At 42.7% G+C, this 144,179-nt stretch overlaps 3 protein-coding genes across 3 annotated transcripts; all 3 read left to right on the forward strand.

The window, feature by feature from the left end:
* The first annotated feature begins 6,829 nt into the window (after positions 1-6,829).
* Positions 6,830-87,814, forward strand: SNX31 (sorting nexin 31). Its single transcript, XM_052651797.1, has 14 exons — positions 6,830-6,895; positions 6,993-7,067; positions 19,508-19,622; positions 25,424-25,488; positions 41,738-41,848; positions 46,541-46,631; positions 48,730-48,817; positions 52,637-52,706; positions 63,852-63,944; positions 67,813-68,016; positions 75,700-75,813; positions 79,284-79,361; positions 84,952-85,008; positions 87,725-87,814. Exons 1-14 carry the CDS (start codon positions 6,830-6,832, stop codon positions 87,812-87,814), a joined length of 1,317 nt encoding a protein of 438 aa, XP_052507757.1.
* On the forward strand, positions 33,658-34,620 carry LOC128059373 (aminoacyl tRNA synthase complex-interacting multifunctional protein 1-like). The gene has a single exon (XM_052651798.1). It carries the CDS (start codon positions 33,658-33,660, stop codon positions 34,618-34,620), a length of 963 nt encoding a protein of 320 aa, XP_052507758.1.
* Positions 87,815-99,580: 11,766 nt separating the features above from the next.
* ANKRD46 (ankyrin repeat domain 46) lies at positions 99,581-139,430 on the forward strand. The gene is made up of 4 exons (XM_052651791.1): positions 99,581-99,668; positions 129,886-130,223; positions 131,387-131,545; positions 137,972-139,430. The coding sequence occupies exons 2-4, from the start codon at positions 129,913-129,915 to the stop codon at positions 138,186-138,188; spliced, it is 687 nt and encodes a 228-aa protein (XP_052507751.1). The 5' UTR covers positions 99,581-99,668; positions 129,886-129,912; the 3' UTR covers positions 138,189-139,430.
* The last annotated feature ends 4,749 nt before the right edge of the window (positions 139,431-144,179 follow it).

The raw sequence follows: 144,179 nt of genomic DNA on the forward strand, positions 1-144,179 counted from the left end.
TCTGGACTCCTTCAGATTTTAAATCTATCCCTGTGAACACTGCCCTGTCTTCTCTGGAACAAGGACAGCATTTCCTGGGACGCCACTCCTCAGAGTGTGAACAGGAAGACCTCAAACAGCTCCAGGTTCCTCTGCTGCAGACTTCTTAAACTGTGTCGACAGCCCAGGAGGGGACTGTCACAAGCAGCTTCACCCCAAACTCTTAGAGCAGGTTTTGAGGAGCACTTTACAGGAATCTAGAATCTCTTTTGGCCAAAGACTTCCTTGCTGGTCTGACTGCCTCTGGTGGTGCAGTCACCAGTGACCCATCTAAAACGCGGCCACCACACCCACTCTGTTTATAAAACTTCAGTGGCTCTTCATCTACCAGACAGACTCCAAGCTCCTTGGCCCAGCAGCTATGCCTTTCAAATCCTGCCTGCCTCCCTCGCCAGTCTCAACATGTTCCTCTTTGAGCCTCCTTATAATAATAACCTTCTTGTTTTGTTTTGGTTTAGTTGCTTGATTTGTTTGTTTTCCCCAATCATCCTGGGTCTTTGCTGCCTCCTTCCTGGAATGTTCTCACCAGTTAACTTCTCCTTGTCCTGAAAGGGGGCTCCCCTGGTGGTTCAGGCAGTAAGTAATCTGGCTGCAATATGGAAGACCCGGGTTCGATCCCTGGGTCAGGAAGATCCCCTCCAGAAGGGAATGGCTACCCACTCCAGCATCCCATGGGGTCGCAAAGAATTGGACACGACTGATGCTTTGACTTTGACTTTGTCCTGAAAGGCTCCCCAAAAGAGGCAAAGCTCCCCTCCTCTAGGAAGTCTGCTCTGCCTCCCGCCTCTCTCTGTGCTGGTTGGGTCAGGGTCCCCTCTTTGTGCTGCTGCTGTGCACCAGGCATCTCTCTGTCCTTGAACTCACTGCATGCTGGTATTTCAGAGTCTGCGTGCCTGCCTCCCCCAACCAGGCATCAAGGCCCCCCCTGCAGTCAGTCCTTTGCCCCTCCCTCCTTCCCAGCCCCTGATGTGGCGTTGGGAGGCACTGGAACAGAGCTGAACTTGTTGGCAGCCTGTTCACAGGCCCCCCTGATGGGCTTGCTTCTGCAACGCCCTATTCCCAGCAGTTTCATATCCACAGTGTAATCAATTCCTAATGTCAGTGTCCCAAATCTGAAGGCCCTTGACTTTCTAGAGTTCCTTCCATGAGCAAGTACCACCTGAAAAGTTATTTTTGTTTGGAGAAGTGATGGGGAGCAAGGGCTCTAGGGACAGGGATTTCATCCTCACTCTTCTCTTATAAGCTGTGTAACTCCGGACAAAGGTTCCACTCCGTGCACTCAGTTTGGTCTCCTGTAAACAGGAAGACAAGTGCACCCAGCTCATGCAGTTGTAACAGGGGTTAAGTGGGTTTGTATGTGTAAACACGTAGAGTCACGCCTGGCCCAGAGTGAGCACTGCATAATGTTAGCCTGTCTTGTTATTTTCATGGGGAAATACTTCCTTGCTTCTTCCAGTCTCCAGTGACCCCAGGCATTCTTTGATTTGTGGCAGCAAAACTCTACTCTCTGCCTGTCTCCCCACAAGACTTTCTGTGTGCATGTCTATGTGGCCTTTTCCATGCTTTGTAAGGACACTTCAACTGGATAAACCATCTTAATCCAGCAGGATCTCATCTCGACTCTTTACCTTAAATGCATCTGCACGGATCCTATTTCCAAACAAGGTCCCATCTGAGGTTCCAGGTATACATGAATTTTGCGAGGACACTATTCAACTGATTACAATCAGTCTCTGGGTTTAGGGGTTCCAGATCAGAAAATCACCTAGGAGCCCTGGATGTTTCATAACGACTCAATATAACTTTGCAGCTTTTACGTTTTCTATAGTTCTGTGGTCCTCTCAAGTTCTCAACACAGCTCAATACGGGCAGAGTCAAGACAGAAAGAGACACACAGCCCAAGCTCTCCAGTTCTCCTTTATAACTCACCTGTTTGAACCTCAAGGGGCTAAAGAGAATGCTGACAAATGAAGAAAAATAAGGTGGGAATATTTAATTTTACACCCCTCATCTTATGCCTTTTATACCTTAGTATATTTGCTCAAAAACGCGCCCATCAACCCAGAAACTCTTTGCATGCTTGCTCAAGTGCCTTTGTTCATATGGCCCATGGCTTTGACCATTGGTGCCCAAAGACTGAGCTATAAGACAAGAGGAAAGGGCACGTATGTACGGATGGGTTCCCGCAGCATACGTCAGAGCACCAGTCATTATGAACCACCCAGCTGGCTCTCTGATGGAGCCCACTGCACTGCCCATCTCAGAGGCCCAAGGGTGTGGACTCAGGAGAGGCAGGAAACTCAATCTCATTAGTCATCCCCTCAGAAAGAGTGTGGGTACCATATATAAAAGGACCAAAAAGATTACAAACAGGATAAGGAACTATAAGCAAATAACATTTTAAAAGCTTAAAAAGCAGTAAATGTGTACTTGTTTGGTAATACTATAGAAGTTGCCTTAAACAAAAAATCTATTAACTAGCCTGTAGGGTCTGTGAGGTTAGGATACTGAAATCTGTCACTGTAATGCCCAGCCCATAGGAGGCATTCAATAAGTCATCCTTGACTGAATGAATGTTAAGCTTTTGTTAAATGCCTACCACGCGCCAGGCACAGAGTAAATTAAAATACCCCTTAGAAACAATATAGAATTGATTCAGAAAGAGCAGAATAAAATTTCTTTACTTAAGAAAATGCATTGAGTTAAGAATTATAAAGGTCATGGGGGTAAAGAAATGGCATAGATTTCACAAGGCACCCTTGAAAAGTAGCCATCTGGTCTCTTCAATAAACAGTGCTGGGATAGCTTGACCACTGTCTAACACAATATCCCTCCCAATTAAATATGGATTAAAGACTTGAATGTAAGACCCAAAACCTTAAATGTTCTAGAAGAAAACATCATTGGTAAGCTCCTTGACACCAGTATTGGCAATGACTTTTGGGATGTGACTCCAAAAGCAAAGACAACAAAAGCAGAAATAAATGAGGGGATGCATCAAACTAAAAGCTTCTGCAGAGCAAAGCAAACCATCAATAAAATGAAAAGGCAGCCTACCAAATGGGAGAAAATATTTGCAAGTCATATATCTGATAAGGGCTTAATACCCCAAATAAAGGACTTACACAACTCATTAGCAAAAAAAAAAAAAAAAAAAAAAAGGCACTATGATTTAAAAATGGGCAAAAGGGACTTTCTTGTTGGTCCAGTGATTAGAAGTCTGTCTGCCAGTGTAGGTGACATGAGTTCGATCCCTGGTCCAGGAAGATTCCACATGCTGCAGAGCAAATAGACTGATGGTCGCCGTGGGTTGGGGGTGGAGGAATGGGTGATGGTGGTCAAAGGTACAAATTTCCAGTTTATAAGATGAAAAATTTCTGGTAATCTAATATACAGTATGGTGGCTATAGTTAATAATACTATTCTATATACTTTAACATTGCTAACAGAGTAAATCTTATATGTTCTCACTAAAAAAAAAAAAACTAAGTGAAGTGATAGATATATTAACTTTATCATGGTAATATTTTACAATATATATGTGTATCAAGTCATCACATTGTACACCTTAAACTTACACAATGTTAGATGTCAAATATATCTCAATAAATTTGGGAATAAAATACTCCAGCAAAAAAAAGTTCATTGACAATGAGTGATTAAGACCTGATTGTCAATTTAGAGGGGTGGGATGAGGTGGGAAGTGGGAAGGAGGTTCAAGAGGGAGGGTATGTACATGTACCTATGGCTGATTTATTTGATGTATGGTAGAAACACAATATCATAAAGCAATTATCCTTCAATTAAAAGAAAGACCTGTCAGGGGCAGAGATCAGGGATGGAGGAGGGCAGGGACTTACAGAGAGGCCAGTCCTGTTCTCAGATTCAGGTGTGACATAAGTTAAAGGGAAGAAGTGGCTTGTTTGGACTTTGCTGGGGGTTGAGCCAAGACCCAAGCCCCTTACAGGTAGAAGCAAGTCCCCAGGAGGAGGAACCTGACCAGGGCGCTCCACATTGCTGCCTGAAGACTGGACCAGATCCCAGAGTGTACACTTAGCCTCTAGTCAAGGGGACGCTCAGGGACACCTCTGGCCTTGCTGCAGAGTGGCCCTCCACATTAGACAGGGCCCACAGGCAAAGGAAAAACCCTGAGCCCCATCTGTCCTGGAAGGAAAGTCCTCTTGAAGTGGGTAGCGTAGTTAACATGATTTCAGAGAAGGAAAGTACACACTTTAATAATCCAGGGACTTCTCTGGCAGTCCAGTGATTAAGAACCTGCTTTCCAACACTGGATTTGAGCCCTGGTCGGGTTTGATCCCTGGGGACGTGGGTTTGATTCCTGGTTGGGAAATAAGATCCCACATGCGGGGCAACTGACGAGCCCGAATGTCACAACTAGAGAGAAGCCCGTATGCCACAAGGCAAGATCCCATGCACCACAACTAAGACCCGACACAGCCAAAAATAAATGAATGAACACTTTTACAAAGAATCCACTCTCATGTGAAGACCTCTGAGTGAGAGGCTGCTGAGCTGGGATATAAATTCCTACTGCCACGCTCTTAGCCACACTGCCTTCTACAGCCTCCCTAACTCCAGGGTTCTAAATCTCAATTCCCTTTTCTGAAAAAGCAGAACAGGTTCCTAGCTCCAAGTTACTGGGGCTATTGAACAGCGTGATGTACATCACAGCCCAGCATCCAGCAAGCCGGTGGGAACCAACGGGGGTTCAGCGATGTTGTGCTCCTTCCCTCTTTCGGCTTCTCATGTCAGGCCGTCAGTTCTCACCCAGTGATAACCATCTTAAAGGGCTTTCCGTGGTTCTGCTGAAGTTCTAGAATAAACTATTTGGACCTATGAAAAAGTGATCTGTGACTTGGAAAAGCTACCTCATTCTCTGGCCTGTTGTGGGTAGGATGTTACTCTTCATGTTTACCTGGAAGACATAATGGGGGGATAAAGGACAGGATAAAGCCCAATGTCCACCTTGGGCTTCCCAGGTGGTTCTAGTGGTAAAGAATCTGACTGCCAGTGGAGGAGAACTGAGAGATGCTGGTACAATCCCTGGGTCGGGAAGGTCCCCTGGAGGAGGAAATGGCAACCCACTCCAGTATTCTTGCCTGGAAAATCCCATGAACAGAGAAGCCTGGGCGGGCTACAGTCCCTGGGGTCCCCAAAAGTCGGACACGACTAAAATTGACTTAACACACAACACACAAAGGACAGGAAGTGAGGAGAGAGCCCAGGGCCCACCTATGACAGACACATGTGGAACTTCTTCCTCCCTCCACCCTCCACCCTGATGAGCAGGCAGCAGGAATGTTATTTTGGTTTAACTAAAATAAGAGAATTAGGAGGATTACTTTCCAACTAAAATGAGAGACTGCTGAAAGAACTTAAGATGGTTAGTCCAGAGACCAAAGAGTTTAGGGGAACCCGGCTAACTGGGTGCTGGCACCTGTTTGAAATCAGGGCTTCTTGGGTATCAAGAGTGGCCCAAACCACTTCCATTTGATTAGGTTTCTAGTGTATTAAAGGAAAAAAAGTTTGTTTTTTTTTTCTTTTTAAGGAAAAATATTTAGTATTTAAAAAAATGCTAAAGTGGTGTTGCAAATACTATGGCATATGGCATATCTTAAGTATTACCTTTAACAAATGTTAATACAAAATACTGAACATAATACAAATGTTCTAGTCATACGGTAATTACTTGTTTAGTCACCAAATTCACGTCCTACCCTTTTGTGACTCCGTGGATTGTAGCCCACCAGGCTCCTCTGCCCATGGAAGTTTTGTACTCTCACAAGAGTACTGGAATGGGTGGCCATTTCCTCCTCCAGGGGACCTTGCCCATCCAGGGATCAAACCCACCTCTTTTGAGTCTCCTGCATTGGCAGGCAGATTCTTTACCACTGAGTCAGTCATCTGGGAAGCCCAGGGTAATTACTAGATGTAGGCATATGTTGAAAATCTTAATTCACAGTGTACTGCAGGCAGTGTTGGCTCGCAATGGGACACAATGTTTTTCAATCTTATCAGGACACTGACTTGCAAAAAAAAAATGTCAACATTTGGAGTCTGAAGATGGGTCTGAGTGTGATCTGTCTGTCATGATGGACACAGTGGAAGGGAGCCTGGACATTCTGCTGGCCACAGAGATCAGAATGCGGCCCTGGAGCCCACACTTGGAGAAGACAGGGTTCTCCTGGGCTGTGTATCCCCCACCGCCTAGCGCCCAGCAAGGAGCCTGAGATGCCGGGTGGGGAGTAGTTAGTGAATTGCGCGGTTGGCAGGTGCACCCGACATCCATGCCGCTAGAACAACTATTTGTAACTTTCGTGGGTCCAAGGAACCCTCCGAAAGTCTGATGGAACCCAGGACCTTCTCAGAAGAATTCCATCGCCCCACCCATCCATGTACATTTTTCCCTAAAGAGCCCCCCGGCAGTCCACAGACCCCAGGGTGAAGCCTCTGGCCCAAGGCGGGCACTGGCATTTTCTAGCGTCTATTTTAATTCCGTCCCTAGCCCCGCGGAGCCCCTGGAGCCCCGCCTGGGGCGCAGACTGGCTGTGGGGCGTGGACGGTGGCCGCGCTTCACCTCGTTCCCTTCCGGGGATCCGAGAGGTCCAGTCGGAGCGGGGCGGGGACCAGGAGGCGGGCCGCACCTGAGGACACCCGAGGCGAGCGGACCGCGGGGCCCGCCGCCGCACGCACCGCCGCGGGGCTCAGAGTCGAGGACCGCGCCGCCACGGGCCGGGTCCCCAGCGCCGCCCCGGCCGCCGCCCGAGCCATGAAGATGCATTTCTGCATCCCGGTGTCCCAGCAGCGGCCCGACGCGCTGGGGGGCCGCTACGTGGTGCGTCCGGGGGCTCGGGGTGAGAGCGGGCAGGGACAAGGCGGGGGCAGGGGTTCACTCCCTCGGCTGATTCGGACTCTGATGTCTCTGTTTCCAGCTGTATTCCGTGTACCTGGACGGGTTTCTGTTCTGCAAGGTGCGTTACAGCCAGCTGCATCGTTGGAATGAGCAGGTGAGAGGATCCAGGCGGGCCCCAGCCCACCCTCCCGACTCCAATGTGGCCCGTGGGCTCTGGGTGCTTGACTGTGACAAGACACCGCACTTCCTGAGGGCTTTGGGCTCCTAATCCGGGTCGTGGTAACCGTTAATCGTGAATTGTTTGGCATACAGCTCAATGAATACATGTTACCTGGTCTAATCACCTAGGGCTGTGAGGTGAGGTGGGGTGCCCTCTAGGTAATTAATTATCCAACCCACCCCAGGCGGGTGATCCCCACCAGCCCAACCTGGGCTCCATTTCAATGCCAGTTGTTTTCCCAAGACAATATCCTTGTGCAAAATGAGCAAACCAAGTCTAGATCAAGGAGGTGTAGTCTTCAGTCTCTGGGATGTGAGTACTGGGCTTCCTTGGTGGCTCAGATGGCAAAGACTCTGCCTGCGATGCAGGAGAACCAGGTTCAGTCCCTGGGTTGAGAAGATCCCATGGAGGAGGGAATGGCAACCCATACCAGTATTCTTGCCTGGAGACTTCCATGGAGAGAGGAGCCTGGCCGGCTACAATCCATGGGGTTGCAAAGAGTTGGACACGACTGAGTGACTAACTCTTTCTCCCAGAGTTTAATGTTCCCCCCTTTGAAAAGGTGTGTCTCTATTTTTGTTTTCAAAGGAAGGTATTCATAGGCTTTAAATATGGGCAGACTGCAAAGCCAGGAAACAGAGGAATTATTAAACTAGAAGGCCATTTTCCACTCTAGTTTCTCACTCTGATGTCCTGATGACACTTTCTTCCAGCATGCAGACTGATTTATTAACCAGGCCTAATGGGTTTTGTTTTCCTTACAAGGAAGTGTTGCAAATCATCAAAGTGGGTTAGAGGAGTACATGGAAGTTTGGAAATGAACTTCACCTTTCCCCCACCTTTATGCAGTTTTTCTTTTTTCTTTTTTTTAAAGATTTTGTATCCCAATTATAAAGAACACATACCTAAAGTTAGAAAGAAAAAAAGGAAAAAGAAAAAAGCTTGCCTCGGCAATAGATATTAACATTTTGGGGAGAGTCCTTTCAGATAATCTCTGGTTTCTAGTGAGTAAATAGATCATATTTTCTTTTAAGACCGTTTTCTGTTGATGAACAGCTCAGTTCCTTTATTATATTATTATAAAAACATCACTGAAGTGAGCCTTCTTCCTCATACATTCCAGTGTGTTGGAAAAGCCCATTTTCAAGGTATGACTAAGATTCTCTGGATTCAGGGAAAACAGGTGTAATGTGGTTGTGACTTTTTGGGGTCATTTTTGAATTGCTAGCACCTAACACAGTGCCTGTGACCCAGCAGGTCCTCAGGAATGACTGTCAGTGGCTGAATAAAAAGGGCATGGATTCAGACTTTTGAAGGATAACAAGCTGCTTGTGACTGAAACCTGCCTGGGGAGTCGGGAGGACTACAGATGGGGAACTCAAAGGAAGAGACAGTATAGTTGGTTTAGGCAGGTGTAGGATGAACATGAGGGTCACCTCCCACCCTCACCTGCCTCCCTGTGTGTGAGGTCGGGTTGGCGAGGTGGCCATCACAGGTGAACAGCGGGAGTCGGCAGAGAGGAGAAGGGAGAGATGGGCTGACCACTTCCTGGCTGGACACCTCACCTCTTCTCTGACCTTCAATTTCTTCCTCAGAAATGATCAGCTAGGTGGTTGTGGATGTCAGCTTCACAAGGCTCTTGTGAAGATTAGAATCCAGGTTCTCAGGAAACCTGGCGCGTAGTTATGTGCTCAGTAAGTATTTACTGACGCAGAGGCTTGTCGAGCCCTCCTTAACCAACTCAGAGAGATGCTTGTTTTCAGAAAAATTCAGACCTATCAAATCCTAGCAGGCCCTGAAGCAGAAACATAAAGCCAAGTCTTCTGATCTCCACAAAAATCTGCCTTTTGTAGAATATACAGTGGATACTGATGAATACTTCATATTTGTTTTTCAAAATTCTAAAGTGAGGATTTCTTTAGCCATTTTCCAATCATCTTACATGTATCATTGTTTCCCTTTTCTGTAGGAACAGTTCCTTTTAAATAAACTATTTAGATCTTAGGAGGTGGCTGAGTGCCGAAGAATTGATGCTTTTGAACTGCAGTGTTGGAGAAGACTCTTGAGAGTCCCATGGACTGCAAGGAGATCCAACCAGTCCATCCTAAAGGAGATCAGTCCTGGGATTTCTTTGGAAGGAATGATGCTAAAGCTGAAGCTCCAGTACTTTGGCCACCTCATGCGAAGAGTTGACTCATTGGAAAAGACTCTGATGCTGGGAGGGATTGGGGGCAGGAGGAGAAAGGGACGACCGAGGATGAGATGGCTGGATGGCATCACTGACTCGATGGACATGAGTCTGAGTGAACTCCGGGAGTTGGTGATGGACAGGGAGGCCTGGTGTGCTGCGATTCATGGGGTCACAAAGAGTCGGACATGATTGAGTGACTGAACTGAACTGAACTGAACTGATTGGTATTATTAATTTAGAACAATAACTAATAGTTACTCTGTGCTAAGGTTGGTGCCAAGAGCTTTATATGTAATATTGTGTTTAATTTTTATAACAGTCTTATGAGCTTAGATTATAATTAGCCCCATTTAACAGATGAGAAAACTGAGGTACAACTTGCCCAAGGTTGGAGCCAAGATTCGATCTCTGGAACCTGCTCTAACCATTTTGTGGTTCCTTATCAAAGTTGGCAAAATATCAGACAAACAGACTATCAGAAAAACAACTGCATCCTAAGCTAATATTATTTTTTACTTTATTTAAGCATAGTATAATAAAATTCCCCAACTGTATGTGTCTAGTGTGATGAATTATAAATATATTTAATCTACCACCACCATAATCAAGACAGAGAACAGCTTCCACACTCATAATGTTTTCTTGTCCCCTTTGCCCTTGATCCCCTCCCTCTACCTCAAGTCCCAGACAACAAGATCTGCTTTCTGTCCTTAGAGTTCCTGGCATAAGATTTTATTCCATCTGCCCAAGAAGCCCCTATAAGGTTGCCATTGCAGTCGTTATCATTACTCCCATTTTATAGATGAAAAGTCCAAGTAAGTTTGCTAGATTTAGCAAATAAAAATACAGGATCCTCAGTTAAATGTGAATTTCAGATAAATAACAAACATTTGTCTAGTATCAGTCAGTTCAGTTGCTCAGTCTTGTCCGACTCTTTGTGACCCCATGAATCGCAGCATGCCAGTCCTCCCTGTCCATCACCAACTCCTGGAGTCCACCCAAATCCATGTCCATTGAGTCGGTGATGCCATCCAACTATCTCATTGTCCATCGTCCCCTTCTCCTCCTGCCCTCAATCTTTCCCAGCATCAGGGTCTTTTCAAATGAGTCAGCTCTTCGCATCAGGTGGCCAAAGTATTGGAGTTTCAGCTTCAACATCAGTCCTTCCAATGAACACCCAGGACTGATCTCCTTTAGGGTGGACTGGTTGGATCTCCTTGCAGTCCAAGGGACTCTCAAGAGTCTTCTCCAACACCACAGTTCAAAAGCATCAATTCTTTAGCACTCAGCTTTCTTTATAGTCCAACTCTCACATCCATACATGACCACTGGAAAAACCATAGCCTTGACTAGACGGACCTTTGTTGGCAAAGTGCTAGAATACCTCCTGCAATATTTGACATACTCTTAACTGGGCATCCTCTAATTTATCCGGCAACCCTAACTCAGAGACCAAAAGCCTCAGCCTCTTCTCAGCAGTTTTTATCCTTCCTACTCCATGGAAGATGTGAAATGGCTAAGAATTCTTAATCTGATTTAATATTAATACTGAGCACAATAAAAAAGGAGACAATATAAAGTCCCCATCTGTGTTTATGAATGTGTGTGTCATGTGTATGTTTGGTGAGTAGGAGTTTATTCCCAATTGATTTGGAAGTTCTGCATCACAATAGAACAGGAATTTCATCTTAATAGGATTAACTGATTACTCATTTACTAAAGAATATTTACTAAGTACCTATTAAATGGCAAGCACTATGTTAAATTAAGTGAAGACTCTGACTTTTAGCACATCTGATTTTTGGATTTATGAATTGGATTTCTATTTTGTATATTGGTGGAGTGGAAGTCGCTCAGTTATGTCAGACTCTTTGTGACACCATGGACGGTAGCCCACCAGGCTCCTCTGTCTGTGGAATTCTTCAGGAAGAATACTGGAGTGGGTAACCATTCCCTTCTCCAGGGGATCTTCCCAACCCAGGGATGAAACCCAGGTCTCCTGCATTGCAGGCAGATTCCTTATCATCTGAACCACCAGGGAAGCCCTCTGCAATTGAGAAGGAGAACCTGACCGAGGTGACGTGGCCCCTGCCCCTTCTGTGGGAGGCTAATGCGTATAAGACTGACCTGAGGAAAGATGGCTGTTTCCCAGAGGTCAGCTGTGACCCGTGCTCTCTGAAGTCATGGCTGGCAGCCCGGTTCCCACGGAGGCTCTCAAGTTCTGGCAGCTTCCCTTCCACTGCTGAGTGTTATCCGTCTCTCTGCCACAGGAACTCCCTGACCTGACTGCTTTCTGTGCCTCTAAATGAATAAAATCGGTTTGATCTATGCCCTTGCCTGTACCACCTCCCTCAAGGGGAGTTAAATCTGTGAAAGAAACCTTTAATTGGCTCATTTTGGCCATCCTGTGTAAATGAGGCTGGACTCTGTGGTGAGGATGCTTGCCTCTTTGGAAACGCCCTGCTGGCATCAGTCATAGCAATGCTGACAAGCCTTGCAAAGGATCCTCCGTGCGAGAGGAGGGCTCCGCACTGGCTCAGCCTTCTTCCCTGCCAGGTGCTGACTCAGTCTGGCTCCTACCTGATATTTCTTCTTTCCCCAACTCAGACCGTCTGCTCTCATGAGCTGGCCAGTTGCCACTCCCTGGCTCACTTCCCCCTCCTGAGAAGGCCTCTGCCTACTGGGCCGTGGGTTAGAGACCAGCCTTTCTCAAAGGTCACCTCAAGCTCCGCCTCGTCTGGGAAGGCCCCCTTAATTGCACAAGACGCCAGTCTCTGATTCCCGTGCCACTTTGTGTTTAAACCTTGTTGCTTTCGCCTCCTTTGTGTGAAGATTTGGTTTCCCCTCTTTATTTAGTTGAGAAGCCCAAATTCTTAAATGAAGGAATGAAAGAAGGCTGTAGGCATGGCATATCCAGCACAGAATCCTGTTTTAGTAGAGGCCCAGTAGAGATTTGATGGAGGAAGAGGAGGGGATGGAAAGAGGGCAAGGAGAAGGAAAAAGTGGTGAAAAGACTGTGTCCAAGTTCTGCTGCTCACTGATTTTGGTTTAAGTCACGTCAGCGGCCTGAGTTACTCTGTCAACTACTCTTGTCCAGGTGGGAGGATGTGGCCAGATTGCCCTCGTTACCAAGGTGGGAGGGCGACAGGGCTCATGGCCATGATGACCGCCTACTTCACAGGACTGTACTGAGGAAGAAATGGGAGAACACCCAAGACTGATGTTCTTTGGTACAAAATCCCATAGTCCAGGTTGATTTGAGCTTGTGATTCTTTATCTGGACCATCTGAGATTTTTAATACAAGGGGCCTTGGAAGATGGGATGACTGAGTCAACATCAGAAACAGAGGCTATCAAGAGGACAGTGTTGTGACTGTAATTCCACTTGTCCCAGGTCACTGCCAAGGGATAGAAATAGGGGGCTGCAAGCGCATGTGGCATCTCCAGATAAAAGGTCGCAGCTCAAATCAACCTGGACCGTGGGATTTTGTACCAAAGAACATCAGTCTTGTGTATTTTCCCATTTCTTCCTTAATACAGTCCTGTGAAGTAGGTGGTCATCATGGCCATGAGCCCTGTCATCCTCCCACCTTGATAACGAAGGCAATCTGACCACATCCTCCCACCTTGACGTCAAGATTCAATTGGCCAGTAGAGTTTTCTTCATGTTAAGAGGCAGAACTGTACGATGGAGAAATTGGAGCAGGAGTCTGTGCTGGAATTTAAAAAAATAATGTTACCTGAGCATGATTTTTCAAAGCAAGCAAACAAAAACACCTCTTACTAAAGGAACACGAGAAGTGCGTTTTCCTTCTGATCTCTTGAAACAGTTTTTGAAAGAGTGTTGGGGCTAACTCTGCTGCCGCTGCTGCTGCTAAGTCATTTCATTCGTGTCCGACTCTTAGCGACCCCATGGACTGCAGCCCACCAGGCCCCTCCGCCCATGGGATTTTCCAGGCAAGAGTACTGGAGTGGGGTGCCATTGCCGTCTCCGGGGACTAACTCTAATATCAGATAGTTCTCAGTATGTGAGTGCTTTGAATAGGTAAACTCTGTACTATTTGAGACCAATAGAAAAGACTGTATTTTGGTAGAGTTGAAGAATTTGTGCGGTTGGGATTGACTTTTGGTGGACTTTACTGCTCAGTGTGTTGTGTTTATCTTCCCCCTTAGACCAGTGCTTGAGAAAGGAGGGGGAAGATTCCTTGAGAAGTCAGCTCTGGTTGTAAAACCTGCTGGGAGAGTTTTGGCTCTGGGGTGGGTATTAGGACCTTAATCCTTGTTGACTTTTTGTCCAGCTCTTGGCTATAGGGCTCCTCCCAGAACACCCGTGGGTAACCCAGACAGCCCTGCTGTTTCAAGGATACTGCGATCCCCACCCATTTGGGAGCATCTGTGATGTTTATGTGGAGAAGGCAATGGCAGCCCGCTCTGGTACTCTTGCCTGGAAAATCCCATAGGCGGAGGAGCCTGGTGGGCTGCAGTCCATGCGGTCGCTAAGAGTCGGACATGACTGAGGGACTTCACTTTCACTTTTCACTTTCATGCATTGGAGAAGGAAATGGCACCCCACTCCAGTGTTCTTGCCTTATGGGGTCGCACAGAGTCAGACACGACTGAAGCGACTTAGCAGCAGCAGCAGCAGTGATGTTTGTGAACACTTGACAAGAAGATTGCCTTTTAAAGATCACTCAATCAGTTAATCAGGAAATAAGTGCATGCAAAGACCAAGTCCTGCTTCTACTTAATGGAGTTAGCAGAGAGGGGTGCATGAATCCCTTGCCTGGGATGATGTAATGACTGAGGAGCCTGTGGATCCTCTCTGGCACGGCACGAAGATTTCCTCGAATTAAAAAAAAACAGAATTGTTGCTCTAATATTTTATACTGCTAGATTTAAAGAAAAAATGACAAATAACTACTGGAATCTGGCGGGTAATTTATTGTTTCCATTTCATAAAATTTCTTTTCAGCTGGAGGATAATTGCTTTACAATGTCGTGTTGGTTTCTGCCGTAAAACAACGTAAATCAGTCACAAGTATATACGTGTCTCCTCCCTCTTGAACCTCCCACGCCATCCCACCCTCCAAGCACCAGGTTGAGCTCCCTGTTTATGCAGCAACTTCCCAGCAGTGATCTGTTTTCTGTATGGTACTGTATGTTTCAGCGCTGCTCTCTCAGTTCAGGCCACCCTCTCCTTCCACCCACCCCCCGCTGTGTCCACGCGTCTCTTCTCTGTGTCTGCATCTCTATCGGGCAGGTAATTTAAATAAGAGGCAGTAGGGGTGGTAGGAACAGCCTGAGGGAATATAAACTCCAGTGATTCTAGACCCTCTTGTTTTTTAAAGAGAGGCCAGAGCATCGGGTTTCCTTTTCTTAAAAAAATAAACATTTTTTTTGTGGACCAATCTCAGATTTCTTATTATTTTTTTAAGTGCAAAGATGGTACAGAGTTCTCATCTCCCTTGCACCCTAGGTGCAAGGTACTCCCTTGCACCCTAGGTGCATAGGTATGGTACTTCGATTACAGCGGCTTCCCAGGCGGCCCCAGTGGTAAAGAACCCACCTGCCAATGCAGGAGAACTAAGAGATGCCAGTTCAATCCCTGGGTCAGGAAGGTCCCCTGGAGGAGGAAATGGCACCCCACTCCAGTAATCTTGCCTGGAAAATCCCATGGACAGAGAAGCCTGGGTGGGCTGCAGTCCATGGGGTCCCCAAAGGTCAGACACAACTAAAAGTGACTTAACACAATGAATCTGCATTGATGCAGAATTACAAACTACAGTCTATTGTTTATTCGAACTTCTTTGGTCTTTACTTAATGTCCTTCTGTTCCAAGGCCACATCCAGGCCCCACATTAAACTGTCAAGTCTCTTTAGGCTCCTCCTGACTGTGACAGTTCCTCAGGCTTTCCTTGTTGTTCATGACTTTGACAATTTTGAGGAGTATCGGGCAGGTAGTTTGTGGAATGTCCCTCTATCGGACTTGGTCTGATGTTATTCAGATGACCAGACTGGGTTTATGGTTTTGAGAGAAAGACCCCGGGGGACAAGTGCTTCTAATCGCATCTTGTCTGGGGCAGTTGCTATCGATCTAACATTCTTGATAGTGCCCTTGGTTACCTGGCTTGAGGGGGTGTTGGTCAGGTTTCTCCATATAAAGTTACTTCTTTCCTTGCCTTTCCACACTGTGCTCCTAGGAGGGAGGTCACCATGCACAGACCACTTTTAAAGACTGAGGATTTATGTTCCATCTCCTGGTGGGATGAAGTATCTACATACATTATTTGGGATTCTTCTGCACCAGGATTTGTCTATTCTCTCTGATTTATTTATTTAGTTAATAATTTTTATCTGGACTATAAATTATTATAGACGCCTGGATATAATACTCCTGGAGTGGACTCTTGGATATTTACTTTATGCTTTGGGCTGTACTTCAATTAGATTTTATTTTATTGTTCAAATTGTTCCAGCTTGGCCTGTGGGAGCTCTTCCCCTATTGCTGACTTTTGTTTTCTTTGCACACTTTCTTATTTTCTGGCACTACAAGATTCCCAGACTCATCTTTTCTCTTTTTTTGGCCCCACTGTGTGGCGGGTGGGATTTTTGTTCCCCGACCAGGGATTGAACCCGTACCCTCTGCATTTGAGGCGTAAAGTCTTAACCACTGGACCTTAGGGAAGTCCCAGTCCGAGACTCATCTTGTGTGTTTCCTGCCTCAGTCCTAGAATCAACCATTCCTTCATGGAGTCCTAGTTGCTTTCATTGGAGAATAACATTAGAAACCAACATCTGGCACTAGGTGTGTTCTCCACTGCCACAGTGTCATTGCTTTTAGACACTCTCAGCTGAAAGAGCAAGAAAATATATGTGCATATTTGCATGTCTTTAAATAATTACCTCTGCGTGTAGCCATTTGTGTCTAAATTAAGTTAAACGTGAGTTCATACCGATGTCTTCAATGGTAACCCATCACCACATGGCTCACTCTAGCCTGTTCCCTTATCTGAAAACTCTCATTACAACAGTGAGAAACCACTCACACCACCTGCCATCCATTGACTTGATTGCTCCATTCTGTGGGCACATATAGAGGTACCAGAATGGTTAACCTGTATCCATGTAGGAAACAATTTCATCAGCTGGAGCTCAGTGCTTCTGTACAGCTACTTTTGCCTTTAATTTTACAGACACCACTCATTTGCAGAGTGACTTAGGTCAGCACCTTTTCCCTCATCCCCTTCACTGCAGTTGTTTCCTGTATTTATAGTATAGTTAAATTGTTTACTCACATTCTGCATTCCATTCTGGGTTTCCCCCCACTTCCTAAATGATTCTTTAAATATTTGCACACATTAAAGTTGTGTCGTAAAGTTCAGTAGGTTTGCAAATACCTAGTATCATGTATCATAGTATCATACAGACTAGTTTCACCACCCTGAAAGATTCCCCGTGCTTCACCAGTTCAACACCCCCTTTTTCCAAGCTCCTGGTGACCATGGATGTTTTTACTCTCTCTATCATTTTGCTTTTCCCCCAAGAATATCATATAATTGAAGTCATACAGTGTGTTTTTTCAGATTGATTTTTTATTCATCAATGTGTATCTCAGTTTCCTCCGTGTCTTTTTGTGGCTTGACAACTCATTTCTTTTTATTGCTGGGGAATATTCCATTGTAGGGATAGACCAGAGTTTGTTTATCCATTCACCTATTGAAGGATATCTCGGTTGCTTTCAGGTTTTGGTGATTATGAGTAAAGCACCTCTAAACATTTGTATGCTGTTTCTCTGTGGCCGCAGTTTTCAGATCTGTTGGGTGAATAACTCGGAGTGTAGTTGCTGAATTATGTGAAAAAACTATGTTTACCTTGTAAGAAATGGCCAAAATCTCTTCCAAAGTGGCTGTGCCATTTTATATTCTCTCCAGAGTATAATTTGAATATTTTTTAATTGCAAAAATAAATGTTGGCATCAAATTTAGATTCCCTAGAAATCAAACAAACAGCCTAGCAGACCAAACGAAACATAAGGGAGCTGTGTCTTCCCTACAGGTGGGCAGGCAATGGCGTTTCTAAGCGTTAGGTCAACACCGTCCAGTAGAAATGTATGTGCTGATGGAAATGCCCTGTATCTTCTTTGTCCAGTTCAGTAGGAACTTGCCATGTTTCCAGTGGCTATTGAGTATTTGAAATGTGGTTAGTGAGATGGAGGAGTTGAATTTTAAATTTTAAGTTTAAATTTAAGTAGTCATGGGTGGCTAATGGACGTCTTATCGGGTGGCCCAATTCTGGGCCACCCTAAGGATTTTGGCTCGTACTTGAGTGAGATGGGCTGCTATGAAGGATTTTTTGCAGGGCAGAGGAATGATCTGACTTATACTTTCAAGTAACTTTAGATTCTGTATTGGAGAAGGCAATGGCACCCCACTCCAGTACTCTTGCCTAGAAAATCCCATGGACAGAGGAGCCTGGTGCGCTGCAGTCCATGGGGTCGCAGAGTCGGGCATGACTGAGAGACTTCCCTTTCACTTTTCACTTTCATGCATTGGAGAAGGAAATGGCAACCCACTCCAGTGTTCTTGCCTGGAGAATCCCAGGGACGAGGGAGCCTGGTGGGCTGCCGTCTATGGGGTCGCACAGAGTCGGACACGACTAAAGTGACTTAGCAGCAGCAGCAGCAGCAGATTCTGTATTAGGAATAGGTGGAAGGGGAGCAAGGGCGGAGGCAGAGAGATCTGTTAGAAAGTTACTGCAATAACCTGGAACAAGAGATGACAGGGGTGTGGCCAAGAGTGATGGCAGTGGGGGAGGAAGAAGTGGCCAGATTTGGGATCTATTTTGAAGTTAGGGCTGGTGCAAGGTAAATATTTGCCAAACACACACTGTATTTTTGACAAAGGTCATGGAATTTTAGTTCGTTCTTTAGTTTGCAGTCTCATTTCTCTTAGATCTGCTCTCATTTTCTTTAAGCCAGTGAAATTTCCTGTTCCAGAGGTACCATGTTAAAATCTTGCTGGTTTCCTTTCTTCTACTTTAAAGAGAATGATACGATGTCTTATTTTCAAGCTTTTACTGTGAATGTGAGTCTGGAATGAAGGTCAGTTTTGATTACCTAATTTAAAAATTATTTTTGATGCATCCACTATGAGCTTGCATAAAGATAGTTTCCAACATGGTCATAGTCTTGGGTCATATATGAGTGGGGAAGAGGGAGGGGTCTGGCAGGGTTTCTATTGGGATCATATGTCAGCCTTGCAGGACTTTTAGAAACCAACATTGTCCACTAGCAATAGAATGTGAGCTACATATGGAACACTGCAAAATTTTATGTTAAAATCTTAACATGTTAAAAAAGATTTTAAGAACAGGTGGAATTAATTTTAATGATATATTTTATTTAATCTGATACATCTAAAATATTATGATTTCAGTAGGTAATCAATATAAAAAGTTATTGAGGAGGGTATGGTAACTCACTTCTATATTCTTGCTTGGAGAATCCCACGGACAGAGGAGCCTGGCAGTCTACAGTCCGAAGAGTTGGACATGACCGAAGCTACTTAGCATGCACATTCCTAAAAAGTTATTAGCAAAATGTTTTACATTCTCTTCCCTTTGTATGAAGTCTTCCCTTAAAATTAGAGTGTATTTTACACTTACCACCCATCTCACTTTGGACTAGCTGTGTTGTCAGAGGCTACCAAATTAGACTGCACAACTCTGAGCATCTGCTGTTCTGTTCAAATTGGGGGTGGGGGGTGGGGAGGGGGAATTAAATTCCTAACTCTCATCATTGATGTCACGAATGGGAATGAATTAAAGGAATATTGTGTGATGTGACTGATGGGCCGTTGTGTAAAAACAAATGGAAGATTAAAATATACCCCAAATCTACCAAACTCAGACTGGAGTTGTCAGTCTGAGATACGTCTAACAGTGTTCTAGAAACCTATACTAAAATAAAATCCTCTTTAAGAAAATCAAGGTATCACCTTTTCCTCCTCTTGACCATCAGTTCAGTTCAGTCGCTCAGTCGTGTCCGACTCTTTGCGACCATCAGGAAGTGTTAATTTTAGATAAAGTGCTGGAGAGAGACTTGCCCCAGGTCGGGGCTTAGGTGTCTCACCAACCTTGAACGGTAGGTGCTTTGCCTTAACCTTGTGTTTTCTGGATCTTTCAGCTGAAGCGGGTGTTTGGAAATTGCCTGCCACCCTTTCCACCAAAGTACTATCTTGCAATGACCACATCTATGGCTGATGAGAGAAGGGACCAGTTAGAACAATATTTGCAAAATGGTATGTATGGAATCATACAATATGTGGCCTTTGTATTTGGTATAAAAATGCTTTGTTTAGAGTCACCCCTCCCCCAGCCGCTCTGTGTTGGTTTTGATTGTAGAAGTCAAAGAAATGTCATTTGGATTAAGACTGAACAAAAGGATAAAATGATCTGCTTTTATGTGAAAGCTTGCAGGAGATATCAGAAATGTTTAGCGGCAGCGCTGGAGATGGCAGTTTCATCTCCGGCCTCCCTAGGAGCAGAGCTGAGGCACCAGGGATGCTTGGAGATCTGCTCTGGACCCATGGGGCTAGAGATACAGAGTCTTGGCGCATTGCTGGGCTTCTGAAAAGTCCTATATGCACAGCAGGATGAGCTCTCATAAGAGAGGACGGTGGGGGGAAATAGAATCATTGGCATTCAAACAGTTAAAGCTTTAAAAGGGGGAAATGGCATAGACATAAAATGTTTTAAAAATAAAACCTGGCCAAAGAGTTTAACATGAAAGACATGTTCCCTTCCACCTCAGATTCCCATGCCTTTAAAAGAAAATACTATTATTAATACAAGAGGCTTGTGTATTTCTCAGAAACCATCCTGTGTATTCTAGTGTGTGTGTATATCTTTGTGGGTTAAAGACAAATCGAAGCATACTCTATACATTTTTCTGTATATGAGTTTTGTTTTAAATTAATTAATTCGCTTATTTTGGCTGCTGTGGGGCTTCATTGCTGCACGTGGGCTTTCTTTAGTGGGGGCTACTGTTCGTTGTGGAGCGTGGGCTTCTCACCGTGAGCGGGTCTCTTGTTGCAGAGCACGGGCTCTAGGACACGTGGGTTCAGGAGCTGCTTCTCTTGGCTCAGTAGTTGTGGCCCAAGGGCCCAGTGGCTCCACGGCATGTGGAATCCCCGCCGGCCAGGGCCCGAACCCGTGTCCCCGGTATTGGCAGCCAGATTTCTACTGGCTGCACCACCAGAGATGTCCTGAATCTGAGTTTTTAAAACTTTTTAGTCTGAAAGAATTTCTGACTTACAGTGAAGCTGCAAAATTAATGCAAAAATTTCTGTATATTCTACCTAGATTTCCCAGATGTTAACACTTTACATTTGCTTTATCACTCTCTCTCACTTTCCCATGTCTGTGTTGGTGTTATGAATGTATGTATAATATATATTGTATATAATTTTTGAGACACTTGTTTTGCATATATAAACCACTTTATCATTAAGTACATCTATGTGTATTTCCTGAGATCAAGGACTTTCTCTTCAGTAATTACAGTGTAGTTATAAAAATCGGGCAATTAACACTGATATAGTAATGGTATCCAGTATAGAGACGTTATTCAAACAACGCCAACTACCCCACTAATGTCCTTCACTACAAAAGAAAAAAACCTTTTTTTTCTGTATGTTGATTTTGCTCCTCTTAAAATATTTATCTTACGGACCTTTCTTATTGTCGTTCAGTTGCTCAGTAGTGTCCGACTCTTTGCAACTCCACTGACTGCAGCACGCCAGGCTTCCCTGTCCATCACCATCTCCCAGAGCTTGCTCAAACGCATGTCAATTGAGTTGGTGATGCCATCCAACCTTCTTGTCTTCTGTCCTCCCCTTCTCCTCCTGCCTTCAATCTTTCCCAGCATCAGGGTCTTTTTTAATGAGTCAGCTCTTCACATCAGGTGGCCAAAGTATTGGAGCTTCATCTTCAGCATCAGTCCTTCCAGTGAATAAACAGGACTGATTTCCTTTAAGATTGATTGGTTTGATCTCCTTATAGTCCAAGAGACTCTCAAGAGTCTTCTCCAACACTGCAGTTCGAAAGCATCAATTCTTCAACACTCAGCCTTCTTTATGGTCCAGCTCTCACATCCATACACGACTACTGGAAAAACTATAGCTTTAACTAGATGGATCTTTATTGGCAAAGTAATGTCTCTGCTTTCTAATATGCTGCCTAGGTTTCTCATAGCTTTTCTTCCAAGGAGCAAGCGTCTTTTGATTTCGTGGCTGCTGTCACAATCTGCAGTGATTTTGGAGCCCCCCAAAATAAAGTCTGTCACTGTTTTCATTGTTTCCCCATCTGTTTGCCTTGAAATGATGGGACTGTATGCCTTAATCTTAGTTTTTTGAATGTTGAGTTTTAAGCCAGCTTTTTCACTCTCCTCTTTCACTTTCACCAAGAGGCTCTTTAGTTCCTCTTCACTTTCTGCCATAAGGGTGGTGTCATCTGCATATCTGAGGTTATTCATATTTCTCCCGGCAATCTTGATTCCAGCTTCTGTTTCTTCCAGTCCAGCGTTTCTCATGATGTACTCTGCATATAATTTAAATAAGCAGGGTGACAATATATAGCCTTGATGTACTCCTTTTCCTATTTGAAACCAGTCTGTGGTTCCATGTTCAGTTCTAACTGTTGCTTCCTGACCTGCATACAGATTTCTCAAGAGGCAGGTCAGGTGGTCTGGTATTCCCATCTCTCTCAGAATTTTCCAGTTTATTGTGATCCACACAGTCAAAGGCTTTGGCAGTCAATAAAGCAGAAATAGATGTTTTTCTGGAACTCTCTTGCTTTTTCCATGATCCAGCGGATGTTGGCAATTTGATCTCTGGTTCCTCTGGCTTTTCTAAAACCAGCTTGAACATCAGGAAGTTCACGGTTCACATATTGCTGAAGCCTGGCTTGCAGAATTTTGAGCACTACTTTACTAGCATGTGAGATGAGTGCAATTGTGCGGTAGTTTGAGCATTCTTCTGCATTGCCTTTCTTTGGGATTGGAATGAAAACTGACATTTTCCAGTCCTGGGGCCACTGTTGAGTTTTCCAAATTTGCTGGCATATTGAGTGAAGCACTTTCACAGCATCATCTTTCAGGATTTGAAACAGCTCAACTGGAATTCCATCACCTCCACTAGCTTTGTTTGTAATCATGCTTTCTAAGGCCCACTTGACTTCACATTCCAGGATGTCTGGCTCTAGATGAATGATCACACCATCATGTTTATCTGGGTCCTGAAGATCTTTTTTGTACAGTTCTTCCATGTATTCTTGCCACCTCTTCTTAATACCTTCTGCTTCTGTTAGGTCCATACCATTTCTGTCCTTTAGTGAGCCCATCTTTGCATGAAATGTTCCCTTGGTATCTCTAATTTTCTTAAAGAGATCTCTAGTCTTTCCCATTCTGTTCTTTTCCTCTATTTCTTTGCATTGATCGCTGAAGAAGGCTTTCTTATCTCTTCTTGCTCTTCTTTGGAACTCTGCATTCAGATGCTTATATCTTTCCTTTATCCTTGGCTTTTCGCTTCTCTTCTTTTCACAGCTATTTATAAGGCCTCCCCAGGCAGCCATTTTGCTTTTTTGCATTTCTTTTCCATGGGGATGGTCTTGATCCCTGTCTCCTGTACAATGTCACAAACCTCATTCCATAGTTCATCAGGCACTCTGTCTATCAGATCTAGGCCCTTAAATCTATTTCTCACTTCCACTGTATAATCATAAGGGATTTGATTTAGGTGATACCTGAATGGTCTAGTGATTTTCCCTGCCTTCTTCAATTTAAGTCTGAATTTGGCAATAAGGAGTTCGTGATCTGAGCCACAGTCAGCTCCTGGTCTTGTTTTTGTTGACTGTATAGAGCTTCTCCATCTTTGGCTGCAAAGAATATAATCAATCTGATTTTGGTGTTGACCATCTGGTGATGTCCATGTGTAGAGTCTTCTCTTGTGTTGTTGAAAGAGAGTGTTTGCTATGACCAGTGTGTTTTCTTGGCAAAACTCTATTAGCCTTTGCCCTGCTTCATTCCGCATTCCAAGGCCAAATTTGCCTGTTACTCCAGGTGTTTCTTGACTTCTTACTTTTGCATTCCAGTCCCCTATAATGAAAAGGACATCTTTTTTGGGTGTTAGTTCTAAAAGGTCTTGTAGGTCTTCATAGAACCATTCAACTTCAGCTTCTTCAGCATTACTGGTTGGGGCATAGACTTGGATTACTGTGATATTGAATGGTTTGCCTTGGAAACGAACAGAGATCATTCTGTCATTTTTGAGACTGCATCCAAATACTGCAATTAGGACTCTTTTGTTGACCATGATGACTACTCCATTTCTTCTGAGGGATTCCTGCCTGCAGTAGTAGATATAATGGTCATCTGAATTAAATTCACCCATTCCAGTCCATTTTAGTTCGCTGATTCCTAGAATGTTGGCGTTCACCCTTGCCATCTCTTGTTTGACCACTTCCAATTTGCCTTGATTCATTCATTCCAGGTTCCTATGCAATATTGCTCTTTACAGCATCAGACCTTGCTTCTATCACCAGTCACATCCACAACTGGGTATTGTTTTTGCTTTGGCTCCATCCCTTCATTCTTTCTGGAGTTATTTCTCCACTGATCTCCAGTAGCATGTTGGGCACCTACTGACCTGAGGAGTTCCTCTTTCAGTATCCTATCATTTTGCCTTTTCCTACTGTTCGTGGGGTTCTCAAGGCAAGAATACTGAAGTGGTTTGCCATTCCCTTCTCTGTATAGTTGTCCAGTAAATACTAATTTATTGAACACTTCTTCAACAGTGTTCCCCATCCCAAGGATCCATGGTACTGATTGTCAGGATTAATTCGCATACATGCCACATATGGGCTTCCCAAGTAACACTAGTGGTAAAGGACCTGCCTGCCAACGCAGGAGGTGTGTGCCACGTGGGTTCGATCCCTGGGTCAGGAAGATCCTCTGGAGAGAGCATTGACGACCTACTGTGGTATTCTTGCCTAGAGACTCCCATGAACAGAGGAGCCTGGTAGGCTACAGTTGACAGGGTCACACAGAGTCGGACATGACTGAAGTGACTTAGCACACATGCCACATATGTTCCAGAAAACAAGACATGAGCTTGCCCCCCACTCACCCCCGCACTGAAATTACCTCTTTAAAAGAGAGGGGAAAAAGTTTTTGCTCTTACAGAGATTCTCTCTCTCTTAGTTATTTTATTTTGAAAACCTTGGCATCATTTGGGAAGCACAACCCGAAATAACCTCAGTCAGTGCTAGTCTGGAATGCTGGTGGGAGTGATTGGACAAGATCAGTAAAAGAGCAACAAAAAGAAAGACATTTAATATAGATTTAGAAGGTGGGTAGGTTCAGCTCGAGTGTGGGAGAGGACTCATGGGGAGGAAGATAAGAACTGAGAAAGCTGCAGGGAAGCCCCTCACGTGTGACTGTGGGGTCCTCAGGGGGCAAGTCCCGGCCCCATGTACTCGGCCACAGCTGTGGGTATCGGTATCTGGAGCTTTAAATCTAAGGGGGTAAACGTCTTGTAAGTACAGAAGAAACTTTAAATCTCTGGCAGCCTTATTATTGCTTTTTTTTTTTTTTTAGAACCTCTTGAGAGCTCCCATTGTGAAAAGAAGTCCTCTCCATCCTTGTTTCTTGGCTGATTTAAAATTTTCAAATGACCAAGCATCTCGCTAAAGTGGGAGTCTAGATCCACAGTTTTAGGTCTTATTGCTTCTCCGTATCAACTTCATCATGTTTCTAGCAGGGGCAGCAAGATGGCTATTGAGTGGTGGATGCACATGAGTGGAAAAGAGCTCCTGGAAATAGTCACCTGGGACTGGTGTGACGGGTTCACGTTGTCAGTCCAGGCTGCCTGGAGGAGGAGGGCTTTGTAGGTTTTCGTGGATTTGAGAAGTCACAGGCTCCACTGCCTTTAAGGAGGCAGCAGTGCACTGTCAAGGCCTGGAGGGCTCCCTGGAGGACAGAGCAGTTTAACAAAACAGTCAGCCCAGCCCCGTGCTAACCTGGCTTGCTGTCCCTGTTTTTCAGTAACCATGGACCCAAACATGTTGAGAAGTGATGTCTTCGTTGATTTTTTAAAACTGGTGCAGCTGGTAAGCTTACTTTTCTTGACTAACATCATGATTTCACTACAGAATGTCTCCATGGGTGTGTTTCTGACCATCAGCCCTACAGAGCCTGGATTCAGATAAAATACATTCACTTGGAGGATCAGGAAGATGGTTCTTATTAATATTTTCTTCTTTTGGAGGCTTAGATTCTAGGTGGAACATTAAGTGCATCACTTGGCCTTTTGCCCATTTTAATTAAGTTGATACCTTTTATCTGTTGCATAAGCACTGACATCTCAAAACTAGCCATGGAAAAAAGAACACATTATTATTAAGGGCCCCCATGACAACTCTGGGACCCCACTTCTGTAGCTGGGACTTCCAGGTTTGCCACAGTGAAGACCTCAGGACAGCTGAAAGAGCCATGCCAGATTATATTTGTGTATTCTCTGCTTAGAACTTTATTGTGAATGAATTATGGAGAAAATGCAGTCTCACAGAAGGACAGACAGGAACTCCCTTTCCTTTGTTGGTCTAAAGAACCACTGGCCACTTGTCCCCAGAGGCTGGAGCTTGGCCAAATACATTTATTTAGTGCAGGATCCATTCGAGTGGTACACTGGGAACATCTTTATGCCTCCTGTGCGTTCTTGACTGAATGGAAGAGCTTTGAAAGCACTGAAGTTGTCCAACGATATGATATTACTGAACTGGTTCCCTGGTTCAGGGAGGAGCGATACCTTGATCAGACTTGTAAGAAACGGGAGCAGAGTGCATTTATTCAGTGGCTCAAGTGTGTTGATAAACTTACGGGTCCACCCAACTGAGAAATGCTGCTGGAGCCTCCCATGGTATGACTGCCTGTACTCTCACATATACATAATGTTTGGTGTGTGTGTGTGTGCAAGTGTGTGTGTATATACACATACATGTGTATTTTCCTTTTATTTGAAAAGTTTGTTGTTGTGGCGGTGATGGTGGTAACATTCAAACAGCACAAAACAGTACATGATAAAAGTAACCTCAAAGTGGTGGCGAACGTGCCTGCCAATGCAGGAGACACAAGAGACATGGGTTCAATCCCTGGGTTGGGAAGATCCCCTGGAGGAGGAAACAGCAACGCACTCCTGGAAAATTCCATGTGGACAGATGAGCCTGGTGGGCTACAGTCCAGGGGTCGCAAAGAGTTGGATGCGACTGAGCACACACCCACGCAACCTCACTCCCACCACAGAGACACTTGTTTACAGTTTAACACGTGTCCCTGCTACGCATTTTTGTGCAGATACAAGCATTCACGCATATGCATACCCTCTTCTGTCTCCTGAATAAGCACTTACTCTACCCACTTTCTGAACCTTGTTTTTCACAGTTTGCGTCTTGCAAATCGTTCTGTGTGAATGCACAGAGGTACACTCAGCCTTGGTCCTCCCGTCTTTGTGCGCACTGTGGTTTTGTTTTCAATGCTTTCTAAAAGTCGTTCAGAGGGTGGCAGTGTTTTGGAGCTTTGTTTTGAGTGTTTTAGTCCTCTTAGTATTTTTTTTATCTGTGTAACTGCGCGGAAGCCTTTTGCCCCAGCTACGCTTTGCAGCATCTCTTCTTTCTTCTTGTGATGGAGTTTTCACTTTTGCAGTGGCTTCATTTTTCTCTTCTGTTGCTTCTGTGAATTTGGCCGGCTTCCTTTCATGCTCTTTTGTTTGCTTATCTCCTTGTTGAGGTCTTTATTTGTTCTTTGAGGTCTGAGTTCAGAGAAGTCTTGTTTTGGTTAACACAGTCATCATGTTCATTTCCTTAGTTGCATCATTTTGCCTTTTTTTCTTTTTTAATTGAGAGCTTTCTGGACCAGGGAGCAAACCCGTGTCTTCCGCATCGGATTCTTTACCACTGAGCCACCAGGGAAGCCCAGTGGCATCATTCTGGGGGCATATATTTTTCACCCACATTTGGTCACATTTCTTTCCTCCTTTCCTGAGGGATTTTTGCCTCTGGCTCTTCCCAGGAGACCCTCAATTTTGAAAGAGTTTATGTTCCCAGAGCCAGTTGTTTGCTGACCCATGATGCTGGGAGTTGCCAGAGCTGAGTTGGTGGAACCCGTCTGCTGGATCTTGCCTCTCATTTCTGGGCACTTTCTCACTAACATTGTGCCCCAGGGTGGAGTGGCGTGTCTGCCGTGAAGCCCAAACCACACAGTTCCTCTTCTCAAGATCATGGCTTCCACCCTCTTGCTGACGAATCGGCCCCAGGACTGACTTAGCAGTCGGAAGTGCAGGCTTGGAGTGAGATGCCCAAGATCCATAGTTTGGTGGCTGCCCTACTTTCCACTTGCGTGGCTTGAGGCCATTTACTTAGTCTCTTTGTATCTCAGTCTCCTCTCTAGAATGAGTGGAGTAGCTCTTCTCTGAGGGTTGTTGGGAGGATGAAGTGAGCCGGCACTCCTAAGGCACATAAATGTCACCTGGCCAATGTTGACACCTAGGAGGTCCTCCTGCCATCACCAACACCAATCCTTTTGCCTCTTCCCCTGCTGCTGAGAGATTGCTTTGGGCAAAGATGGCAGGCCTGTGCATCTCTCCCCAGACACCTGGTGTCATCAGAGGGGCCCAGACTTGTACTCCCAGACCCTCCTGGTGCCTCCTGAGGAGCTGCATTAAGACAGCGTCAATGCGGCCTAAGTCCTGCCTGCTGCTCCTTCGTCCCTCTGCTTCCCTCCTCCCTGCACAGGTCCAGTGTTCACCAGGCTCGGCAGCTCCTCTGCAAACCCAGCATTTCAGGCCTGGGATGATTTTAAACTTCTTCAAAGAGTATTTTCCTTCCACTTTTTTTCTGTTTGCCTCCAAAACAAAATGAGGACAACTCCTGAAGATGTTTATGAAAGAGGCTGCAGTATGATTTTGAAAAGGATACTGAGTTTGAGTCAGGAAGGTGGTTCTGTGTTCATCAGGCCCCTGCCCTGCCTGCTGCCGTCCTTGACTGTTCATGTTGCCGTTTAGTCTCTTGGTTGCATCCGACTTGGTTGCGTCCGACTCTTTGCTACCCTATGGTCTGTAGCCTGCCAGGCGCCTCTGTCCATGGGATTCTCCAGGCAAGAATTCTGGAGTGGGTTACCATGCCCTCCTCCAGGGGGGTCTTCCCAACTCAGGGATTAAACTCACATCTCTTAAGTCTCTGCATTGGCAGGCAGATTCTTGACCACTAGCGCCACCTGGGAAGCCCCGTGACTGTTTATCATGGAACAAATATGTGTTGAATGGTTGCTGGGACTTGATAATGCTCCAGAGGAGAGGGAGGCACCAGGGAATCACACCTAGTCCAGATCATGGAGTTTCCAGCATTGTTGTGGAGACAGAAAAGTCACCGTGTAAGACCATAGATGTAATGAGCCCAGTGACACAGGAATGAGACCGTGATACAGGACTACACCCTACGGTACAGGGCTGAGCGCTCTTATACAGGACCAAGTGCTGTGATACAGGGTCATGATGCAGGATTAGGGATATGTCGAGATCTCCATCCTCTCCACCCTGATGAAGCATCTGTGGGCCCACCCACCTCCAGCGGCTCCGTGCTCACTTTCTCTGTGTGCAGTACAAACAGTATTATTTTCTCCATGTGACTTGGTGAGAAAAGGGCTCAGAAGCACTGCCACAGGGTGAATGAGTGTCCAAGGGACATGATAGAGGGCACCTTGGTTAATGACCTGAAGAAGGACCTCGAAGTTAGCATTAGGTGATTTCTGGGGTAAGCAGGGAGGTAAGATTATACTCTAGCTTTTTCTTCCCATTCAGGGAAATGCTAGCAAATCACATTAATATCTGATGGTCTGGGAGACTCAGGACAGATATTGGTAAAAGGGAAGCAGTAGCCGCTTATTATTGGGGGTGAGGAGCCTGTCCCCTGACCACCTTCCAGGGCCAGAGTTATTCCTCAGTAGTGACTAGATGCGGTTGGTGCAGGGGAAATTCGACCAGCCGAGCCTGCAGTGAGATGGCTTGTGGAGGACTGGTGAGTGCCGGGAGGACTGGGATGAGCACAGGAGATGTGTGGGTCTGCCAGACCATCAGAGGAGCCCAGGTAGCAAGGGTTGGGAAGTTTCCCCACCTCAATATTGTACAGACATGCCCCCCTCTGCCGAATATTTTCACAGCCTCTAATAAGTGCTTGGCCTGCCGCTTCCGGGTGGTTATTACCCAGTAGTCACACACTCGCAGGCCTGGCTCTCCAGGACTCGGCAGGTACGTGCACACCTTCCTGTCTCTGGACAAGGACACTACGTGTTAGAAATGTGAATACGTGTGACCATGTAGGAGGCTCCCGAGGAGCCTCTACCCAGGGGGAGCCTCAGTCATCGGAGGAGGCTGCTTCTATAGGAAATTCGATCTGGGCTGGACCGGACACTTTCGGTGCAGTATCTATCTCATTCACCCTCGTGACTTGTTGAGGGTGGTGCTCCTCTTTTTCAGTTAAGTACGTTGTTCAAAGATACACATCTTAATAAGTGGAAGCCCGAGGAGCCTGGATCCACTGATGTCATGAAGTGTTTCTAGAGCGGTGGCAGCCCCCTCTAGCCCCATCCCTCACCAGGTCCCGCTTGTTTTGTATCCAGACCCCTCCTGCCCACCCACTTACCATGCTCCCTGCCTTTGGCCTGCAATTGCCTCTGAGATAAAGGGGGTTTTGAAAGGCAAAACCAGTCTTTAGACTAAGGCCTGTATGTTCCTGGTTCTTAATCTATATAGTGTGAACAGCATGTTTGAGAAGAAAGAGACTAAGAAGGTATTTGTTGTGGCTTTTTTGTACTTGGGGAGTTAGGGGCAATGTATATATTTGGGGAGTGTTGCCCACCATGGGTCTAGGGGCTCTGGGAAGTGACTCTTTCCCCATTTCCTCTTAAGAATGTTTCCTGTTTCTCTTGTAGTGAAATGATTAGGACTGATTAGTAAGTGTGATGGAAATTTAGAGGTTGGCACATCCAAATATGGATTTTCTGGATAATAAAGATCAGGGTAAGTGCTATGGCTACCAGACATTCTTTGGCCTCAGAGGAGAACATCAATAAAGCCCACTGATGGAGCTTCTTTGAAATATTACACAATTTCTCAGGGTATTAAATGTGATTTGAAAATGTGCTAAAATTAAAACATTTTAAATGTTTTAAAGTGTGTTAAGGCAGCCCATGTGTCCTCAGTCACCAAGGCGTGTCCAACTCTTTGTGACCCAATGGACTGTAGCCTGCCAGGCTTCTCAGTCCACGGGATTTCCCAGGCAAGAATATTGGAGTGGGTTGCCATTCTCTTCTCCAAAGGCAGCCCATGGTAATGGAGGATTTAGAGGTTTCTTAAAGATAAATGCATTTGGTTTACTAGTGTGAATTGTGTGTTTTAATTCCTGGTCCCCCCTAAATCAAGATGGCTTAGTTAAGTTTTGTTTTTGTACAGTCTGAACCCACCATGTTGGCTTTTTTCCTCTAATTGCATTATTATGTCTTTTATATTTTATAAATTATATATATATATATATACAAGTAAAATTCAAATATCACAAATAGAGCCAAATTCCTCCTCGATCACAACTCCCAACACAGAATGTTTCATCTGTTGTGCATTTGCTTTTATCTCATTAAAGTTTTTCAATTCTATCATTTCTCCTCTTCACCATATTGTCCTAAAATTTTTCATTTTTTATAACCAAACAAAATGTGCTGATATTTTTAAAAGTAAAATAGTGTTAAAAACTATTATAATATAACCATCTCCTGCTTTCCAGAGGCAATGGCTTTCAAATCTTTTAGCTTTTTCTTCAGATATTTAAATATCCGGAGATTAATCATATTCATCTCTTTCTCCTGTTCTTCAGTTTGTAGATATTATCTATTGACTCCCTGTATGAGGGATGAGGGGATTCCCTGGTGGCTCAGACAATAAAGGATCTGCCCGCAATGAGGCAGACCTGGGTTCAATCCCTGGGTTAGGAAGATTCCCTGGAGAAGGGCATGACAACCCACACCAGTATTCTTGCCTGGAGAATCTCATGGACAGAGGAGCCTGGCAAGCCACAGTCCATAGGGTCGTAGAGAGCTGGACACGACTGAGTGACTTTTACACACACACATGCACACACATGAGGGGTATGGATTCAGCTTTCTAGTATCACCTTCTTTCATTCCATTCTTCTCCCCAGTTTTATCTCATCATTATAAACATTAAGTCCCTACTCAATATTTTGATCTTTATAACAGGTAAATATTTCTTACTACTGAACAAATAATGTTTATGACTATGATTACCTTTACTTTCATGAACAACTTTTGTTTTTCTTAGAGTTAAAAATGACATCATTTAAAAATGATATCATTTAAAAGGAAAAAAAAAAGATGCTTAGTTGTTTTTAAACATATGATTGGAGGGTTGCAACTTGGAGCCCCACCCGCTGGCCTCTGGGTTTGAGAGAGGGGCTGGGGACTGAGTTAATCATTGGTCACGCCTACATGCTGAAACCTCCATCGAAATCCCTGAACTGTGGGGTTCAGAGAGCTTCTGTGTGGGCGAACACGTAGAGGTGCTGCATTCCTTCCGTTTAGCTCTTCCTGAGTTGTATCCTTAGTAATAAATGGGTTATAGTAAGAAAAGAGGTTTCCTGAGTCCTATGAGCTATTCTAGGAAACCATCAAACTCCAGTGAGGGGTCATGGGGATCCCAGATTTATAGTGAGTTGATCAGAAGTATGGGAGGCCTGGACTTGCAGTTGGCCTCTGAAGTGGGGGAGGGGCCGTCCTGTGGGACTGGGTCCTTAATCTGTGTGGTGTGTGCTGACTCCAGGTAATCAGTGTCAGAAGTGTCGATGTGAGTGGAGTGGAGAAAAACAGTGCTTTTCTTTTAGTGTCCCTTGAACAGTGTAAGGGCATTAGAGAGTTTTAAGCTAGAGGAGTACATTTTCAGCTTTGCATGAAAAAAAAGTATTCTCTGGCTACTGTGTGGAGAGTGCCTTGCAAGGGGGGCAAGAATGGAAGCAAGGTAACCAGTGAGGAGGCCATTGCAGAGGTCAAGGAGAGGAGAACGTATCAGGTAGGACTCAAGGGCAGGTGGTGACGATGAAAAGAAGTAGATGGATTGAAGAGATTGTCTAAGATGTGAATATACAAGACTCGGCGCTTGATTTGATGTGAGTGTGGAAAACGTCTTCCTGAATCTTTTCTGGACCCCTTTATTTCTTACCTGTTGCCACTAAGTCAAATCAAAGGTATGTAATGACCTCCTCATTCCTGTGCTAACAAGAGTGTTTGCAGGGGGTGCCCTCCCGGAGCTGCGACCCTTACTTTAGAGCTGAAGGAACGCAGAGCACAGAGGGGAGGCCCCTGTCCAGGTTTCCACAGGGTCCCGCGCAGTGCGGGCAGAACTAGGCTTGGGACCAGGCAGTCTGCTCCGTGGATCATGCATTTCCTAATCCCACAGTCTAGCCCCGTCCCTTGGTACCTTGTGCATGAGTGACCGCCACCCACTTCTCAGGTCTCCCACATCCTTCAGTCTTCCCTCTAGTTCATTTCCACTTACAGTGCCAGACACATCTTTCCCTAACTCCATTTCCACCCTTCCATGTGCCTGATCCAGAACCACCGTGACCCACTTTTGCCTTTTTAATAAAACCCTCAAGTGTCTGATTTTAGGGCCATCTATGATCTGACCCACTCTACCAATGCAATCTACTTCCTCACTTTTCTTTTGCAGAAGAATTTAAGAGGGGCATGCATTTGTATCATTTTAACTGTTTATATAATTTAGATATCTCACTGGCCTGCAGCATAGTTTGAGTCAAGAGTTGCACTGAAGTAACAGATTAATGGTAGGCTTTCCCTTAATCATATCAAAAGGCAATGGCATCTTTCCATTCATTTTAAGAGTGTTTTTCCTCTGAGGTAAGAGATGTTTGTGAGTCTAGGCCAAATACCTTTAAGAAGCCAAGACCTAAGCAGAGGTGTGTACCTGGAAAGGGACTATTTGCAACAGTTGCTCTGGAGAAGCCCCTGACCCTTAACTACTCAGCTAAATATGGGGTCTCAGGGGCCCTACTGTTATCAGTTATCATAACTGCAGGGGAACTTGAGAAATCAGACAGAATTCCCCTGGGAAGTTAGAAGTGAAGAAAGTGTGGGTGAGGCGGAGGCGCTCCTTACCTGCTCCCGGCCGAAGCTTCTGAGGTGGCTCAGTCCACCGATGCATGATTTTCTGCCGTTCCTTGGCAAAAATGGCAACTGGTGATGCTGTTCTGAAGAGATTGGAGCAGAAGGGTGCAGAAGCAGATCAAATTATTGAATATCTTAAGCAGCAAGTTGCTCTTCTTAAGGAGAAAGCAATTTTGCAGGCAACTTTGAGAGAAGAGAAGAAACTTCGAGTTGAAAATGCTAAATTGAAGAAAGAAATTGAAGGATTGAAACAAGAGCTAGTTAAGGCAGAAATTCAAAATGGAGTAAAACAAATACCATTTCCATCTGGTACTCCACTAAAAACTGATTCTACAGTTTCTGAAAATGAGATACAATCTATACCAATAACAACCGTATCTTCTGGTGCTAAAGAGCAAGTAAAAGGAGGAGGAGAAGAAGAAAAGAAGATGAAAGAGAAAGCTGAAAAGAAAGGAGAGAAAAAGGAGAAAAAACAGCAACCAGTAGCAGGAAGTGCTGACTCTAAGCCTGTTGATGTTTCCCATCTGGATCTTCGAATTGGTTGTATCATCACTGCCAGAAAACACCCTGATGCAGATTCTTTGTATGTAGAAGAAGTAGATGTTGGAGAGAACCCAAGAACGGTGGTCAGTGGCCTGGTGAATCATGTTGCTCTTGAACAGATGCAAAATCGGATGGTGGTTTTACTTTGTAACCTGAAACCTGCAAAGATGAGGGGAGTAGTATCTCAGGCAATGGTGATGTGTGCAAGTTCACCAGAGAAAGTAGAAATCTTGGCACCTCCTGATGGATCTGTTCCTGGGGACAGAATTACTTTTGATGCTTTCCCTGGAGAGCCCGACAAGGAGCTGAATCCTAAGAAGAAGATTTGGGAGCAGATCCAGCCTGATCTTTACACTAATGATGTATGCGTGGCTACATACAAAGGCGCTCCCTTTGAGGTGAAAGGGAAGGGAGTGTGTAGGGCTCAAACTATGGCCAACAGTGGAATAAAATAAAACACTTCAGTTTCTGAAATACATTAGAGAAAACAATAAAAAGAAATAACATTTGTCACTCATAGCTAAAAAAAAAAAGTGTGGCTGAGGTTGTATGTGGGGAGCTCAGGGTACATGCTGGGGAGGAGGGAAACCAGTGGCCCTGACCTGCTGAGTAGGGGCTTGGAATGATTCTCAAAGGTTCCTGGGAGGTGGGTTGTCCTAGCGCTGGACGCTTAAGGGAAAAGCTGGCAGGTGGCTGGGTCAGCATTTGCTGATGTGGAGGCCAGTACTGAGAGAGGGAAGCCACAAGACTGTTTGAAAAGTGACCAACATGGTGACTGATAAGTGTGCAGATTCACACAGGCAGATGGACACTTGTTGTATGTGGAGGGGCGATATAACATGGTACCTCACCCTGGTATTATGGTGGCAACATGATGGCCACATCATTTATCCAGGTGAAGTGAAGTGGGAGTCGCTGTCATGTCCGACTCTTTGTGACCCCATGGACTATACAGTCCATGGAATTCTCCAGGCCAGAATACTGGAGTGGGTAGCCTATCCCTTCTCCAGTGGATCTTCCCGACCCAGGAATTGAACCAAGGTCTCCTGCATTGCAGGCAGGTTCTTTACCAGCTGAGCTACCAGGGAAGCCCAATTTATCCAAACTTAGACACTAAAAAAAAAAAAAAAAACCCTATGATGATCTTTTATTTTTCCATATGTATGTGTGTATTTTTGGCTGCCCAGGGTCTTCGTTGCTGCACATGGGCTTTCTCTAGTTGCGGCAGGTGGGGGTTACTCTCTAGCTGCAATGTGCGGGCTTCTCATTACAGTGGTTTCTCTTGCTGCAGAGCACGGGGTCTAGGCATGCGGGCTTCAGTAGTGGAGGTTCTCTGGCCCTAGAGAACAGGCTCAGTACTTGTGCTGCCTGGGCTTGCCACGTGGCACGTGGAATCTTCCCAGACTAGGGATCGAATCCATGTCCCCTGCACTGGCAGGCGGATTCTTAGCCACTGTACCACCAGGGAAGTCCCCTTAGACACTTAGAAAGGAGAGCTATAATTGTTATGCTTACATTTGTCTGCTCGGGCTGCTGTAACCGGTAGCTTAAATAACTGAAATTCCAAAAACTGTGAGAAATCAATTTCTTCTTTGTGCACATGTACAGAGAGCAAACTTTCTGGTGTCTCTTCTTACAAGAACACTAATCCCATCATGAGGATAGGACCTCACTTAACCCTGCTGCTGCGGCTGCTGCTGCTAAGTCACTTCAGTTGTGTCCAACTCTGGGCGACCCCACAGACGGCAGCCCACCAGGTTCCCTCTTCCTTGGGATTATCCAGGCAAGAATACTGGAGTGGGTTGCCATTTCCTTCTCCAATGCATGAAAGTGAAAAATGAAAGTGAAGTCGCTCAGTCGTGTCTGACTTGTATCGACCCCATGGACTGCAGCCTGCCAGGCTCCTCCATCCACGGGATTCTCCAGGCAAAAGAGTACTGGAGTGGGGTGCCATTGCCTTCTCTGCACTTAACCCTAGTCACTTCCTAAGGCCCCATCTGTAACAGCGTCACACTAGAGGTTAGGGCTCCATATGAACGGGGGCATGGGGCACCAGAGACACAAACATTCACTCCAGAGCAATGCAGGAGCAACCTTCCTGGGCCAGCCAGGAGAAAAGTCCACCCTCTTTCAACCCAGGCCCTGGATCATGCAGAGCTGGCCTTGAGTCCTGCCTCTGCTACCAAATGGCAGTATGTCCTAGAGGGGAGTTACTTAACCTTTGTGAACTTTTACTACATCTGAAAAAGGGGCTTTAAAATTTTTATTTTATTGAATTATAGCTGATTTACAGCATTGTATTAATTTCTGTTGCGTATCAAAGTGCCCATCTTTGCATGAAATGTTCCCTTGGTATCTGTAATTTTCTTGAAAAGTTCTCTAGTCTTTCCCTTTCCATTGTTTTCCTCTATTTCTTTGCGTTGATCACTGAGGAAGGCTTTCTTATCTCTCCTTGCTATTCTTTAGAACTCTGCATTCAAGTGGGTATATCTTTCCTTTTCTCCTTTGCCTTTCACTTCTCTTCTTTTCTCAGCTATTTGTAAGGCCTCCTCAGACAGCCATTTTGCCTCTTTGCATTTCTTTTTCTTGGAGATGGTCTTGATCCCCGCCTCCTGTACAATGTCATGAACCTCTGTCCATAGTTCATCAGGCACTCTGTCTATCAGATCTAGTCCCTTGAATCTATTTCTCACTTCCACTGTATAATCATAAGGGATTTGATTTAGGTGATACCTGAATGGTCTAGCGATTTTCCCTACTTTCTTTAATTTAAGTCTGAATTTGGTAATAAGGAGTTCATGATCTGGGCCACAGTCAGCTCCTGGTCTAGTTTTTGCTGACTGTATAGAGTTTCTCCATCTTTGGCTGCAAAGAATATAATCAATGTGATTTCAGTACTGACCTTCTGGTGATGTCCACATGTAGAGTCTTCTCTTGTGTTGTTGGAAGAAGGTGTTTGCTATGACCAGTGCATTCTCTTGGCAAAACTGTTAGCATTTGCCCTGCTTCATTTTGTACTCCAAGGCCAAACTTGCCTGTTATACAAAGATCGTTCTGTGGTTTTTGAGACTGCACCTAAGTACTGCATTTTGGACTCTTGTTGACTATGAGGGCTACTCCATTTCTTCTAAGGGATTCTTGCCCGCAGTAGTAGATATAATGGTCATCTGAATTAAATTTGCCCATTCCAGTCCATTTTAGTTCACTGATTCCTAAAATATCAATGTTCACTCTTGCCATCTCCTGTTTGACCAATTCCAATTTGCCTTGATTCATGGACCTAACATCCCAGGTTTCTATGCAATATTGCTTTTACAGCATCAGACTTTACTTTCATCACCAGTCACATCCACAACTAGGCCTTGTTTTTGCTTGGGCTCTGTCTCTTCATTCTTTCTGAGTTATTTCCTCACTCTTCTCCAGTAGCATATTGGGCAGCTACTGACCTGGGGAGTTCATCTTTCAGTGTCCTATCTTTTGCCTTTTCATACTGTTCATGGGGTTCTCAAGGCCTAAAAGGGGAACATTTCATGCAAAGATCAGCACAATAAAGGACAGAAAGATATTAACAGAAGCAGAAGATATTAAGAAGAGGTGGCAAGAATACACAGAAGAACTATACAAAAAAGATCTTCATGACCCAGATAATCACAATGGTATGATCACTCACCTAGAGCCAGACATCCTGGAATGCGAAGCCAAGTGGGCCTTAGGAAGCATCACTATGAACTGTGATGTAGAGGTAATGAAACTCCAGTTGAGCTATTTCAAATCCTAAAAGATGATGCTGTGAAAGTGCTGCACGCAATATGCCAGCAAATTTGGAAAACTCAGCAGTGGCCACAGGACTGAAAAAGGTCAGTTGTTTTCATTCCAATCCCAAAGAAAGGCAATGCCAAAAAATGTCCAAACTACTGTACAATTGCACTCATCTCACACACTAGCAAAGTAATGCTCAAAATTATCCAAGCCAGGCTTCAATAGTACATGAACTGTGAACTTTCAGATGTTCAGGCTGGATTTAGAAAAGCCAGAGGAACCAGAGATCAAATTGCCAAAATCCACTGGATCATAGGAAAAGCAAGAGAATTCCAGAAAAACATCTACTTCTGCTTTATTGACTACACCAAAGATTTTGACTGTGTGGATCACAACAAACTGTGGAAAATACTTAAAGAGATGGGAATACCAGACCACCTGACCTGCCTCCTGAGAAATCTGTATGCAGGTCAAGAAGCAACAGTTAGAACCAGACATGGAACAACAGACTGTTTCCAAATTGGGAAAGGAGTACATCAAGGCTGTATATCATCCTGCTTATTTAACTTATATGCAGAGTACATCATGCGAAATGCTGGGCTGGATGAAGTATAAGCTGGAATCAAGATTGCCAGGAGAAATATCAACAACCTCAGATATGCAGAAAGTGAAGAGGAACTAAAACGCCTCTTGATGAAAGTGAGAGGAGAGTGAAAAAGTTGGCTTAACACTCAACATTAAGAAAGCTAAGATCAAGGCATCTGGTCCCATCACTTCATGCAAATAGGCAGGGAAACAATGAAAGTAGTGACAGACTTTATTTTCTCGGGCTCCAAAATCACTGCAGATGGTGACTGCAGCTATGAAATTAAAAGATGCTTGCTCCTTGGAAGTAAAGCTATGACCAACCTAGACAGCACGTTAAAAAGCAGAGACATTACTTTGCCGACAATGGTCCATCTAGTGAAAGCTATGGTTTTTCCAGTGGTCATGTATGGATGTGAGAATTGGACTATAGAGAAAGCTGAGCATTGAAGAACTAATGCTTTTGAACTGTGGTGTTGGAGAAGACTCTTGAGAGTCCCTTGGACAGCAAGATCAAACCAGTCAATCCTAAAGGAAATCAGTCCTGAATATTCATTGGAAGGACTGATGCTGAAGCTGAAACTCCAATACTGATGTGAAGAACTGACCCATTGGAAAAGACCCTGATGCTGGGAAAGATTGAAGGCAGGAGGAGAAGGGGACAACAGAGGATGAGATGGTTGGATGGCATCACCGACTCGATGGACATGAGTTTGAGCAAGTTCCGGGAGCTGGTGATGGACAGGGAGGCCTGGCGTGCTGCAGTCCAGGGGGTTGCGAGGAGTGGGATATGACTGAGTGACTGAAGTAGCTAGATAGCAAAGTGACTCAGTTGTGCGTTTCTATATCTTTCTCATGTTCTTCTCCACTATGGTTTATCGCGGAATATTGAGGATAGTTCCTTGTGCTGTACAGTAGCACATTGCTGTTTACCCATTCTCCATTTACTGCTAGTCCCAAACTCCTAATCCTTCCTTCTGCCTTCTTTCTGCTACCCTCTCCCTCGGCAACCACATGTCTGTGAGTCTGTTTCTGTTTCATAGAATGTTCATTTGTGTTGGATTTTAGATTCCACATATAGGTGATATCCTATGGTATTTGTCTTTCTCTGTGTGGCTTATGTCTCTTTTTATAATCTCCAGGTTCTTCTATGTTGCTGCAAACGGCGTTATTCCATTCCTTTTATGGCTGAGTAGCATTCTGTTGTATATATGTACCATATGTTTATACAGTCATCTGTTGACGAACATTTAGGTTGCTTCCATGTCTTGGCTATTGTAGGTAGTGCTGCAGTGAAATAATGGTATAAGTATCTCTAAAAAGGGGGCTTAATAAGTGTATATTCCTCATGGAATTGTATGAGAATTGCATTAACTACTATATCTATATCTGAAGCAGCACAGAGCACAGCTATCAATATTGTGATCTAACAATAGATTTATATGTAATAAATACACAGATATTATATTCACTCATAAATAAGATGCTATCTCTGCATGTTGACTGTATATATAAATATAACACATTCACAAATATACACTGTTTTGTGGACCAACCCTTTGAATTTGGAAAACAGCAGCCTTTCTCTTCTAAAGTACTCGAGTTCGGAATCATAGCCATTTAGTAATTGTAGGCAGGTGGGCTCAGGGTGGGGGTGGTTAAAATTTAACCATTATTCAAGGCTTGCCCTTGGATAATAAAATTGGGAGAAAATAAGCCTGTCACTAAGGTGATGGGCCTTTCGAGGTACCTGGCAGTGTGGCTGGGCTTCCCTGGCGGCTCAGCTGATGAAGAACCCACCTGCCTGTGCAGGAGACATAAGAGACCAGTTCAGTCCCTGGGTGGGGAAGGTCCTCTGGAGGAGGAAACGACAACCCGCTCCAGTATTCTTGCCTGGGAAATCCCATGGACAGAGGAGCCTGGCAGCCTACAGTCCTTGGGGTCACAAGATTCCCCTGTTCCCTACAAAGCCTGGTGCCTAATCCACTGTGTCTGTGAACTGCAGGGGGTGGTCAGGAAGACTAAGGAAGGGAAGGGGCTGCCTGTTGAGGGGAAGGGGTCTCAGCGGTCAGCTGACCTGAGCCCCAACCCCATGATCCCCAAGAATCTGCTGATCGGTCATTTGGATCTTCCTTTCCCCAAACTGATTCCAGGAAGGAGGTGACCTGGCTGGAAATTTTCTGGTCACTCAAAAGAGGTACCTCCTCTCGCCTTCCCCCTCCCACCTCCATCCCCACCCACTGTATTGCTAACCCTAATATTCCGGCTTATATATTAGGCTCAGAACACAGAAGATTATTGCGTGGCTCTTTTCTCAGTTCTCCCCCGGAAGTCACATCACTGGTGCCATTCTAAATGCCCAGAAGGGAAGTGAACGTATCGCACACAATGGCTGCGTGAGTCCATGGTGGAACCTGGGATGAGAAGGGCTGTGACCAGATCAGCCTCCCAGAGAGGAAGCAGTTCTGTGAACTGACAGGAACCCGTTTGGGAGGTGCTGAGAACAGCCACCCCCAGACACAGCTGCACTGGGAGGCCCGCATGGTCAGCCGCTGACCCTTGTCCCTGCCTTGCCCGAGGTCCCTCTTGCTGAGCACCAACCTCAGCATCATGCTTCCCTCAGCTCTGATGGGCTTTCCATGTCACTGGCATGTCTCTGACCTTCTAGAACACTCTATCAAAGAGGTTCACAGGTCCCTAGATTCCCAGTCACCTCTGGCACACACAGGTCCCCTGAAGAAGACTGGAATGTGTGTGTGCAGGCACGGCTGCACTGAGCTGGGGTGTGGGCCCTCAGCTGGTGCCATTCAACCAGATGGAGACTTGATTCTCCACACGGGCCTCATGATTTGCAACTTCAGAGTTTTGTTTAGCAGGAGCTTAAATTACTACCTATCACAAACTTGTAGGGATGCCTGGAAATATTCAAAATGAGAGTTAAAATCTGGGATGACCAAGAGTTACGTGGATTATTTTTATCAAAAGCTTTTTTCCTAAAATGGATGCCTTTTTTTATCTGGAAATTATTCAAGTTGCATGTCATTGCTTTGCCTGGACTCCTCTCCACCCCCTCTTCACTCCCACCTCACCCCCTTAAACCAATCCCCTCAGTCTCTGCACTTGGCTTTCATGTGCTTTGGACACTGTGTGCCCTGAGGGCCCAGAGAGGGAGCCGACTGCCCCCCGCAGAAGGGTGCTGAAGCTTATTGTACTTCCTTCTGCTTACAGGACACATTCAGCATCGCCACCAAGAAAGCGTCTCTGGATATATTTCTGCCTGATGGAAGGAGCACTAAAGTCGAAATTCTAACATCAGATACTGCCGAAAGAGTTCTGGAGGTAAATTCGATTTAAGTTCCAGCCCCAGACCTGAATTTAGGAATCATTCTGTTTGAAGGCAGGGACAGTTACCTTCTGGAAGCTTCCTGCCTGTCATTTTATTCTGGATGACTCGTTTGTAGAGACAAGAGACTGATGGAGAAATTATCTGAGCGACTGATGGAGGAATCTCAGCTACAGCCAATCTCTGGGATCTCTTCGGTTTTCCCCACTGCCCGTGGGCTGGTGTTGGTTCCCTGGAACTCAGCCAGGGATGTGCCTCCTGCAAAAACTCAAAGTCCTTTATTATGGGATGTCCATGGTTGGGAGCAGGATGGAGGATGGAGCCCAGATGAGTCTATCCAGGGAGACTGATGTCAGGTTCTGGCAGAGAATGACAGTGGGGTTATCAAAGCCAGAAAGACTGCTCCCTTCTCTGATGCAGGGAAAACCCCTGAAACCAACGCCCAGCATTTGTAATCATGGGTGCACAGGGCCAGCCCCGTTTTCCACTCAGTTCTCTAAGGACCCAGAGGATGGGACCCAGAAAGCATTCTTCTTTCTCCAGATGCAGCCATAACTAACCTGGCCCCTGTGGCCTCTCCTCCCTCAACTGAGCTGTGGAGAGGACTCCTTGGTTGGCTCCCAGGTCCCTCTCCTATGGAGGGTTTTAGTTTATCAACTTAAATAGGAAGGTAAAATCAGGCATCTCAAGATTGTCAAGAAGATGCATGTAATCGGGAAATAGCAGAGGAATTGGCAATTGGGGACATACAAACTGGAGAGGTTGCTGGCGTGTCCGCTGAGGGCTTGGAAGAGACTGTATTTCCAGGCTGGGAACGTAAAGAGGGAGAGTTCAGTTAAAGACTGCTGAAACCAAAACAAACAGAGACCGGATTTGAAAATTCCCTGAGCACACAAAACCAGTCCAGTCACACAAACAAAGCTCCATTCCACTTATTTCATGAGACCAGCCTGACCTGGGTCATATCGTGTTTGGATCTCTGGAAACCATGAGCAAAATTTCCCAAGGTTAATGTGAGGCAACCCTGGACCAGCTCCCTAGCATTTAAAAATAATTCCAATATTATCAGTTTTCTGTGAATCAGGCATTTGTGAGAAATCAGCCTCTCAGTCCTTAGGGCTTGTCTTTTTGAGGGCACGCTTGTGGGGTTTTTCATTTTATATCCTCCAGTTGCATTTTAGATTGCAATGCTTTCACCAATTCTACCTTCCAGAGAAACATTCAATGGAGAATAAGAAGTTATGAACAGGAGGGGGTCAGAAGTTTCTAGGACCTTTCCAAGGACGGGAATTCCCTGTGCTGAAGTCCTGGTGTTCGCTGGCTTCTGAGCAGGTGCTCCCTGCTGGGCGCCCAGCCCTTGAGCCTGCTTTGCCCTGAGACCCTGGGCACTTCCTGTTGCATCCTGGCTCCCCTTCCCAGCTTGGAGGTTTGAGCTCACCTGCGCCCTTTTGTTTGCACCCTCAGATTAGGAAATACCCCTTCTCTAGGTCTTGCTCTGCTCGAGAATGATAATTTTATAACTTTCTTCCTAACTGAAGTCACCACATACAGCCTTTTCTTGGCTGCTGGATTGTGACCCGTTTGCATGGTATCGGCAGCCACCTAGCTGCTAAAGCCATTCGCTGAGAAGTTACTATGGTTCCTCCTCCACCTCCTCCTTAGCCCCCCAAATCCTACTTCCACTACATCCCATCTCTCTGCTATTCGTTCACCCTCCCTGTTTCCTCGTTTCCATCCCCATACCCCTAACATCACCCCAAACTAGTTTCCCTTCTTCCAGTCTGGCTAATCTGTACTGATTTCTAGAATGATCTTTCTAGAATGCATCAAGGGCTCTTGATGTTGAACACTAGAGGGGTTTTATACCGAGAGACCCCAGAACACAAATCATAGGTCCCTAAATTGCCCTCCCAGGATGAACAAAGTGGGAGACAGACACACAACAGAAGAAGACAGTGATAGCTGGCGTAGGGAACACAGACTCAGAGAAAGACAGGGATGTACCTGCAGGGTGTAAGCTAATTTGCAGACAGTTGGACCTGTAGAGACCCGGAGAGCAGCCGCCCTGCCTGAAGACACCATTATTGACATGTTTTTCACACACTGGGCTCACTGGCCAAACTAGACATAACTGCAGCTGGAGTCGGCTGCTGCTGGGAATATGGGGTCTCCTATCTTCTGGGGTTAGGTCAAGTCCCAGGTTTAAATTACAGAGCTGCCCCGTCCTAGCTGTTTGAGTCTGGGTAAGTTATTTAATTTTTTGAGTTGATGTCTCAGCAATTATAGGAATAGCTTGTGATCCATCAGCAGTGGCGGTTACCGTTCTTCATCAATATTGGTATTGGTACTGATATTAGAGGGAGTGCTGAATAAACACTGAGCAGGGCAGTGAGTCTGGAGGGCTTCCCTTGTAGCTCAGATGGTAAACTGTCTGCAATGCCGGACACCTGGGTTCAATTCCTGGGTCGGGAAGATTCCCGGGAGAAGGAAATGGCTACCCACTCCAGTATTCTTGCCTGGAAAATCCCATGGACAGAGGAGCCTGGCGGGCTACAGTCCACGGGGTTGCAAGAGTCGGACACGACCAAGCGACTAAGCACACACACAGGGCAGTAAGCCTGGGGTTCCACGACGCCTCCTGTCTTGGCCAGTTTCCCTTTGTAACTAATAGCATAAGATGAATGAGGTACTTTAACCTCAGAAAAATGAACTTCCCCTGTCCCATCACATTGGCTGGTAAGAAATTCAAACCCACGGCATGGACATCCTTGGCGCTGGAAGTAAAACAAAGTCAAGGAGTTTCCCTAAAAGGCAAATCGAACACTTGTGCTGTGTTGCGCTTAGTCACTCGGTCATGTCTGACTCTTTGTGACCCCGCGGACAGAGGGGCCTGCCAGGCGATTCTCCAGGTAAGAACACTGGAGTGGGCTGCCACGCCCTCTTCCAGGGGATCTTTCCAACCCAGGGATCAAACCCAGGTCTCCCACACTGCAGGCAGATTGTTTACCATCTGAGCCACCAGAGAAGTCCAAAAGCAAACACTTGGCCAGGGACTGGCGTGAATTCTCTTCCAGGGAAATTCCATAGCTGGTATAAAATGTAATTTGCATTTTGTAATTAAAAATTATCATCCGTATCTTTTCAAGCCTACTTGTTACCGCTCTCACTTCACCACTCTCATTCCACTTCTCCAGCTATCCTGCTGGGTTCTTTTAAGGACCAGCAACAAAGTAAAATCTCTTTTTATTTTGTATGCATTTGTGCTAATGTAGTTGTACTAGTGGTATCTGAGTTTTGAAGCATCATTAACTTTTGCTAAGAAGGAAATACTATCGTGTCTCTTTTTGTACTGATTTCTCCTCTTGAAAGAAGGTGTTTATCTATGTCTTTATACATTGTAGAAAGCATCTCTGTCCTCTTTCTTCTCACTCCGCTATCTTCCTTGGCATGTAAGCTTGCTGTTTTCACTGAATGAGTCAGAGAAGAGAGGAATCTAATTTGAGTGGATGTGGGTCATATTTACTTTAGGAAAGGGTGACTTTGCAATCTATTACTACTGGTGCACACTCAGCCCCACACACAGAGGTGCCCTGTGGTTTGGTTTGGACTTTTTGTTTGTTTGCTTATTTTTGCCAGGGCCTAGGGAAAAGAGTAAGGTAGAAAGAAGGAAAATGGGGATAAACATTGAGTAAAAGCTGTGAGAAGTTCCCAAGCTCATGTTTATTTTCAGAACTATATTAAGAAGACTCACTCATACCATCCACCTCTTTAGACTGTCTCTCAAGGCAATTTACACACCTCAGGCAGGAAAAGTACCACTTTGAGTCTAGCATTTATACAACTGCCACCTTGAGAACTTGGAGCCCTGGTTAAAAGGTCAGCTCATGAACAGAGCTGTATAGGAGGACCCTCACATGTTGCAGAGGTGGTCCAGCGAATTCAGACTAGGTGTGCAAAGAAATCACCCAGGAACCCTGCCTTAAAGAGGGGTGGGCTGGCTAAGTGGAGAGGGAAAGGGCCAATGGAACAGGAACCTTGGTGAGGGAGGGTGAATGGACGTGAAATGTTACAAGGTTACGGCCTCATGACCAGTGGATACAAATGAAATCATCTGTGTTGAAATGAAAACTGTTTGAGGTAAAGGTCAAAGAGGAATATGAAATGAAGGCAGCCTGTGCCCAGGATCAGAGGTTTTACTGAGCAAAAGCCACATGAGTTAGACTTGACCATCACAGCAGACAGCAGAGAGAAGGAAGCCTGAGGTATCACAGGTGGACATTATCCTGTATACTTTCATATGCCAGCCAAGTGGCGGGGAACATCCCTTTTCCCAGGATCTGGTAATCCAGCCCCTGGGGCAGGCAAGTTGGACAAATGATCGTGGTGAATGGCTACTGCCCCCAGGGGAGAATAAAGACCAAAACCATCTGGGAAGACACGCCTGCATGTGAGATGGGACAAACCAGTCTCAGCTGGGACCAGTTCATGTCCACTGCAGGGGGACCAATTTTTATTTTCTTTACTGTAATTTTTTTTTTTAATTTCTAAATTTTCTAAAATGAGTTTGAACCATTTTTAGATTCAGGAAAGAGTTCTCTTAGTGTCTACTGCCCCCCTAAAGCTCTTTTTTATTGGCATTTACAGGTGGCCGCTCCTAACTTTTCCCTTTTTCTTGTCTTTGGTTAAAGGTGGTGTCACACAACGTTGGACTGTGTCAGGAGCTGCTGGGCTACTTCGGCCTGTTTCTCATTCAGTTTTGCAAAAAGGGCAGGCTGTCTGGTAAGAAGGACAGGAGGAGGTACAGGCAGCCTGAGATGGTGTGGGCTGGTGTGGGCAAGCGCTCAGCCAGGAGACGAAGGATCGCCACTGAGGGGCCGGTTACACTCCCCTCAAGAGGAACTCCCCGGTGTGCGGTCCCTACTATGACTCTTGGCTGCTGGACTGGACATCTGTGTGGGGGGTTGAGGTTGTGCCTTTGGACTTCCCTGGTGGCTCAGACGGTAAAGAATCTGCCTGCAGTGCAGGAGACCTGGGTTCGATTCATGGGTCGGGAAGATCCACTGGAGAAAGCAATGGCAACCCACTCTAGTATTCTTGCCTGGAGAATCCGATGGACAGAGGAGTCTGATGGGCTCCAGTCCATGGTGTCGCAGAGAGCTGGACATGACTGAGGGACTAACGCTTTCACTTTCACTGTGCCTTGGAGCTGGGGGTGAGCTGGGAGTGAGCAGCTCCAGAGAGGCAGTGCAGTCAGGAGCAAGATGTCAGTTCTTTCCAGTAACTACACTTCCTCTGGGGGCTCTTGACCCCAGTCCTGCTGTCTAGGTGCACCTTCATCTCTGCCCTGGCTGCTGGCCACCAGCCATGCCACAGCCCCCTTGTGCTGGAGTGCTGGACTCTGGGCATCAGCAGATCCCATCAGACCATCATGTCTCCTTGTTAAGGAATGTTTGCTTTAAAGCATGGATGGTATAACTCAGTTCTTAGATCCTTTAAAAAACTATACTTGCAGTGAGATAGTGACCAATGACATTATGTTTCATATCAGTCAGTTCAGGTGCTCAGTCATGTCGGACTCTGCGACCCCATGGACTGCAGCACGCCAGGCTTTCCTGTCCATCACCAACTCCCAGAGTTTACTCAAACTCATGTCCATCGCATCGGTGATGCCATCCAACCCTCTCATCCTCTGTCATCCCCTCCTCCCGTCTTCGATCTTTCCTAGCATCAGGGTCTTATCCCATACATTTTGCTTTTCTTCGCAGTGCATTTTTAGAAATTACAAGTTGTTGTTGTTGTTGTGAAATGGTATGTTACCTCTGAGTAGTTTACATATGTTCTCAGGTGTTTTGGGGAGGTGATTTGGAGGTGGAAGTTCGGAAAACCTCTTAACTCGGCCACCAGTAGCTGTGGTGTGCTGGTGAAGGCATTGGATCTCTGTGGACCTCAGTTTCTTCATCCATATCACAATGAAAATGTTCCCTACTCAACGCACTGGTCCTTTTTTTTTTTTAATACCTGTGAGGTTTTTTGTTTTTTTTTTTTAATTTATTTATTAGCTGCACTGAATCTTCGTTGCTGCATGGACTTTCTCTAGTTCTGGCGAGCGGAGGCTGTCCTGTAGTTGTGATGTATGGACTTACTGTGGTGGCTTCTCTTGTTGCTGAGCACAGGCTCCAGGGCATGCGGGCTTCAGTAGCTGTGGGGTGGCTGGGGGGGCGGGCTCCGTAGTTGCAGTTCCCAGGCTCCCGAGCACAGGCTCAATAGTTGTAGCGCACAGGCTTAGTTGCTTTGTTTGCAGCATCTGGGATCTTCCTGGACCAGGATTCGAACCCGTGTGTCCTGCACTGGCAGGCAGATTCTTAACCACTGAGCCACCAGGGAAGCCCAAGGCACTGGTCTTTTATGAGGATCAAAGGCAACTCATTTTTTGAATGAATTTTGCTGCTGTTGCTGCTAAGTCGCTTCAGTCGTGTCTGACTCTGTGCGACCCCATAGACGGCAGCCCACCAGGCTCCCCCATCCCTGGGACTCTCCAGGCAAGAACACTGGAGTGGGTTGCCATTTCCTTCTCCAATGCATGAAAGTGAAAAGTGAAAGTGAAGTCGCTCAGTCGTGTCCATGGACTGCAGCCTACCAGGCTCCTCCGTCCATGGGATTTTCCAGGCAAGAGTACTGGAGTGGGGTGCCATTGCCTTCTCCAGAATGGATTTTAGAAAGTTAAAAATTGTATACAAATGCAAGAGAATATTATTAATGTGATTTTATTCCTTCCAATATTAATGCTCTATTTTATCACTTTAAAAGCACTGTATGTAAACACTGTGTGTAAATATGTATGTATTTCAACCAGGAAGACTCTTTCTTCTTTCTCTAGTCGTGAAAAAATTGGCAGACTTTGAACTCCCATATGTTAGCCTTCGAAGTTCCGAAGTGGAAAACTGCAAGGTTGGACTCAGGAAGTGGTGAGTAAGCATTTATTATGACAGAGTGTTTCAGGATATCTTAGCTTTGCTAATAAGAACTTGTCTGAATCTCACCATATCCGGCTTACAGTCTAACAGCTGGACAGAGCTCAGGGGCTTGGGGAAGGTCAAGAGGAAAGCAGTGAAGGAGGGCGGGGAGAGGAAATGAACCAGAACATTTGTCCTAAAGAATAGGCTGTTGAGGATGACTTTCACTGGCTCAGATTAAAAACCTGAGGGATATTATCATAAGGATGGCAACCATGAAGATTAGGCTGGGGGTGGGGGGCTGGGGATTGAAGCAGGTAATGGAAAGAAATTACAGGGTTTGCTTTGGAATATATGACTGACTATTAATTGAAGGAGTTTATTGATGATTACAAGCAAGTCTGATTTATCTGTTGAACTGTGGTATTTTCTGAAGGCAAAGAGTGGGCTCAGCCAATTTGCAGTGAACTTGAACTCTATGTATTTGGCTTATCTTCCTAATGGATTCCAATTATACATGCTTATTTACCAGAGCCAGACATATTTTCCTAGATTGAGATGAAAACTGGGGGGGGGGGGGGGGGGAAATCTGCTGTATTTTTGCAGAAAACACTTTTATTTCCCCCAGACACAAGGGATCCTATGGAGAACAAGTGAACAAAATAACAGTGAGAAGCAGGACACTCTCCCTTGGCATGGGGGGCGGATTAGTCTGTATTTCCCAGTGTATATCACTGTGGCTGTATTGGATTGCTTCTTTGGTTTACTCCCTCCTGGCCCAGTTATTCTGTAATCTGAACACAGAAGCTCTAAAGAAAGGCATTTGAAATCAAGGAATAGTACTAATCTTATCCTTGCGGTGCCTTGTTAGAGCTCCAGGCTGTGGCTTCGAATTTTGGAAAGGGATTCCCAGCAAGGCTAAAAGTTCACGTACTACTATTCGAAAGTATTCTGAGAAATAGTTGCAATATGTGGCAGAGAGCCCTGAGAAGGCAAAAAGGATGCAGTTTTGTCTGAGATTTCAGAGAGTAACAGGTGGCTAAGCACAGTTGTTCCTGGGATCTGAATATGTGTGTCTCGGGGTTTAGCGCAATAACTCTAGCCATGTTATTGAAGCTCTCCAAGTCTCAATTTCTTTATCTGTAAAATGAGAATATCAATGATAGAGTCTGTCTCAGGATTATAGTGCGAGTTACATGGAGTAATCCTATGTGCTCAATAAGTTTTGGTCATGTTTTTTATTGTTATAGTGATAATAATCATGATGAAAATGGTAATTAAAAAACAAACCCTCTGGATTAGACTGTTTTATCCACGAACTCTCTAAGAGATGAGGATTCTGTACCTCATCTTAAACTTGAATTAGAAATTGGGCTTTGCCTGTGTCTACATCAAATAGATAAATTCTAGATCATAAGTACAAGATAAAATGTCTATCCCATCACCAGCCTGTATTTCAGATCCAGGCAGATTGCCTTTGCTCATGGGGACCGAGAGGAAAGGAGGGCGTACTTCAGCTCTTAGAGCTGAGGACGAGGTTCCTGGAAGGGGCAAGTCTGGGGGTAGGATCCTGCAGGTCCTGGCCCTCTGTCCTGAGGGAGCCCTCACCAGGTGGGAGCAGAGAGGCTAGGTCGACTATCACTCGCTGTGGAATCCCCAGCAGGTGAGAGCTGGCGGTGAGACCAAGTCGAGTTTTAGGGATTTTTCTGTTAATTCCCTGATGCTTCTTGCCAAAGATGGTATAGTTCCTTCTAGACCAGAGGGTGGCCTGCCCTGGCCTCTCAGAGCTCTGGTCTGGGGTGAGTCTGGGGGCTCTCCATCTCTGGTGTAACGGTTGTTATCTCTGCCACATAGGGCACCTGGGGTGAGGGGTGAAATAGCTAAAAGGAATATACATAGGAATGTTTCCGTTGCTTCTCCCAGCCGCTAGAATGAAGTTGATCTTCAAGCATCTGTATTTTCATCCTTTTCCTGGTCTATGACAATCCCATCATCTTCTCCCCCTCCCCTGCTGAGCTCCATGATTCTGCTCGCTCTGCCTTCAGACTGGTGATAGGCCAACCCCAGCGTGCCCTCTCCTGACAGTTTCGGTCCAGTCTTGGCTGGCTACTGCACTCACATAGTACATGTAACTTCACTTCATCCTCGCAATCCTGGATCTGCTAGACAAACATGAAGCTCTGCTATTTGCAAGCCCCTTTGCCAAGGTCCAGAGGGGCAAGCGGTCTGAATAGGAGCCAGCCCCTGGGCCCAGGGATCTTCATGCCTGGTGTACTATCAGCCTTATCAGAGCAGAGATCAGGGTAAATTCAGGGAGCTGAGGAAGCCCAGGGGACGGGTTGCTAACACAGCCTTGGGGAGTAGGGACCAGAAGAGGAGACACGAGGGTGAGGCTTGAGGGAGACGCCAATAAGTCCAGGAAGAAGGCAGGTGAGGGGAGTGGTCTTTTGAATGGAGGGAGAAGAGAGAAGACAAGGTTGGAATGTACAGAGTGTGGGCCAGGGGAGAGAGGTCAGAGATAGAACTGGGAATGAAAGCAGGATCTCCTATGAAGGGCCTTGGGAGTCAACAGGATAAATGCTCTAACCCCTGGGACTATGAGCATCTGAAAGGTTCCTTGGGAAAGACTACTCCAGTTCTAATGTGGAGCATGGGACTGAGGGACACAACTGAGGCAGAATGTCTGGTGAGGTCACCTGAGCAGCTCAGGCAAGAGGTGAGGGGGCCTGGGCATAGGACAGTGATACGGATGTGGGTACAGGGCAGATGGCTATGCCAGGAATTGCAGGTGGGAAGGGGGCGTTGAGAGTTGGGGCTTGATTTAAGTGGGATGAGGACCATTTCCCTAAAGCCTTGTTTTTTGTGCTTGTCTACTCACAGAGGGCACTAAATAGGCTTACAATATGAGTCAGATCCTAAGAATCAGGCAGTGTGTTTTCACAGGCTTCTGTTGTAACAGCTGCAAAATCCTTGTATGTCCAGGGTTGGGTTATTTTTATTCAGATGAAATCAACCTTAATTTTGTTGTTGTTCATTCTGTTTATAGTCAAGAATAAGTGAGTGTAAATATATTATGGCTGACTTTTGTAATTCACCAAGAACAGAGATAATGAAACATTGAGCAGAACTGAGTATGTATCAACATTATTTGAGCACCTTATTATTCTGGGTCTTGTTTTCTTGCTTTAATTTACCAGTTATTTAAATGGTCTCATTTGTTTACCCATTTAGTGCATACCACTCTCTTTTTCCCTTCAAATAAAATATAAGTTGAGCATGGACTTTGCTCTGCCTACTGATGTGTTTCAGGGTTTGGAATATAATAGTTGCTCAATAAATATTGGTTAAATAAGCAGATGGTGGAGAAGGCAATGGCAACCCACTCCAGTACTCTTGCCTGGAAAATCCCATGAATGGAGGAGCCTGGTAGGCTGCAGTCCATGGGGTCGCTAAGAGTCAGACATGACTGAGCGACTTCACTTTCACTTTTCACTTTTCACTTTCATGCATTGGAGAAGGAAATGGCAACCCACTCCAGTGTTCTTGCCTGGAGAATCCCAGGGACGGGGGAGCCTGTAGGCTGCTGTCTCTGGGGTCGCACAGAGTCGGACACGACTGAAGCGACATAGCAACAGCAGCAGCAGCATAAAGACAATGGGAAACAGAAGAGGTCAGAGGTCACTGGAAGACTAGGCAGGCAGAAGACTGCGGCTGTGCTGGGAAAGGGGCCTTGGTTCAAGGCATTGAGGGCCACCAGTTGAGAGAGCATGCCCACCCAGGTATGCCCATCAACTGTGTCATAAATTAACTGAACACTCCTGAATCATGCAGGTACCTGGACCCATCCCTTGACACCAGGCTGATGGACTGCAGAACAGCTGTAGATCTGATCCACATGCAGGTGAGGGGAACCAAGGGCTATCAGAACACCGGATATTATAGGCCTTTTGAGTTTGAAACAGAGAACGTGTGTGTGGCAGTTCAGAATTCTATGGCGACACCTAGATGAGGCAAATTCCTATAAACTGAAACTAGAACAGAGGTTACCAGGGGCTGGGGTTGGGGGAGGAGTTATTGTTTAATGGGGATAGATGTTTTGCTCGGGATAATGAAAAAGCTTTAGGTATAAAGAGAGGTGATGGTTATATAACACTTGTCAGTGTTTCAGTGCCAGTGAATTGTACACCTCTAGATGGTTAAAATGTTATGCATATTTTAATCACAATAAATAAACAAATATTTTAAGAGAAGCAGGGTTTGAGGGAAAAGAATTCTACCCCCATTCTAACCGTCTCTTCACACTGGCAGCTGACACTCCGTCATCTAGACTAATTTAATAACCAGGAAAGGACATCCCTGCTAATCTAAAGTCACAGAAAAACTGAAAGTGAAAGTCATTCAGTCATGTCTGACTCTTTGAGACCCCATGAACTATACAGTTCATGAAATTCTCAGGCCAGAATACTGGAGTGGGTAGCCTTTTCCTTCTCCAGGGGATCTCCCCAACCCAGAGATCGAATCCAGGTCTCCTGCACTGCAGGTGGATTCTTTACCATTTGAACCACCAGGGAAGCCAGTTTAAAGTCACACATGGTCCCTAAATCTCACTTTAGCATAATCTTTTTTTCCTAAACCAGCAAGTAGCTTGCCTGTCTCCAGGGCCAGCTTTGTAGGCAAGTGGCCTGTGAGGCTGCACTGCCCCTTCCCTCTGCGCCCAGAGGGGCCCTAGGCTTGTCTCACTCTCTGCTGTCACATCTTAAATTCTTAAGGTTTTATAAAAGGACCCCACATTTTCATTTTGTACTAAGTCCTGCAAATGATGTAATTGGTCTTGCCTTACCCCTTCCCCTCATCCCCCAGAAAAGCACATTTAGAATTTGGCCTCCTTTCTTTTCCCGACTCAATGCAGTGAAGGTTCTGCTCATCTGTCTGGAGGTCAGCAGATGCTGCCCCTGTGATGTATTGCTGGCCACCCCCACCTCAGCCACCCACCTCAATCCCCACACCTCAGCCCCCCTACCTCAGCACCCCCACCTCAGCCGCTCACCTCAGTCCCCACACCTCAGCCCCCCTACCTCAGCACCCCCACCTCAGCCACTCACCTCAGCTGCCCACCTCAGTCCCCACACCTCAGCCTCCCTACCTCAGCACTCCCACCTCAGCCCCCCTATCTCAGCACCCCCACCTCAGCCCCCCCACTCAGCACCCCCACCTCAGCCACTCACCTCAGCCCCCCACCTCAGTCCCCACACCTCAGCCCCCCTATCTCAGCACCCCTACCTCAGCCACTCACCTCAGCCCCCATACCTCAGTCCCCTCATCTTAGCCCCCACCTCAGCACCCCCACCTCGGCCCCCCACCTCAGCCCCCCACTTCAGCCCCCTCACCTCAGCCGCCCACCTCAGCCGCTCACCTCAGCTCCTACTTCTTCCCCAACTCCCTGCCACTGTTCAGCTTCACGGGGCAGCATCTTTGGAGGCCCATCCTTTCCCAGGCCTGACTTAGACAGTTCTGGAGGGAAATTTGGAAGCCTCTTTTAAGGACTTCCTTAAAATTACCCAACAGTTTATTCTTAAGCCCAGAACGGTGGGTCAAATTCCTGGCCTATTCAAACCCTCCCAAGGTTTGAATAATAAGTAAATTATTTACTATTTAATAAATAAATAAATCCTACCTCAGAATAAATCCCATATCCTGACACAAATACTTGTTTTATTTTCTCCTTAGCATTTCTACCATTTCACTATATAAAAATTTTGAGTTACTCTGTCTCTCCCTGCTAGAATGATTTCTCCATGAAATTGGGGATTTGTTTGTCTACTGCTATTATCTCCAGAAACTAGGACTATTCCTGACATGACCATAGCCTTAAGCCTTTTGGGGGATCCTACATTGTACTAATTGTATGAAATACATTGTTTTTTTTAAGCCTCATAGTAACTCTGTCAGGCAGTTGGTGCTATCTACATTTTTTAAATTAAGTTTATTTATTTGTTTTAATTAGAGGTTAATTACCTTACAGCATTGTGATGGTTTTTGTCATACATCAGTGTGAATCGGCCATAGGTATACATGTGTCCCCTCCATCCTGGCCATCTTTGTTTTTAAGAAGAAGAAATAAAGTTTGCTGACAAAGGATTGAGTAGGCTTAGACATGGAAGATTAGGAAAAGGGATTTAAAAACACATTTGCAGGTGGCTTTTATGTAGCGTGGTTCTAAACTGCTGTACTCTGTAGCTTTTCATAAGCTAAGGCAGAATTGAAGAGAGGGGAGAAGTTTCAGATGTTACTTTTTTAAAAAAACAGGTATAACCCTTTTTAAATTTTAGCATTTATTTATTTATTTATTCTTGGTTGCGCCAAGTCTTCATTGCTGCGTGCAGGCTTTCTCTTAACTGCGTGAGCAGAGTCACTCTCTAGTTGTGGTGTGCCGACTTCTCATTGTTCTGGCTTTTCTTGTCGCAGAGCTTGGGCCCTAGGCAACAGTAGTTGGGGCTTCAGTAGTTAGAGCTCGTGGGCTCAGCAGTTTCAGATCGCAGGCTCTAGAGCGTGGGCTCAGTAGTTGTGATGCATGGGCTTAGTTGCTTATTGGCATTTGGAATCTTCCCAGATCAGGGACCGAACCCGTGTCCCCTGCATTGGCAGGTGGATTCTTAACCACTGGACCACCAGGGAAGTCCCAGACATTGCTTTCAATGAGCTTTGCTAGGACACAAGGAGGGCTTCCCAGATGGGCTAGTGGTAAAGAACCCGCCTGCCAGTGCCGGAGACAAAAGAGACGAGGGTTCGATCCCTGGGTCAGGAAGATCCCCTGGGGGAGGGAATGACAACCCACTCCAGTATTCTTGCCTGGAGAATTCCATGGACAGAAGAGCCTGGAGGGCCACAGTCCATGGGGTCGCAAAGAGTCGGACACAACTGAGTGACTGACGCTTTCACTTTCTTTCAGGAGACAAGAAAACATTAAGAGAACCTCCTGCAGTAGTTTGGTTATAGCAAAAAAAAGGTAAAAGAATGGATTTTGATGCTCTGGTTTGCTAAAGAGCATAAAAGAGGAAAAACACATACTTCCTTAGGTGACTTTTGGTCTTGTTTTCAGCAATTCCATTGCTTTAATTAGATTATTTTTAGGAAGTCTTCATTTTTGGGGTGGTTTGTTATGTAGCAACTGATAAAGAGCCGTTCCCTTTAGTAGGATTAGGTGTGTTGTTGATATATGTGTTGAGTCTAATTGCCATTTAAAATCACTTCAAAAAGTATGATTCTGGATGGAAGGGGAGTTATTGCTTACGCAGAGAGGCAAAGACAGAGTGGCAGGGTTCCCTTTTTATACCAGGAAAGCAAATGTTCATCTTTGAAGACATGACCACGGTTCCATGTTTCACATTTTCTTGCAAAGTGACAATCAAGTGCTTTATGTTCACACAGAGAGGAAACTGCTCTGTTTTATACGAAGATTAAGCAAAAGGGCTGCCTAGCACAGGCTGAGCAGTGCCTCTGCAGGCGAGGGAAATCGCCAGATGCCTCAGAAGAAATGAAAGCAATTACCCGCCGGGAGGGATATGCTGCACAGGACTGCCTCGTGGTTCTGTGTCATAATTTATTTGGCAGTCTTTTTCCTTAGTGTCACACAAGATCATGGTATCATAAAATCAGCGGAGTTTTCAGTGTGACAAAATAGAGCATCATTTGTGTAGAGATCTCCCCCAGTAGACCACCAGCCCCACCAGGGACCTTGGCTTTTTCGGCACAGGGCAGAGAAGCTGGGTGTGTGGCTGAGCAGTCACAGCGGACCCAGGAGCCAGAATGTCACTGGAGGAGTCACAACCTTCACACCCATTTCTCCTTAGGGGACTTTTTAAGAGACCAAGACCATCTAGTAAATGATTTCCATGAAACTCTAAGAAGGCAAATCAGAATATCACGTAGTAAGAGTTTAATGTTCACTATTGTGCTTTTATGGCTAGAATATCGTTTTCAGCTCATTTTACATCCTGCTTTGATCCATGCATAATCATGTTCAACGTACCTTTACTCCCATTACAGGAGTTGGAATGTGATTTACCATTTTAAATAAAGTTCCCTGAGGCTTAGCCCCACTGTATCCTTGCTGTTACAATACCTCGTTAGTTACATCTGGTTTGTTTGCCAGCACATCCTCGGTTGACAATGCATCACCTAATTCTAGTATTGTTGCTGTGGGATGGTTTCCAGGGATACAGGGTAACAAGAATTGGGAACTACTAGCATCATACGACAGAAAAAGCGATGGCACCCCACTCCAGTACTCTTGCCTGGAAAATCCCATGGACGGAGGAGCCTGGTAGGCTGCAGTCCATGGGGTCGCTAAGAGTCAGGCATGATTGAGCGGCTTCACTTTCACTTTTCATTTTCATGCATTGGAGAAGGAAATGGCAACCCACTCCAGTGTTCTTGCCTGGAGAATCCCAGGGACGGGGGAGCCTGGTGGGCTGCTGTCTCTGGGGTCGCACAGAGTCGGACATGACTGAAGCGACGCAGCAGCAGCAGCAGCATACGATGTTTATCAATCTTCATTAAGGAGTTGTAAATCAGAGAGAAACTGATGGTGTTTTCTCCTCTTATGGCTTGGGAAAAAGATGGTTTCTTGAAAAGCACACTGAACGGTAGTTTCAAAAATGCCTTCTGTCCCCTGCTCTGTCAGTGGCTGTCTCCTCTGGGTGACCTTGGACTGGTCACTTCTTCCTTCTGGAACTGGAACTACAATGTCTCCCTGTGAAGCAATGAGACTGAACTAACAGTCTCTAGGTGTTCTTCCAGCTTTAACAGACTGATATTCAAACCTTAGCTCTTTGCCTGGTAAAGTTTTCAAGAAACTGTATAGCTGATGTCATAACAGCCCATGCCTCTATCATTTCTCAAATTCGAGTGAAGCTCCTGAGAAATGGAAAGGGGGCCCAAGGCCAGCAGGAGGGAGGGACCCACAACTGCTGCCTCCTTTGGGAAGTCCCCTCTGTCCCCTCCCTCTCTGCCCCCTTGGCATTTTGTTCTGCCCTCCATCATGGGACTCCCACCCAGTGTTGTGAATGCGGGTTCGTATCTGCGTCTCTCTAATTACTCTGAATGGCCAAGGGCACAGACTGTGTCCTGGGCACTTAGGAGATATGAATGAGTGAGAAGCAATCATCCTTTTAAAAAGTGAATGGAAGAAGTCTGGGGAGTTCCTCTGATAAATAATGGTGCCATCATAATTAACCATTAAGAAATACTCTCAATTTTTTTTTAAAGCTAGTGTGTCTAGTGATGTCCCAGGAGCCAAGTGGATTCCCACAAGGTCTTTACTTCCTTCTTTTCAAAATTTTGAGTGACATTAAATAAAGTGGGGGCTTCCCTCGTAGCTCAGTTGGTAAAGAATATGCCTGTAATGCAGGAGACCTGGGTTCAATTCCTGGGCCAGGAAGATGCCCTGGAAAAGGAAATGGCAACCCACTCTGGTATTCTTGCCTGGAGAATCCCATGGACAGAGGAGCATGGCAGGCTACAGTCCATGGGGTCACAAGAGTCCGATATGACTTAACAACTAAACCACAGACAAAGTGGAAGATTGCCTATGAAAATAGAAGTTTATGGATTTTCTAAAAAATACCGAAGGCTCTGTCTGGTCTGGGCCTACATTTCAGCAGGGCCACCACTGGCCTGGTTACAATTTGTGCAAATTAGAAAAAGGTGCCCCTTCCACTAGGCAAGTCAAGCCCTGCATCAGGGCATGTGGTGTGGTGAGGGGAGTGTGGGCTGACCACTACCCTCCTAATACCCCCATGACCCAACATGCTCCCTAGCCTTGATCTGTTCTGCCTCAACCACCCGGAGCCAAGTAGCTGCTGCCTTGTCTCACTACTGTAGACTCTGCAGAGAGCACTAGAGTGTGTGTGATTGAAGCTCATGAAAACCGTGACTTATGTGATTTCATGCAATTTTAAAAATTAGGTTCCACATGAGTCTCCGTCAGCCAGTCTTTGGGGAACCATATAACTGAGTAGAGACATTTATCTAAACTTGACTCTCTCACTGTCTGGAGCGAGGCACTGTATATAATATATCTGAGTGATGACTTGTGAAATCATAATCAGGGTCAAAGGTTTTCAAGGGCAGTAAAACAAAAACATTTATCTTACCTCTCCTGTAGGCTATTTAAAGCTCTACATTTGAGAGTCCCAGGTCCTCTAATGATGAATGATGTATCTTTAGTTAGTACTTACCTACTTACCACCACGAATGCTGTTTACCTTGTATATTTAGTCAGGTTTCTCTCTGACATCATTGCCAGGTTCTAACAGTCCTTACAGGGCTCTAAGATCAAGTGAATTCAGGAAAGAAAAGGTGTTCCATTCTTCACACCTATGCTAATTCCATTCTTAGCTTAGGTATGGTATCTAAGTTCAGTTTTGAGAACAGTTGACAATAAGGAGAAAGTCTTGGGGTGTGTAGCTGCCTATGTGGTCAAAATTCAGTGTCTCGGGCAATAGGAGGAGGGCTTGGTAGAGCAGTCAGATCCGAGTTTTAATCCAACTGTTGCCGCTTACTTACTGGATTGTCTTGAAAGTTATAACATCTCTGGATCTTGATTTTACCCATCTCTAAAATGGGAGTAAATGTTCCTAACCCACAGAACCATTTGGAAAAAGTCAATGAGAAAACTTACCTTAAAAAGTTCTCAACAAATAGTAATTATTTTTCTTCTCTTTAAATCCATCTCCTTTTCCCCAACTTCAATAGTAATATCAAAATGTATTCAGCTTTTCTTTCTCCTCTTGGAGCTAAGGCATACCCTGTCCCTCAGTGATATGAGGGACATAACATATAGACTTACATTCAGACTAAGGTATATACTATCATACACTGTATTATATTCGTATACTATGTTCAGTATATTCATATACTATATTCAGACTATCATATACTAAGGTATAAAGTACCTGATAGCAAAGAATTGTTTGTGGGTTTGCACAAATTCTTGTAAGATGTTGCACGAGATACACTGGGGTAAAGGGCTCTGGTTCTTCTCTAACAGTTTGAGGACCAGTGGAAAACTCCATTAAATAAAGCATGATGTCAGCTAGTGATAAAGATCCCACCTGCCAGTGCAGGAGACATAAGAGATGTAGATGTGATCCCTGGCTCGGGAAGATGCCCTGGAGAAGGGCATGGTAACCCACTCCAGTATTCTTGCCTGGAGAAGCCCATGGACAGAGGAGCCTGGAAGGCTACAGACCACAGGGTCGCAAAGAGTTGGACAGGACTTAAGCGACTTAGCACAGCACTCACTGTCAGCATAGCACAGGCTAAGTGTATGCCGCTGATGAGATGGAAAGCTGATCTCAGGGCCTGTCCTGGGGCCAGGAAGGATAAAGGGGAAGGGAGGCTGTGTGCCAGGAGAAGAGGGGAAGAGCACAGGAAAGGTTGCCGAGGGCTTCAGGAGATCCAGGGGGCATCTGTCTTCAGTGAGCTCTGGCGTTGAGACCAGTGTTGTTCGGCTTGAGCCTGCAGTGCAGATTAGGACAGAGGACTGAGCAGCCCATCAGGGAGTCGGAGTGTGGAAACATTTGCTGGTCCAGTTGCTCAAAGCCCAGCCAACAGGGCCTAATAGTGTATTCACCTCTCATTGTTTTTCAGTTATAAAATTTGTTTTCATTTTATAAAAACGTGCAGATATGGAAGGACTCAAAAACAAAAGTAAACATCATCCCAAATCTTATATCAACCATACATATAGACTCTTAACTTTCAGTGTTTTTACTGTGTATACTATTAATTCATTTCACTCATGTGCACATCCATTCTTCTTGACTGCTAAGTGTACATACAAGGTCTTTGGGGCTTGGTTTTTATTTATTTTTTTGTTTTATAAAAATCAGGACCTGATTACTATGCCCTTATTTTGTAACTAGACATGTTTTCATGTACCAATGTCTCATGGACCTTTCCCGTGTTGTTAAATAGTTTATATAATTTTAAATAGTAGCATAACCTATTATTTGATTATACCTAAACTCTATCACCTATTTTGGGGCATTTATTAATAGTACCTACTTCATAAGGTGCTGTAAGGATTGACCTTTTTCTTTATGGGGGAGGACCTCTAAAATAATAAAAATTTATTTTCTCACAGTTCCATAGGTCAGAAGTCTGAAATCAAGGTATTGGCAGGGCCATGTTCCCTCTGGAGGTGCTAGGGGAGTTTCTGTTCCTTGTCTCTTTCATCTACTGGTGGCTTCAAGCATTCCTTCGGTGGAATACTACTCAGCCATGAAAAAGATGAAATTGTGCCATTTGTGACAATACCGATGGACCTTGAGGGTATTTTGCTAAAATAAATTAGATGGAGAAAGACAAATGCTGTATGATTTCATCAAAAAATAAATAAAATAATAAGTAAACAGTGTAATAAAATTAATGAACAAACCAAACCAAACAAAAGCAAACAAGAAGATACCGAGAACAAATTAGTAGCTACCAGAGAGGGGAGGGGCTGGGGTTGATTTTGGTTTTAGAGCAATTAGAACATTGCCTGACACACAGTAAGCATTAAGCATATGTTTGCCACAATTTATAGTTGAAAATTTTTCAATATAGTAGTAATAGCCTTATTAATACATTTTTCTTACATCCATGTTTATCATTCCTGTAGATGGTTTTAGATTTAAATACCAAACTATCTCCATAAAGTTGTACCAGGTTAAATTGTGTCAGATCTATATGAGCTTCCCATTTCTTCAAACGTTGCCAACTCTGAATATTATATATATATTTATCTTCACATTGCCATTCTTAGGCATTGCTTTTCTTTGGGGATTGGAATGAGAATTGACATTTTCCAGGCCTGTGGCCATTGCTGGGTTTTCCAAATTTGATGGCATATTGAGTACAGCACTTTCACAGCATCATCTTTTAGGATTTGAAATAAATCAACTGGAATTCCATCACCTGCACTAGCTTTGTTTGTAGTGATGCTTCCTAAGACCCACTTGACTCCACATTCCAGGATGTCTGGTTCTAGGTAAGAGATCACACTATCATGGTTATCTGATCACACCATTCTTTAAGCCAAAGAATGCTCTAACTATTGCATAATTGCACTCATCTCACATGCTAGCAAAGTAATGCTCAAAATTCTCCAAGCCAGGCATCAACAGTATGTGAACCATGAACTTCCAGATGTTCAAGCTGGATTTAGAAAAGGCAGAGGAACCAGAGATCAAATTGCCAACTTTCACTGGATCATAGAAAAAGCAAGAGAGTTCCAGAAAAACATCTATTTCTGCTTTACTGACTATGCCAATGCCTTTGACTGGGTGGATCACAACAAACTGTGGAAAACTCTTAAAGAGATGGGAATACCAGACCACCTGACCTGCTTTCTGAGAAAGCTGTAAGTAGGTCAAGAAGCAACAATTAGAACTGGACATGGAACAACAGACTGGTTCCAAATAGGGGAAGGAGTATGTCAAGGCTGTATATTGTCACCCTGCTTATTCAGCTTATATGCAGAGTACATCATGAGAAACGCTGGGCTGGATGAAGCACAAGCTGGAATCAAGATTGCCAGGAGAAATATCGGTAACTTCAGATATGCAGATGACACCACCCTTATGGCAGAAAGCAAAGAACAACTAAAGAGCCTCTTGATGAAAGTGAAAAAAGAGAGTGAAAAAGTTGGCTTAAAACTCAACATTCAGAAAACTAAAATCATGGCATATGGTCCCATCACTTCATGGCAAATAGATGAGGAAACAATGGAAACAGTGAGAGACTTTATTTTCTTGGGCTCCAAAATCACTGCAGATGGTAATTGCAGCCATGAAATTAAAAGACGCTTACTCCTTGGAAGAAAAATTATGACCAACCTAGACAGCATATTAAAAAGCAGAGGCATTACTTTGCCAACAAAGGTCTGTCTAGTCAAAGCTATGGTTTTTCCAGTAGTCATGTATGGATGTGAGAATTGGACTGTAAAGAAAACTGAGTGCTGAAGAATTGATGCTTTTGAACTGTGGTGTTGTAAAGACTCTTGAGAGACCCTTGGACTGCAAGGAGATCCAACCAGTCCATTCTAAAGGAGATCAGTCCTGGGTGTTCTTTGGAAGGAATGATGCTAAAGCTGAAACTCCAGTACTTTGGCCACCTCCTGTGAAGAGTTGACTCATTGGAAAAGACTCTGATGCTAGGAGGGATTGAGGGCAGGAAGAAAAGGGGATGACAGAGGATGAGAAGGCTGGATGGCATCACTGACTCGATGGATGTGAGTCTGAGTGAACTCTGGGAGTTGGTGATGGACAGGGAGGCCTGGTGTGCTGCGATTCATGGGGTCACAAAGGCTTGGATGAAACTGAGCAACTGAACTGAACTGAACTGAACTGAGCGACTGAACTGAACTGAACTGATGGATCTTTGCCAATTTGAGAGGCAAACAGCTTCTTTGATTACTAGTGAGGTTCAATCTGCACTTGTCATTTGTAATTCCTTTTTATTAATTGCTGATATATAGCATTTCTTCATTTTCCTATTAGAGGTATTTATATTTTTACTATTGCTTTATGTAATTAAGATTAACTCTTTGCCACATATGATGCAGTTTTGCCTTGGTTTGCCATTTTCTTCTTAGTTTTATTCTTGGTGGCTTTAATATTTTTATGTAATTACATATGCATTTGTATGTTATTTGTCTTTGTAGCTTAGAAAGGTTATTTCCTATTGATCAGATAAGAATACTCACTTTCTTCTGGTTCTTTTATGGTTTTTACATTCGAATCTTTAACCTATCTGTGTTTATTTGATTGGGTAGTGTGGGGAAAGAGAAAATTTTATTTTCTTTTCCAAATGCTATCAGTTGTACCCAAACCATTGTACCTACACCCAATTAATTTTAAATGTAACCTTTATAACCTGCTAAATCCTTATATATGCCCACTTGGGTCTGTTTTTATAGCATTTCATACACGAGTATATTTTTGTTAGGTTAATTCATTTCTGTTAAGTTTGCTAATTTTACAACTTATATTGTTTTAAGGCAATACAAGACATTGAAAAAGAATGGGCCAAACCCACAGAGGTGCAGAGGCAGAAATTAGAGGCTCTCCAGAAAGAAGACAACCAAACAAAGGTGAATGAAATATTGCACCAAGAGAAATCTCTTGGAAGAGAGTTAGAGAAACATATTGGAATTGAGCTGTTTCTGTAATTTATAAACCCATCAAGCACTAAAAATGGGGTTCTTTTTAAAAATGAGAATACCTTCATTGATTTTTCTTATTATAAAATTAATAAAGTCTTATTGTTTAAAGAGTCTAAAAAATACAATATGGTGTGCGTCCTTTGCCAAGTTAATTAATATAGACCCTCAACATTATTTTTAACGATGCAGAGTATTCCATTTTATGATTGTGTTATCATTTAGCTAACCAATTTCCTATTATTGGAAGTCAGATTGTTTCCAGGATTTGCTTCTATAAATCATTGTGGCAGCGAGCACCACGAGGCCCAGGACTGAGTCTATCTAATTTATATAATACATACTCTATATTCCCAACACCTGGTATGGTTCCTGGCTGAAGGTCCCTGAACACAGCAGCCAATATCGTCTGTCTTAAATATATGTTCTATTATTCTTGACATTATTTCTAAAGGTTCATTTTTTAAACTTCCATAAAGATGGTACAGTACCAATGGACATACCCCCCAAGAAGTATATGAGTCTGAAAAGTCGTATTTTAACAGAAGAAATGGTCTTTGCTTCATTGTATTATCTTTTTAAAAAATCCTTTATACTTTACCAATGCTCATCGCCAAAGCACTGATTTTGAAGAAAATGCAAATAAATTTAGATGATTCATTTATACTTAGGTTGATATAGAAAGCCATCCTTCAAAGTCACCATATTTTGAGAATTTTGTTGATGAGTTGCAAAAAAAAAAAAAGAGGGAAAAAGCATATACTGCCATGATTTAGTATTTTCCCCCTTGGTATACTGAGAATTTGGAGAAGGAAATGGCAACCCACTTCAGTATTCTTGCTTGGAGAATCCCATGGACAGAAGAGCCTGGTGGGCTGCCGTCTATGGGGTCTCACAGAGTTGGACACGACTGAAGTGACTTAGCAGCAGCAGCAGCATACTGAGAAATCTTTCCGGGTAGCTCAGATGGTAAAGAATCTTCCCCGGGTTGGGAGGATCCCCTTGAGAAAGGAATGGAAACCCACCCCAGTATTCTTGCCTGGAGATTCCCATGGACAGAGGAGCCTGGAGGGCTACAGTCCATAGGGTTGCAAAGAGTCTGACACGACTGAGCGACTAACACTTTCCCACTTTCCCATTGGTATTCCATTAAAGCTTTGTCTCCGAAATTTTGGAGTTCAGTTTCTCTGCCTGTTTGCAAATTTTTATACTTACAGCTTTTATTTAGATGAATATCATGTTGCTATTGGACAGTTACCAATTCTAAGGACACTCCTGATCTTTTATTTAGATGAATATCATGTTGCTATTGGACAGTTACCAATTCTAAGGACATTCCTAATCTATAAACTTCTTAGTTTAGTAAGAATATTGTTTTTAACCACGCTGCCATGCTCTAACAAAATTTGTGTTTTTGCCATAAAACAAAGTTTATTTTCTATGGTTGAATGTTTTACATCATTTTATCATACTATTTTAATAGTGATGTTTAAAAACTCTCACTTTGAGTGCATGAATGTAGTCCTCTAAATTTTCTTTGCATTTTGTTTGAAGTCAATGCTTTAGTAGTTGGCTAAATATAAAGAATAAAAAAGATAACACAACGAAGGAGATACCATTTATTTTGTTAAAATATGTCTTATTTGTCAGACTCACATGTACTGCTTCAGGACAGGGTATGTGTGAGGTTTTTTTTTTTTTTTTCACTTGAAAAAAACTGAACCATTATTCAAGTTAACAAATGATTTTTCTCTTGAAGCATCTAAGAATACTGTTATTAAAACCAACGTTATTTAAGTGTTTGTAAAAGTTCTCCTGCTAATGGAGTCAACACATTAACAACTGTTGCTTTACTTTATGTACATGTACAAGAAAACTTGGAATTGAAAACGAGTGAAATTAACTTAAAGGAGCAGTTATTTGATCTAAATCAGAAAGAGACTGAATTATGGTCCCTGGGCCACTGTTTGTGTAAATAAAGCTTTATTGGCACATAGCCACACTCACTCTTGTATGTATTGTCAAACGCTGATTTTGTGCTAGAGCAGTAGAGGTGGGTAGTGGCAACAGTGCTCATATGCCCACAGAATTGAAGATATTTACTACACAGTTCTGCAGGTAAGTTTGCCAAATGCTAATATACCTTCTTTTTCAGGCACTTCTTAAAAGAACAAATTTCAGAAATCCCATGGTGGTCCCCTCGTTAGGACTTGGCACTTTCACTGCTATGGCCTGGGTTCAACCAGGGGAACTTAGATCCTGCAAGCTGTGTGATGTGTCCAATAAGAAAACAAAACTCATTTTCAAGTAGATAATCCTTTTAGATTTCTGTCCTCTGCTTTTCACACAGGCAGTAATATCCGTACTCCCCACCCCCTCCACGCCCCAACTTTGCATGCTAGGTGCCAGCTAGCATTTTGAGCAAGTTACTTATTCATCACCAACTTCTTAGAGAAATGGAGCTTAGCTTTTAATTAAAAACACTTTCACCTCTTTTAGAGCTCTGCAGCCAAGAGTGCATTAGTGTTTATTACAAATGTTTTGTGTTACCAACGAGTAAAATAAACAATTAAGGATTTATGCTATATAATACAAAAGAGGTTTCGTAGCAAGAGCCATGAAACTACCCTAAACGCTCAGCAGCGGGATTACTCAGCCCCTGTCCCCACCACACAGGTAACATCTGCCCACCACCTGTCGTTTCTGATGTCTCCCCCGACCCAAAGGGAGGTCCGGCAGCTGGACGCACCTCCTAAGTTGAATGCATGAGCCTCAGCGCAATGAGCTGGGCCGACACGTGGCTGGAAGGGAGTGGAATCCTTCCGGCACCTGGTACCGAGAGTTACCCGTCCCTCACGGCGTTTCCCTTTATCAGAGAGCGCTCACGTAGCCCTCAAAAGGGAGGTGTAAGTTACCTTGCTTCAGGAAAGGATTGGGAAAGAGCCAGGTTGTTGCTGAGTGTCCTTCTTTCTGATTTAACCATGTGGTAAAGTGAGAACTACCTTCTCTGAACACACACCTTCCACCCCATCAGATAGGACCACGGTGTAGGCTGCAAGAACAAAGTGGAGGTCACTAAACTGATAGCAGGCTACTTGCAGGCAGTCGCCAATGATCACTTTGTCAAAAGGTCCTCCACAGACATTAGCAGGACAGGATGCCAGGACCACAGGTGTGACCTGCAGCTGTCCTCTGTTCTTCCGTAACAACAGAAGCAGAGGGAAAAGCTAAACCTTAAACGTCACCAACGTTCAACATTCCGTTGGCACTTTGGGGCCGTGAAACTCGACTTAGCAGACTCACTCTCGCCCTCACTTCATTACCGTTTCCAACGCCTCTGTCTCTGACAGTGAATACCACCAGCATATAAAGCAGCCTGTAAAAATTTGATCTCAGCTTAGTTGTTTTTCTTTTTAAACACAGCACCTTAAGCATTCGCTTTTTGTTTATTCTGCTGCTCTAATCTACTGAGATAGAATCATAACCACTCATTCGATTACATCCTACTCTTTTCTTCCTTTATCGTTCACACACAGAATATTTTATTTCCACTATGTCTGAACACTGTAAAAAGAGCAGGGACATGATGGTCAACAAGGACGCACACACCAGGAACTCGGGCAGCCCTGTCAGCACACGGGGCCGTTGTCTTCATCTGCGTCACCCGGAAGAAAAAGGTGCTTTCACTGTGACTCCATCCCAGGTGTTGTGTTAGAACGGCAGTAGCTTCTGACATGAGATTTTTCATCCGCTTCAAGCAGTCTTTTGCTTTCTCCATCCCCACCCCACTTTGGAGCAGTTTTTGGAGCTCGCCCGGGAGGTCCGGCACTATGGATACGTGCAGCTGGAACCCTGCACCTGTGATCACCCAGAACCGGGCTGCCAGGCGCTTCTTTCTGTCGGCAATAATGAGATCAGCTGCTGCATAACCCTGCCTGATAACCAGACCCTGGACGTCACTTTCCAGATGGACAGAGTGAAGTGCTGGCAGGTCACTTTCCTTGTGAGTATCTTGGCACCTTGCCTTTCCCATCATTTAAAGCCTTCATCCATGATTTTAAAAATCCTAGTGCTTTTGGATGACTGTGCTGGTATCAGGGAGACAAGTTTGCCATTTGAATCAGTACCTTGAGTGGATTGGCATCTAAGCCACAGTAAGCCTCATAAAATCCCATGGACGGAGAAGCCTGGTGGGCTACAGTCCATGGGGGTCGCAAAGAGTCGGACACGACTGAGCACACGCAAAGCATCACCTAGTAAAACCTACCTATTATCTGGTACAAGTTCCTCACTCTCGCTATAGAGACACTCCTCTTCTCACCTTCCAACAGCAGACTTCTCTACTGCTTGCAGGGTATCTAAAGTAAGAACAACATGTAGAAATAACAGCTACCATTTACTGAACACTTAACACGTGCTCAGTACCAATAAGAGCTCTATGCTTGGAAACTGAATGCTGCCCAGCAGAGCTATTCTTTTTTTTTTTTAATTAAAAAGTATTAATTTATTTATTTTAATTGGGGATAATTACAATATTGTGATGGTTTTTGCCATATGTCAACACTAATCAGCCACGGGTACACATGTGTCCCCCATCCTGAACCCCCCTCCCACCTCCCTCCCCACCCTATCCCTCTAGGTTGTCCCAGAGCACTAGCTTTGGGTGCCCTGCTTCATGCATCAAGCTGGTCGTGTATTTTACATATGGTAATATACATGTTTCAATGCTACTCTGTCAGATCATCCCATCCTCGCCTTCTCCCACAGAGTCCAAAATTCTGTTCTTTACACCTGTGTCTCTTTTGCTCCCCTGCCTGTAGGATCATCATTAGCGTCTTTCTAAAATTCCACATTTATGCATTAATATACAGTATTTGTCTTTCTCTTTCTGACTTACTTCACTGTGTATAATAAGCTCTGGTTTCATCCACCTCATTAGAACTGACTCAAATGTGTTCTTTTTTTTTTATATAACTGAGTAATATTTCATTGTGTATATGTAACACAACTTTCTTATCCATTCATTTGCCAGTGGACATCTAGGTTACTTCTGTGTCCTAGCTATTGTAAATAGTCCAGTGGAGCTATTCGTAAGGATCTCTGGCATCACACTTGCATTGCCATGTCCTCCCAAGAGAGAGCTTTCTGACCAGACTTACTGAGTGCTTACTTTGTACCAGCTATGCTAGGCAATGACACATATGCTATTTAATTCTTTTTTGTTTCATTAAGAGAAAACAAAGGTCAATATTTATAAAAAAGTAATTAGCATTTCTTAATTAAGTTCTTAAACATAACCCAGTGAGCTAAGAGGCATTATCCCATTCACACAGGAAATGGAGATTAACTAGTAGAGAAAACGCTACTAAAGCAACCACAACACCCAGCTACTAAATCCATGACACCCATGGGGACTTTTTTAGCTGGCTCAGTACTGTGAGGGCAGAGAGACAGGCCTGTCTGCAGCATTTGATATGTCAATCATGTCTTCCTTTTCACGACTCCCCCTGCTGCCTCCTCTAATTTTGTGGGTTGCCTCTCCCTCTGACCACTCCTGAAATGCTGGTGTTTCCCAGGGTTCCATTTCTAGAATCTCTCCTCTACTTATCTCCCAAAGTCAGTTTCCCAGATGACCTGTCAACAGGTCCAATATTTCCTACCGCATTCTTGACATTTTCACCAAGTTTCACAGACACCTGAAGCTCAACCTTTCCCCAAACCGGACTCATCCTTTTCCATATGCCCAACCTAGGGTTCTTCCTCCTGTGTCCCCTATCTTGATAAATAGGATTTCCACCACCACCCCTGGTTGCCAAATCAGCAATCTTGAAATTACCCCTGACTTTTCTCTTATGTTACATTTTTAATTGCTGATGCAGACAGACCTATCTGTTCTATGACACTGGTGGTGGTGTTCAGTTGCTAAGTCATGTCCAACTCTTTGCAACCCCATGGACTGCAGCATGCCAGGCTTCCCTGTCCTTCACTGTCTCCTGGAGTTTGCTCACATTCGTGTCCATTGAGTCGATGATGCCATCCAACCATCTCATCCTCTGCCGGCCCCTTCTCCTTCTGCCTTCAGTCTTTCCCAGCATCCGGGGCCTCTCCAGTGAGTCAGCTCTTCGCACCATCCTATGGCACTGCTGTCCTTCAAGACTCTCCTTTTCTCTCTGCCCTCATGTCTTGATCTCAACATCTGCTGCCTGGATGAAATCCCACAGCCTCCTAACCCTTCTCACTGCCCCACTCTTACCCTCTTGGGGTCAGAAGAATAAAACACATCATATGATTTCAGTCCATTTAAACCATGGGAACTTCTTTTGTGGCCAACGTTTGGTATATCTTGAAATGTCCGGTGTGCACTCAAGAAGAATGTATATGCTGCCACTGTTGAGAATGCATATGTTGCCCTAACTCTAACCCTACAAATATCAGTTCCATCAAGTGGTTAATGACGTTCAAGTCTCCTCTATCCTTACACATTTCTCTCTACGTGTTCTATCAGCTATTGTCAGGCATGTTAAAATCTTCAAATATAATTGTAGACTTGTCCATTTCTTTAAATTTTGTTAGTTTTTTCCTTCTTGTCTTTTATAGATTATTTTATTATTTAGACATTTGTTTGTTCCCTTGTTTTTTTATCCACGCCTTTAAAATTTATGGTTACTTGAGTCTTTAATATACATCTGTTTAACTTATTACAGTCTATTTTCAAATATTACATCATTTCACAAAAAGTTTAAAAACCTTACAACAGTGTACCTCTGTTTGCCCCTTCTGTCCTTTGTGGTATTTGTTGTCATACATTATTTCTACATATATTATAGACCTCATACTGTGTTATAATTATTTTTGCTTTCAACAGTTAATTATTTTTTAATTAAAAGGTAAACTTTTAATTTTGATATAATTATAGATTCATATGTAGTTGAAAGAAATGCTACAGAGGTTTTGCATACACTTTACCCACTTTTCTTCAATTATTACATCTTTCAAAACTAGAGTACAGTATCACCACCCATGCTACTGACATTGATACAATGAAAAGTTGAGACATTTCCATCATCACAAGGATCTTTCATGTTAGCTTTTTATAGCTGCATCCACTTACTCCCACTCACATCCCTCTTGAACCCCTGGCAACCCTAACCTGTTTGCCATTTTCATATTGTGTCATTTCAAGAATATTTTATAAAGCTTTTGGAAATAATGGATTATCTATGACTTGACTGTGGTGATCATTTCATGGATACATGCATATGTCCAAACTCTTCAAATTGTGTACATTAAATATGTGCCGTTTTTTTGCACATCAATTATGACCTCAGTTAGAAAAAACAAACACTCACACACATAAGACAAGGTTATGCACCGGTCAATTGATGCAGATATTGTGACCAGAGGTTCACAAGAACCTGAACCTATATTTCCCCTTGGACTGTGTATCAGAACTCACTAATGCAGTGCTTGTGGTGACTATAGAACATAGCTAGTGTGAACAACAAGAACTGACTGTGTTTTAGGAGGTAAACATAAAATAAAAGCAAGGAATTTGTTACCTTAAAAAATAAAAGAATGTTACATGAACATATCACACAGTACGTAGTCTTTGGGAATTTTTTTACTCAGCATAATTCTTTGGAAATTCATTCAGCTCGGTGTGTATATATCAGTAGTTTGTTTTTTTTTTGGCAGCTGAGCAGTGTTCCCTGATATAGAATAGGCACAATTTTTTAAAACACTCACCCAAAGAAAGATACCTGGTTGTTTCCAGTTATTAGCTATTATGAATAAAGCTTCTTCTATAAATATGGATTCATAGGTTTTTGTCTGAGCACAAGTTTTCATTTCTCTGGGATAAATGCCTAGGAGTGCAATTGTTGGAAGTTGTGTGTTAAATTTTTTAAGAAACTGCCAAATTGTTTTCAAGGGGGCTGTGCCAATTTATTATACATTCCCACCAGCGATGTATGAGCAAGCCAGTCTCTCCACTTTCTCATCAGCATTTGGCATTGTCATTATTTTTTATTTAGTCATCCTGGTAAGTGTGTATTGGTATTTAATTGGGATTTTAATTTGCCTTTCCCTCATGGCTAACGATGTTGAACAGCTTTTCATGTGCTTATTTACCATCTGGGTATCATCTTAGGTGATATGTCTTCATAATCGCTCCCATTTTCCAATTGGATTTTTTGTTTACTATTGAGTTTTGAGAGCACTTACATTCTAGATACTAGTCCTTTTTCGATATGTGGCTTGCTAGTACTTTCTCTCACTTCGTAGTTTTTCATTCTCTTCACAGGGTCTTTTGCAAAGCAAAAGACTTTAATTTTGATGGAGTTGTTTTTCCTTATTGTGTTTTCGGTGTCAAGTCTAAATTCTTTGCCAAAGTTCCCTTTTTTGCCTATGGACGTCCAGCTGCTCTAGGACCATTTGTTGCAAAGGCTATCTTTCTTCAATTGAATTGCTGTCATACCTTTGTAAAAAATCAGTTGGGCACATTTGTGTGGGTCTAGTTCTGTTCCATGGATCTTTGTGTAGACACACAGAGGGAGGCATAGATCCCTCTACCAATACCACATCATCATTCTCTTCTTCTGTAACAGCTTTATCAAGATATTATTCACATTCCACACAATATAGAGTGTACAACTCAGTAGCATTCAGTATATTCAGAGTTGTGTAACTATCATCACAATCAATTTTAGAAGACCTCAAAAAGAAGCTCCATACCTTTTATTTGTTACTTCCTTGTCACCAGGCCTAGGAAACCACTAATTTACTTTCTGCCTCTATAGATTTGCCTATTCTGAACTTAGCATATTAATGGAATCATACATGGTGCTTGTGAATGTTTTTTGAGAGGGAAACCCAAACAGAGACCAGAGGTCTTGCTAAGTTGAGGAGAAAGAGATAAAAATCTGTGAAGTGGTGGTTAAAACTTATGGGATTAAAGACTAAAGACAAGGGTTTTACATAGAGCAAGAGCTTCAGAGAGCACCTTTCAAAGCTTTTGGCTAAATAATGATTTGTGTATGTGTGGGCAATGCACAAATTTGCATCTGGGAAGTCTGGGGAAAGAACCACTGAAAAGCAGCCAGTTGAACAATTCCAAAAGCAGATTGAACAATTCAAAAACAACATACTGGTGTTTTTACCTAATGTTTCCAGGGCTCATTCTTGTTGTAGCATATATCAGTATTTATTCCTTTTTATGGTCAAATAATATTCCATTGTACAGATATATCCACTTGTCCATTGATGGCTGTTTCTACCTTTTGACTGTTATGAATTATGCTACTATGAACATTTGTGCATAAGTTTTTTTATGTGGACATAGGTTTTCGTTTCTCTTGGGTATATACTGAGGAGTGGAATTGCTGGTAATTCACCATAGTGGTTAACTTTTATGGTTAATTTGTTGAGGAAAGTCCGGACTGTCATTTACAGTGTCTTCTCCAGTTTACATCCCTACCAGCAACATAAGAGGATTCCAATTTCCCCATATCCTTGCCTGTTCTTGTTATTATCTAAGTTTTTTAAAAATATGGCCGTTCTAATGGATGTAAAGTAGTATCTCATTGTGGTTTTATTTCAGTCTTTTTTTCTCTGTGTGCTTAATTTTGGGTGGTTTCTCTTGTCATAATTTCAAAGTCATCAATCTTCTGTAGCATATAATGTGTGTCTTTCCCATTCGTTATACTTTTATTTCTACAATTATACTTAATTTTTCATCTCTAGAAGGCCATTAAGGTCTTTTTTATATCTTCCATTTCTCTCCTTATCATGCTATTTTTTCTAAATTTTTGAGGGTGTGGAGCATATTTAAAATAACTGTTTTTATATTATGGTCTACTAATTCCATCAGCTCTGACATGTCTATTGATTGATTTTTCTCCTATTTGCAGAGTACACTTATCTCATACTTTGCACACCAGGTAATTTATTATGGTATGCCAAACACTGTGAATTTTACGTTGTTGAATGCTGGATTTTATTGTATTCCTTTAAAGAAGATTGGATTTTGTTCTGTCACACAATTAAATTACTTGGAATTAGTTTTATTTTTTTGAAACTTGCTTTTAAGCTTTCTTAAGGCAGATCAAGAGAAGTTTGGAGGACTAATTTAGTACTTTACTTAATAGCTGCCATTCTTAGAACTCTCCCTGTCTTGTTTATTATGTTATCTCTACTCAGGTTGATAGAAACTATTTCCAGGCTGGTTTAAGAGCTTTTGGAATTGTTCAACCTGCTGCTTTTCAGTGGTTCTTTCCCCAGACTTCCCAGATGCAAATCTGTGCATCTCCCATGCATGCACAAATCATTATTTAGCAAAAGAGATTTGAAAGGTGCTCTCTGGAGCTCTTGCTCTATGTAAAACCTTTGTCTTTTACCTTCTATCCCATAAATTCTAACCACCACTTCACAGATTTTTGTCTCTTTCTCACCAACTTAGCAAGACCTCTGGACTCTGGGTTTCCCTCCCTGTGCTGAGTCTTGGAAACTCCTCCAGGCAGTAAACTGGGTAACTACAGGGCTCACCTTACTTGTTTTCTGCTTCTCAGGGTTGACAGTTCTGCATTCTCTGCTGTTCTATGTCTGAAAACAGCTGTTTCTCAGTTCAGTTTTTTATATTGATGCTGCCAGACCCATAGTTCTAAAATACAAATTTGTGTTATTATTCAGCTTTTAAAATCTTTTAACAAAATGGCCTGTTGCCCTTAAGATAAAGTTCAGACTCCTTCACTTAGCTTGTAAAACCTGTAACAGCCAGGGCTCTTTTGGTAGCAAATAGTAGAAACCAAAACTTCTGGCTTTTGTGGGGAAACAAAAAAAAAAAGGATTTATTAGAGGGGTATGAGATAATCCACTGATTTCAAGGAAAGGGTGGAAAAAAAAAAAAAAAGACTGAAATAGAGGCTCAGGATAACCAAGAACCAGAGGAGCTCAAGATTTCTAGAAAACAGGGATTCTTTTTCAGGACCTGCTCTTTGGATCCTTCTGCCCTGGAATCAAATGAGAGACCCAGAGTATTTATCCAGTTGGCTTGAGCTTGGGTCACGTGCCACCCTCCAAGAGGGCAGCATTTCCTGACTGTCCTAGCTTGAGAGCCACAGTGAAAAGTTTTTCCCAAGGGAATTTGAAACTCTAGTACCAGAAGAAAAAGCGATCGATGCTGTAAAGCAAAAATCACAGGTGCTTCCTACCAGGCTTCCAGGCTCTGGCCCTGCCCTTCCTCTCTCAGCCCCCCATCCATCACAGTGAATGATTCAGCCACATTCTAGTGTGCCAGGCTCCCTTGTGCCTCAGTGCATCTGTGTTTATTTTGTCTTCTACTGGGAACTACTTGTTACCACCACACCCCTCCCTCAAAAAAACACACAGCAAACTTGAATAATTTATTCTTCTGCTCAGATAACACTCTCTCTCCACTCTCACCCCACCAGAACTTCTTTACCTCCTAGTCTGGATTAGACGTCCATCCTGTTCACTTCCATAGACCTGTGTTTGCTTCCCTTATAATACTTACATCAAACTATGATGATTTATTGTACGTTCATGGCTCCCCAAAAGGCTGATGGCATCTTGGGTATAGGGATATTCTCACTTGTTTTGATATTTTGTGCAGTACATAATAGCCATTTAAATTCCTGCTGAATGTCAAGTAACATCTTTTCCTTTGTAGGGGACTCTGCTGGATACGGATGGGCCACAGCAAACTCTCAACCAGAACTTAGAGCTCAGATTTCAGTATTGCGAGGATAGTCACTGGCGGTGGTTTGTTATTTACACCAAACAGGTAAGGTCTCAGGGCAGAGTAGGAAAACCTTCAGTGCTAAATGCTCTCTTGCATGCTGGGGTGGACAAAGCACCTTGCCCTAACCCAAGTGGAGCAGAATATTAGAGTATGCCACGCATGCACTTTTAGGCCTGTAATACCATTTGTTTGTTTTGGTTTTGTTTTATTTTGTGGTTTTTCAGTTGCTAAGTCAGGTCCTACTTGTTCTGGCCCCGTAGACTGCAGCATGCCCATCTTCCCTGTACTTCACTATCTCCCAGAGTTTGCTCAGACTCGTGTCCATTGAGTCGGTGATGCTATCTAACCAACTCATCCTCCACTGCCCTCTTCTCCTTTTGCCTTCAGTCTTTCCCAGCATCAGGGTATTTTCCAGTGAGCCGGCTCTCAGACTTGTTTTGTTTTACTCGTCACCAAAGCTTTCATATAAATTAGAAATAAATTTATTTACCAAGTAACAGAAGACTCAACTGTCAGTGACTTAGACCATGGATTAGTTAACTTCTCGAGGAATCAATGATGGTAAACATTTTAGGTTTTTAGGCCCATATGGTCTCTGTTGCAACTACTTAACTCTATTGCTATAGCACAAAAGAAGCCACAGACAATATATAAACAAATGGGTATAGCTGTGTTCCAATAAAACTTTATTTATAAACACAAGTGGATAGGGCGAGATTTGTTTGCCAACCCCTGGCTTATACAATACAAATTTTTATCATCTCACTTAGTAAGAATACTAGAGGGAGATGTTGGCATCCCTATAATTCTTTTGGCCTTTTCCAAGTAGAAAAAAGCAAAAGTCATACCCCAGAATCACTCCCCCCACCCCCCCCCAGTAGACTTTCCATTTTGTCTTACTGGCCAGAACTGGGTCACATGAGCACTCCTAGCTTCAAGGGAGTCTGGCTTCAAGGGAATCTGGGAATCAAGCATTTATCATAGAGGAACAGGATTCATAATCAACTTAAGATAAGCATGAGTCATTGCCTAGAGCTGGGTACTTTGAAATTCCCAAATCAGGGTTCTGTTACTAGGGAAGGAGGGACAATGGCTTTTGGGTAGCAATAGTTAAATCTGAAGTAAATGTGAACTACTTTAAATTAAAAATCCATTAAAAATCTAATTTTCTATATGCCAAATCCAATTGGAAATTCTTTTTACTTAGCTAACTTAAACTATTTCAATTTGGAGTCAAAACTACAAGTGTTCTAAAACAAAACCAAAATAGCAAAGTAATCTTTGCATCAACATCATATTCAACTTGAGTACCTGGTGTGTGTGCTCAGGCTCACTTGCTCAGACTCCTCTGTCCATGGGATTTTCCAGGCAATAATACTGGAGCAGGTTGCCATGCCCTCCTCCAGGGGATCTTCCTGACCCAGGGATTGAACCCACATCTCCTGCAATGGCAGGCAAATTCTTTACTACTGCACCTGGTGATCACATTCAGTTCTGTGTTCCATGCAGCATTCCAGTTTTAGGCAACCAAAGCTCAGTTTTAACACTCCACTAGTACAGTTCTGATCAAGAGATAATAGATATCCATGTCCTCTGAAAAACAAAGTACTAAATCAAAATCCCAGGTTAAAGAAATGGTCCCCCAGGTTCACCTTAAATATAAAACATCTTAGGGAAGTGGTAGGATGGTTTGCTGAGGCAAGATCTGCAGTTACGTGGAAACACACAGAGAGATTTTGGCAGCGAAACCACCCCCTTCCCTCTGAATGCTAAGTGCGGTAGTTAAATTTTATTATGGTCTTTTAATCTAGTCTGTACAAATGAGTTTAAGTCACTAAGGAGAGGTGCAATAAACATCCTTTGAAAAGAGTCCTAGTAAGGTCTTATTTCCTTTGGAGTACGGATTTATCGATGTGCACCCAAGGGCTACTTCTGCAAAAGGCAGAAATGTGGTTTGTGTGCCTTGCAAATACAGAAAGAAGACTTGGCCCAACTCTTTCCTCGGCCCTTTAAACGGAAGCCTAGTCTTCATATATAGAGAGTGAGATTTATTGATTTGCTTATGTTTTATTTTTGGCTGTGGGGGTCTCTGTTGCTGCACTTGGGCTTTCTCTTGTTGCAGGGAGCAGGGGCTACTCTTCGTTGCGGTGCTCTGGATTCTCACTGCGGCGGCTTCTCTTGTTGCTGAGCACAGACTCTAGGCACCTGGGCTTCAGTTGTATAGGCGGATGGAAGGTCTACACCCTGTGAGACACCATTAAACACCCCTCCTAGCTGCATCGGCTCAGGGTTTGCTGTCGTCTACCTGTTTCGTACCCCGATGTTTCATGGGTGACATATATGCACAGATAAACAGGGTTCATTCTTAGCTAAAGCAGGAAGGCAAGGTTTGTGTCTGTGTATAAACCCCACATCCGTGACTCTTTTCCTTATTGGTGGCAACTCTTTCTTTCCCCTCTTTTCTCTCCGCTTAAATAAAATGCAGCCCATCTCTGTAAAACTCTGAAACGCCCCCTCTGTGTAGCGCCTTCACCCTCTAGTTCCACTTTGTGTGTCCTGTCCTCCAAAAGGCCTGTACATCAGCTGCCATAACCCGACCTTTCCCTCCCTCTCCCCTCTCCTCCTCTCTGTCATCCCCTCACCCCCAAGTTCAGGGACCATCCTTGAGCACAATTTATACTAAATTTCTCTAGCCTCAAGCTTTGAGCTTCTGTTGTCTGAAACCTCAGTGGGGCCAAATGAGAAATGAGTAGTCCAAGAATTGAGAGCAGAAAAATGAGGGGGAATAAAAGAATCTGTGGGAAAAGAGCAAAAGGGAAAATCACAGGGGAACCTTAAGTTTGGCACATGGGGTAAAGTTCCTAGAGAAAGGAAAGCCCCAGCTTTTGTGCAGCAAGATGTATATGACGTGTGTCTTGCCACTAGCAGTGATGAGCCGTCGATAAGCCACAGGTGGTGTTTGGGGCAATGGTCAGTCTTGACAGTGAATGACTAAAAATACCAGGAAATTTTAAAAAGGAAGAAAAACGACTAATTTTGTCTTCAGCAAGAGCCATAAGGTGCTAATCTAGCCTTTCAAACAGGTTAATATGTATGCCTACTTATAGGTCTCTCAATAATTATATATAAATAGAAGATTGACTATCATCTTGTGATTTGATTGTGATTGGAATCGGTTTTTATTATTTGTTGCTCATAAAACATGAGCTGTTTACAAAGTAATGGGAAAAAATGGGATGTAAGGGAGCAGTTTTGAAAAAGATTAGTAATGAGATCCTGGTCATTTTTAATTTATCTTTTAAAAAATATACTGCAAGTATATCCCTGTAATTGAGAAACTTTATGGTTACTTGCTGGTTACATCTTACAAAATTAATGAAAGTCAAAGAACTCTAAATTCTTAAAAGCATACTTTTGGAGGACAGGGCACAAAACCTGCTTCTCAGTACGAAGAGGGAAGGAAGAGAATGAAGTCTTTAACTGAGAGAGTTCTTTATTTCTGGGTTTCTTAGGCTTTTTTGCTGAGTAGCTGCTTGAAAAAAATGATCTCAGAAAAGATGGTAAAGCAAGCTGCAGAGAATCCAGAAATGGTAAGTGCTTTTATCTGTGTCTGTGTTTCAGTTTGTTTCCACCATCAGCTGGCACTAAACTGCACTGATGAATTTCCCCGGACACAGCGAGTCTGGTCTTCCAGTTCAGTTCAGTTTAGTCGCTCACTCATGTCTGACTCTTTGCAACCCCATGGACTGCAGCACGCCAGGCTTCCCTGTCCATCACCAACTCCCAGAGCTTGCTCAATCTCATGTCCATCAAATCAGCGATGCCATTGAACCATCTCATCCTCTGTCGTTCCCTTCTCCTCCCACCTTCAATCTTTCCCAGCATCAGGGTCTTTCAAATCCAGGGACAAACCCAACTGCCCATAAGTGAGCTTCTCAGCTCTCTGGGAGCTCAGTCTTCAGAATTCAAGCCAATTTCCCAGGGAGAAGTCAGTTGTCCTTGGATTGCTGAGAACTTGCTAACCCTCTACTCTGTATCCTTGTATTTCTGCCTTCTCCCAAATGGAAGATTCCAGATTTACCATAAAAGCAACAACATGGACAGAATCAGCACGGCAGGTAAGAGCTTAAATAAGCTCTGAAGTTTTGTCTCTAGATAGACCTCACAGCCTCTTGATACTTCCACTGTACCAAATTAAAATGCCTTTAGCAGTTGGGAGAAGCCATCAAGTAAAAGAAGTTCTCAAGGCTATAATTTTTTCTCAGTGTAAAATTTATTTTTCTTGTCTCCACCTCTTCAATAAAGGCGTAGTTACTCACTGCAAGTGTTGGTGCTGGGGCTGTAAAGAGAGTTCCTGAGATTCTAAACTTTCTACTTGCCTTGTCACCATCAGGATACAAGCTTGTCCCAAGTAAGACAGTACAGTTTGATTTTTTTTAATGACATTTATAAACATAATTCTCTTGTAGGATAACACACTGGGCTTTAAAAATACAACAGAAAATATTTGAAAACTTTTCCTAATATTATAATTTTAGTGTATTATAAGAGGGCGGATTATACCTTTAGTTTAACATTGATCTTTACTTGACTTTGCAGCTTTTTTCCTCAGAAAAATGTTGCATTTTATACTTACTTTTCTTTCTTCTAGAACTCAAAGTATTTTCCCAGGGAAGATAAAATTCACTGCCCCTTGGGGTTTGAACACTTTAAAATGTGCTAGAGAATAGCAAATCACACCTATAAAACAATCAAGGATGCTTTTTTTTTTTTTTTAAAGCATAATAAAATCTAACCTCCTAAGAAGGATGGACCCGTTTAGGGCTCAATTTAAATATATGTATATGATAAATATGTATAAACATAAATATATCATGTATCATTTTATATATGTATGTGTATATACAGAGAGAAAAGCAATTAATGTACCCCCATTAAAAGGGGGAAGTGCTCTCAAATATGGTTTGATAAAGTGTAAGCTACTTGATGCAGGAAATACTTGTACAATGAATATCTAAGAGTTTTCTCTACAATAAGAGGAAGTAGTAACCTATTTAAAGTTTTCAAGAAAAACAACCACACCATCATATTCCATAGATTTGCATGCAAATTAAAATCTATAATTTATCTTGGTGACTGATAGCAAAAGCAGCATGGTAGTCAATAAAACTTGTATTGCCTTACCCAAATACTCATCAAGTTTTATTTTCACAAACTCTGTATTTCTTTCCTTATGTTGGTTCTTAGAAAGAAGTGAAGATTTTTCCTCTGAAAATTGGATGGTGTTGAAATAGTTCACATTTCAAGAGAATGTTGTAGGAATAGCCCACATTTTAGTCTGGAGTTTCATCTATTAATACAAACCCTTGGGTAGAATGGGACCCTGGAAAGGAGATAGAAAAGACAGATTATCTCTTTGAACTTTGACTGGATCTCCTCGCAAAGTACAGTTGATAAGAACATGTCACTTTATGGAGCTTAAAGTAACCATATAAATGTTAGACTGTGACATTTACTCATTTTCTAGGCAAAACATATAAAGCCTGAATTGACACCTATCACTTATAGAAGTCTCATAGACTAAAATTTTACAAGGCAGAATAAATTAAAAGATTTTATAATTGTGAAGAATCTGGGGAGGGAAAGAAAAACTGAGAAAACTGTAACCAACTGAACCCCATAAATAAAGCAGATGGTCCCTTGAGAGATTAAATAGTACTCTTTTATCCTGGTAAGAAGGAAGACGTGAAAGAAGAAATTGAGTGCTAACTAACTTAGAGTTAATTAGCTTAGTTAGCTTTAGGCAATGGTTTCAAAGGTTAAGACTTGAACCACTTATGAGATGATTAAGATTTGAAGTCAAATGAATGCGCTAAAGAAAAATATAAACTTGCAGCCAAAAAAGCGTTAAATTCTTAAGGCAGTATTAATTGAAAAACCAGAAAGGAGAAAAATGTGTAACATTATTCTTAGAGCTGTGCTCTTATACAAAAACCTAAATTGATTTTTTTTCAATATTTGCTACTTTTAACTAGAACAAAATTAAAGGATTATTTTATTTGAAAATAAACTATATTAGTTAGGAGTAATTTTGACTGCCAATAACAAAAAACAAAACAAGACAAAATAAGTGTTTTGGGCAAGATAAAAGTCTGTTTCTACCTCATCTAAAAGCCCAGAAGCAGGCAGAATGGGCCTGTGTGGTGTCACCAGAGACCTTTCTGCTCTGCCATCTTCAGTGTGTGGCTTTTACCTCATGCCCAGGATGACTGCTGGAGATCCAGCCATTACATGCACATTCCAGACAACAAGTATGAGGAGAGTATGCAGAAGCACTCACCCTTTTTCTTTAATGAGGGGTCTCAGAAGTCTCACATAAAACTTCTGCTTATAGCTCGTTGTCCAAGAGTTAGTCATATCGCAGGCCCCCTACCCCCAGCTGTAAGGAAGTCTGGTAAACGTAGTCTTTTTGCAGAGTATGCTGTCTTTCCAAATAAATGTGGGTGTTACTACTAAGAAACAACAGAATGAATAATGGAGTAGGCTAACAGCAACCTCTGCTATGTAAAGAAGACAAGACACCAAGAAAAGAAAGGTGGATTTTATGTAGTACGTGTATTCCCTGCATACAGGATATAAGGGCTTCCCTGATAGCTCAGTTGGTAAAGAATTGCCTGCAACGCAGGAGACCCTGGTTCGATTCCTGGATTGGGAAGAGCCCATGGAGAAGGGAAAGACTACCCACTCCAGTATTCGGGCCTAGAGAGTCCCATGGACTGTATAGTTCATGTGGTTGCAAAGAGTCAGACAGGACTGAGTGACTTTCACTTTCATTCCTAAGGAGCTTCTGAAAGTGTATTATCATCATTATAATTATCATTATTTATATATTAAACCATGATCGGAATATATGAGAGTTATCAGAAATATGCTAGTAAATATTTTCTGAATTGCAAAACTATTTTTAAAATAGTCTATACCTAGTTTGTTTTTATTAGTTTATATAACTTTTCCTTAGGTTTACTTAACAGTGGGTCTGAATCTCTAAATTGGTCTTCTGAAAAATGGCAAAGAACAAGGCGGCCGTCTGACTCCAGCTTGCCTCATACCTCCCCTCCCCTCCCAGTTACCATAACCATATATATTTCTCTCTCCACTTCTCTTTCACTGGGGGCAAGATCAGACAGTGTAAAAGGCCACTGGGTGCTCTGAAGTGTGTTCCTGTTATGTGAGGAGAAGGGGAAGCACCAAGGCCAGTGCTATCTGATGTTGTAGGATTGGCAGCTTGTCCTGTTCAGAAAACAGAAAAGGTACTGACATTACAGCCATCACAAGAATGGTCCAAGCATAGCAGGAAGACAGTTTCAGAGAGCCAGAGGCGAAGGAATGAAGGGTTATGCTATCAACAGAAACTCTGTTGAGAGAGAGAGAGTGCAGGAATCCCGCATTATGAAAAAAGGATTAACTCCCCCCCTCCAACTTTATCACCCTGGTATATAAAATATAAAAAGCCTACTGAAATGAGTCAAGGAAACAAGCTATATCAGAAATTGCTGAACAATTCTAGTGTGTTTCATTTTTACATAGGGAGAAGGAAGGGAAGGAGACTAGGAGAGAGAAAAATTCCAAGAAGTTTCCCCCAACTTCTGTATTTCATTGCACAAGACTACTTACACACTATCAAGTAATGCTGTAAAATGATAAAATAACAAAACACAAGGCATCGGAACATTACTTTCTCATTTATCAAGACCTAATAATGATTTTTTAAAACTATTGAGATAGGCTGCAAATATATGGACATCTCTATTGAGAATACTAACCTAAAGGAAGTCCTATGTATCCTTCAAAGTGATATATTTTACAGGAAAAAATAAGTTAATCATAGTTAAAAATTAACCCTCTTTTGCAGTACCATGTTATTTATCTCACTTATTTTGTAACATCCCACTGTATATAGGGGGACATGATCTCATGAATAATAAGCAACTTAGTTAATTCACCCCCTCATTCTATCATTTACCGATGCCTATATTTACCATATATAGTGGCTAGAAACTGAGAATCCAGAGTCAAGGAGTTTATTTGTTGGAAAAGAAAAGCAATTAGTAAAGAGACATTTAGGGTGATAGAGTGATAAGCTGAGATACACGCCGAAAGCATAGTTCAACAGTAGTTCTTTTCTTTTTCTGTTGGGCTGGCTAAAAAATTCTTTCAGGTTTTTCAGTATGCTTGGATAAACCTGAATGACCTTTTTGGCCAACCCAATATAAGAAAAGCCTAAGAGTCCTTTCCCCTAAACCCTGGCTAGGGGACTGACCTTGGTGTGCTATGACTTTACCCCCTGACCTCCAGCTTCCAACCGGGGTCACCCATGGGGAAAGCCAGTGAGGTGGGAGGAGATGGAGACCAGGGTATTTATTTCTCCAACTCCGTCCCTGCTGGGTCTCTGCGGTTGGCCCAGTCCTCGACTGGGTGCCACAGCTCCTGAAGCGACCTCTCCTACCTGCTGCTTCAGCCGCTCTGGTTCCAGTACCAGCTGCTCCCCTCACCCCTTCAGACCCAGAAGTGGTGAGAACCCACACCCACCCCAGCCCCTCGCTACTCGCTACATCCTTTCACTGGTGCACTTTAATCCTTCCCCCACCTCCATTAAGCAGTTCGTTGTAGAAAACTCCCTCAGTTACCCTGGGAGTAAGCCATCTGCTTTCTGCTGGGCCCCTGACTGTTATATTAAGGTTACCTTATGTGCATGAGGTATATTCAAGCATCTTAAACTTCAGTTTGAGTCTTCTCTTGATTAATGATGCCTTTTGATTAATCAGAGCCCCATTTGGCTTTGGTTCAGCATATGGATTGGAGCTCGGTGGATTATTTCTGGATTTAGGAGTTCATTTTGTGTGAAGTCCTTTTAAAAGCTGTGTTAAATCACAAAATCCATAGCAGCCACCAACGTTAAACATTAAGCTTCACTTCACTTTCAGGGACTCAGTTTCTGAAACGCTGAGGTACTTGCAAACGAAGGGGGACTGTGCAGATGACAAGCAGGTGTCCTGCTGACTGGCAGCCTTCGGGACCATTAAGAGGATTATTGTGGAAGGAGAAATGTGCTGGTTAAATAGATTATTTGTGTGCTCGCTTCTCTGGCTGTGCTGACTGACATTTCACTAATCTATTTAGCAGATTGAAGTTCCAGAACAAGGCAAAAGTAAAAAATACCACATTCAACAAAACCAGGTCTGTGAGTAAAATTATGTAATGGGTATATTATAATTTTGATAAATCTGCCTGTTTTTCCCCTTTTAAGTAACCAAAGTCATTCTACTTTTAAGATTAAGCCAGAATTCTCTTTCTCAGAAGCTCCTCCATGCAGGCTGGTCCAATTGGACAACCATCACAGAAACATAGTGTTTTTACTGTAGAACTCAGTTGGGCTAGGAGAAATGCTTTCTTGAATTTATATATACAAATGTTCCAAGAAGAACACAAAACTCTAGTGATTTTCTTCTTTACTCCATGCAGTTTTTTTTTAATGTTCTTTCTCATATGTATGTTTTAGTTTCATAGACTTTCTGCAGTGTATTCTGTATAAAACAGCCTTTAAGTGGATAAACTGCTTCTTCAAGCGTTTAGGTCTGCTGTGCAGACAACAGGAGCAGTAAATATCGTAATAGAAAGCATGAATACACTCATGGCCAGACACCATGTCAAAGTACTTTTCTGTGGATTAACACACTTATCCTCACCATGATTCTGTATCATTGGTACTGTATCACTATTCCTCAAATCAGCTGAGGAAACTGGGACACAGAGAGGTTAGGTGATTTGCTCCAGGTTGCACAGTTATCAGTGGTAGAAGGAAGCAGGCAGTCTGATTCCATATCTGTGTCCTTAACTAACTCTTCCTTTTGAGGTTCGGATCTTAGTGGGGGTGAATGAAATAAAGGTGGCCTCTAAGTAGCATTGAATGGGATTCATTATTGGTTCAGCTCCTGCCACAGAGCCTGCTGTGTGTATAAATGTAGTTAGTATATAAGTACAGTATTTATAAATATATAAGGTCCTTCCTGGAGTGGATAAGCTCAGAGAAAAATTTTAAACACAGACTAAAAGCAGACCTCTCTCTCTTACATAATAACAGCACTTCTGGATGCTTACATCAGAGACAGGCAGTGAGAACTCCACCAATTACTGGCTGTGTGTCTTCAGGCAGATCAAAAAACTGGATGTGTATAAGGGATGCTTGCGGTGCTTATTAAAATGCAAATTCCCACCCCAAAAGATGGATCCAGTAGACCAGCATTTATAGCAAGAATGCCATTGGGAAACACTGCACCAAACTTCTTCTTTATCTTTAAGATAATTTCATCACTTAAATTCATCCATGTCAGCAGCATAGTATGGCATAGAGCTGTGGTTCTCAAAGTTGGCTCTATAATGGTATCACCTGAAGAGCTCAAAAAACATGATGGCTGAGCCCCACTCTCAGAGACTCTGATTTATTAATAAGTTTTTCTGAGGGGCCTGGCAGTGGGATTTTTTAGCTGCCCAGGTGATCTAAAGTACAGCCAGGATTGAAACCATTACTCTAAAAGAGTGGTTCTCAGAGTGGGGTCCTTAGACCATCAGGGTCAGCATCCCTTGGGAACTTACTAGAAATTCAAATTCTCAGGCCCCAACTGTATTGGACCAGAAGCTCTGGGGCTGGGGCCCAACAATCGTATTGGGCAAGCCCTCCAAATGAGTCTGATGCACGCTTGAGTTCGAGAGCCACTGTCCTAGAATGACAGAGATGCCAGTCAGCGCAGATGAACAGCAGTGCTAAGGAGGTGAGCCTCTGTGATGCTCTGAGCAGGGCCAGCAGGTTGGAAGGGAGCCTGGTGCCCAACTATATTGAATTCCAACTTACTTTAGCCAACCTTTATAGAGAGCTAAACCTGAGCTAGGTACTGTTATAATTGCTTTCCACATATAACTCACAGCAACCCAGATATTATCATCATCTTTGGTTTGTAGCCAAGGGAACTGAAACAGAAGAAAGGTTAAGTAACTTGCCCAAGGTCACTCAGCTGGTAAATGACAGAGTAAGTATCTATGCCCAAACACCCTTTGTTATTTAACAAATAAAATTTTTGTTGCTGTTGTTCCTTTAACTACTCTGCCATGAGGCCTATCAAGACAAATTCCTCATGGTGGGGGGGAATTGTAGCTGCTCTGGTGAGCTGCCACACATTTACGTCACCAGGGCCAAAACCCAGTCTCCGTGACTCTGTCTTAGAGAGTTTATAAACACTGAAAGTCGACTATTCACTCACTGAAGGTCTGCAGCAACCGTAACTTCTTAAAGTATGTTAAAATGTCTATAATCCTTTTTTGTAAAACTTTATGAGTGATGTGCACTAACGATTTTGGTGAAAGTAAAGACAGAAAGTCCTATGTCTTTAACAGATGAGGAAAAGATAGGAGAGGCAGGGTTCGAGTGTTACCTGGAGACACTCCAATGCCTGCAAAGGTGCTCTGGACATGCCTCTTCATACCAGTAGGGGACACCCTCAGCAGTAACAGATGTATACCTACTCCTGAAACACAGCTGCTACAGGATAAAAACCATTAAAAAAAATTATTTATTTGCTTGGTTGCGCTGTGTCTTCCCTGGTTGTGGTGAGGGGGGCTACTCTTCGTTGCAGTGCAGGGGCTTAGGTGCTCAGCGACACGGTGGAATCTTCCTGGACCAGGGGTCAAACAGGTATCCGCTGCATTGGCAAATGAATTCCTATCCACTCTACCACCAGGGAAATCCAGGGTAAAACCATTTAAAACAATCATTGCTTAACAGATATAACCTTTCTGTTGCCTTTTTAATATTAATCTTTGGCTTTTTAACTATTATTGTTTTTATGGAAATTACTTCCTCTCATATGTATTTCTGACCTCTCTGTTTACTTTGTAACAGAAAGACTATTCTAGTTTTCCGCCAAGAAAAAGCAAGATTAAGATAGCTGAAGTTGACTGTGGTTTTGGGAACGTAAAGGAAGATCTTTGAAGACAAAGTCTAACTTCTTAAAATGGCCTTAAAGGTGATCTTGACCGTGAAAGGGCTTGGCTTCCTACCACCTATAGAAGAAATGTGAGCCGTCCCATCTTTTTCCTGGATGGACCATATTCATCAAGACTACTTCAGAACTCTGTTTATTTCAAGATTAAAAGAAAATGGAAACCAAAGTTATACAATTTGTTTTTAATGACTTTTAAACGACAAACGGTGAATCTGAATCAATTAGTACAAACCTCCTTCTTTTTTCTTGCCCTAAAATATATATTGACCTGGCTTCATGAAGCCTTTTATATGTTCTGATATTGCATGAATGAAAGACCTAATCTAAAACACTACAAATGCATTTGGGGTTAAGATCTGAAGACATGACTCATCAGCTGTGGCTCTAAGAAATGGAATCATTGAAAAAGAAATCTGGACTTCACTGATCCGTCCAAAGCATCAGAACAAGGAAGTGATGAAATACCAATTTGTTTTCTTATATAACTCTGGGCCTACCAAGATGGATGTACTCAAAGTAGTAGGCTGCCCTGTCCTCTGTTTCTCCCCAGTTGTAGTTGCATTCTGTCCTTAGTATACTGAGTTCAGTTCAACAGTCATAAGGTTATTTTGTATATTTTTATTTTGAAAACCAAGGGGACCCTTCACTCAATATCAAATATCTTAGCTTTAAAACTATGCATACTTATCCAGTTTCAGTTCATCATGATAACGAATAGAATTATACACAGAATTAATATTGCAATAAGGGAGAGGGACAGAGGAATCAATGTAATCAGATAAAGTGTGATATTCTAATGTTCTTTTCTGTGTTGTATAACTAATTATATAATAAATATGAATATATTCTAGTGAATGTAGAATTTATTGGTGAAAAAATTCTGTGAATGATTTTTTGAAGTGTAGCATCTATTAAAGCCCTATTATATTTATAAAGCAGTGTCTCTAACCATAACTCCTAGGGCCATGAAGTTTCACTTTTACATTTTAGGAGATGGTGGGACATTTTTGCAAAGTGGAATCATCCCAGATCACCCATGGTGAGTGTTTTAATGAGCTAAGATATATTTTCCAATTAAAACAGAAGCTTATTCTGTATTTTGCCAATTTAAGAATAGTCAAAAGTCTATTTCTTTTTAATAGCAAATGCCTACACTGTATAAGGATTTATTGAAGACCTTAGAAATGCAACGAGAATTTGTATTTGGGGTGAGAAAATGTATATATTAGATGGAACCGTATTTAACTGCTGTGTTGTAGGTCAAAAATAGTTGAATGTTAACCCTTTAATGTGTTGCAACTTGATGCATAGTTGCAAATAATCCAAGACAGCATGGGAGTAGGTGTCCAATGTGTAGTGTGGTCCTATGTGTCATAGGAAGTTGTGGGGGGTGGTCAAGAAGGCCTGAGGTGAAGAGGGACTTTGAAGAAAGAGTAGAGTCAAGCAGAGGCAGAGATGGGGCACGCATGTAGGAAGAAAGGATGGACTCTGGTGGGAGAGCAAGTGCATGTCCAGGGAAGGGTAAGCAAACGTGCTCTGCGCTAGCAAAGCCTGAGGTTAAGGGAGTGATGAGGAGCCAAGAGGGACCAGCACCTATGCCTACAGGACTGCAGCATCCCCGTAATATAAGTAGAGCAATTTACCCCTGTTTGATGATGGCAAAAACAGAAGCATTGAATTTAATAGTTTTTTTCCCCCCAAGACATTGAGATCACCATCAATATAAAAATATGACAATAAAGATACAAGTGATGAAGTGCATTCCACAGTACATACTGTGAAGAATAAATGAACCGAGACAGTGGGAAACAAACTTCCTCAGCAGTTATGCAAGAGAAGAAGGAACTATTAATTAATTAGCTCCTATGGGGGTTACTGGGCCTTCCTTTATCTGGAAGGAATTGGGGAGTTAAATCACTTCTGGATCAAAGCTACTTCATTATTGGGTTAAAAAGCCTGACTTCCAACTGCCAGAGTGACCTTCCCAGCTGCAGGCTCTGAGAGAAGATGGCCAGTGAGACCCCATCACTGCTTGGGGCGAGGTCTTCACCCTCAGATGTGATGCTGAGGTAGGACCTTCCCGGCAGCAGAGCCATCTGCCCCGGCAAGACATCCGAAGACATCCTCCTGGGCATGAGTTATGCAGGTAGGCAACTGCTAAATTCGTTCAAGTAACTCCTAAGCAGTGTGGTGTGGCTTTGGAAATCAGCATATGCTTTATCTATGGATTTACTCCTCATACATTTACAGTCATCAACATCACTTCTGTCCATGTCGAGACGTACATATATGTTTCTACCGCTATTCAGACTCCTAAAATAACTGGCACTTTGCCCACAGGCAAACACACTTGAGTCTGAAAATTTCACAAAAATAGTTACGGGGAAAAAGGTCAGAGCTGATTCAATGGTGGTTCGGCCCTGAAATCTGAGCCCCGTTGTGACCCATGGAGGGAAGCACGTGTGGGCTTTGTCTGAAGAGCCGATGGATTCGTCAAAGCCACTGGTGAGTGTCCAGCTTGCACACATCCCCATGTGGACAATTGGGAAGCAAATTTTGTGTGAAATATGTACATTAGAAATTACCTTAAGTTCCCCCTCAGGGTGAATTTAAGAAGAGCTGAGGGATCTTAATTTGTGGAAAACCAAAAAGGTTATAAGCCTCAGTGGGGAAATAATGGCCAAAATGATCCTAAAAGGCAGAACAAAAGCAAACCATGCCGTGGGGGCAATGACTTCCCCAGATGCTATATGGTCCTCTCTCCTTCTGCTGTGGGTGGATGGTGGTCCACCAGGCAGGCTGAGGGAGGGGCCCGTGTGGACTCAGGTGGGAGATGGAGTAGAAAGCCCTTCTCTCCTTCATGAGGAAGCTCTTGACCCTGCCATCTGTGATCCCAGAAAAAAAGTCAAGAGAAAGTTAGGCACTTTTTTCTGGCTCACACCACCCCAAAATAAGACATGCTGAATTAACTTACAAAAAGTGTGGCAAACTAATAATCCCTCATAAGATGGCTTGAAAAGAAAGTCAAAGTTGCTCAGTCGTGTCCGACTCTTTGTGACCCTGTGGACTATAGTCCATCAAATTCTCCAGGACAGAATACAAGAGTGGGTAGCCTTTTCCGTCTCCAGGGGATCTTCCAACCCAGGGATGGAACCCAGGTTTCCAGGATTGCAGGTGGATTCTTTACCAGCTGAGCCACAGGGGAAGGCCAAGAATACTGGAGGGTGTAGCCTATCCCTTCTCCGGAGGATTTTCCCGACCCAGGAATTGAACCGGGGTCTCCTGCATTGCAGGCAGATTCTTTACCAGCTGAGCTATAAGGGAAGCCATAAGACAGCTTAAGCCTTATAATTGTGCCTTCCCCTGCCACTGTATTCACCTATAATTGTTCTGATAAGTTGCTTTGTAATATCTATTTGTTACTATTTTTAAAAAACAAGTCATTTGTATAACAATTTCCCAGATAAGAAAAATTAGTTAGAGCTATAGAAAAAAGCCCTAGCCCATGTACTTTCCTGTAGGGCAGAGCCTTTGGCTAACCATATGGGCTTTGCTTGTGTAATATCTTGGAAGAGATGAGATGTTCAGTTGATTTAAAGGCACTGACCCTAGTGATTTTTCACTGCTCCTGCACCGAATGTGGTTTCTCTCCCGGAAATGTGGGAACACAGAGTTGGCTGTACTTCCTAATGGGTTTTCCATCTGTCCACAAGAGCACATATTTGATGGGGTCTGCGGTACAGCAGTTGTCTGGGGTGGAGGCGCTCAGAGCAGCAGGCTGAAAAGTGTGAGTTGGCTTTTGCTCTGCACATGTGTGTTTTGTTTGCACTAGAAACTGGTCCCTGCAGAATTTCTGAAGAGCTCCAGTCCTTTGCAATGGGGTCTGGTGAGCAGAGGAAGAGATGATGGAAATCTACGGCTCCTGGATCCTAATCAAGAGAAGGTCAGAACAAAGACGATGAGTGAGACAAGTGACACGGCAGTTATTAAACATGCAGGTTGCAAAAGCCAACAACTTGAAGTTGTGTTCTGTTCAGAAATCAATTAATCGCAGAGTTGATTCCTGGAGCTTGCTTCACACAAGCTGGTAGAGCCTCATGCTTTCCAGGAGCACTAGGCCAACAAGTACAGCTCTTTACGCTCAGAGAGAAAGCACATATACTCCCATCACCTGTATAGCACCACGTTAAGGAAGAAAACAGGAAGATTGTATGTAAGAGTTTATTTTTACGTGTTGACTGAACATGCACCATGGTGGTTAAACCTAAGATGTTTACTTGTTACTGAATTTATATCCATCATATATCTAAGTATTAGTTGAAAGTGAAAGTCGCTCAGTCATGTCCGACTCTTTGTGACCCCATGGACTAGTCCATGGAATTCTCCAGGCCAGAATACTGGAATGGGTAGCTTTTCCCTTCTCCAGGGGAATCGTCCCAACCCAAGGATCGAACCCAGGTCTCCTGCATTTCAGGCAGACTTTTTACCAGCTGAGCCACAAGCAAAGCCCAGGAATACTGGAGTGGGTATCCCTTCTCCAGGGGATCTTCCCGACCCAGGAATCTAACCAGGGTCTCCTGCGTTGCAAGCAGATTCTTTACCAAGTGAGCTATCAGGGAAGCCCAAATATTAGTTAGTCTTTTGCAATTAACCACAGGTTGTTTATGTCATGAAAGCAAAAGTGTTAGTCAGTCAGTCTTGTCAGACTCGGTAACCCCATGGACTGTAGCCCATCAGGCTCCTCTGTTCATGCAATTCTCCAGGCAAAAATATTGGAGTGTGTTGCCATTCCCTTCTCCAGGGGATCTTCCCAGCCCCGGGATCAAACCTGGGTTGCCCGCATTGCAGGCAGATTCTTCACCATCTGAGCCCCCAGGGAAGCCCTGTTTATGCTATGCATGCATGCTAAGTCACTTCAGTCTTGTCTGACTCTCTGCGACCCTGTGGACTGTAGCCCTCCAGACTCCTCTGTTTATGTCATAGATGTTCTTTTTTCCCTTTTATTCTGACCTCATCTTCTCCCTTTTTATGTGTCAAAATTAAAATAGGTAACATGCGGTCTGGTGATTACAATGAAGATAGGCTGAGATCTTAGGCAGTGAATTCACTGAAGAAAAATCCCAAAACCTTTCTGCCCTATTGTCCTTACCTGCGACTTTAAAATAAAATCCTGCTAGATGATGAACAACCAAAAACAAACACAAAAAGTAACTTACTCCATTCGTCTTTTTAATGGACCTTGTGAGTTTGGAAGATAGACATATGAAATACATTTCTCAGATTTTAAAAAAATTAAATCGTTTGAAAGTCTTTTCTCATTCTGCTTCCCTTAAAACAAATGCATAGGCTAGAAGCAATTTGTATGACTTACCCACCCTTTTTTTCCCTATAAAAATGTCACAAGTTTCCTTTCCTGTTAGTCAAAGGTGTTAAGATCAAAAGAAGCTTTAGTCCAGTCATATTTGCAGAAAATAATTGTCAGAGTAGAATAGCCTCCGACTTTACCCTAACTTTGGCATCACAGTTTTGTGAAGGGGAAAATGAAACCATGGGATCAGTGTATTGAAGGAGAGTGAAATTGAGGCCAGTTCTGATAAAGGTCACTTCCTGGAGTATATTTCAAGACTAAGAAGGAGATGTTCCTTGCTTCTGTTTGAATGATTACCATTTCTTTCTCACACTAAGATGAGAGTTAATTTCATTCTTCCTTGCCAGTTTCTGAGAAAATTTACAAACCTATTATGAGTGCTTGTTTTGAAGTATAAAGGAAATAATCAAATATGTGGACATCATAATTTCTTAGGCACTTTCAGTTCAGTTCAGTTCAGTCGTTCAGTCATGTCTGACTCTTTTCGACCCCATGAACCATAGCACACCAGGCCTCCCTGTCCATCACCAACTCCCAGAGTCTACCCAAACCCATGTGCATCGAGTCGGTGATGCCATCCAGCCTTCTCATCCTCTGTCGTCCCCTTCTCCTCCTGCCCTCAATCTTTCCCAGCATCAGGGTCTTTTCAAATGAATCAACTCTTTGCATCAGGTGGCCAAAGTATTGGAGTTTCAGCTTCAACATCAGTCCTTCCAATGAACACCCAGGACTGATCTCCTTTAGGATGGACTGGTTGGATCTCCTTGCAGTCCAGGGGACTCTCAAGAGTCTTCTCCAACAACACAGTTCAAAAGTATCAATTCTTCGGCGCTCAGCTTTCTTTATAGTCCAACTCTCACATCCATACATGACCACTGGAAAAACAATAGCCTTGACTAGACAGACCTTTGTTGGCAAAGTAATGTCTCTGCTTTTCAATATGCTGTCTAGGTTGGTTATAACTTTCCTTCTGAGGAGCAAGCGTCTTTTAATTTCATGACTGCAATCACCATCTGCAGTGATTTTGGAGCCCAGAAAAATAAAGTCAGCCACTGTTTCCCCATCTATTTGCCATGAAGTGATGGGACCAGATGCCATGATCTTCGTTTTCTGAATGTTGAGCTTTAAGCAAACTTTCTCACTCTCCTCTTTCACTTTCATCAAGAGGCTCTTTAGTTCTTCACTTTCTGTCATAAGGGTGGTGTCATCTGCATATCTGAGGTTATTGATATTTCTCCCAGCAATCTTGATTCCAGCTTGTGCTTCCTCCAGCCCAGCGCTTCTCATGATGTACTCTGCATATAAGTTAAATAAGCAGGGTGACAATATACAGCCTTGACGTACTCCTTTTCCTATTTGGAACCAGTCTGTTGTTCCATGTCCAGTTCTAACTGTTGCTTCCTGATACAGGTTTCTCAAGAGGCAAGTCAGGTGGTCTGGTATTCCCATCACTTTGGAGAGTATTTATTGATGTTTTCTGTGATAAACAAAAGTGCTCCTTGGGCAAGTTCTCACATAATCCTACACCCCAAATAAGACGATCCATCACATGCCTAATAGCTCATATCTCATTACTTAATGATTTTGAGATCTGGTGGTCATAGGCATAACTTCTTATCAAAGAGCCCCAGTAACCCAGGTGCCCAGAAATGGTCTGGGCAAGATAGAGTGATTTAGGCCTAGTGATGGTACACAGGCTACTCAGAGACTCTTAACCTAGGAAAGGAACTCAGAAGTGATGCATGAAATTTCTCTCCTATTTTCTTGAAATCCTTTAGAGTGTTTAAGTGCCACAAAGGATGAGAGACATGATAATGGAGTAGAAGATGACCCCTCTGACTTGGATTCTGAGCTTGCCTCTGCTTCCAGGTAGTGATGTGAGTGTAGGCGATTTACCTATATATGGCCCTTAGTTTTTTCATCTGTAAAATTAGTTATAAGAACTTACATGTGCACTGGTTAAGGGGGAGCTTAACCAAGTGTCCCGGTTCCTATGTGGTTCCAGTTTAAAATTAGCACAGAGAGGGCTTTCCAGGAGACCTGGGAGACAGAGCAAGGCAATGGCTGTTACCTTCTGACAATCAGATACAGTGACATGGAAAGGCTAGTTTCTAGAAGTTTCTGTCCCCCTCCACTCTGTACCAGCTCTTCTTCTTGACCGACAGAGCCCAGGCCCACCACCAGTTGTTTGCTGGGGGGCTCACAAAGCCATAGCTGGCTTCACAGAAACAGCAAGTCCCGAAGACCCCCTTCATGGGCCCACTTGCAGTGGGCTCCAAGCCCTACTTGGCTTCTAGAATTCTCAGAGAAACTAGTTTGTGACCTTTGATCTAAGCCTCCAACACCTCCTTCCAGACCTTCACTTCCTGGACTCCTGCCCCAATTGTGTGAGACAGAATGCCTGTAATAAATCCATTATCCCCTCACACAGCCGTTCTGCCTCTCTGACCAAACCCACGTCTCCCCAGTCGCATTTAAAGGCTTGCAAAGCAATGCATTTGCTTAAATCTCTGCAAAAGGTATTCCCTGGCTAACAATCGGTTACTTTACTTTTGGAAGAGAAGGATAATTGGGGTTAGGCTCTATATACATTCCCATCACATATATTATTCAATCTAATGTACATGTGAAAACCTGTGTGGTTCTGCCACGTGCAGGTTAAGTGCAAAGAAAAATAACAAATTGAGTTTTCAACAAGCAGCCAAGCTCTTTTCTTCTTCCCAGGGGTGTAGCTGTTGTTGTCTTAGTAATTCTCTCCGGAAATTCAAGGAGACCTAAGTTGTTTACTTTTCAATTAACAAAAGAAGAGAGATCCCTCTTCGAAAGATTTGCTTGCTGCTTCATTTCTAATTGCGTTGGCTGCTGAAGGAAAATATCTTCCTAGGTTTCAATTTTTTCCCTTAATTCTGTAAATATAATGCTTGGCACGTATATGCTATTTATTTATTTTTCCAGTGGTTTAAATGTGTAAGCTGCTGGAGAACTGAAATGAACGGAACTCTGATGTAGATAAATATATGCTACTTAAGTCTAATTCTGTGACTTGCTCACCCGTTAATTATGCCTTGAGAACTCAGTATTGTTATAATATCCTATTCTCGTTAGCCTGGGTGAGAGACTGGAGACAGGGGAAGTCACGCTTTCTGGGAGCATGTCTCCCCCTTATGGTCATTCATTAGTAGTACAAAAAACTGGACCGCCTTCTGGGAAACAGGGCTCAAAACCAAGAAACACCCTTTCCTTTGTAGATACAGTGTGTTTTTAAAACACCTGTCCGTTCCAACACATCTCTTTTCTACAGAGACAACTGGTTACACTGGGATGGTTGCTGGATCACTTGAGTGTCTTCTGATAAGCATTCTATCACAAAGTGGTCTTTTCTTAAAAAAATTTGATATAGTTGATGTACGATATTATGTAAGCTACAGATGTACAACATAACGATCCACAAATTTTAAAGGTTATACTACATTTATATTGTAAATGTCATTTATAAAATATTGGCTATATACCCTGTATTGTACAATATAAACTTGTAGTTTATTTAACAATGTTTTTGAAAGCTTTTTCTGCATTTTCGAAGACTGTAGAGGAATGTATAATCAAGACGGCCAAAACCCTTCTTTTCTTTAAACAGAAGAAAACCTCTTAAGAGGAAATCCTACCCCAAGCAAATATTTTTTGTCATTCTTTTATTCTGACTCCTGTGGTTGTATCTAAGAGTGGGTTCTCAGCCCTGTCTGCACATTAGTATTCTCTGAGCAACCTTAAAAACTATGGATATTGGGCCATACTTCCAAATAATTCTGACTTGGTCTTGGCCAGGGTGTTGCTATTTTTAAGGCCCTGCAGTGATTGCAACGTGCTGCCAGGGCTAAGAACTGCTATGTGTCACTCACTGTGGTGGTGCCAAGGATTTGAGGGGGGACACAACTCAGTCACGCTCTGACATCACCATTCCCAGGCCACACATACTGTTCCCTCTCTCTAAATCACCCCCCTTGTTCATCGTATAATTAATTCCTCCTCCTTTGCATCTCAGTTAAATGTCACTTATTCAAAACCATTGCTGCTCCTCCATCTAAATTAGGTCCTGTTCTGTTTGCCCTCATATAACATCTCCTTCTTTTCATTCATTAACACTTACCCTAGTTATAATTACAGGTATTCCTCTTGTTGGAACTCTCACAATCAGAACTCAGGACCAAATAGATATTGCTAATGAGGAAGAAAAGGTAGATTTCCCTGAAGGAAATGGAATTTAAGCATCAGGGCCATTCTCTGGGCTAAATAACATTTCCTCCAACGGTGTCCCTGTCCTAATCCCCAGAATCCGTGACTATGTTAACTTGTACAGTAAAAAGAACTTTTTTGATGGGACTAAAATTAAAGATCTTGAAATGGAGGGACTGTTCTGGATTCTTCAGATGTACCCAACATGATCCAGAGTCCTTATAAACAGGCAGGAGGGTCAAAGTTAGAGAGGATACACAGTTGGCAGCAGAAGTCAGAGACAAGAAAAGATGCTACACTGCTGATTTTGAACATGGAAGAGGCCACGAGCCAAGGACTATAGTGACCTCTAGAAGCTGGAGAAACAAGGAAATGGGTTCTCAGATCCCCCAGGAGGAATGCTGTACTTCTTACACTTAGCAGTCTCTACACTTTTTCAGATCAAACAAAAGCAGATCATGAAGATGGAAAGATTCATTTGAACAGAAGTAATGACTAAGGTCTTGGATTGTTTGTTAACCAATTAATAAAAAAGAGGAAATTGTAAGAACACACTGGAGAAATTCTTTGCTGATTTGACACAATTTACTGGCATCAATGAAGATATTATAAACTCAACACACAACCTCAAGGAGAATATCAATGACAAATTTGTTAATAAATGTCATCAAAGAATATTTAATATTTATGATAGTCACTGCACAAGAAAAAGAAATGTCTGAAATCTTATTCTTACGTGAAAGAGATTTGATAGAGTCTTTCTCAAATTTGACAAAAATCCCAAACATTTACATGACATTTCCAGGAACACACTGTTAGTAATAGCCAAGGAATGGATGGACATGAGACCCCCTAGAGAGGAAAGGTGGATTGGCTGAGTGAGTACGCTAAAATTTAGGGAAGAGAGGATCACTGTGCAGGGTAAGTCTTGGCTACAGGACTGGAGTTGTTGGTAAACTCAGGAAAGAAAAGTTGCAGTAAATGTACTTCTCACCACTCACCATCTTTATAGTTTTGGCTAGGCACATGTTGCATTTCGTCTAGGAATTTTAAAAAGTGGGATGTAAGTAGTCAAACCCTTTTTGAAAAAACTTAGGTTCGTATTTGAAAATTAGAGCAGCCAGTTGCTATTACTAATACATCAATTTGCGTTACAGAGAAGACTTACCTGAAGGCCAGCAACTATTAATTGATGCCTACAGCTCTTGGTAGATCATAGCACCCGGTTCCATTGCTTCATGGCAAATAGATGGGGAAAAAGTGGAAACAGTGGCAGATTTTATTTTCTTGGGCTCCCTAATCACTGCAGATGGTGACTGCAGCCACAAAGTTAAAAGACGCTTGCTTCTTGGAAGGAAAACTATAACAAATCTAGACAGTGTTTTAAAAAACAGAGAAATCACTTTGCTGACAAAGGTCCATATAGTGAAAGCTATGTTTTTTCTAATTGTCATGAACGGATGTGAGAGTTGGACCATAAAGAAGGCTGAGCACCAAGGAATTGATGCTTTCAAATTGTGGTGCTGGAGAAGACTCTTGAGAGTTCCTTGGACTGCAGAGATCAAACCAGTCCATCCTAAAGGAAATCAACCTTGAATATTCATCAGAAGAACTGATGCTGAAGCTGAAGCTCTAATACTTTGGCCACCTGATGCAAAGAACTGACTCATTGGAAAAGACCCTGATGCTGGGAAAGATTGAAGTGGGGAGGAGAAGGGGGCAGCAGAGGATGAGATGGTTAGACAGCATCACCAACTCGAAAGACATGATTTTGAGCAAACTCTGGGAGATAGTGGAGGACAGAGGAGCTTGCCCTGCTGCAGCCCGTGGGGTCACAAAGAGTCCGACTCAACTCAGAGACTTGGTAAGACTCTTGGTAAGACTGTCCTTGCCTGTGAAGCCTTCATTTAGCTGAGGGGTGGGATGTTTGTTTAGAAAACGACTTGAAAAGTGCAAAATGCTCCTGGACTTAGATCTATGGAACCTTTCTCAATTGTCTTTTCTTCTCCCCCGCAGCAGTTTTCTTTGCTTAGTGATTCAGAGCTGGTCGAGCCGCCAGTGCGACTTCCGGCCTCCAGGGGGCGCACCAGCCGCGGCGCAGAGAGGCCGCTCTGGCCAGCTAGGGCCCGCTCGTCTCAGTGGCCAGCCCGTCCCCTCCTCTCCGTCTGCGGCCGTCGCCTCTGCCGCGGTCGCCGGGAGGAAGGTGGTGCCGCTGCCGCCATTCCTCGACTGACTGGAAGGTACTTGGGCCTCGGCCCGCGGGCAGCCCCGGGATGAAAGCCACTGACCCTCCCCCCGATGGCCCCGAAGCACCGGAGGGCCCGGCTTGGGGCCTGGGCTAGGGACCTGAGGGGCGGGGCCGCCCGCGGGGAAGCAGACCCGTGGTGGCCGGTCTCGGGTCTGTGCCGCCCGGGGGAGCTGGGAGGGCCGGCGCGGGCGCTGGGGGCTGCTGTGAGGGTAGCGGCCGCGCGGCGGGCGTGGCCGGGGCCTCGCGAGGTCGACGGTCCGAGCCGGAGACCCCGCGGCCGGCGTCTCGCCACTCCGCCAGAAAAGGTGCGCTGTCTCGGCCTCGGCACGGACAGTGTGCGGCTAGTTACTCGGAACCCGCAGTCCAGGCGTGAAGAGAAGCTGCTGAGATGTGCGCGAACTATCCCGATATTACATGGCCCCGGGTACCCGGGTTCAAAGACAGGGCTGCTCCTTATTCAAAGTGCAATGCAGGAGGCCGATCATCTTGCAGTAGAGGGCTCTGCCTCGAGAAAATGACGTTTATTCTTTAAAACGGCCCACGGTGTTTAGAATTGGCTACCGAATATAACGAAGGGGGAAAAAATACATCATTTAATAGTGTCAATTCTCATTCTAAAGAATGGTACCTCGGAGCGTGAAGAGGTCTGCTAGTGGGGCGGGGATTATAGTAAGAGAAGTCTTCAATGCTTACTGTATGTCATTGTGCTGGATACTTTAAATCGTATTGTGTCTGTATTTAATCCTTGTAGCAACAGCAGAGGGTACCATTTCCATTTTACAAATAAGGAAACCGAGGCACGCAGTCTAAATTAACTTGTCCAAGGTCAAACAGTTAGTAAAGGATTTGAACCTCATCTCCTTACTCCAGTGTTCCTGCTTGTTACCTATACAAACCTATTCCATAAGGCTTTTGTTTACTTATCAATTTGACTCCTATTAGGTTGGTACAAAAGTAATTGCGATTTTGGACCTTGAATTTTCAATCATTGTAATTAGGCGCCAACACATCGTTATTAGTCAAAATAGAAACCATTACAATCAACATGTTTTTGTCAATGAGAAATAAGTTTGTTTATTCCTATAGTGTGAAAATACGTGCTTTGGGATTCCACGAACTCTTGGGAAGCATTTTCTACCTCCTGCTGGTTGTGGAAGCGTTTTGCCTGCAACAAGTTGTCAAGATGCTTAAAGAAGGGGTAGTCAGTTGGTGAGAGGTCAGGTGAATATGGCAGATGAGGCAAAACTTCATAGCCCATGACTCTCTACTTTTGAAGTGCTGGTTGTGTGGCGTGTGGGGGGTGTTGTCATGGAGAACAATGGGGCCCTTTCTGTTGACCGGGGCCAGTGCAGGTGTGGCAGTTGTCCGTGCATCTCACCGATCTGTTGAGCATACTTCTCACATGTGATGGTTTCGCTGGGACTCAGAAAGCTGTGATGAATCAGACCTGCAGCAGACCACCAGACAGTGACCATGACCTTTTTTCGGTGCGAATTTGGTTTTGGGAAGTGCTTTGGAGCTTCTTCTCAGTCCATCCACAGAGCTGGTTGTCAGTGGTTGTCGTATACAGTCGACTTTTGTTGTGTGTCACAGTCCAATCAAGAAACAGTTCATTGTTGTTGAATAAAAGCAGATGACACTTCAGAACAATGATTTTTTTGATTCGTGGTCAGCTTGTGAGGCACCCACTAACTGAGCTTTTTCACCTTTCCAATTTGCATCAAATGCCACACAACTGTAAAATGGTCAACGTTGAGTCCTTTGACAGCTTCTCATGTGGTTGTAAGATCAGCTTTGATAATGACTCTCAGTTGGTTGTTGGCCAACCAGTATGCTCCTCACCTTCAAGGCTCTCATCTCCTTTGCAGAACTTCTTGAACAACCAGTGCATGTACGCAGTTAGAAGTTCCAGGTTGCCTTGTTGATGTTGCGAGTTGTCTCCCTGCTTCTTTACAACCCATTTTGAACTTGAATAAAAAAAAAAAGCTCAAATTTGCATTTTGTCTAACGTCATTTCCATAGTCTAAAATAAATGTAAACAACAAGTAATAAGTCATTAGCAAAAAACATAAAGCAAGAAATACACGTTAAAATGCTGTATAACATAACCGCATTTATTTAAGAATGTATTCTGGTATCATGGCCAATTTCAACAGTGTAAAATTGCAATTACTTTCACACCAACCTAATAGCTTGAACTGATTTCCCTGAGGTTTAATTTTCATGGCTAAATGCAAGTATCCTGTACCAACTCCTTTTTAGCTTAAAAGGGAGTTTAATTAGAAAAATGTTTGCTTTTTAAGGAGTATAGTGATAATAAAGTTAAGCATGGACTAGGGCCCTCCCAGAGAAGGCAATGGCATCCCACTCCAGTACTCTTGCCTGGAAAATCCATGAACGGAGGAGCCTAGTAGGCTGCAGTCCATGGGGTCGCTAAGAGTCAGACACAACTGAGTGACCTCACTTTCACTCTTCACTTTCATGCATTGGAGAAGGAAATGGCAACCCACTCCAGTGTTCTTGCCTGGAGAATCCCAGGGACGGGGGAGCCTGGTGGGCTGCCGTCTATGGGGTGGCAGAGTCGGACACGACTGAAGCGACTTAGCAGCAGTAGCAGCAGCAGGGTTGGGTTTATTTGGTTGTTAATGAGCTTCATTACTTTTCATCATTGTTTGCATTTTGATACCATTTTTAGTGAATTCACTTTGCCTTTGCAATATTATGACAGTAATGCTAAAGGGGAATGAAAGATTTGTCCATGTGATGAAGAACCCACCTGCCAATGCAGGAAACATAAGAGACGCGAGTTCAATCCCTGGGTCGGGAAGAGCCTCTGGAGTAGGCCATGGTAACCCATTCCATTATTTTTGCCTGAAGAATCCCACGGACAGAGGAGCGTGGCAGGTTCCATAGGGCCCATAGGATTGCAAAGAGACATGACTGAAGCAACTTAGCACGCCAGTTAATATTTTAGAGGATGTAGGAAAGACATTTGAAAGACTGTAGTAAAGAGGAATTAAGAAATTTGGGGCGTGTTATTTAGAGCAAATTGTATTACTTACTATATGGAAGAGAAAGGCATTTCCAGTTCCTGTAAAGTGGTATTTCCCATTGTGGAGAGAAGTTGGATACTGTAGTGTGCTAAATCCCTTAGCCTTATCAGGATTTAAGAGTTTGCATATTCAGCACTCCCGTAGCAAATGTATGCAGAGTGCCTCCCAGAGGCAAGCATGGTTCTAATCCCCTGAGATGCGAGAGGAACAAAAGAAAACAGAATTCTTGTCCTCCTGGAGCTAACACTCCACTGGGGAAAGGTGGAGATGGGGATGATAAATAAAATACTTATTAAAAATTAAAATCTATCCAGTCAGGTGGTAATTATTGCTTAGAAGAAAAATGAAGCAGTGAAGGGGGATAGGGAGATCCAGGGAAGGAGCAGAAGCAGTTTTGAAATAAGGAACAGCTCCATAGAGAAGGCTCCTGAGTACAACCCGAAGGGGTCAGAGACAGCCCTGCAGCTGTGTAGGGGTCCGGTGCACCAGGCAAGGGCCCAGGCCTAGAGGCCGCCAGGCTTGTTGGGGGCCAGCAAGGAGGCCAGTGGGTTTGAGCAGAGGCAGGAAGAGTGAGGTAAGCTCTAGAGCTCATCTGTCCTGGTGAAGATCATGGCCTTTCCCCTGAGTGAGGAGGGAGGTGGTTGAGGGGAGTGGGGGGGGGGGGGGGCCTGACTTAACAGGTGTAAAGGATCACTCTGGCGCCTGTGTTCAGAAGGGACAGTAGGAGCAGGGAGCCCAGTTAGGTTGGGTCAGACCAAGTGGTAACAATAGTGTAGTAAGAAGCTGCTGTTTTCTAGGTATGGCTGACAGGATTTGCTGATGGATTGGATGTGGAGTATGAGGGTAAAAGAGGGAAGGATGGCGGGAGGCCTTTGACCTAATCTAGTGAAGGGATGGAGTTGCCCTTTATGACATGGGGAAGACTTGAGGATCAGAGAGATGGGGAGGCTGGTGGAGCAGCAGTTAAGAGTTCAGCTTTAGACGAGTCAGGTTTGAGATGCTTGTTGAGGTAGTGTTATGTGAGACTGGAGTTGAGTGGAAAGGTCCCAACTCAAAATAGACATTTAGGAATCATTAGCAAGTAGGTAGTATTTCAGGCCTTGAGATTATATGAGATCTGGTCTAAAGAAGCAAGGGTTGAGCTCTGGGATTTTCTTTCCTCTGGGATGTTCAGAGGTTGGAACCACAGAGGAGACTGAGAAGGAGCAGTCTTTGATTCGACACATCGTGAGATGAGGACCATGAAATGAATGTTGTACTTAGCAGTGTGCCGGTCACTGGTGTTGATGCAAGAGCACCCTAAGAAGAGTGGGAAGAAGATCTGATTAGTGTGGTTTGAAGAGAGAATCTAGGGAAAGGGATTGGAGTCGGCAAGTAGGGACAGCTTTTTAGAGGAGGTTAGCTGTAAACTCTAATTTGAAAGCACCGCAGTCATCCTCACAGTAAATAATTTTATTTCTAGCTCCACCTATTTAGCAGTCAGACTTGGATCACTTTATCAATGATTGGTGGAAGTAAAATAACTATACTGCTATACTGAAAATGATAATGTGTTATTAACCTCCAAAACCCATACACACAAAAGCCTGTCTTTTTTTGCATAATTCATTTCAGGGCTCATAAAAGCCCTTTGGTAGAAGATGTTCCTTTGTCAGTTATTTTTGTTCTTACCTCAGATTAAAATTAACTTAGAGGTGCTACAAACCGTGCATTTAAAACAAAATACATACTCAAGAAAGTTGAAAACCAGGATTTATTTTGAAATATACTGTCTTTTTATCTCAACATGAGTTTAGGTTCTTGTTTCTGCCCTCAGTAAATTAATGGCCAAATAAAAAATAATCTACAAGGTATATAGTATATACCAGATTTACACCATCTTTACTGTGGATATAAACTCTTTCCGTGGTCTTGTCTTGTGCCTTTTCCATAGCAAGTTCAGCTCACAGTTGCACTGTAAAAGTTTCAGTTCAGTTCAGTCGCTCAGTCGTGTCCGACTCTTTGCAACCCCATGAATCGCAGCACGCCAGGCCTGCCTGTCCATCACCAGCTCCCGGAGTCACTCAGACTCACGTCCATCGAGTCAGTGATGCCATCCAGCCATCTCATCCTCTGTTGTCCCCTTCTCCTCCTGCCCCCAATCCCTCTCAGCATGAGTCTTTTCCAGTGAGTCAGCTCTTCACATGAGGTGGCCAAAGTACTGGAGTTTCAGCTTCAGCATCATTCCTTCCAAAGAAATCCCAGGGCTGATCTCCTTCAGAATGGACTGGTTGGATCTCCTTGCAGTCCAAGGGACTCTCAAGAGTCTTCTCCAACACCACAGTTCAAAAGCATCAATTCTTCAGTGCTCAGCTTTCTTCACAGTCCAACTCTCACATTCATACATGACCACTGGAAAAACCATAGCCCTTAAGGTGATTAAATAAATTATTTTGAAGTTTAGGATTATATCTACTGATTTTTTTAATCCATTAGTTTTATCTGGAAGATGATGTGTCCTTCAGTGTACAGATGGAAATCTTTTTTTAATTTGAGAGAAGTACTTTCTTAAGTTTGTTTTTTGTTGTTTTCTCATTTTCCCCCCTCTGGCAATTTTTCATGGGTTGGCTCTGTTCTCTAGTTGTCATAATCATTTCACATGTCCTTGTTAACTTTTCTTTTGCAGAGTTTCTTAAGTTAGGCCTTTCCATCGCTGATTTGATTTTTTGTAATATTTGTTATGTTCTTTACTGCTTACAGGGGCATCCCTGGTGGCTCAAACGGTAAAGAATCTGCCTGCAATGTGAGAGACCAGGGTTCAGTCCCTGGGTTGGGAAGTTTCCCCTGGAGAAGGGAATGGCAACCCACTCCTATATTCTTGCCTGGAGAATCGCATGGACAGAGGAGCCTGGCAGACCGCAGTCCATGAGGTTGCAAAGAGTCATATACAACTGAGTGACTAACACTTTCTCTGCTTACAATTTGAATTTTAAATTTTCTTTTATGTTTTTATCTAATTCATAGTCTTTTTTTAAAATCCCAGTCTCCATATGGTACTTTTTTTTTTTCCATAACCTGAGTTCTTAATTTTTTTTTTTATATATTCCTAAGCCAGATTTTTTCTTTTTTTGTTCATTTCTTGTAAATAGTTTTCGGTGGTATATTTTTCTGTGTAGAGCTAATGAACCTCTTCTCTTATGCTACAGGGTTTTTCATTAACTCTATTCATCCTTTAAAAATGGAAGAACTTTTGAGATTGTCACTATAGAAATGTCATTACCAAATTTGTTCCATACCATTCCACTAAAGACTTTTTCTAGATTTCTTACAAGGAAAATTAATGAGAATTAGATTTTGTAAAGGATTGTATTGTGGGGTTTGAAAAAGATTTGCCTATTTAAAATTATTTTTGGTATTATTAGAACTTAAATTCATGGTTTATATCTTGGTAATAAAATCCCATTTTCCACACCAGCATACAGACATAAGAATGATCAACTTAGATCTTATGCATAAAGTATATGTAATATGTAAATAAAATCAGTGACAAAGGAATAGCTAATTTCCAAATTAAATATATGCTTATCCCTTTTTCCTTTTTTCCAGTTTCATTTCAGTTCAGTTACTCAGTCGTGTCTGACTCTTTGCAACCCTGTGAATCGCAGCACGCCAGGCGTCCCTGTCCATCACCAACTCCCAGAGTCTACCCAAACCAATGTCCATTGAGTCAGTGATGCCATCCAACCATCTCATCCTCTGTCGTCCCTTCTCCTGCCCTCAATCTTTCCCAGCATCAGGGTCTTTTCAAATGAGTCAGCTCTTGCATCAGGTGGCCAAAGTATTGGAGTTTCAGCTTTAGCATCAGTCCTTCCTTCCAATGAACACCCAGGACTGATCTCCTTTAGGATGGACTGGTTGGATCTCCTTGCAGTCTGAGGGACTCTCAAGAGTCTTTACAACACCATATTTCAAAAGCATCAATTCTTTGGTGCTCAGCTTTCTTTATAGTCCAACTCTCACATCCATACATGACCACTGGAAAAACCATAGCCTTGACTAGACAGATCTTTGTTGGCAAAGTAATGTCTCTGCTTTTTAATACGCTGTCTTGGTTGGTCATAACTTTCCTTCCAAGGAGTAAGCGTCTTAATTTCCTGGCTGCAATCACCATCTGCAGTGATTTTGGAGCCCAGACAAATAAAGTCAGCCACTGTTTCCACTGTTTCCCCATCTATTTGCCATGAAGTGATAGGACCAGATGCCATGATCTTAGTTTTCTGAATGTTGAGCTTTAAGCCAACTTTTTCCACTTTCCTCTTTCACTTTCATCAAGAGGCTCTTTAGTTCTTTAGAGGCTTCCATAAGGGTGGTGTCATCTGCATATCTGAGGTTATTGATATTTCTCCCGGCAATCTTGATTCCAGCTTGTGCTTCCTCCAGCCCAGTGTTTCTCATGATGTACTCTGCATATAAGTTAAATAAGCAGGGTGACAGTATACAGCCTTGATGTACTCCTTTTCCTGTTTGGAACCAGTCTGTTGGTCCATGTCCAGTTCTGTTGTTTCCTGACCTGCATACAGGTTTCTCAAGAGGCATGTCAGGTGGTCTGGTATTCCCATCTCTTTCAGAATTTTCCACAGTTTATTGTGATCCACACAGTCAAAGGCTTTGCATAGTCAATAAAGCAAAAATAGATGTTTTTCTGGAACTCTCTTGCTTATTCAAGGATCCAGCGGATGTTTTCAATTTGATCTCTGGTTCCTTTGCCTTTTTAAAACCGGCTTGAATATCTGGAAGTTCACAGTTCATGTATTGCTGAAGCCTGGCTTGGAGAATTTTAAGCATTACTTTACTAGCGTGTGAGATGAGTGCAGTTGTGCGGTAGTTTGAGGATTCTTTGGCATTGCCTTTCTTTGGGATTGGAATGAAAGCTGACCTTTTCCAGTCCTGTGGCCACTGCTGAGTTTTCCAAATTTATTGGCATATTGAGTGCAGCACTTTCACAGTGTCATCTTTCAGGATCTTTCCAGCTTTGTTGAAATATTATTGACGAATAAAAATTGTACATAGTGTTTATGCAGTCTGATTTTTTAAAAGGCGTACAGTGTGATGATTTAATATTTTCATAAATTTGAAATGATTGCCCCACTCAATCCATCACCTCACATAGTTACCTTTGTGTGCGTATGTAATGAGAACACAAGATCTCAGCAAATTTCAAGTACACAATACATACTATTACCTACAATCATCCTGCTGAAAATTAGCTCCATGCCATGAGTGATAGTTTGTACCCTTTGACCAACACCTTCCAATTTCCCTCTTCCTCAGCCCCTGGCAACTACCCTTCTGCTCTCTGGTTCTGTGAGTTTGACTCTTTTAGATTCCATATCACATGTAAGTGAGATCATTCGGTATTTGTCTTTCTGTGTCTAACTTACCTCTCTTTGGGTGGTGTCATCCAGGTTCATTCATGTTGTCACAGACGGCAGAATTTCCTGCTTTTTGTGGCTGAATAATATTCGTCGTGTGTATACAGCATCTTTGTCATCCGCTTGTGTCAGTGGACGCTTAGGTTGCTTCCATATCTTGGTTATTGGGAATAATGCTGCAGTGAACACACAGGGGTCTCTTGGAGATAAGATTTCACTTCCTTGTTTATATACCCAGAATTCTAGAACTTGGAGAAGTGTAGAACTTGAAGAAGAACTTGTTAGTGCTGTTCAGTTTTTCTAGACCTCTTTGTTCACTGCAGTATTTAGAAACCTTGTGTAATTTAACTTTTGATTTGCCAGTAATTATTAGAGAAACAAAACAGTTCTAGACTAAACTATGTTCAATAAAGATAGGCATACACCCATTTGATTTCAAAAAATTGGATGATTTTTTTGTTCCCAGCTCTTGGTCATGTGGCCATAAACGCACATATGCCAAAGAAGTACTGATGCTTCTGTGTATTCACGGAACTATCCAATAAGTAGTCATTTTGACAGATTTATGCAGTTGAATACAATCAACTAAAAGATGTGCACATTGTTATTTAGGGATGGTGCCAAGTCATCTAGAAGCAAATGCAAGAACACACATGGTTTATTTAGCTATTTTTTCGACATTGGGTCTTCGTGAAATTCCTCTGCTGTGTTTTACTTTAAAAAAACAGTCTTAGTTGTGGCATGCAGGATCTCTAGTTGTGACCTACAAGATCTAGCTCCCCAAGCAGGGATTGAACCTAGGCCTCCTGCATCGGGAGCACGGAGTCCTAACCTCTGGACCACTCGGGAAATCCCTGTTTTACTTTTTAACCTAAGTATATTAAAACTAGCTAAGAAACCTGTATTTTCTCTTATGGTGTCTTTTTTCCTTTAGTCTAAGTTAAAATTTTTTTAATGTTCTGGGTGTGGCAGGACTGAGTCTGAGTGAACTCCAGGAGATGGTGATGGACAGGGAGGCCTGGCGTGCTGCGATTCATGGGGTCACAAAGAGTCGGACATGGCTGAGCGACTGAACTGAACTGAACTGGGTGTGGCATTGTCAGAATGGTTTAAGCATTCTAACTTTGGTGATATTTTTAGCCCTAATATGTCTTTTTCCAAGAGCCAGATGGCACTGATTCTTTCATTTAAATCTCTTTCTGCCACTTCCCCATTTGGAGCTGTATTTTGCCTCTTGGTTATTTTTCTTAAAAACAGAACAAAAACTGGTATTGTCTGTGTTTTCCCCACAGTGAGCTTATTTTTATCTCATCTATTCAGAGTGTCTGTTCAACTTGTACTTCAAGTTATCTCCTTGGTGAGTGCCTAGAATTTACCCAGCTTTCAGTCTGCTTCCTGCCTGCTGTGCTATTTATTCCATTTTCAAATGAGATTTCTTAGACCTTAGTTAATTCAGCTTCTTGAAGAGAGTTAGATATCATTGCTCGCACCCTTCATTTGATCTTTGTCTTTTGCTGAAACATGTAACACAAGCAGTATTTTTTCCTTCTTAGAAAGCAGTGGCAGAAGCACGCAGCAGTAGGAATCAAGTGGTAATGACTGCTTCAGGTTCAAGGAAAGTGCAAAGGAAGTGTTAGTCGCTCAGTCGTGTCTGACTCTTTGGGATCCCCCAGACTGTAGCCTGCCAGGCTCCTCTGTCCATGGGATTCTCCAAGCAAGAATACTGGAGTGGGTTGCCATTCCCTTCTCCAGGGGATCTTCCCGACCCAGGGATTGAACCCTAGTCTCCTGCATTGCAGGCGGATTCTTTTCCCTCTGATCCACCAAGGAAGTAAGACTTTAGGTTCTGTATCATTTAAATATTTGGTTGTAACAGAAAACCTAAACTGTCAATAAAAAAGGGAATTTATTGATGCCTGTATTTGAAAAGTCGATAGTTAGTATGAGCTTCATGTGAGGTTTAATCAAGGTCTGGCTCTGTTTCCCTATGTGCTTCCCATCTCCAGCACCCCTGCCTTTCTCATTATCTGTTTCTCTCTCTCTCCCTCCATCCCTTCTGAAATCCATGTCAAAATGACTAAAGCAATTTTAGATGTTCTGTTTACACCTTATTATCAGAAAAAAAGAATATGTCACTTTAATATATATGGTTTTTCCAGTAGTCATGTATGGATGTGAGAGTTGGACGGTGAAGAAAGCTGAGTGCCAAAGAATTGATGCTTTTGAACTGTGGTGTTGGAGAAGACTCTTGAGAGTCCCTTGGACTGCAAGGAGATCCATCCAGTCCATTCTAAAGGAGATCAGTCCTGGGTGTTCATTGGAAGGACTGATGCTAAAGCTGAAACTCCAATACTTTGGCCACCTCATGCAAAGGGTTGACTCATTGGAAAAGATCCTGATGCGGGGAGGGATTGGGGGCAGGAGGAGAAGGGGACGTCAGATGGCTGGATGGCATCACCGACTCGAAGTACATGAGTTTGGGTGAACTCCGGGAGTTGGTGATGGACAGGGAGGCCTGGCGTCCATGGGGTCACAAAGAGTCAGACACAACTGAGCGACTGAACTGAACTGAATATATATTACAGTAAGTAAAGGGTCTTATTGGACTGAAATACGTCTACTTCTAAATAAAACCACTGCAGAAGAGCCTACTGTAGAGGACAGGGAACTCTACTTAATACCCTGTAATGACCTATATGGGAAAAGAGTCTAAAAAAGAGTGGATATATGTATAACTGATTCACTTTGCTGTACAGCAGAAACCAAGATGACATTGTGTTAATAAATCAACTGCCCTTCAGTAAAAAATTAAGTAGAAAACAGTAAACCACTGCAGCTAGAAGAATGTACTATGTTACATGTTACATGACTTGGAGTCAGAGCTTATTTCCTCAAAACATACTTAGGGACAGCCAGGAGTGATAGTGTTGGGTACTGCGGGACAGAAAAAGGCATGAAGGGTAGGCAGCCAGTTGTGTCCACTACAGTGGCACTGGGCCTCCAAGGGAGTGAAAAGCACAGTTAGTTTTGGCCAGTATATAAGATCTTCAGCCTTGAAAAGACCTGGTTCTGAACTCATTGCCAGGTGGCAAGTCGGAGGCAACCATGTGGAGGAGTAAGCATGTGGCAGGAGGAATGGAGAACAAAAACAAACCCTTCTCCCGAAATAAGCTTACAGCAAAAATTCCAAAATGAATGACAGAGATCCAGGGTCAAGAAAAACCCAGCCAGCAGTGTGGCATTGGAACACAAGCTCAGTCCTAGTGTAAGTGATTGTAGGAAACTAGCCAACAAAGTGTTTTTTTTCCTTTTTTTATTGAAGTGTGGTTGCTTTAAATGTTTTGATTTAAGGGGTACAGCATAGCAATTCAGTATTTTGCAAATTATATTCCATTATAGGTTATTACAAGATAATGCCTATAGTGTACAGTGTATACTTGTTGCTCCAACAAAGACTTTCAAGTGTCCTTATGCTCAAGTAGAGAAAGCACTTGCATTTATTCAAAATGGTAAATTATGAAACAGAAAGGGACAAGAGCAGATGGAGATGAAGACAAAATTAGAACTCTTAGAAGTGAAAAAGTACAGTAGTCGAGGGGTTTGTTTTTTTTGATGTGTGATAAACTTAGACTCAATCCAGCCAGAGTTAATAAATCAATTAGAAGATAGTGCTGAGAACTGTACGTAGAAGCTATAGCATAGAAAAGTTTTGGGTTTTTTTTAAGAAAAGCATAAGTTGAGTTTCCAACACATATCTAATAGGAAGACATGATTGAAAAGCAGTCGTTGGAAGAGGTGAGTGAGAATTCCCCAGAATTCAAGAGGCCATGGTCCTTAGATTATAAGTTATAAAAATTCAGAATTCCAACCAGGATATATAAATCCTCCTAAATAGATCCCAGCAAAACTGTTAACATTAAGGTTAAAGTGAAAAATTTTAAACCAAAGAAAAAAAAGACTTATGCAACAATTAGACTAAAGCAGATGTCTTCTAGCAATAATAGAGCCAAGAAGCAGTGGAATGATAGCCTCAGAATGCTGAGGAAAAGTAACTGGCAGCTACAGCCTTGTAATCACATGGACTGTTATTCAAGAATAAAGTAAAAATAAAGCCACTGTCAGAAGACTGAAAGACTGGACTGCTTACAGATCCTCCCTGAAAGAATTGAAGGGTGAACTTCAACCAGCAGAGTGAGGCATGGAACTTTTTTTAAAAAGAGTGGTCTGATTGATAAAATGTTGATAATTTAGTTAACCATTCTTTTAAAAAAAATTTTAAAGATAAATATAGACAACAATCATGAAATGGAATGGTCTTGAGACCTTAGTCACTGACCACTCTTTGCCATGTTGGTCACAATGGCCTGGTAGGTCTTTGGGCAGTCTATAAAAATAGTTCCACGGGAAAGTGATACAGAGTTTTGCCAGCCTCTGTTCCTGTTTCTGAAAGATACCATAGACTCTTGAGTACACAGATGTTGAGCCAACTCACAGATCTGCTGTTTTACTAGGAGAGGCTGCATGGGGGCCAGGTCTCAGGCAGAAAGGGGATTGCTATGATTCATTGTCCATTCGGAATTACTGTTCCACTAAAGAAGCTACCAGGACTGCTGACTCCATCCTGCTTTATTAGTACTAGCATTTCCTACTTCTTGCCCCACATCTTAGGTTCCTAAGTGGCAGCACAAGGAAAGCTCCAGCTGAAAAATAAAACTTCTGCTTGAAATCCTACACTTATTTTTATCCTCCTAAGCTGGGTTAAAAAAAAAAAAAAAACTAGTGGGAAAAAAAAAAAATCCGTATTTCTCTTTCCTGAACCTAGAGCCATTTCTAAGCATGTAATTCACTACTTTCTTGGGGTATCAAAGATGCTTCCCCAAAATAGGTTACCCACAGTCCAAAGGAGAGACAGCAGGAAAAGAACCAAAGGCTCCCTTTAAAGCCTTTGACACTCAACTCTCTTACTAAAACTCTGCACTTTCTTCCTACCAAAGATGTCACCCTTAACTGTTTCCAGTGGGAAGAAATACCTGTTACCCCGTGTGGTTTCTATATATATAGTTTCTATATAAGCATGCCACTTTTATTTTTTTAACATTTATCGATTTATTGGTCGTACTCTGCAGCATGTAGGATCTTAGTTCCCCCACCAGGGATCACACCCACGGCCCTTTCATTCCAAGTGTAGAATCTTAACCACTAGACTCCCAAGGAAGTCCAAACATGCCATTTTTAAAGATTTGGCTAAGTTAGCCCCTTCAGCCTGTTGTCAGTTATTTTCTTCATGGCGTATTATTTACCAGAGTCCCCAAAGGTTGGAACAGGTTGGGTAGGATGTAGGTCTAATAATGATATGTGAGGAGTTCCTGAATTTTAAGGGTCTACCTGGGCCACAAGTGTAAACATTCTGGAGCTCTAAATGTGATTTAGACTGGAGTGGTTCACGTGGCCTCACTGTTAACCGAAGCGCAAGTCTGTGTGCCCAACACACAGTGAGGCCAGTCAGTACTAAAGCAAGAGTTTAGAACAGAGAAAGGTCTGTTACAGGCTCATACAAGGAGATGGGTGGCGCGTGCCCTAAGAACCCCAGAGTTACTGAAAGCTTTCAGCAAGCCCCTTTAAAAGCAAAAGGTGACGGATGGGTGTGGTGAGTTGTTGCACACTTCTCGGTGTCAGCTCCTTCGTTCTTAAGGTCTGGTAACAGGTAATGATGACCCTGTAAATCTCTACCAGATGAATGGTGTTCTCTGTCCTGACCAGAAAGGGCAAGATCCCAAAGCACAGCTCTCAGCCTCCAAGGTCCCAGTCCTGGCTGAGAGGAGGCGGATCTCAGTTGGCAGCTCCTTCAGGGCCAGGTTCCCACACCCTTCCCAGCTGTCATCCCTGAGGGAGCCAGGCATCCAACCCAACTGGTCCTCAGTCTCCTCAGGTGGCCCAAAGGGCGAGACCAGGTCTCACAGGTCAGGCAGACGGCCACTGCTATTAGGTCACAGAGAGAGGGAGCGGGGAGAGGTTCACTGCTCCTCGAGGCCTGCGCCGTGGCTAGTGGGGGCCTTGGTGAGGGCTCTGGAGCCCTCAGGATGTGCTTCCCAGTCTGTTCCCAGAGCCCCCCAGCTCACCTGCTGGCCCAAGGCTGGGTGAGCTGGAGGGTCTCCAGGAGAAGGCCTGAATCTGCCTCCTACTCACTCTCCACCTGACGACCACCACACCAGTGACCCTTGGCTGAATTGCTTCCCTAATGGTCCCTCATTGACAGTTAGTTACTTGTGAGCTGTGGTGCTGACCAGTCCTCTCTGGGGTTGTGTAGACCAGGGAGTGTCCTGTTCCACCCTTTGTCACTAGAATGGGTGTTTTATATTAAGGATGCCAGACACACTAGCTTCCATCTAGCACGTAATTCAGAGCATGAATGGCTGCAGGTTCTAGAATTGTGAAAACTTGTTACGTTGAAGATGATGTACCGTGTATTTCTACCATAGATCATGAATAAGGCTAGACCCCTAGAGGTGAGGGTTGACATGAAAAGTTACAGGCTCTCTGGTTCTCAGTATCGTCTATAAACCTGGGAGCTTGGGTTAGATAATCTGTTAGGTGATCCTAGATCACCCTTCAGCTGTAAAATTTTCATAGAAATACTCCTAAGAACAGTCTTTTGCTTTCAGGTGATTTGAGGTGAAGTCTGGTTAAATTTTGTCCTATTTAGAAAATAAGGAATAATTTACAAAAAGCTGTAATTCCTATATTTTAAATAACACTGAAAAATTAATAAGTAAGAAGGTCATTTTTGTAACACTTTAACAATTCTGTGTATATGAAGTCTGATATCAAAGGTGGGCTTAATGAGGTTTAGATTTTTTAAAAGGCCTGGAATCATATTTATGCTGTATTTGCCTAGTAAGCTCTTCTCCCCTCTCCTACCCTGGCTGCTTTGCCTGGCTTATGGGATTTTAGTTCCTGCACCAGACCAGGGGCTGAACCCAGGCCCTTGGCAGTGAAAATGCCAAGAGTGAACCACTGGACCGCCACGGAGTTCCCCTTCCTTCCTCCCTCCTCCCTTTCCTTCCTTTTCCTTCCTTCCCTTTCTTTTCTTTCTTCTTTGAGGTATAATTGACACACATTATATTAGGTAAGCTTTTCTTTTCTAAGGAAAATTGAAGTTCGGACCAATTCTGAACAATTTCAAAATTAGTAAGAATGACAATAAGTTACTGAAATGAGACAAAGGAAAACTTCAGAGGCCCTCGTTCTGGCTTTATACCAATACTAGATGCTCACATTGTTTTCGAAGTCCAGGTGGGCCACAAGGTGGCACCATCAGGTCATGTAATAAAATACTGAGGTAGCTAGGAAAAAACGGTTTTTTAAAAAATCAAATAACTTTATTGCAAAAGTAATATAATATACTTCACATTGACCTCCCGGTACTAATTTGATGTCTTTATTTATTATTACAGATTAAAAATTGGAAATTTCAGTGAGAAGAAGTCCCTTGCTAAGAATTTTTTAACATGGTGAACACAGTAAAAATTTTTAGAAAATACTAAAAGGCATCAGAATAAAATATCTAAGATGATATTCTCTTTGTGAAAAATTAGTTTTTATCTATCTTAAGCCAATATTTTTCTGAAATTTGAATTGTAACTAAAAAAGTGTTTTTTTGGCTGCACCAGGCATCATGTAAGCTCTCAGTTCTGGAACCAGGGATTAAACCCATTGCCCCTGCATTGGAAGCATAGAATCTTAACCGCTGAACTGCTAGGGAAGTCCCACTAAATTTTAATAATTTAAAAATAATGTTTAAGTAATATAAATATTTCAGGATATGTATTTTAGAAATTCTTGTTTGGTTTGTTGTGATTTCCTGATGGAGAAATAAAATTTTAGGCAAGTATTTTCTCACTATCCCAACAAGTAAGAAATGCTTGAGAATATTGAGTCCAGGAACATAGTCACTTCCTGTAAGTGGAAAACACTTCCAAATATTTTATTTTTATTTTTCTTACTCTTAAAAAAAGTCTAATTTGTGTGAGATGATCGCAAAGAGTTTATCAGAATGATATGTGCTAGATTGACACTTCTTGTAGAGTAAGAAACATTTCCGGATGTTTATTGTTTTGCCACAGTTTAAAAAGTTTACTTTTAGTGAAATGTTTCGAAGAGTTAATTCAAAGTGTGTAGACTAGACTAATGTTTCCCTTTATACAACCTTCAGTGAAAAGATTTGCTAAAAACTAATTCATTATATTAAAAAGAATCATATGAAAACAAACTTAGGGACGTAGTTTTTTCACCTATAAAAATGAGAATAATGATATCAGTAGTACTCACCGTATAGGTCTTTTTCATGAGGACTCAGTTATTACTAGAAAAATACTTAAACAGTGCCTGGCGTATAATAAATAAATAAATGTTATACATGTTGCTAAGCAGTTGTTTGCAGAGTAATAGCAAACATACAAATCATTTTGCCCTTTCCATTATAAATAATAATCATAACATAATAAAATTTTTAAAATTTAAATTTATTTATTTTAATTGTTGGCTAATTACTTTACAATATTGTATTGGTTCTGCCACACATCAACATGAATCCACCACGGGTGTACACGTGTTCCCCATCCTGAACCCCCCCCCCCCCCCGTACCATCCCTCCGGGTCATCCCAGTGCACCAGCCCCAAGCATCCTGTATCGAACCTGGACTGGCGATTCATTTCTTATATGATATTATACATGTTTCAGTGCCCTTCCCCCAAGTCATCCCACCCTCTCCCTCTCCCACAGAGTCCAAAAGACTGTTCTATACGTCTGTGTCTCTTTTGCTGTCTCACATACAGGGTTATCGTTACCATCTTTCTAAATTCCATATATATGCGTTAGTATACTGTACTGGTGTTTTTCTTTCTGGCTTACTTCACTCTGTATAATAGGCTCCAGTTTCATCCACCTCATTAGAACTGATTCAGATGTATTCTTTTTAATGGCTGAGTAATACTCCATTGTGTATATGTGTACCACAGCTTTCTTATCCATTCATCTGCTGATGGACATCTAGGTTGCTTCCATGTCCTGGCTATTCAGTTCTGCGATGAACATTGGGGTACATGTGTCTCTTTCAATTCTGGTTTCTAACATAATAAATATTTATAAACATAAATTCTTTGTTCCCTAAGAATATCACCTAAGTAATACCCAATTAGCCCACTTTTAATTAATATCAGTATATGAGCTTAAGCACAATGTACTGGCCTTTCTTAAAGTGGCATTCTCTAATTCACACAGTTGAAATTAACCTCCCCTTTACTGCAATAAAATATCTTTAATAATGAAGTAATTGATAATTTGGTGTTGAAGAAATCACAAAATTAGAAAATTTTAGACAGTTAAATTCGACTCGGGAATACCATAAAATGTGTATGCTCCACAAATAAGACTGGAATTGGTTGCCATGCCCTCCTCCAGGGGATCTTCCCAACCCAGGGAAGTGATCAAACCCGAGTCTCCTGCATTGCAGGCAGACTGAAAAGCAGAGACATCACTTTGCCAACAAAGGTCTGCATAGTCAAAGCTATGGTTTTTCCAGTAGTCATGTACAGATGTGAGAGTTGGACCATAAAGAAGGCCACGCACTGAAGAATTGATGCTTTCGATTTGTGGTGCTGGAGAAGACTCTTGAGAGTCTCTTGGACTGCAAGAAGATTAAACCAGTCAATTCTAAAGGAAATCAACCTTGAATATTCATTGGAAGGACTGATAGTGAGCCTGAAGCTCCAATACTGTGGCCATCTGACGGGAAGAGCCAACTCATTGGAAAAGACCCTGATGCTAGGAAAGACTGAGGGCAGGAGAAGGGGGCAGCATAGGATGAGATGGTTAGGTAGCATCACTGACTCAATGGACATGAATTTGAGCAGACTCCGAGAGAGAGTAAAGGTCAGCGGGGCCTGGCAGGCTATAGCCCAAAGAATCGTACCCGACTTAGCGACTGAACAACAACAGCAAAAGGATCCTAAACCTGACTTACTTTAAGATGAACTGTAAATAAGAATCTTCGAAGTTTTATAGTGAGCAAAGCAAGCATTGCATTAAGATTGCTATCACAGTAACACCATTCGCCAGGAAGAAATGGAGCTGGTTCCACAGCCTTTCATTACAGTCAGGGTCATCTGTGTCACATGTTTAAATACATCACCTGAAAACTTACTGTGACAGTCAAAGTTTGTCCAGAAATGTTATTTAAAAAGCCTCTTAGACTATCTTCATCTTGACTGATTTACAGTGTCAGTGAGTTTGAACCTGGGTAATAATTGGAAGACTATAGGGTGGATTCTTTTTTAATATGCTAGGAAATTCAATAATAAAATTACGGTACATGCAAACAATAGAATATAACCATTAAAAATAATTTAGAAGACTGGTAACATGGAAGCATGTTCATAATATAATAAATTAAAAAGTTTAACATTAGTATGTATAGTATGAATTAAACATTCATTCATATAGAGAAAAAAGCTGTGAGACTGTAACGTCAAAATATTAATGGTAATTACTTCTAGTTGTTAGGATTATGATAACTTACTTTCTTCTCTTTGTTCATGTTTATTTTCTTAAGAATTTTACAATGAACTATAGAACTAGTCATAAGAAAAATGTTACTTCAAAATCCTGTTATAGTGAACTTAACTGAGTGTACATTCAGCAAAGAATTATTGGATCCCCCCATGTCTAGGTTTTAAGAAACAATGTGCCAGGCACTGTGTAATCTGCCAGGATACACAGACAGGTCAGACCCATTTTTTGTCTTCTTAGAGGCATGGTCTGTCAGGAATTTTAAAAACAGTTGTAAACAAGCAACAAAGCTTTGTATAAACCATTTTCTCCTGATTATCTTGATAGATATAGAAGCAGCATGGCATTTTGGAAATCTTATAGACTAAATTTGAAATCCACTCTAATAATAAACTTAGACACATTAAATTTTCTAAGTCTTGGAAACTATCAAGACCACTCTATTAGAGAAATACGGAGCTTCCAGGGAGGTCTCAGTGGTAAAGGATCCCCGTGCAATGCAGGAGATGCAGGTTTAATCCCTGAGTCAGGAAGAGCCCCTGGAGAAGGAAATGGCAACCCACTCCAATATTCTTGCCTGGGAAATCCCACAGACAGAGGAGCCTGCTGGGCTATAGTTCATTGGGTTGCAAAAGAGTTGGACATGACTTAGCAACAACAACATTAGAGAAATATAGCTCCTAAAGATAAACAGATGGATAAATATATTATCTGTGTTTTGGGAAAGGGTTTAAAGACTGTTAAAATTTTTACTTGCTCACAGCTAAATTTCTTTTACATAGGGCTTTTTATCCCCTTGTCTAATATCTGTGGATCTGTGCAATGCTTAGGTTTTAAGAAAGGTAATTTTAAAGTGCAAGCAGTTAGGATTTAATAAATTCATTGGACATTCTTGTTTTATGGTTCTTTGAGATCATTTTATGTTTTAAAAACAACTGTCTCCTTCTAATAGGGTAAGAATAACCAGGTGAGGCATAGTGAATCCAGATTTGGGGTTTCCATTTACTGAATGTCATTCTCAGTTTTAGTACTTTCCCTTGACATTAGAAAATGCAGGCAATAAGATCTGATAGCATATCTCTTCAGGTATGCCATGTTTCCTTGAATCTTGTTGAGTGTTTGGTACTTTGATCTCTGATCAAACTTGCTTGTGTAGGCATAAGGCTGTCAGTCCATTTGAACCAAGAATGTAGCATTTGGTCTTGCCTTTCCCAGTGATTTTTCAAAATGAAAAATAAATCAATACATTCTGTATGGTTAGTGATGTTGGATATAGAAGACCAATTTAAAGTTATGGTATAGTAAGTATATGTTAAAATAGAACATGTTTTCTTCACTGTTTCTTAACCGTCAAGAATACTTAAAGCTGTTGAGATTGACCTAAAATGAATGTAAAATAAAACTATAAAATAAAAGAAAAAGAGTGTTAACTAGAACTTTATTATCAAGTTGGCAACTCACAAGTTTTCACCGAAACCTCCTTACTGTTTGTTATGTGGGTTTATACAAGCATTGTTTGGCTTTAGGAGCTCTTGTTACTGAGATCTGGGTGACTGCCCTGTCCCAGAGAATGAGTGACTCCATCCTCATGAAGTTTCCTGTGCAGTATAACAGAGCGTGGAGTTGGAAGTTTTAAAGCTAAGCTATACCAGCCCTCTAAGACCTGACCCCCAAAGTCCTGCTTCTAACAATCCCAGGGAGTTGGCCTCTGAACCAGTCATTGAACAACCTTAGGAATCAAAACTAGGCCATGGTGAACAACCTGAGGACTTTCTGGGGCTTGACTGTTCCCAGTATTGGCTGTTTTTGTGGTTTTTCCTCTGCGAGGAGGAACCAGTTCTCTTTTTCTTTCTTCGAGGTCTTTATTCCCCACTAGAGGTCACCCAGTTGTTAGAAACTGCTGTGTTAACAGGGGATCAGTGCTCTGTGCAAGCTAGAGTACAGTTGAGGACTGGTCTCAGAGCTGTGCACAGCCTCGGGAGGGTGGTAACTTACATTTTGGGTACTTGAGTCATATAGCTATTACGTAGCTGAAGTGGGGCTCAAACCTAGGTGTCCCAGTTCCAGATGCATTCTGGGTGGAGGAGCCAAGCCCTCTGAGCATCTGACTGTAGAGAAACTGCCTCTAGAGTCCTGTACTCTCCTGAAAGCAGCCCCTGGCAGGAGAGTCTGACTGCATCGCGTCCCTCTCCCTCCTGCATTCCCCACCTCTGAGGCCGCCTCCAGTATGCCCACATCCTTTCACAAGGTGACAGACTCAGCCTTCTGTGAGTCTCGAAAGATATCACACATTAATGCCTTTAACTTCGCTTGTGAAATGGTTCTTATGACACATTCCCTTGGTAAATACCAGGGCTTCCACCTGAGCCCTTCCACATGGTGAGTTCTACAAACTCTCCCATAAATAACCTCTTACTCTTCTAGCACCCAGAGAAATGACCTCAAAGAAGACCTTTCTTTCTTCCTTTTTTTTTTTCCCCCTTACATGGGGAAAATGAATACCTTCAGACTCAACAATATTTTCATCAAAATCTTTAGGCTTCCATATGACTCAGAAATTGCACTCCTAGCCATTTATCCCAGAAAAATGAAGATGTATATTCCCATAAAAAACATGTACCTGAATGTTTTAGAAGCTTTAGCATAACACCCCAAACTAGAGATAATCAGATGTCCTTCAGTAAGTAGACAGTTAAACTGTGGTACATCCATACCATGGAATACTACTCAGCAGTTAAAAAAAAAAAGAAAGGAAGAAAGAAACTTTGATACAGACAACAACCCAGGTAAATCTCCAGAGAATTATGTTGAGTGGAAAAAAACCAATCCTCAAAGTTGCATACTGTATGGCTCCATTTATGTAACATTCTTAAAATGACAGAATTTAAGGGAAGGTGGGGGCAGGAGGGGAATAGGTGTGGCTGTAAGTGGGCAAAGACCCTGGTGGGGATGGAGAGGTTCTGTGCCCGTGTCCTGACTTTATCAGTATCAGTTAATATCCTGACTGACGTGCTACAATTTTACTCTCTGTTATCATGAGGGAAACTGACTGGATGCCACACAGGATCTCTCTGTATTATTTCTTACAGCTGAAGCCAAATGTACAATTATCTCAAAAAATTTAACTGAAAAAAATCTTTAGTCCTCTTCACCCTTCAGACAACAGTTAATATATATCCTGATTTTTATTCATTTCTATTATTTTGGGTGGAAGCTATTAATAGCTTTCTAGTGATTTATTTAGGGTCTTTGACATTTTCTTGGCAGGTTTCTAGTAAGTCTGATGCATTTATAAAATAGTTTGCAATTGTAAATTTGTAATTTGATCATTTATTTTCTTATGGGGCCTTGTCATATCAAAAGAAACTGGCAGAAAATAGTCTTGTGAATTTAAGGAAACATTTGGATTACTTTGAGGGTGCATAACTATATAATCTGTAATTCTGTCGCCAATCACAAAGCAGCAATTGTCCTTTTCATAATATTGGGTTGACCAAACAGTTCATTCAGGTTTTCTCGTTAAGACTGTACGGAAAAACCTGAGTGAACTGTTTGGCTAACCCAATATAAATGTTACAAACTTCAAAATAACCCCTGTACCATTTTAATATTGAAAAGGGCAGATTTTATATTAATATATTAGAGGCTTTAGTCATGAACACTCAGCTCCAGTGGGCAGGACAAGAGAGGAAAATAGTAACCTTTGGGTAAACACAGATTATTTGTTCAAGGAAATCAGTTGAGTGATTTGATAAATCGGTGATAAATGAAGTTTGTCTAAACTGCTATTACAGACTGACAGAAAACTAGGGAACAGTCGAGAAGGGTGGAGTTTTGAGTATTACTGTGTCGTCATGGTATTTGCTGAACTGTTACGGGACTGGTCCTCTCATGCAGTTTGTCAGCCCTTGTCTTCACTTCCAGCCTCGCACTGATAGCCTTTATGATACAACCTAACTTACATTGGTAAATGGAGCTTCATAAAATGTCACTAATTACTTTCCTATATAAGTTTACTTAAGGGGACTTGGTAACAGCATGAATGACTAGTAAAAGTCATGAATTTCAGCTGGAGCTATAAATTTGGAATTTAGACTTTACTTTCCAACGTTACCACTTTGCATGGTTTCTAGAACATTTTTTGCACACAATAATGTTTACCTAGCAAATTACTAAGGATTTTTTGTGGTCCATACTTCCTGTCCATGACCTCCCTCCCTTCCATGTTCCTTCAAGAGGAGAGAGTGGTCAAAAAGAAGTCTCTGGAAATGTCTCTCAGTGCCCTGAGGGGAAACATGAGGGGCTCCCAGTGAAAGCGCAGAGATGGGGCACCACCAAGGTGCAAGAGGGGTGAGGTCAGGTAGGTGGAAAACACTGCAGTTAGGTCTGAGCCAGTTTTCTTTCACACTGAAGAGAAAAGATGGGGGAACAATCTCAGAAATTTAAGTATACCAGCATTCAAATTAGAAGTTTTTTTTTCTTAAATGTACCTAGTTCAGTTCAGTTCAGTTCAGTCGCTCAGTCGTGTCTGACTCTTTGTGACGCCATGAATCACAGCATGCCAGGCTCTCCTGTCCATCACCAACTCCCAGAGTCTACCCAAACCCATGTCCATCAAGTCGGTGATGCCATCCAGCCATCTCATCCTCTGTCGTCCCCTTCTCCTTCTGCCCCCAATCCTTCCTAGCATTAGGGTCTTTTCCAATGAGTCAACTCTTCGCATGAAGTGGCCAAAGTATTGGAGTTTCAGCTTCAACATCAGTCCTTCCAATGAACACCCAGGACTGATCTCCTTTAGGATGGACTGGTTGGATCTCCTTGCAGTTCAAGGGACTCTCAAGAGCATCAATTCTACGGTGCTCAGCTTTCTTCACCGTCCAACTCTCACATCCATACATGACCACTGGCAAAACCGTAGCCTTCACTAGATGGACCTTTGTTGGCAAAGTAATGTCTCTGCTTTTTAATATGCTGTTTAGGTTGGTCTTAACTTTCCTTCCAAGGAGCAAGCGTCTTTTAATTTCATGGCTGCAATCACTATCTGCAGTGATTTTGGAGCCCCCCCAAATTAAGTCTGACAATGTATCCACTGTTTCCCCATCTATTTCCCATGAAGTGATGGGACCAGATGCCATGATCTTCGTTTTCTGAATGTTGAGCTTTAAGCCAACCTTTTCACTCTCCTCTTTCACTTTCATCAAGAGACTTTTTAGTTCCTTTTCACTTTCTGCCATCAGGGTGGTGTCATCTGCATATCTGAGGTTATTGATATTTCTCCCGGCAATCTTGATTCCAGCTTGTGTTTCCTCCAGCCCAGTGTTTCTCATGATGTACTCTGCATATAAATTAAATAAGCAGGGTGACAATATACAGCCTTGACGTACTCCTTTTCCTATTTGGAACCAGTCTGTTGTTCCATGTCCAGTTCTAACTGTTGCTTCCTGACCTGCTTATAGGTTTCTCAAGGGGCAGGTCAGATGGTCTGGTATTCCCATCTCTTTCAGAATTTTCCACAGTTTATTGTGATCCACACAGTCAAAGGCTTTGGCATAGTCAATAAAGCAGAAATAGATGTTTTTCTGGAACTCTCTTGCTTTTTCAGTGATCCAGCGGATGTTGGCAATTTGATCTCTGGTTCCTCTGCCTTTTCTAAAACCAGCTTGAACATCTGGAAGTTCGTGGTTCACATATTGCTGAAGCCTGGCTTGGAGAATTTTGAGCATTACTTTACTAGCGTGTGAGATGAGTGCAATTGTGTGGTAGTTGGAGCATTCTTTGGCATTGCCTTTCTTTGGGATTGGAATGAAAACTGACCTTTTCCAGTCCTGTGGCCACTGCTGAGTTTTCCAAACTTGCTGGCTTATTGAGTGCAGCACTTTCACAGCATCATCTTTCAGGATTTGAAATAGCTCCACTGGAATTCCGTCACCTCCACTAGCTTTGTTCATAGTGATGCTTTCTAAGGCACACTTGACTTCACATTCCAGGATGTCTGGCTGTAGATGAGTGAACACACCATCATGATTATCTGGGTCATGAAGATCTCTTTTGTACAGTTCTTCTGTGTATTCTTGCCATCTCTTCTTAATATCTTTGGCTTCTGTTAGGTCCATACTATTTCTGTCCTTTATCGAGCCCATCTTTGCATGAAATGTTCCCTTGGTATCTCTAATTTTCTTGAAGAGATCTCTAAGTTTTCCCATTCTGTTGTTTTGCTCTTATTTCTTTGCACTGATTGCTCAGAAAGGCTTTTTTAAAATCTCTCCTTGCTATTCTTTGGAACTCTGCATTCAGATGCTTATATCTTTCGTTTTCTCCTTTGCTTTTCACTTCTCTTCTTTTCACAGCTATTTATAAGGCCTCCTCAGACAGCCATTTTGCTTTTTTGCATTTCTTTTCCATGGGGATGGTCTTAATCCCTGTCTCCTGTACAGTGTCGCAAACTTCCGTCCATAGTTCATCAGGCACTCTGTCTATCAGATCTAGTCCCTTAAATCTATTTCTCACTTCCACTGTATAATCATACGGGATTTGATTTAGGTCATACCTGAATGGTCTAGTGGTTTTCCCTACTTTCTTCAATTTAAGTCTGAATTTGGCAATAAGGAGTTCATGATCTGAGCCACAGTCAGCTCCTGGTCTTGTTTTTGCTGACTGTATAGAGCTTCTCCATCTTTGGCTGCAAACAATATAATCAATCTGATTTCAGTGTTGAGCATCTGGTGATGTCCGTGTGTAGAGTCTTGTGTTGTTGGAAGAGGGTGTTTGCTATGACCAGTGCATTCTCTTGGCAGAATTCTGTTAGCCTTTGCCCTGCTTAATTCTGCATTCCAAGGCCAAATCTGCCTGTTACTCCAGGTGTTTCCTGACTACCTACTTTCGCATTCCAGTACCCTATAATGAAAAAGACATCTTTTTGGGGTGTTAGTTCTAAAAGGTCTTATAGGTCTTCATAGGACCGTTCAATTTCAGCTTCTTCTGTGTTACTGGTTGAGGCATAGGCTTGAATTACCGTGATATTGAATGGTTTTCCTTGGAAACGAACAGAGATCAATCTGTCGTTTTTGAGATTGCATCGAAGTACTGCATTTCGGATTCTTGTTGACCATGATGGCTACTCCATTTCTTCTAAGGGATTCCTGCCCACAGTAGTAGATATAATGGTCATCTGAGTTAAATTCACCCATTGCAGTCCATCTTAGTTCGCTGATTCCTAGAATGTCAACGTTCACTCTTGCCATCTCCTGTTAGACCACTTCCAATTTGCCTTGATTCATGGACCTAACATTCCAGGTTCCTATGCAACATTGCTCTTTACAGCATCGGACCTTGCTCTTATCACCAGTCACATCCACAACTGGGTATTGTTTTTGCTTTGGCTCTGTCCCTTCATTCTTTCTGGAGTTACTTCTCCACTGATCTCCAGTAGCATATTGGGCACCTACCAACCTGGGGAGTTCATCTTTCAGTGTCCTATCTTTTTCCCTTTTCATACTGTTCATGGGGTTCTCAAGGCAAGAACCACTAACGTGGTTTGCCATTCCCTTCTTCAATGGACCACATTCTGTCAGACCTCTCCACCATGATCCGTCGTCCGGCCTGGGTGGCCCCACACGACATGGCTTAGTTTCATCAAGTTAGACAAGGCTGTGGTCGGTGTGATCAGATTGGCTAGTGATTATGGTTTCAGTGTGTCTGCCTTCTGATGCCCTCTCACAACACCTACCATCTTACTTGGGTTTCTCTTACCTTGGACATGGGGTATGTCTTCACGGCTGCTCCAGCAAAGTGCAGCCGCTGCTCCTTACCTTGGACGAGGGGTACCTCCTCACAGCTGCCCCTCCTGACCTTGAACGTGGAGTAGCTCCTCTCGGCCCTCCTTCGCCTGCGCAGCCATACCTGTTTGGTTTAACATAAATATTGGATTGTTTTTACTTCCCCCCCCGCCCCCCACTGCAAATAGCATTTTATTTCTGAAATTGCTTTGGTGGGCTAACCTGAGATGCAGCCACCATTTCTAATGTGAAAAATATGCATTTCAAATTCTAGTAAGTTAGAGCGAATTTTCACAGTCCAGTGAATTTTCTTCACTGCTGGTGGCACATTATCTGACTCTTTAGTCTTTCTGAGTGTGTTTGTGGGCTCCTTTTGCCACTTTATTACCCCTCAGTGGCTTTACCAACTTCATAAGTTGATGCTTTACCCATAGATTGTCTAGGAAGTATTTACAGGTCCCCTACATTGTCTAGGTTTAGTAGGACAGCAGGTCCTTTGTTATAACTGAATATTCTCTTTACTGTATAGATCCTTGCTGGCACATTTCTGAATATTCTGGTGAACCTTGTTAAGAATTCAGAGAAACTGTCACGTGACAAAGAAAGATCCAATCTTAAGGCTTACATGAGTATTTTCTACTGTGGACTTCTTCACAATATGCGAAACCTTGAATTTGGGCATATTCAGTTCTGTGATCAAGATGAAAAATGTGACCTGTTGTTAGACTTTGCCGCTGCTGCTGCTACGTCGCTTCCGTCATGTCCAACTCTGTGCATCCTCGTAGACAGCAGCCCACCAGGCTCCCCCGTCCCTGGGATTCTCCAGGCAAGAACACTGGAGTGGGTTGCCATTTCCTTCTCCAATGCATGAAAGTGAAAAGTGAAAGGGAAGTCGCTCAGTCATGTCTGACTCTTAGCGACCCCATGGACTGCAGCCCACCAGGCTCCTCCATCCATGGGATTCTCCAGGCAAAAGAGTACTGGAGTGGGGTGCCATTGCCTTTTCCAATCGTTAGACTTCAGGCTTATTCAGTTTGGAGGTTAGTAGTTTCTTAAGGACACAGAGAAACTCACAAAATATACCATGCTTATTCTCACTCAAAAAATAGACAAGAAAGTCTTGCCGTTTTTACTGAGCCAATATTCAAAAGAATCCCAGTCTGAAAACCACAAGAATTCTTGCTGTGTTTTGGTTCAAAAACACCAAGTAGATTGTTTTTCATTATCTAGTCTTAGAGAATGTAACCAAAGCACAGTACCTCTTGAAAAATCCTTGATACATGGCGTTTTAACTTTTAAGACTTTTGTGATGCCTCTCTCTTTTTGTATGATCCAGTTAATGAGCACTATAGGGGAAAACAGAGAGACTACCCTTGAAAGAGAATTTTTTACTGTTTTTTGAGTAACATCTTCCCAATAGGTTAGTTTCTTTTAAAAGTATTATATAGTATCATAATCTGAAGTTTATCTTATCTTGATTTCTGTAATTCTTAATCATAAGCAGATTTCCCCCTTATTTAGAATTACCCTTAACAGTTCCTTCTCACCCTACATATCTGTGTTAATTCTATCTAGGATATCCCTCCAGTATGCCCCCTTCTCTCTGCCACTGTATTAGATCAGGTTATCCTCATTTCTTGCCTGGATTTCTACAGTGACTTATTGATTGATCTCCCTGTCTCCAGACTTGAGCCCCTCCAATCCAACCTGTTTATATTGCCAACAAAATCATCTTTTTGAAAGAATGATATACTAAGACTATGCCATTTCCTTGACTTAGAATGCTTCAATGACTCCTATTAAAATCAAGTATAGTAAATCTTACCATGGACTTATTAGGAAGATTAAATAAAATTCATTAAAAGCCCTTAATGCAGTGCCTGGCTCAGAACAGGCCCTCAGTCTATGTTACCATTTCCCCTTTGCCCCCATGGCAGCAGCAGAGCTTAGCATGGCCCAGGACCAGAGGGGCAGTGGCTCTGTGGGAAACCAGGCTAAAAGGAGTACTGGCCAAGAATCTCACCAGACTCCAGAGCCAGGCTTTCCTGAATCCCTGTGAGGTTAGGCACAATAGCATCCAATTCCATCTGTGTTCCAGAAAGACTTTGCCTGGTAAATTACAAGCCAGCTCATCTGTGACTAAGCTTTTGAAACCTTAGGAGCCATCTTTACAAACACGTCAATCTCTGCCTTTGTTTTCTTCTTTTGGTTTGTTTTCTCTTTAACTCCTTAGTAAAGTTTCTTTTGTCAGGCTCTAACTTTTTCTTAAATGAATCAAGGAAGAGATGGTTGCAGGTGGGGTAGAGATGCACACACATGCATGTACACTGAGAGACCCGAGAGATTGCTGGGGGCAGGGAGTGTCAGTGAAGGAGGTGTGGACAAACCCGTTGGTGAAGTGAGTCTACTCGGATGGATGCAATATTAGCATGGACACAGCTATTCCCATGGAGACCTCATCTTTCCATCTTCAGACAGTGGGCGTTTGGCAAAATCAGGTAGCTAGATAACCATAGAATAACCAAAGCAGAATAGGATCAGTACTGTAAAAAAGATGGACATTCTTAATTTCATGATAGGTCTCGTTTTTAAATTTAGTTTGCTGCTTTCCTTAGCTTTTCTCTTTCTATTAAAGTTTGACCTCTGTGCTCTAAACAGCATTTGAAAGTGAAACTGACAGTCGCTCCGTCGTGTCCAACTCTTTGCAACCCCCTGGACTGTAGCCCGCCAGGCTCCTCTGTCCTTGGGACTTCCCAGGCAAGATACTGGAGTGGGGAGCCCTGCTTTCCACCAGGGGACCTTCCCGACCCAGGGATCGAACCCACATCTGCATCTCCTGCAGTGGCGGGCAGACTTTTTACCCACTGAGCCATCAGGGAAGCCCCAAACAGCATCGAGCAGGTCCTTACGGAGTGTGAATTAAGTTAACTGTCTTTTTTCATGCTGATTTAGTTAACTTTTGAGCACATGATTCTGTTTTACCGTATAGAATATCTCAAGTACAGTAAGAAGCAAATATATGAAAGAGAACTGCTGTGTGTGCATGTGAGTGTGCGTGTAAGGAACTTAACTGTCTGTGTCTTCTGACAATGTAATAAAGCTAAACCTAAGCACTTATGTCTTGTTTTACTTTAAAAATATCTCAGTCTTTTTATATGATGAAAACTGAAATCGGGCTTTATGATAATTTAATTGCAATTTTGACCCAGCAGACATGGGAAAACTTAGACATTTTAATGGAAAATGAGATATAATTGATAACTCTGATGTTTCTCTTTGGTGAAGTCATTTATTAGAGGCAGGAGACCAAGAAGAATAAGAAACAGTACTTTTCTAAATGACTTCACTCTCTTGATTTAGTTTGGCTTCTCTGAATCTCAACTCACCTCATGTTTCTTTACAGGCACATTCCATCCACCACATCCGAACAATGTCCTACGTTTTTGTAAATGATTCTTCTCAGACTAATGTACCCTTGCTACAGGCCTGTATTGATGGTGACTTTAACTACTCCAAGAGGCTTCTGGAAAGTGGCTTTGACCCAAATATTCGTGACAGCAGGGGCAGAACAGGCCTTCACCTCGCAGCAGCCCGAGGGAATGTAGACATCTGCCAGTTGTTACATAAATTTGGTGCTGATCTCCTGGCCACTGATTATCAGGGAAACACGGCTCTTCATCTCTGTGGCCATGTGGATACTATTCAATTCTTGGTTTCCAATGGACTCAAAATTGATATTTGGTAAGTTCTGTGGTTTTTGAAGTCTCGTCACTTCCTCCCATTAGCCTCTCAACCAGTGGTCTAATCTTGAAATCTATCGATTTTGTTTCCTCATTGATCAAGTGTAGTGACAAGCTCAGAAAGGTATTGAGGACAGTGAGTGAGGGAGCAAGAGCCTGACTTCTAGATTTGTGCTGAAGCAATGTAAAGTTTTCTATGAAAATAGTGGCTAAGTTCTGCTACTAATTAATTATGTATTATAAGACAAGGGAAAAAGAAGAACTAACATTTGTTGAAAATCTATTATGACCTGGGCACTGCATTTACTGTGTTAGCTCATTTAACCTTCAGAATGAATAGCTCTTAAGTATTCGTTTTATAGATGAAATAGTTGAGACAAGAATTCTGGGTTAAATGACTTAACACAGTTGGAATTTAAAACTAATTCCACCTGGTTCCAAAGCTTGTTTGCCTTCTATCATGTAATGTACCATGCTAACTTCATTATCTCTCTGGACTCAGAGTCCTTCTTATACTGAATAATTTGAAGAAGTAGTGTTTTTTGTTTTGTTTTTGTGATACCTTGTCTCTTGAGTAGGAATAAAATCAGGTCACTTTAAAAAGAAACCTTGACCTTTAAGCTACATTTTTTATACCTAATTTATTGGTGCTATAATGTCCCTAAATCCGAATAAGACAGTAAATGATACTGCTACTATAGGACAAAATGTGGTATGAATTAACTATAGGATTCAGTGTTAGTTGGGCTTTCTCCTGTTGTTAAATGGTTAGGTGAACCAAACCAGATTATTTGATTGCTTTTGAGCTTGGGTTTCTTTTTTCTTTTAGTTCTTAGACATTTTAAAAAATAGACACTCTTCTCATGAAATATATAAATGTCAGATAAGAATGAATCTAGAATCTAGACTTTTCCAATTAGTTTCTAGGAAGATGCCCTTTCTTCTTTATTCTCATTTATCTACTCTTAACTATGTATATATTTTTCCTTTTTCCTAAAAGAAAAAAAACGGTTAACTCAAAATTCAGGCTCCATCTCAACCACTGGTTCTGCTCTGGTTTTAAATTTTGAGTTAATGGGGCCCATGCCTTCCTCACTGAGATGTCCACAAATGGCTACTAACAGTGTAGTGTAACAGCTATTTTTATTTTTATGAACTTTTTAGCAACCATCAAGGTGCTACACCCCTAGTTCTGGCAAAGCGCAGAGGAGTGAATAAAGATGTCATCCGACTGCTGGAATCGTTGGAAGAACAGGAGGTAAAAGGATTTAACAGAGGAACTCACTCAAAACTAGAGACCATGCAGACAGCTGAGAGTGAAAGGTACTTAAGATTTCATTTTTTTAAGAGGCAAGTCACTTCAAGTGAATCTTTTTTTGTGGTTTGTTTCTTTTGTCTTTTTTAATGTATTTGTTTTTAATTGGAGGATAATTGCTTTACAGTATTGTGCTGGTTTCTGCCATACATCCACATGGATCAGCCATAGGCATCCACATGTCCCCTCCCTCTTGAGCCTCCCCCGCACCACCGCCCCGCCATCCCACCCCCCAGGGTGTCACAGAGCACTGGTGTGAGCTTCCTGCGGCAGGTCTCAAGTCCCCGCCGGCCCTCTGCTTTCTGTGTGATGACACATACATTTCCGTGCTCCTCTCTCAGTCCGTCCCGCCCCTCCTTCCCCCTTTGTGGCCACAAGCCTGTTCTCTGTGTCTGCATCTCCATTGCTCCCCTGCGAATAGGATCGTCAGTACCGCCTTTGTAGAGTCTATTTACATGTGTTAACATACACAGTATTTTTCACTTTCTGACTTACTTCACTCTGTTTAATAGGCTCTAGGTTCATCTGCCTCATTAGAATTGACTCAAATGCATTCCTTTTTGTAGCTGAGTAATATTCCATCTTGTATATCTTCTATAGCTTCTTTATCCATTCATCTGTCTATGGACATCTAGATTTTTCCATGTCCTAGCTATTGTAAATAGTGCTGCAATGAACATTGGGGTGCATATGTCTTTTTAAATTATGGTTTTCTGAGAGCACATGTCCATTAGTGGGATTGTTGGGTCATATGGTAGTTTTATTTCTAGTTTTTTTTTTTATTTTTAAGGAATCTGCATACTGTTCTCCATAGTGGCTGCATCAATTTACATTCCCACCAGCAGTGCAGGAAGGTTCCTCCTCTCCACACCCTCTCCAACATTCATTGTTTGTGGGTTTTTTGATGATGGCCATTCTGACCAGTGTGAGGTGAAACCTCACTGTAGTTTTGATTTGCATTTCTCCAATTTTGAGGGACGTTGAACATCTTTTCATGTGTTTATTAACCATCTGTATGTCTTTAGAGAAATACCAGTTTAGGTCTTCTGCCCACTTTTGATTGGGGTGTTGTTTTTCTGACATTGAGCTCCATGAGCTGCTTGTATATTTTGAAGATTAATCCTTTGTCAGTTGTCTCATTTGCTATTATTTTCTCCCTTTCTGAGAGTTGTCTTTTCACCTTGTTAATATTAATATTTTCCTTTGCTGTGCAAAAGCTTTTGAGTTTAATCAGGTCCCACTTGTTTATTTTTGTTTTTATTTCCATTACCCTAGAAGGTGGTCATAGAGGATCTTGCTGTGATCTATGCCAAAGAGTGTTCTGCCTATGTTTTCCTCTAAGAGTTTTATAGTTTCTGGTCTTACATTGAGTGAATCTTTTATGACAACTTTTTGTTGGCTTTATATTTATTTGCTTTCAAGTAAAGTGCTGATACTTTCTTTGAACTCTCTCTTGGTCCTTATGGCTCCAGATTACGATTGAAAAGCCATTAACAGGAAGCACCGTGTGCCCACATGCACAGAATGTTCTGTTAGCCACTATGCAAGGCAGCCTGCTGTATTGGCAATACAAGGGAGAAGAGCTGAATAGGAGGGAAGGAAACAGGAGTTTGAGAATTTAGGTACAGGTCACAAAAAGAATGGGATTTCAAAAAAGGCAGAGAAAGATAGAAGACCTTGGACAATATTAGGAAAGGTAGTTTCAGAGATAGGGAATTAAAGTACTAACGGAAGAGTAAAACAGGAGGAGAGTAAGATAAGATTTAACACATACACAGCTCAGTGATGTGGAAGTGACTTTAACATGAGTTGGAACAAATGAAGTTTGGGCTCCTGTATGTAACTGAAGCTAAGATGGAGTGACTGACAGGGTCTCAAATATCTCATCATTCCTCATCTAAAAGCAGTTTAGAACATAGTTCAGGAAGCTCTGACAAGGTAATCAGTCATCTTTTCTCTTGGCATCACAGGCTCAACAGGTAGTCTCTAGGCCAGATTTAGTTGTACCAGCGTGTAGTTTGGTTGACCACCATGTAATTTCAGCCTTCCAGACATTGCAAGGTAAGAAGTATAATGAACTTGCATGATCTCCTCCCAGATTTTTCAGGGGACTGGGGCCCTCATTAGCTACTGACTCAGTAGCAGATTGACCAGGACTTACAATTAGGAGCATATGGTCCACTTAGACTGTTGGGATCATTGTTTCTGTGAGTTCCAGATGAAATCCTCTCTGGCTGTCATACTTCATCCTTAATTTGATTCCTCTGTGCGCATGACCCCTTTCCTCCCTCTTCATTAGTACTTCTTCGGGACCACTAATTCCACTCTCAAGTTTAGGATTATTTTGTTTGTGGCAAACACTTATTATTGTCCAAAGAAATTAAAGTGTTTTACTTCTAAAACGGTGCATGCTCCTCATGGCCTATCACTGAAGGCTGGCAAGTACATAAAATAAGAAGTCAGCAGTGCACTGGCAAGCCCTTCTCTCACCTGCGTGCTCTGGATTGGCAGTCAGATTGCTCTAAGAAATTTAGTGACATTGAGTTATCTGATTTTGTTAAAGGTCATATGCTTCTAAAATAACTTGAAATTTATTTTCATCATGACTTTGGGCTTCTTTACCATGAAAAATGTTCTAGATGTGCTCTTCCTGGTGTATTTTCAGGACCTTGCTTGGTATATTTTGTTACTAGCCAGTTTCTTGGCATCTCTGTATTAGAAATATGTTTTATTTTGCCTCAGTTGTGATTCCTTATTAACTCAGAAGTGATTAGTCATTTGAGCAGTGCAGTGTGAAATATTTATTCCTGCTTCTTTCACATACTTGCCATTGCACTTCAATATGAGGATTCATATTATTTACAGCATTAGGTAAAGCTCGTTCTTTAAAAACTGAATTATTAATACTTGTACTACCTAGTCGCCGAGTCTTACTCCTGCCCTTCAGTGTCATGATAGGAAGGTGTGGTTGAAGCTTAAATTAGAAAGCTTAAAAGCAGCATCATTGGTCATTAGGGAAAATGCAAATTGAAACCAGAGTGAAATACTACTTCATACCCAACAGAACGGCTGCAGTCAAAAAGATGGACAATGACAAGTACTGGCAATGATGTAGGAAAATTTGAACCACCGTACATTGCTGGTGGGAATGTAAAATAGCTGCTGTGGAAGACAGTCTGGCACCTCCTCAAAAAGTTACACAGAGTCACCATATGACCCAACAATTCCACTTTTAGGTATATGTCCAAGAAAATTGAAAACACATGTTTACACAAACACTTGTATGCAGATTTCATAGAAGCTTTATTTATAATAGCCAAAAGGTAGAAACCACCCAAAAGTCCATCGTTGGTGAATGGATAAGCAAAATGTCATCTATCCATTCAGTGAAATGTTATCCCACTATAGAAAGTAATGAAATACTGACATGTGCCACAACACCGATGAGCTTTGAGAACATGCTGTGTGAGAGAAGCCAGGCACAAAGGGCAGCAGTGGGTGCCAGGGGCAGGGGCAGGGACAGGGGCAGTGGCTGCTGAAGGGCACAGGGTTCAGTATGGCGGTAAGACAGAATTAGATAGTGGAGGTGGCTCTGCAGCTTTGTGAATTCTCTAAATAACACTAAATCTTGTACTTTAGAAAGATGAATTTTATGGTACATGAATTATATCAACTTAAAAAAAGTGAGGGGGAAGCTTAAAGGTGTTGGCTAGACATGGCTTTGTGGCATAGCTATGTGATGATTAGCCTTTTCTAGAACAGGGGATAAAGCAAGATTTTGAATGTATTTAGTATTTTCCTGTTGCCTTATAATTCCCTGAAACATAGCATAACTTCTTAAGGGCCTATAAATCAAGTTGATGAAAAATATTTCCCTACACCATTTAACCTAAGTTTAATTTAGTTCCTTTTTATTTTAGGTATGGGCTAACAGGGACAGTGTAGATGACACGGTGTACAAAAAAAATTACACATTGTGCACACAGACCATCACACTAGAATCACATATTTCCTAGACAGTAGAAAATATTTCATTGGATCAAGTCACCATAGACAGTTCTGAGTGTCAGAACTTCATGAGCTCTTAGAGAAGGCGCGAGTGAAGTCTCATTTTATAGGTCACCATCCCACCCCCACTGTCCAAAAGTAGAATGTTTCTAGGAAACTTTTCCTTAAGTTGAGATGGCATAAAGTGAAGAACCTTAGGACTCATCTTACTAACAGATGCACAAAACAAACTGAGATAAAACACAGGTGCTCAAACACCGTTCAGGCTGGGGCGGCTGGACACTGAGATGCTGTGAGGTTCCTGAGCTTGGTGGTGCCAGTCTTGCTGCAAGACAAACGCTGAACACTGTTTTGCTTTATGCCTTTCTTCCTATAAAAGCAAAAATTCTCTTGGGATTTCTTTTAATTAGCAAATCGAGGTAGTATAGTAGATGTTTCTTAAAAGTGAGGTGGCATAAAGTGAACTTTCAAAAAGTGGGGGATACCTGTATATCTAACACCTTTAAGTATGAGAGCATTTTGAATTAGATGTAGTCAATGAATTTCATGTAAGTCAAAATGAAGACATTATTCGAGCAGGAAGTACAACCGTTTAAAAATATGTAGTTCAGGGTCTCTGTGTATCAAGCTAACTCAGATGTTTTAAAAGCCTTTTTTTTAAACAGAGTAAGTGAAATATCTGTGGCTAAGAAGTTTGGGATTTGTGATAACTTTGTAGTCATATAAAACTTAAGTGCTTTATGCCTCTCCACATGTGGTTATTCTAATAAATAGAGAAGTGAGCCCCCCCCCCCCAAAAAAATTAACCTCTACTGAACTTCACAGAGTTCTAATCTTATCTTTGAACTTGCTAGAGTTTTTTTTAAATTTTTGTATTGTTATAAATTCCCATTAAAAACGTCTTCTCCTATTCAGAAGATAAACATTTTTTTAACATATAAAAAAAGTTTGGCTGGCAAACAGACTGGCCCTTTACAAAGTCATTTTCCTAGGATTGTAAAAGACACTAATGCCAGGAAAGGCTGAGAGGTCTGTGGTTAAGAGTGTCGGTGAATAAAGTAAAATTGTAACTTACCAAAAAAACCTGTCAACTGTGCATGGTGAACCAGGCTCTAAGACCTTGTTTTGTGCTGTTTCCATTGTTCTGTCCCAAGATGGTCAGAAGAATATGAAAAGGAGTTTAGAAAGAAGAATAGCAGCAATCACTAGTCGATACCTATGATCATGGTCATTGTGGCTTTATCTAAATGACTCCCTGCTACTGGTCCTGCGTGCTGTGACATAGTTGTGGGCACTAGTCTCCTGGAGCTTCGAGCTCATCACCGTGCAGACTCTGGAGTGCCAGTGTCAGGCAGGCTCCATTTGGGGCAGCCATGTCCTCACTTAGGTAGTTTTTATGGCACTTGCACTGTTACTTTCAGCTAGACTCAGCCTTTATACAGAAGAGAAGTAAACTTCCCTTGTGTTATTGTAGAAGATAGCGCTAAAACCAGTGGGAAGAAGCTATTACGAGGAATCACTAATGGCTAGCCCTGTCCAAGTGTACAACATAGTAAGCATCCATTATCAGAGTATTTCAGTTTAAAGAAGGAATTCCTTCATTGGTCAGATTTTTGAACTAAATTGATAAAAATCTGCCTTTAAGATTCACACACTGTTCAAGACTTCTTCCCTGGTGGCTCAGAGGTTAAAGCGTCTGCCTGCAATGCAGGAGACCTGGGTTTGATCCCTGGGTTGGGAAGATCCCCTGGAGAAGGAAATGGCAACCCACTCCAGTATTCTTGCCTTGAGAATCCCATGGAGGGATGAGCCTGGCAGGCTACAGTCCACGGGGTCGCAAAGAGTTGGACACAACTGAACGACTTCACTTTCACTTTCAAGACTTCTGCTTCACGGTTGGGACGTTTTTGTTGTTGTTCAGTTGTGTCCAACTCTTTGCAACCCCATGGACTGTAGCATGCCAGCTTCCCTGTTCTTCGCCATTTCCTGGAGTTTGCTCAGACTCATGTCCATTAAGTTGATGATGCCATCTAACCATCTCATCCTCTGTTGCCCCCTTTTCCTCCTGCCCTCAATCTTACTAGCATAAAGGTCTTTCCCAATGAATTGGCTCGTATCAGATAGCCTAAGTATTGGAGCTTCTAACTTTGACTCTTCTATATACTTAACCAAGGAACATAATCATTATTGTTTAGCAATTTATGGTTGAAGGTAAATTCTCCAAATACTTGCAGATATTTAAATCGGTACATAAATGGGTATTTAAGTCAGTACATAAATGGGTTAGAATATATATGTCAGTTTTCTTCTCGTCAATGTATATTTTAAGGTTGGTCTTCTTAAACAATGCAGTTTCTGTGGTTTTTTGTTTTTGAAATGGGCGATGTGTTGTTTCATGCCCTTTCTTTCCTTTGCTTCTCTCACAGCGCCATGGAAAGCCATTCGCTCCTCAATCCCAACCTGCAGCAGGGTGAGGGGGTCCTGTCCAGCTTCCGTACCACGTGGCAGGAGTTTGTAGAGGATCTGGGCTTCTGGAGGGTGCTCCTCTTGATCTTTGTCATCGCTCTGCTGTCTCTTGGCATCGCCTACTATGTGAGTGGGGTGCTGCCTTTCGTGGAAAACCAGCCTGAACTGGTGCATTAAAGAAGCTCACGGGAGAGGAGACAGATGCCAGTGTCCTGGATTCCAGTGTTTGTTCTGTTTCTCGAAATCTCTTAGTGCAAAGCAGCAAGGGCTGTACTGTTGTTTCTTTTTGCATTTTTACACATTGTAATCCTTTTAGAAGAATAACCTGTCTGTTTGAACTAACTACATACTGTAGTCAAGGATGCTGTCCTAAAGTTACCTCCAGCTCAGCCTGACTTCTTAGGAAAGGCTCTGCATAGCTTTATTTGATAAAAATGTGGCATTGACTAACAAATGAGAGAGAGAGGATGAGACTAGGAAATCCTTGCTACAGAAACCTTACCCTAACATAAGACCAACTAGAGTGAAATGTTTAAAGCCTGTCTTATATGATCAGTTGTGGTTGGTAGTTTTGTTTTGTTTTTGTTTATTTTTGCAAGAGCTTCTTTTCGCTATTTACTTTCTCTGGGGAATAGTAGGGTAGGGGGGAAATGAAACCTTCAGCTTAAAACTTGAAGTGCTTTTTTCAGATCTTGTAGCGCAAATCAGTATTGTTGGGATCTGTTTGGTTTATTTTAATATTTTCAAGTCTAGTCACAAACCAAACAGAACTTTTGAAAAGGAGCTATATTTTCCTCAAAAATGATTGATTTGATCTTATACTTATTTGTTTTTAAGATAAGTTTGATTTTTTTGTGTGAGCTGCTTTGCTTGTTGTTAATATCTGTGAGAAATGAACTTGAGAATTTTCAATCGAGAAACTTTTAATTTCCCCCTAGTGTTTATTTCAAAGATATGCTATTCATCAAAAATACAGTTGGAAGACTTTTTCTACTCAGTAGTTAGCAGGAATAAATATTTCTGATGTTTAATGTCACTGATTATGGTGAAAAAGTCAGTTCTATAAGCTAGCTGTGTTGTCATGATTATGTCATAGTTCATAATTTTTTCATATTATGTGCAATCCTCTTTAGAGGCCCTATTAGAATTGTCATAACAATCCCATCCATGTCAGTTATTCTCTGATGGAAAGAATGGATGGAGCATTTCTGAGTTAACAGTGCTGAACAGTATTGTACCAGGTGTGTTTATGAATGGCAATATTATGTAAATTGAAATCTGGCCCCCAAACGATATTGCAGCTTTCTGCAGTGTGTTTGAAGGCCTCTTGTTAATGATTCTGCTATGTTTATATCATATTATTGGGTTATTTAAAAAAAAAGATATGAAGACATGATTCATTAGGTGTAGTCAGAAAATTGTGGTGAAAAAAACTAATGGTTTTATTTTTTAGAACATAGTCATCTAAGCTACTGGTAATTGAATTGTTGCTAGAATTAGAAATTATAATTTAGACTAGAATTGGTATTTCTGTGATTCTTTTTGCTTCTTAATATTTTCTCTTCTGCATTTATATATCTAGGATTGAGGCATTTTCTTTCATGTGACTTTATCCTGTCTTAAAGAGCTGTTCTGAAATTCCTGATTTACCTGACTGCCTCAGGGTCAGCTCATAGCATCTTCCTTTTAGATTAGCTGCAAACAAAATTAATCATACTTGGTGTAAATACAGCAAAAAGCAGTGGACGTTAGAATGGAGAACACTTCAGATTAAAAGCTTTGGAATTAGCTTTGTATTTGTTTGTAACTCTAAACAGATGTGCAAAATTGGTTAACATATATGTAAATATTGCATTTTTAAAGATTAATGTTTCCTTTTAAGTGATGATTTCTTTGTATTCTGTTCTCTGCATTCTGTATTCAATAATATTACCAATAAATATATTTATAATCTCTTAATCACAATCTATTTTTGTATTTATCATTGTTTTTCTTTTAATTTAGGATTTTTAAAAAAATAGGTTCCAGTTGGCTGTTCAAAAAACCAAAGAGCTTTTTTTTGAAACCCCATGTAATATGTGTATCAAGTTTCATTTGTGTTTGCCTTGTAAATATTCTGACACTAATTTGGGCGAATTACTTAGGGATTTAAGAGTGATAATGCTGCTGTTGCTAAGTCACTTCAGTCATGTTCAACTCTGCGACCCCATGGACTGTGGCCCACCAGGCTCCTCTGTCAGTGGGATTCTCCAGGCAAGAGTACTGGAGTGGGTTGCTACGCCCTTCTCCAGGGGATCTTCCTGACCCAGGGAGCGAACCCACATCTCTTATGTCTCCTGCATTGACAGGTGGGTTCTTTACCACTAGCGCCACCTGGGAAGCCCAAGAGTGATAATAACTACCATGATTAAGCACCTCCCAATTGTACAGATCTCTTTAAAGCCTCATCTCATTTAATCCTGAGACTTCCCTGGTGGCTCAGATTAAAGCGTCTGCCTACAATGCTGGAGACCTGTGTTTGATCCCTGAGTTGGGAAGATCGCCTGGAGAAGGAAATGGCAACCCACTCCAGTATTCTTGCCTGGAGAATCCCATGGACACAGTCCACAGGGTCACAAAGAGTCGGACCCCACTGAGCGACTTCACTCTCTTTTAATCCTTATGATCATCCTTATGTTCCCTGTAAGATGAGGACACTGACACTATGAGGGTTAGGTAATTGGTCAGTTACTTAAGGTCAGACAGGCTATAGTTGGAATAGCGATTCCACATTCAGGCTCTCTCCCCAATTATATGTTTGTTCTTTGCTTTTACCCTGCTGTCTGACCTGAGTCTGGCTGTGGAACCATCTAGAATCATACCTACTGCCATTTCAGCAGCACATGGTATTAAAATGTTCAGTCCTGTTTCTAAACACACCTTTTCCTCCTCCTATATGGCCCATGTTTCTGTAACCTCCCAGGGTTTCTAACCCATAATTTTGAAGCTCAGATCCTGGCACGTTCAGAAAACCTAACACAGTTAACTTACCACACTTAGTAAACATGTATATTGGCTCTTGAACAGTATGAGGGTTAGGGACTCAGGGCGTTGACCAATGCATAGTTGAAAATCAGGGAGTAACTTTATAGTGAGCCCTTGGTATCCATGGTTCCGCACCTGCAGATTCAGCCAAGAGTTGATGGTCTTGTAGAACTACATATTTAATGAAAAAAAAACAAAAAACCACGTATAAGTGGACCCATGCAGTTCAACCCTTGTTCAAGGGTCAACTGAATTTTTTTGAGGGGGGTCTTTTTGATGATAGTTTTCATGAAAACAGGGACTTAGACTATTTTTTTCTCTCCTATTTGTTCACAGTGCACCCTGTAGAACTCTGAACGCAAAGACTTTTTTTTTTAATCATAAGTGTATTTTTTCTTTGCAGATTAAGCATGTGCTTTCCACACGTTTCCTCCAACAGGCTGCATGTGTGTGAACGTGCTGACCTTTCCTTCGCCATATGTCTGCCGCTGGATGGAAGGACTAGAGTCTTATACTGCAGGCTCCTTGACATAAGAGCATGCAGGCTTTGCACCAGCACAGCCTGCCTCACGTATACCATGGGTTTAAACCAAAAAAAGCATAGTTGCTTCCTTTTTTACCACTTGGTATAGAAATACACAACAATGTTCTCCTTTCATTGTTGTTGTTGTCTTAACCAGGCCTCAGTCTTTGACTTGTGAAGTTGTTTATGAATGTATCAAAGTGCTTTCAGCTTCAAGAAGTCAAATGCAAATTCAAAGCAGCTTAAACCGTAAGAAGTTAATTGATTTATGTAACCAGAAGCCCAGAGGTAGAGTTGACCCCAAGGGTGACAGAATCCAAATTTAGCTCGGTTCCTCCGCACTTTTCACTTTGTCCTCCTATCTGTTGGTTTCATTTTCCAGGTGGTTCTGAGATGAGTCCAGAATTATCAGGCCTCACATTTGTAAGTGTGTAGAGAATAAGAAAAGAAACCGTCTTTCCTTAGGTGTTCAGATGGTAAAGAATCTGCCTGCAGTGAGGGACACCTGGGTTCGATCCCTGGGTTGGGAAGATCCTCCAGAGGAGGGCATGGCAACCCACTCCAGTGTTCTTGCCTGGAGAATCCCCATGGGCCAAAGAGCCTGGTGGGCTGCAGTCCATGGGGTCAAAAAGAGTCAGATATGACTGAGCGACTAAGCACAGCACTCTTTATTTATTTTGTTCAAAACTTGACCAGGAACTTTACCTCTTCCTAAAAATCTTTTTCTTCACAGCAGTGCTAGTGATGATAATTGAGTCCCCCACATAACCCTGTGAGTGGGCACTGATGACTTCATTGTTTCTTCTAGTGTGGCTGTGCGTGGGCACTCACGTATCAAGATACACACTTTGTTATCAATTACTTTCCCTTTATTTTTCCTTTATATTACATGATTTATACTAAGTCATTCTATTAATTTCAGCAATTGTTACTCACTTTTATCTGGGATGCCTACTACAGCTTCTTTTATCATCTCAGTTTACCTTTTCCTAGTAGTTTATTTTGGAGGATATACCAGGAAGTAGCATTTCTCAAAGTTAATGGAACACTGGGGAGAAGGAAAGAGGCCAACACTGGCTAAAGCACCCTTTAAAACTGTTCAAACTGTGACAATCCCAGCTGTGCTAAATGAAGTAGAACTTTGGGATCAAGCCCACTCCTCTGGGCTCTGAAGTTGATTCAAAACAGTTTTCTAGGGAGGATCTCAGCCTTGCTGTGGATACCCCCTTTAGCATCCCTCAAAGTGCTGGTAGGCTGGCATTCTGCCCAGTCCTTCATGCGTTTGTTCTCTTCACTTTACATCATGAACAGACAGCTCCACATCAGGCATCAGGGGTCTCCACTCACTGGGCAACAGAGGTTTGGACATGCTCTAGTTAGATGTCAGGGAATACAGTCTGGAGTTCCTTGTTGTCTAACAGTCATCAGAAAACTTAGCTGATAACCATGTTCACAGTGTTGCTTGGAAGCTGTTTTAGATTGGCACTGTCCAGACTTTCTGCAACAGTGGAGATTTTCTGTGTATATATCTAATGTCATAGCCACTCATCATTGTGGCTGCTCAAATTCATTTAAATTAAATTAGAAATTCAATCCTTCATTAGCACAGTTATCCGAGCCTGAAACTCAAATGCGCTGTACGTTTAAAAACAAAACTAGCCACATTTCTAGTGCTCATTAGCCACAAGAGGCTGTTTTATGGACAGCACTTTTTTTCTGCTGTGCCAGGTCTCAGCTGTGGCACATGAGGTCTTTAGTTTCGCCTGTGGGCTCTAGTTCCCTGACCAGGGCTTGACCTGGGCAGCCTGCTCTATGAATGTAGAGTCCTAGCCACTGGACCTTGGAAAATCACTAGCCACAGGGAAGTCCTTGGATAGCAGTTTTTGCAGAAACTTCTCTTGGACAGCAATATTCTCAAATCTCCCTTGGGCTCGTCGGGTTGGATAGAACTAGCTATGGAATGTAATGAAGGCAGTTTCCACCACAACTGCTTTTACTGAGCTCTTTGTTAACAAATAGTAACACAATGCAGTGCTTCTTAATTCTCAGCAGATTGCTGTTGTAGCCCCACCTCACAGTTAGGGCAACTGAGTCACCTGAGGCAGGTTGGAATAATGTCCCAGGTCCCACAGCTATTAACTGGCAGAGCTGGGGTTTGAAGTCAGACAGTATAAGACTGGGGTCTCTTCTAACCATTGCGCCGTGATGCCGCCCTCTCCTCAATCATGGTGCCATCATCTTGGAGTTTGAATTGTCTCTAGGATTAGCACTGTATTAACCACTGCATCTATTCTAAAGAAAGTTATTGAGGATGCTGTTGGCACAGTTCTTCTGTATGAAGATCTGTGAGTGTTTTTTACAACCACAAAAAACTGCGTTTCTGCTGAACTTTGCTTCCATCTTATGTTCTCTGTGAATTATGTAGTTGATCAAGTAGAATTCCTCTTCCACATTGGATGCTGTCAACTTTAATGCCAGATGAGAGTTCCATGAGAAATGACTGTAATATTAGTCATTATGGTGATTTATTAGGACCACATTCCTGATTCATTTTATATCCTCATCTTTAGTTTTATTTCCTATTCTAAATGTTCACTTTGAAATTATGCTGTTCTGTATTA

This window comes from Budorcas taxicolor, chromosome 14 (assembly GCF_023091745.1).
Source record: "Budorcas taxicolor isolate Tak-1 chromosome 14, Takin1.1, whole genome shotgun sequence".
In the NCBI taxonomy this organism is placed as follows: domain Eukaryota; kingdom Metazoa; phylum Chordata; class Mammalia; order Artiodactyla; family Bovidae; genus Budorcas; species Budorcas taxicolor.

What these genes read in the sequence shown, in the direction of transcription:
- SNX31 (XM_052651797.1), top strand. Translation starts at nt 6,830, where the DNA reads ATGAAGATGCATTTCTGCATCCCGGTGTCCCAGCAGCGGCCCGACGCG. An exon ending in AAGGTTGGACTCAGGAAGTG is followed by an intron (nt 48,818 to 52,636) that starts GTGAGTAAGCAT and finishes TGAATCATGCAG; the next exon opens with GTACCTGGACCCATCCCTTG. An exon ending in GCTGGCAGGTCACTTTCCTT is followed by an intron (nt 68,017 to 75,699) that starts GTGAGTATCTTG and finishes TTTCCTTTGTAG; the next exon opens with GGGACTCTGCTGGATACGGA.
- LOC128059373 (XM_052651798.1), top strand. Translation starts at nt 33,658, where the DNA reads ATGATTTTCTGCCGTTCCTTGGCAAAAATGGCAACTGGTGATGCTGTT.
- ANKRD46 (XM_052651791.1), top strand. Translation starts at nt 129,913, where the DNA reads ATGTCCTACGTTTTTGTAAATGATTCTTCTCAGACTAATGTACCCTTG. An exon ending in GGACTCAAAATTGATATTTG is followed by an intron (nt 130,224 to 131,386) that starts GTAAGTTCTGTG and finishes TGAACTTTTTAG; the next exon opens with CAACCATCAAGGTGCTACAC. An exon ending in CAGACAGCTGAGAGTGAAAG is followed by an intron (nt 131,546 to 137,971) that starts GTACTTAAGATT and finishes CTTCTCTCACAG; the next exon opens with CGCCATGGAAAGCCATTCGC.